A 139,081-nucleotide genomic window follows, 5' to 3' on the forward strand; every position below is an offset into this window, starting at 1 on the left:
TTCAAAGTATACTTTTACCGTTAAACTTTAATTGTAATTTTGGGAGTCCGGTAGTTGCCCATTTTCAAAACCTTGGATCAAGCTTTTATTTTTTTTATTATTATATTGGATCTGTGTTTTTCAATGAAATATAGAGGACTGACATGTTGGATTGCCAAAGTGATAATCTGATTGAGCTCAATGACCCTTAGAAAGATGGATATTAGTGAATGCCCATTCAATTGAGACCAAAACATTTAAGGGTACTTATGATTACGCAAGAAACGATTTTTATGAAGAATGCTATTTTCTTGTGTATTTTTCCCAACATTCATTTTTTTCCACCCAAAGGAATGGGTAGGAAAATTATTTCCCCACCTCATTATTCTCTCGTGATTGCCCCCACCCCTAAAATTAAAATCCTACTCTTTTTTTCTTAACATTTTCTTTAGTGCTACCACTCTAAATTCCATAGAAGTCATTTTCATGAAGAAGTCATGTTCCCTTAAAAACAAATTACTCACTACCATACACAATGATCCAGAACATTTAAATATTTGTATTCTTTTCAGAAGTAAAAATAGGTCTAGAGTCACGAGGAAAAAAGTTATCTCTTTTAATGATTAATCATTTGATGAAATCATTTTTCAATCAAAGAAATTGCTCTCGATTGGGATTCAATGGTTATTATAAATTGGAGGAGCAAAAATGTTCATTGCATGTGAGATATGAATTATGCATACCATATTGTATATAAAAAGATAGGTTTTTTTAGTGAATCGGGTTCCTAACTTTCACAAGTTAAGAGTTCAGGCTTGATCTCTTTATAATTGGCAATTTACCTTTCAAAGTTGCCACATCAGCTGTAGACACCCCATTTTTGCATCTGCCTAATTCAACAATTCGTCGCCTAGTTACCATGAATTCCTAATGATGATCACAAGGCTTATAAGTACTGTCCCTGATTCCTTTCATCCCCCCTACTTGTTACGACTCGACATAGAAATTTATGCACGTTTAGGACCGCTGTACCTTACACTCGATTTAGCAAGCACGTATGCTTAGGTTCGTTACACATTTCGGTAACTTAGATACCTCACTACACTAGGAAAATGCGACTTTAAAACGTAGAAATAATCACGTTGGGATTGAAAGAAACCTCATGCCAAAATTCGTAAAAATTTGCAAAATCACGAAAATAGCCCTCATAAATTTTGGATATCCAAAAAATCTCGAAAGTACTTCCATTGCACTCAGAATATGATTTCGAGTCTAATGAGACTCAAATCGACGAAAATAGAGAAAATTAGGAAGAATTATCAAAATGACCGAAAGACCCCTCAACATCCAAATTTGACTTAACGACCTTGATCCTTAGGAAAACCTGATAAAAAATCAAAATCAAAATCAAATCAAAATCAAATTGAAAATCTAATTTAATGAAAATCAAATCCAAATTAAAAATCAAACTCAAGTTAAAAATCAAAATCCAATGAAAATTCAAAATTAAAAATGACTTGACCGATTAAAATTTCATCAAAATTATATTAAAAATCAAAATCAAAACTAATTAATCAATTAAAATCAAATTAAAAAATTCAAAATCAAAATTTATCAACCAATAAAAAAAAAATTAAAAAAAACAAAAATCAAATCAATCAATCAAAGATTAAACTAAAATTCAATCGGCCAATCTAACCAAATTCGAAGTCAAATATGAATGATCAAAATTGGAACTAAAATTTAGTCGACCAACAAAATTTTTAAATCAAAAATCAACGCACAAAATTGAAAATTAAAATCGAAGAGATCATAAAAATCAACCAATTGATGAAAGAGCATTGAGATGTGGGCAGTGTGGGAACCCTACTCCCCATTCTCCCAAAAAGAAACGTTTAAAAAATAAAAGAAAATAAAAAATAAAACATAAAAAAAGAGAGAGAAAACGTTAAAAAGAAAAAGCAAAAAAATAGAAATTTAGACCCCGTTTGATTCAGTTGCCTGAATTTGTTGTTAGCTTCTACTGTTAGAATTTGTTGTCAGAAGCTAAAACACTGAAAGGCTTGTTTGATAGAGCTTTATATAAGTGTTGTGCTGTTTACCAAAATCTAGTAATTATTGTTTGATACAGCTTTTGGAATATGTTGTACTAGGATAAAATGACCAGAATACCCTTAAGGATGATAATGCACCCAGAATGCATCAAAAATTGCTAGAATACCCTCATAAATATATAATTACATTAAATATATATAAATATAATAATTTTATATTAAAAAATTTATAAAAAAAATTATTGTAATTTAAAAAAGTTTATAATTCTTTAAAAATTATAAAAATTTATAATTCTATAGAAATTTCGGTAGCATCTCCTAATAAAAATGGACATTTAAAATTTTCCTAATAAACAAAATACCTGCATAATAAACAATCCAATAAGCTAAAAATGGACTAGTCTGGAATGAAATGTACATAACCCTATTCTGTTCTAGTCTGGTATGAAATGAACTTATAATCATAGAATTGACTCGATTATATTATAAGTTCATAACCCCAACCCATTTCCATTTTGCACTTGGTACACTGCAAATCACTTGCAAATGTAAATGATTTTCTGAAATCAATTTTACTGGTGCTTGGTTACACAATTTAAAAATGATTTGTATTGCAAAAAAAATTTGCATGGATCACCTAAATTCTTAACAAATTTCAGCAAAAGCTATGCAGTACAAAAAGTACCATAAATCATTTGCAAAATAACAATGAATTTTTTTTATTATAAAGATCAAGCCATCACAAAAAAAGATTCACAAGAGATTTCCCAATGGTTACCAAGCAATAGTAAATCATTCATAGCAAACCATTTGCATTGCAAAAAATTTGCAATGCAAATCATTTGTAGTGTACTAAGCAAGAGTGCATTGTATTTATGGTCTTTTTCAATAATCATCCATTATCTCTCACTATTTAAAATATAAAACAACCATTGAACATGAACAACAAAAAATAAACACCTAAACAATGGGAAGAAAATTATTTTTCACATTTTTTTTTCCCGAGCGAACAACAAAAACCCAACCTAAATAGGGGGAAGAAAATTCTTCTTCTACTCTTTGGAGGGCAAGAACTAGAAAGCAAATAAGACAGTTGGTTAGTAAGAGAAGATCGATTTTGAACCTAGATTCGTGGTATCAACACCTAAGACCTTTACCAACTTAACAAGCTGGGATCTTCACTTTGTTGAGTTTCTATTGTTTTGTCTTGTTTGTTTGGTCAGTCAAGAAGACTGCCTCTTAGTTCTCTTCTTTGCTTCAATAAAATTCTATTTATTAATAAAATAAAATTAAAATAAATAAATAAATAAATAACTGGGGTGTTCAAGAAACATGAAATTGAAAGTATAACATATCAAACTTGACAAAGTTTACCATTACAAATGGAATTTTTTTTTTAAAAAATAAAATAGAATTTATCAAATGTCTGCAAAAATTCTCGAAATCGACTAGAAACAACCTCCTCAACCCCTAATTAGATTATAACAGTAAGGGGAATGTTTGTATCATTCTTGAGACAAAAGAAAGATATTTTAGAAAACCCTTTCATTCAAAGGCAGTAACTAAAACAAGCCCTTAAATCAGGTTTTTTTTTTTTTTGAGGGAGCTTGGATTCCGTTGACCAAAGTTCAGTTACCCATTAGTAGCTGAATTATTATTATTTTTTTAATAGTAAATTTAGTTGAGATTAAAGGAGCAAAAATGAAAAGAGGAATCACAAAAAGGGCGTCGATCAAATGTAATATAAGAGGCGAACGAGGATTCATGAATCTTACAATATCTCCTTCTCTCTCTTAGTTCGATCTAAGGTTAACTCATCACAAAGAAGAAACATTTGCAGAGATGAAAAAATAACTTTAAAGCTAACAACAACAAAACAAACAAAAAATTAGGGTTTGTCTTTGAATCTTACTTCATTTTTTTTATGGTTTCTGAAGAAACGTAGAGAGGCTTGGAGAAGCAAACGCAGAAGAGCGTAGAAGCCATTAAAGCAACTTCTTCTTCTTCTTCGTTATATCGACAAGAACAACTGCGTGTTGTCGAGAAGAGAGAAAGAGAGCTGTGTGAGCGTGATGTGTGAGGTTCAGTTGAGAAAGAGGAGCTGCTGTGTGTGGCTCTGTCGATAGAGAAGAGAAGAAGTGAAGAAGAGAAGAAAATTATATCAGGGGTAGTCCCGTCATTTCACTAGAACTGTTTTTCGGTGTTGGATTCTCTCGCAAACGCAATATAAAAAAGCGTCTTTTATCCGTTTTACAAATCTGCGTTTAAAAACGCAAATTCTTAGCGCATTTTTTTTTAACAAATGGCAATTCACACCCCAAATGCAGATTCACACCGCAAACGCAGTAAAATCCGTGTTTTGAAGCGGTAACAAACACCACCTTAGTTTCTATAACATGGGTTGTACATTAAAGAGAGGAGGAGCTTTTGGCTAATCTCTCTCCTCCTTCAGAGTTCTTCACATCATCTTCCCCCAACGAGCTGAAGCTCTTCTTCTCTTTATGGCTGAATGTTCTCCCTTTCATGTTTTGCCATTAAATTGTCTCTGATCTCTCCCTAACCTCTTCTTCTATGCTTTAATCTTCTTCTTCATTCTCTACCTGCAACACAGCCCTCTCCACACGTCTCTCTCTAATCTGGACAACAAATATGGCTCCGAGACGACCTCTCTCTCTTTGAACCCCTTCTCTGATCTCACTCTCTCTACCACTACGTCATGATGCGCTAAAAACAACTGTCCATGATAGTCGTTTTTGAAAAAACCGACTGCCCCTACAGTCGAAATAGGAGTCGTTTTAAAAGGAGTGGTTTTTAAATTGCGACAGTCTAAAACAGTTGGAAAAAAATGACTATCCTCGACAGTCGGAAAAAACGACGGTCTTTGATAGTCGGTAAAAACGACTGCCACAGACAGTCACTTTTTCTTGATTTGTAATAAAAAAAAAATTATATTTTTTCCTAAATTTATAAATGCAAAAAAATTGGTCATTTTTAATTATTTTTCTGAAATACAAAACCACTGCCACCAAAATCTGCCAAGATCCAAATGAAAAACTCAAAACCTCATTTGTAATAAAAAAAAATATTATATTTTTTCCTAAATTTATAAATGAAAAAAAAATGGATCATTTTTAATTATTTTTCTGAAATACAAAACCACTGCACCCAAAATCTGCCACCCAATCCCTCACAATCATTCCTACTCTCTCTATCATCTTCTCATAGCCATTTGGAAGTTGAATTCTCCTAATTTCTCCTCCCCTGCAAATATATCACCTCTATCTGCCTCTCTTAACACCCAAATGAACTTTATTTGATCTGTTCATCCTCCATCGATGTCATGGTCCCAAACGAGACAAATAGGATTGAATTCAGGCACTTGTGACGCCGACGTGACCACAAACTCTCAAAATTTCACCAATGAATGCTTCTGCTGCTTTTCGAACTTCTGATGATTTGTCGTAAAAATAGACGCAAGTGTTAAAAGGCCAAAAAATGTTAATTTGTAAAAAAAGAAAGAAATCGCCCAAAAAAAGTGTATACAGAAACACTCGTAATCATGTATTCATGTTATAAAAGGCCAAGAAATTATCAATTATTAAACATAAACCATCTAAAGTTCGATGTGGTTGTTCAAATCAATATCAATGGAGTGAAAGTTAATTGCAAACAGGCAAGGATAACAAAACTGAAACAAAAAGGGATATAAACTCCTATCCATGTTTCAAAATAGTTTATCAACCAATATGTACTGGTACGGCCAATACTGATGCAATATTGACTCAGAAATATTTAATGTATTTCTTGATTTAAACATTCCTTCAAAGTCGGCATTTTAAAACTTGTTCATACGTATGAAGATTCGCAGTTCAAGTAAAAGCACTCAATAACTATGACCTAAAGATTCATAGGTTTATATAACTGGAGTACCATAGATAATTATATACCAAGATTCTTATAAGCAGTAGCAAGTGTATTTAGAGCAGCTTTCCTAATTTCACCATCTCGTTCCAATGTCAAACCAGCAACAAGTTGCAAGGACTTCAACTGTCCAGTTATCTGTTGAAAATGGATAACCATTGTAAGCATCTTCAAATGAAGACAGGTACAGATAAAAGACAACAAACTTTTTACCTCAGTTCCATGGTGATCGATTAAGAACCCAAAATGTAAGGAAAAAGCTTTGTTGCTGAATATACACGAGCAATTTGTTTTGTCAGTTCCCACATCTTTCTCGCACCTTCTCAATGTTATGTCCTGACTGCAGTACAACCATAAAATCAATGTTAGAAAGTTCTTGGCCAAATGTGATGCTGATTATAGTAGTAACAATCAAACCCAAGGGAAAGAAGTGAATATTATATAAAGATGGTCAGCATTACATTAAGTCATTAGACATCACATGAAATAAACGTAGTAAGAAAATAAGAACCAAATCAATCACGGACCCAAAAATGAAGTACTTCACAATTCCATATATGAATCACAGAAGATGAAGAAAAAGCTAAAAACCCATATCTACATTATTCTCAAATATAAGAAATAAAAGTTTTCCAAGGTAAGTAACAAAACCTTCAATATGTTTGGGTCCTTCCATGGACCCTTATCAGACCTAAGGCAACCCCCCTGATCTGCACAGGTACACGTACCACCAAGAAATTCTGGCAACTCACTGAAACCAAAGACAATCCAGAAATTTTAAAACATATATGCAAAATTAAAATATGAAATAGAGTTATAGAAACTCGATCAAAATCTAATCAAATTTAAAAATGAGATATATTTGTACAACTCTAATAATAGATATATATTTAACAGTTGGTCTATTTGTACTCCTTACTTGTAGGACCCAAATGAATATCAATTTGGATAATCCAATCATAACATGAGTCATACTGAGTCTATTCCGATATTTCTAACTTTATAAACACTTCACCTAAAATTAATTAAGTCAGAATGAATTAGAACTTCTTTCCGAGGATGGTTGGACTGTCCCAACACAGAATCATGTGGGCTGCACAAACAAACACATACTGAAGAAGCATAAATACACATCTTTGACCACTCTAGTGTACATTTTCGTCAATTGGAAGTGTTGGGAGTAAGGAGCCAAACTATTTGATGAAAGTGAAGATTTTAAGTTACCTATAAGAGAAACCTCCTTTGATGATGTTGGCTGCGACTTTCATTGGGACGTAGTCCTTCAAACAAACAGGTTGTTTAGATCATACCTAGCTCCTAACATTACATATTTTAGACTTGAGTGCGTGTAAATGCACATATTTTAATGAATCTGGCAAATTTACAGGACTCATTGGCTGGATTGGTTCAGCCACAGGTAGATCCAAACCAGTGGAATAGGGGATACTATGGATACAGCCAAGGTTATGAAGGCTATGGATATGCTCCTCCTCCTCAAGATCCTAACATGTATGCTTATGGAGCATATCTTGGGTATGGAAATTACCAACAACAGCAGGTATGAGTCCAATGTGTCTGCTTGCCCTTTCCAGTAATTTGTTATTGCATTGCATCTATTGATAATACAAGTTTGCTAAAGATGTTTTCCTCTGCTGAAATTTGTTACTCTCTTTTCAAAACATTTTTCCATTCCACTATCTATACATTTGAGTTGTTGTTCTATTTATGTTTATCTTTTGGGCTCAAGATAAACCTTTCTCAGAGGTTGATGGTTTCTTGGTAGTTTTGCTAAAATTGGGGTACCATGGAACAGCTTATTCTGATGCTAGTCTTGCTTTAAATCAATTTAGGTTTAAGTTACCATAGGACTGTGACAAGTCAAGAATATTATCTAAAAATGAAGACATTATTGACGAATGGAAATAAAAATGAATTTATTATTGACGAAAAAAAGTGAATAAAAAACTAAGATAGGAGAACAAGATAGGTTGACAAAGAAGAAGGTGCAGCCACAGAAAATGACATCAAGATAGGAAATCTCATAGATTATGATCAAGACATCTGTCACAAAAAGTACAAAGTAAATTTAGCAGAAAGAAAGTTGGAAAACATGAGAACCACAAGTAAACAATGGGAAGCAGCAAGCAAACAGCTGCAACACACCATTACTAGAGTACCCATCAACCTAACATGATAGGCATGCTTAAAGTATAAATACCAGATTTTGAAAGATGAATAAACCACCTTCCATGTAACCATCAATGATCCACTTTCTTTGACAAAATGTTAGGAGCACAACTAACGCTACTAATGATCTTTTGGTTTGAAAAAGAAAGTGTTATAAAAAGACTCACAAACCCATCTGTTTTATTTTTTTTTCATTCTCTTTTCTTTTTTCCCCTTCCTTCTATATATAAGATGGAACATAAGGAGGATAAGTAAGCTGCATTCTATCACACAGATTGATGAATATGGAAAGGACCATGTAATGCTTAGTAGACAAGGTGACAAAAAATATGTGCCAAAGGATCCCCTCACAGTGTGTTCTAATTTTTATAAGAAAGCCATTGAAAATCTTAATATGGCTTATGATAACAACATGAAGCAGAATTACGTGGATGCGTTTCTTGAGTCAGGGACTGTTGTTCAAGATGTACCTAGTTGCGACGATGTGTTCACGAAGTCGACGTCACCATCTCAATCTCCATTGACACAAAGGAATCATAATTTAAAGTGTCTTGCCGACATTGTTGTTGTGGTTACTGCTCATGTTCCCCAAAATCAACATCATTTGTGATTAGTTTTTATTAGTTCTGTCTCTTATATAACAGAAAATTACGTAAATAAAATATTGGTTGTCTCTTCTCTTATATTACAATAAATTTGTGAATCCAACGATTTTGGTTTTGATGTTCTTTTTGTCTTAAAATAAATGTTTGATATCTCCTAATTTTAGGGTAATTTAAACTCTTTTCCTTTTACAAGTTACAATCCTAATGATGTAATTACAAGGATGGTTAGAAGGCTATAGGAAGTTATTTAGTTGCAAAAAACACACAAAATCCTAAGAGCCCTAAATAAAATTAAATAAAGGATTACTAATTTTCTAACAAGAAAGTCTTCACTCGGTCAATACTCGGCTAACATGAAAAGTCCTTAATGCACATGGTGTACTATTAGTCAATATGAGATTTTGTGAAATCTGGGATTGACATTTCTGTGCACCAAAGAATTCCCCTAAATCTTTTTTTTATATGTAAGTGTAAAGTTTTATTAATCAGAAAAGAAAGAACTACAAAGGGAGGAGGCTGAGGTAGCCCCCAAGCAAGAACAAATAATCATAAATAAAAAAAACTAAGAATCACAAATGAAATCCAGAGCTAACATATTGGATGATTAGGTACATATGTCATGTTCTTTACTGATTTTTCCTGTTACAATACGTATTTGATTCACATTGCATTTGATGATTGATAGAGAGGTAAATGATAGCTATGATGTAGTACTAATACTAAAGTACATATGCTGAGATGGAGTACTTTAGTCTCCATTTCTTTGTTTAATAAGGCATTTTTTAGTGCCTCTCATCACAATGCTACCAACATAGTCAAGTAAAAAGGAAATACAATTACAAATATGCTCTCTAGATATAAAATGGATATACTGTTTATTTGGTCCTCTATATTACATAATATCTCAGCACTGCAACACTCACATGTCCTCTCTGATCAATATTTGGCACACCAACACACAAACACCACAAATTGATCTAAAATGAACTTAAAAAAAAAAAAAAAAAAAAATTAAAGATGACATGTCTCCAACACATAAACACCACAAATTGATCTAAAATAAACTTTCGATTTCCAAATAGAACTGGGGATGAAACTAGAAATGTGCAAGACTCTAGTCTAAAAACCAATAATTCAGATCAATTCCACTTTGTCTGATCAAACTTCCCTACAAGGCTCGCTCTAACCAAACATATTGACCATTTATGATATAAAACTCCATAACCAAACTCCATCTTATTGTTAAGAACAAAGGATCTAATTACAGCTTGCAATAGAACCAAACAAAACCCTAAAACATGCTTTAACATTGAAGAAAATATTTGAAACCCTAAATTAATTAAGGAAAATCAGAGATTCAATAAAAAACTTTAACATACCTGAAGATTCGATCACAAACCAAGCAAAGGGAGGGAGATCGAACAAATCACTAAAACCTTCGATCAAACTCCGATCGATTTTTCCCTAAAACTTGCAAATCAAAATCTGATTGCAAATCGAAATGCGATCAAAATCACAGATTCTGTAGTGAGAGATCGAGCGCAGCTCTTTCGATAAAACTCCAATCGATTTACCTTCTAGATCGAAACTTAGAAGAAGATGACTTGAAACTTATTGAAATCGGGATAGCGTCGAGTAAGAGAGAGATAGAGAGAGAGAGAGAGAGAGAGAGAGAGAGAGAGAGAGAGAGACAGACAGACAGACAGACAGAGACAGAGTGACAGACAGATTCGAGAGAGAGTGAGAAGAGCGACGGATTCGATAGAGAGAGCGAGAGTGAGAGTGAGATACAAGCAGAGAGAGAGAATTGAGTGAGAGAAATGGTCTGAAAACAATTTTTTTTTTGTTAGAGTGGCTATTGGCACCCCAAATTTTTACTTATTTCGTTGAAACGACACTTAAACGACAGTTAAAAACTGTCGCAATTAACGACGGCCTTTAGCAGTCGTTTTTAGCGCAATTGGGGCGTCGCCAAAATCGCAATATGACTTAGTGTACCCTCCTCTCTCCCACGTTTTACGGTGACTACGTCTTCTGCCTCTCTCCCCTTCTCAAACTCCTTCTCTCCCAGACATTCCCTCTCTCCCACAGCCCCTGTTCTTCACGTCATTCTCAACCCTCCTCACTTTATCTTCTACAACGCAGCCTCCTTGCTACCTTCATCATCCCCAACGCCCTCCTCTCACATTCTCGTCTTCCTCTCTCTGTCACGTTTTCTACACCAACCAATTCTCCTTAATTCACTGCTGCAACTGCCTTTAAAAATCCAACTCCAGCAACTCCTATAGCGACAGCCCTACGTTCTCCGTAGAAAGCCGTATCAACTCCTCTCTCTAGCACTCATATCTCTACACCAACAATACGCGCAAGTCTTTGGGTCATACCTGAAGGAATCAATTGGCCGTTCTCAGTTCAATAGGCAAGTTTATTTTTATTTTTATTTTTATCTTTTTATTTTAGTGTCCTCTTTCTTTTCCTCCTCGTTCTTCATAGTGCATTGTTAATTCTCATCTCTGCTTTTGTATGCTAAATTGACCCCCCTATTGAGGTTTTGTATTGATTTTTGACGTCATGATCATTGTAGAGTTCGTTATGAAAAAGATTTCTTTTTGTGATGCTATGTGATGTCTAGTCGCATTCGAATAATTCATAATAGAGGAGTGGTGTCATTCTTACGTTCTCTATTTTTCTTATATTTTTTTTTACATAGCAATAGGATTAGTAGAATATTTTTATGCGTTTTTTGTTTTCTTGAATATTAATAGGATTACAAGAATTTTTCTTGGGTATTTTTCTGTGTTTTCATTTGATTTTGCATCTTAGTCGGGTTAGGGGAATATTTTTTTTCATATATATTTTCTTTGTGTTTTTATATATTTTTATTGCATGTCGATAGGATTAGAAGAAATCTGCTTTCTTTGTATATTGTTCCTATTTTTATTTTTTTCTCTTTCATATTGATAGGATTAGAAGAATGTGTTTAGATTTTTTTATGTTGTTATTTGTTTTTTGCGTTTCAATAGGGTTACGAGAATATTCTTACATTTTTTTTTATGTTTTTTCTTATTTGTCTTCACATATTGACTGGATTAGGAGAGTATTTTTTTTTATGCATCTTTTTTATGAATTTGTGATGACATGATCTTCGTATTTAGGCATGATGGCCCTATGCGATTTTTTGCAATGAATTTGTGATGAGGTGGTGATGAGTTTAGAATTATTCCATGTGATTAATGTACCCCTTGACTTGACAAATATGCATATCATTGGATGATAATCATTTTGAAAAGATCAAAAATTATGCTTGCATGTACATTTAGTTATTTTGAGAATTGGTTGAATGTGAATATTTTTTCTCAAATTTGGAAATTTTGTATGCATTGGTACTCATCGATCTCTAATTCGGTTAGCATGGTAATGTGGGATTCTTCATTGTTATTTTGCTAATTTCCGATTTGATGATTCATCATAAATTCATAATTTCCTAATTCGGAAACTCCTATTTATAATCTCATTGAAAAATTCATATTTGAAACTTCCTAATACAAAAGTGCATAATCTTCTATCTTGGGAGGATATTTGCTCATAAATTTCTAACTTAGAAAATCCACATTTTAGCAATTCCCAATTTGGAAGATTCTCCATCTTCACATTTAGAAATTTCATGTGCATGGATTTGGAAATTCCTAATTCGAAATTTGATTTTTTCGAAAACTTTCTATTTTAAGAGGATTGAGTTTGTAAACTTCTAATTTGGGGGCTCGTCATATATTTTTCGAATTCTAATTTAGGAAATTCCAACTTTCTAATTTAGAAACTTCATAAGTCGCAATTTAATAGTTTTCTATTTATAATTTTCCTACTTAGAGGATTTTCATGAGTTCCTATTTTGGACATTGGGAAAATATTTCATGTGGATTTGTTTAATTGATTTCAAATCATGGGGCCAAAATTAAGGTTTTTTCAAATCTTTCTATTTTGTGCAAAATTTGAGAAATCATGTAATAATTGGAAGATATTAGCCATAAGATTCATTTGGCCAACCTGATGTAAATTGATAATGATGATTGGACCTTAGCCTTAACCATAGTCTTCCTTGTTGACCATAGGTTAGTTTTGGATCGTAGTAGAGACTAATCGGACCCCCCTTCACTATTTGGTGAAAAAGGGTTGAGGCAATTTCATCAGCAAAAAAGTAAATATGTCATTAACCAAAAAAATGATTATGTATACCATATTGTATATAAAAGATAGTACTAGGATTATCATTTAATTTCACGTGACCAAACCAACCTCGTTAATCAAATATGTCATTAACCATGGTTCTGTAATTGGCATTCAATCATAAAATAGTTCAGTTTCTATTTTTGTTGACATTCTCCCGAAAGGGAATTGATCGAGTAATAGATGATGATAAAATAAAGAACAAAAGAAAATATTGGCAAGCAAAGGTCAAACCACGGAGACAATGTTAATCCAAAATATTTTCACTTCCAATCCAATTCAAGTTTATGTAAATTATTAAAAATAATTTTTGACATAAATTATCTAAAACAAAGTACTAAACTAAAAAGATTTAAAATACTATGAAGTGTAGATCAATTGGATCCACCTTCACAAGTTTTATCAATGATTTCTGATTCTCTATTTATCTCGATCCACGAAATAAACCTAATGTTTGAGGATAAAAAAATCAAATAATTATAATATAAACGAAGTCAAAAGTATGCGATAAATTAAGTTAAGATTATTAGATAAGCATTAATTATTCTCTATAAAGCATAGTTCTTCTTGAATTAATTAAAGAATGAACCATCAAAACTTTAAGAAACATTTAATGTTTAACCTAATAATAAATACCTAACACTATCACAATAAAACTATAAAGTAATTACGAGAACATTTAAATCATTGACAAAGTCTTGCTCTGGCTTCCTCAACCGATCTAATGAAAAAGTTAGCCAATAGTTATCGCAAGAATAACAAAGTAAAAAATAAAATAAAGATAACATATAAGAGAGAAGAGAGTAAAATAAAGAAAAGATCTTTATTGCTTCTTGACTTGAAACCGGTAGAGTCTCCTTACAAACTTCTATAAAATTAAGAAAGAAAAATATAAAAACCTAAAACTAAAAAGATAGAAAAAGAAAAGTTGATCTCTAGGGAGATGAGAGATGATATGCCCTTTAATCTGGTCTCTTATTTATAAAGACTAGATTATGATTTCTAGGATAATTAGGGTTTCAAAAACATTTCGTGATTACAAAAATAACAAAGTCCTACTTCAATACGAATGTCTTTCAGCCGCCAAGCTTTAATACGAATTTCAAGGCTTGACTTTCTGCGTTGACCGCACCGTCGTTGTTGTTCATGGCGTCGCGGTATAATTTTGCTCAATTAACTTAAATTTTGGTCCACGATTTTGTTTTGGATCCTGAATTATAGTGGTAAGTTTGGATTTTTCTTATTCGCCATGAAACTTTGTAAATATTTCTTGTTATACGTAAATAATAGTAATTAGTTATGAAATAAGATGGACGATTTTAATTTAGTTCTTGAGGTTGCATTTTTTTTTCAATTAAAATATTAGATAGTAAAAGTTATATTTTATTTTTAGTTTTTTGAATTGCATTTCATTATTTTATATTGTATACATTTCAACAAAAAAAAAAATTGACTCATTTCATCAACTCTATCTAATGAGTTCTTTAATCAAGCTGGACTTGAATTTTAGAAAATTGATTATTTACTAATTTTAATGTTCTTTGAAAGGTCCCAATTAATTGGCTAACTCTGTAAAGCTTGTGGAGTGTAATATCACAACCTAGGTTCAAAATCCATTGAACTCGCCTTTTCTACTAATAACTAACCCTTGCCAACAAAGTAAAAAAAAAAAAAAAACCTATTATGTTCGAAAATGGTGCAGCTCATGCCTCATGGGAGTCATCTTTAAATTCCAAACTCCGACTTTTACTTACACTAAAACATTGTTTTTAAGACTTGTTGGGAAGCTCCAGTGAAACATAGATTGAAAATGGTAGTGAGAAAGACACTCTCTTTATTCTTAAGGCTTGTTGGAGAGCTCCAAAAAATCCTAAATGAAAAAAAACCGTGATAATTTGACACTTGCCTCTGGCAAACGCCCTCATTATAGAATTGTAGATCATTTGCCTTGGGATGCACAAGAAAAAGATTTATGGTTATGCGCATCCCGACGCAAATGATATATGGTTCTATGATGGGGGCTTCATATTATCATGAGTCAAATGAAAAATGGTAAGGAGAAAGAAAGTCTTTACATTTTATTTAATCATATATAACAGGAAAATTACATAATAGTCCCTACCGCTAATTTTTCTTTCAATTTAGTCATTGACTTTTGCAGATTATCAAAATAGTCCATTTAGTAAATCCCTTTCTTCAAAACAGTCCATGAAACTCACTCTTGATATTTCTCATGATTGAAATGTTAAAATTTCCCTAACCATTCAAACTCACAAATTTTCATTAAAGAAAAATTGAATTTCCGGCATCATAATCAAGTTTTGGAGGATACATTCCGATGAAAAGGATTTGAGAAGTGAATAGGGCCTAGAAAGTTGTTTCCAATACCCTATTTACAAAGATTTTAAAGTTGAATAATGCATAAAATCCTATAAATAGACATAATACGTTGATCGTCTATAATTATTATTAGTTTTTAATAAATTGTGAATTTTGGACTAATTATGGTTATTTATATGTAATAGGTTAAAGTTGCGAGATTCAAAAAGATGAACCAAGATAATTAAATATGCACATTACAATTTAAGACTAAAGACAAGACCACGGACCGAAGACCATACTCAACGAGCCCACACAAGCATCGCGGTACGGTGACATAAACGAACTTCATCTCGAGATTTGTGTAATGTTGAGGCGACATGATTTGTAATGTAACACATTAGGTTTCAGAGTCCTTGTAAAACATGACAGTGTTCCAAATTCTAAAAGAACCTTAATCTGGTCTCTATAAATAAGAGACCAGACAAAGCATCGGGGGGATCTCTCTTCTCTTAATTCTCCTATATTTCTCTTGGTTTTGTAAACAAAAGAAATACTCTACTAGATTCAAGCCAAGATTAATAAAGGATCATCAGTTTCTTTCTTATTCTCTTCTCTTTTTATTTTTATTATGTTTTTATTATTCTTGCTATGACCTGTGGCTAAACCTTCATTAGAGAGGTCGATGAAGCCCAAACAAGATCATCTTAGATAATTATTTATTTAAATCATGCTTCAATGCTTTGTTGTTATACCAATTTCTTAAATAGTGATCATTGGATAGAATGTTATTCTCATAATTTTGATAGTTTAATCTTAGATAAGTTCAAGTTAAACTATGCTTTGTTAGATATTCAATATTTTATTTTTGATTTCATCTTATTAAATATCATCACAGGATTTAGGATTATTATTTGGATTAACAGATATCATCTTCCGATCCAATAACATTAACTTTGTTATTGAATTGAGATAATAAGTAAACAAAGAAATTGATAAGGTGACTTGTTTAGGTCGATTTAACTGATATAATTATTTACATTGTGATTTCTACTCTTGTTTATGTTAGAATAGTGTCAATTCAGTTTCCTTTAATATTTCAAAGTGAGATTGTTTTAAATCAAAAGAAATTGTTGGATCAAGTTGACTCTGTAGATTAACCCTTGCTTACCAAGGTTTTTATATTTTTTTGTTCTCTTTTTTTTTTTATTGATAATTTGCACCGAACAAGAAGAAAGAAGCCATTTTCAAGGGAATTTTTCAAACATTTTGAAGATGTATGTAAAAAATTAGGGTTTCTAAATGTAAAGGACTCCCATTGGAAATCAAGTTCATGGGAGGGGTGTTGTTAGAGAAAGGAGACTCTATCCACGAGTGGAAGAAAATATTCATGCATCTAAAGCAAGAGTTGGCGGTCCAAGATGAGTTGATTTTCTCTCCACTGCAATTAAGTTATGAAGAGCTTCCTAAACATTTGAAGCCTTGTATATTGTATTTCGCAGCATTCCCAAAAGATTATGAGATTATTACATTAGAACTAATTTGGCGGTGGATTGGTGAGGGCTTTGTCTGGCAAAGGGATGGAAGGATTGCAGAGGAGATTGGATTAAAATACCTTAATGAATTAATAAGTCATAGTTTAATACTAGCTGTAGAGAAGGACATATATAGGAAAAAATTTATATCGTGTAGTGTCCATGATATGATACGCGACATGATTATAAAGATTGTCAAGGAAGAAAATTTTTGGGGAGTAGATGAGAGGGGCATGTTAATTTGTACAAATGATTTATGTCGGCTACATAATGAGAATTCAAAGATTGATCAAATTAAATCTCAATTGTTACGGACAATGATCAGGACGGATTTGTGGCAAAATAATTTCCCCACCTCCCAATATTATTCTCTCGTGACCCTCACCCTGAAAATTAAATTCCTACTCTCTTTGTTTTTTTTTCCCTGACATTTTCTTCATCGCTATCAGACTCAATTTAAATTTTCCATAGAAGTCATTTTCCTGAAGAAGTCATATGTTCCCTTAAAAACAAATTCCTTACTATCATACACAACGGTTATCCCAATTAATAAGAATCTAATAAAGTAAAATTCAACAAACGTAAATTGTGAAATTCAACTATGTGCAATGATCCAAAACATTTAAATAGTTGTATTCTTTTAAGAGCTAAAAATAGGTCCAAAGTCATGAGGACAAATATTCTCTCTTGGAATGATTAATCATTTAATGAAATTATTTTTCAATCAAAGATATTATCTCAACTAGGATTCAATGGTTAGATAAATTGGACTAGCAAAAATGTTCAAACCTACCTTGTTGATCAAATATGTCATTAACCCTGGATGTGTAATTGGCATTTAATCATAAAATAGTTCAATTTATATTTTTATTGACATTCTCCCAAAAGGAAACTAGTTGTTGGCACTTTCCATAACTAAGTGGGAAACACAATTGAACCAACATGATTCACCAACTAAGATGGACGATTTTTATTTAGTCCTTGAGGATGCATTATTTTTCAATCAAAATATTAGATGGTATAAGTTATATTTTATTTTAATGTTTTTGGACAAATGTAAAAATTCATATTCCTGTAAGGGGCCAAGTCAAGTCTGATCTTCCTTGTTCTTCTAGAAGGTAAGATAAGTTGGTTACTATTCAAAGGAAATTCACATTGACTTGGCGGTTGCAATCATCCAATCAGGTTGGATGATTTTGGTGTTACATATGTTGATATTCCATTTATCAATTTTATCAATGTCTATAATATTCAGGCAATAGATCTAGATTTGATTAATTTTGTGTGGTTTCTATTTTTTGTCTTCTGTTACCTGTCCTGCAGGGTGAGAAAGGGACTCAAATTCTAGTTAGCTGAGAACTCGTTGATTTTCTTGTGTCATCATTTGTCTTCTGTAATTACCTGTCATTCACCACTTTTTATTGTCGAGTTCACCACTTATATATTAAATAAAAAGTGATGAACTCGACACGGGTAAAATCCATCCATTTTCAATCTTCAAGTTTTTTTTACTACAATACATGAAAAGATCAACTAAAACCTTTAGATAATGACTTGTTTAGATGATTTCAACCCAAAAGAACCATTCTTCATCTATTTTCATTCAAAAACTAAGAAAAAAATGAAAAAACCCTTAAAAATGGTTTCTTCTTTTTTCTTAAATCCTTTTTGATAGAACTGAATCTCCAAAACTCAATTGAGATGTCAAAAATCCAATTTTTGGATGAAAATGACAAATTAGAAACGATTAAGACATTCAATCGTGAGAAATGTGGGAGATGAGGTCCAAGGAGCATTTAGAAAGAAAAAGTTCACTAAGCAATCGCTGAAAACTTAGGACTATCTAGAAAGATGCCCTTCCACAACGGTCTTTTAAGTAATTTTCTCAATATTCTTTGGAATTGAAGCACCATTGAGGGTCAATAATGTCCTATAAATATTCAAATTCAAATTAGTTGATTTGATCAGGTACAGCTAGATGGCTTATATTTTGTAAGTACTTGGTCATAAAATTGCCCAATGCTAGGACTTCAATTGTGTTGTATTACAATGCAACTAAACAAACCAAAATGAGATCTTGTTAATTAAGATCAACCAAATTTGTCAAAGCATCGAACATAATGAGATTTGTTGAAGCCCATTTAATTCAATCCCAATGTTTTAGAAAGTGTGATGCCTACACAAGGCAGTTTGCCTGTACGAGGCAAGATGTAAGTCTTGAGGTTGTATGAAGCATTAGACATGATTTTTTTTTTTTTTTTTTACAAAAAAAAAAGGAAAAAAGGAAAAAAAAAATTCTAATAAAACTTTCAATTCCATTTCCTTTTGTGTTTTGTTGCATTGCATCTCCTCAATGCCTTGTACTAGGAATAAAATGTTCTTTTTAATATAATAGTTGACTAAATTTGGGGGCATTTTAATATAATAGATTTGTTTTTATTATTCTTGCTATGATCTATGGCTTGAAAGTTATAATTTCTTAACTTTGCTACATTGTCAAACCTCTGTTTCTAGTAACTATCATAAAAAATGGTGGCAAATTTGAGCAATTAAGTATTTGATGATACAAGATAATAACAACAATGCGTACAAAAATAATGTATCAAATTGGCCTTAGAAAGTCAGAAAATAAACATAAGAGTTTATATGGCCACACCAACTCTTCTTATAACACATTAAACAATGAAATTAGAAATGGTGTTTAGGTTCTGATAACTTTCTATTGTTTTATTCTTATTATTTGAAACAATTAAAATATTTTTACACAGATAACAAACATTTAAATCATCGAAACCCAATTATTTTTTATGTCAAAAGTTATAAAACTCAGTTTGACTTTATCAAGTTTTTATAAACTGAGACCCATATTTTGAAAATATTATGAATCATCTAGGATCTTAGACGAATCATTGAGATTCGCATTGACTATCTCGCCAAATTGTAGGATGACACTTCATCTCAGTTATGAAACAATGGGGTAATAAAATATCACTTTCTTATTTTTATTTTAATATAATTCTTCCCTTTGATGGACAACACATTATAAATTTCATTATTTTCCACGATGATTGCTTACCTACTTCAATGTATAAATTACTTTATTTTTCAAATTTAATTATTGCCATTTGATCCGGTAGTAGTTCTTGTGCTTCATATTTAATTAAGTCAAATTCAACAATAACACTCTTACAACCCCTAAGTAGGCAATGGAAATATTTTTGGCGCTAGGGCCATCAATGAGTGGGTTCAAGCCGAGCTTGACTATGCCTTAACCCGGTCTTAAAGTGATGAACTATAATTTAAGCCAGTCCTTAAATCCTATCTATCTTAAGTCGTCTGCGGCACCCTAATAAAAACTTGGTGGGCTTAAGTTGGATTCAAGTCTTATAAAAATATAAAATTCATGCATATTTTGAAGTCATTTGGAGCCATCTAATACTGCTTTTCATCAAAATATGGGTCGAATCTCTATCTTAGTTTAAAGGATTTGCCTACATCATCATGTTTGAAAGCATTCTCAATATTCTTTAAGAAGTAATGAAAAAGTAGTATGGTCTCTATTCAGTGTTGGTCCCCCCTCATAACCTCATTATAAAGTAACTATTGAGCTAGTGTCCCAACCGTATTATAAAATATGATTTGTTCACTAACTAATTTTCAGGGATATTCGGAGTTTCATCTCTAATGATATATTTTTAAGTAAATGATAATAGTAGTTACAATTATTCCATATATTTTGATAGTGAAAATCAGATTTTTAAGAATAACAATGATCAGTCTTTTCTAAGTGAACTAGAAAGTGCTTTTTCTAGTTATCTTAATAATGGATCTGAGACTGACAATCACTACTATGATTGTTACATGGATGATGCTAAATATAATTGGAATAATCACATTGACAATTATCTTTGTTCTGAAATCGGTATTGATAGTTACATTTCAAACGGTAGCAAAAATAACGATAACGACAATTACTTTATAGCTACATTTGTAACCAAGGCGAAAGCAGTCAACTAACACAAATAAAAGTTTTTCAAAATAATAATTTTTCTACCATAAATAGTTTTAAGAAATTATGTAAATGACCTTCTTTGAATCATGTCTATTGTAATGAAAAGTAATAATATTCCTTTCTCAAATTGGACTCGGATCATTCTCAAATTGGACTTCGATCTAACTGCTGATTCTGATCATTTGGGTTCAATCCATGGAGAATGTACCACACTGCCGCGTATCTTGTAGCGTCAATAGCAGTCCAACTCTTTAGTTCAAAGGATCTAGATGGACTATTTTATGATCAATTGTATCAAATTCAAGGCCCTAGGTCAAGTATTCAATTTTTTTCTCAAATGGAAGAAATATTACGGAGATAATAAAAAATACACCCCTAAATTTCTTTATTTATTGCCACTTGCTCGGTTGATTGCTCAGCTGCTTCAATTATAATTCTATAATCTATGTTTAGCTGGTGGAACCTAATCCTTCAATATGATTCTTATTGTTTTCAAGTTGACCAGCTTATCCTAGAGATTCTAATTTCAAATTTTGAGAATTATCTAACAGTCAGGATTATAAGATGATATTATATTAATATCCTCCTAGCTGGTCTTTGTACGTATTATTTTAGTTTAGCAAACACCAGTGGCCGCTGTATTTGAATAATTAAGTTGAAAGATACCATCCCCACTCAAAACTCATCAAAGCTTTTCTCATCTCAGCTTTCCTCTCTGCATCTCTCCCAATCAGTGCAGGTAACTAATCCCACAATAGAGAGAAGAGAAGAGAAGATATAAATTACCGAAATTCTTGTAAGTGGTTATATTTTCTTTCCATTTGGTATCAGTTGTTTTAATTTCACTATTTTAATGGGTGGGTTGGGTTCCGTTGACGCAATGAAGTAACACTGGATCAAAATCCAACTGTTGGTAGTTACTCTTGAGATAATTATCATAGGGATTTGCATAAAATCCTAACCGTTGGATTGTTTGATTAGTTAAGCAAATGTTGTTCTCTTTTTTTTGGGAATTTTTTTTTTACTTACCTCTCTTGATATGAACCATATTTGATACACTTCTGTCGATTGAAAATAAAAATGAGTTGCCTTATAGATCATGGTCACCTAGTCAATCAATCTCATCTAAGTGTTTCAAATATTCCTCAGTTTACGATTGTATAACTTATTTGCAAAAATATATCACGATGCATTGTATAAAAGACCAAGAGATGAAACATACATTTTGATTTAAATTCTGCTCTGCCACCAATAATTTTCTTTCATAACACATGTGGCCACAACATGTAAAAAACCCATTTTTGACAGCCCAAAGCCATTGAATTTCATAAAATTTGACAGATTAAGGCGTTGAATTTTTTATTGTCGATTTTTTTTTTTTTCAATAGACCAAAACCATCAAATTAATGGAGGAGGGGAGAAATTCGACAACTCTAAGCCTTCGAATGTGGTCAAATATGGGGAACATAAAAAAAATTTGACGGCCTTGACCGTCGAAGTTTGGTTTCTAAGCCTTGGTCTGTCGAGTTTTCTTGTAGAATTATCCAGTTTTCACATAGTGGGCACCAAGTGAAAAAAGGGCAAATCTGATGCCAAGGTTCGTTGAAATTGCTTGGATTTAGCCAAATTTACGGGCCTTGATGTCGAATTTACCCTTTCTTCACGTAGTGTGTTGGCTTTCCCCTTTTTTTTTATTGGTAAAAGTAGACTTGAGATCTAACTCCGCCAATACATTTTGCTCTCCAATAAGTAATGCTAAATACTCACAAATAGGTCTGTTATTGGCAGTATATAGTATTCTACTCCATCGGTCTACTTCCTGTTTTTGACATTGGTCGATTGTTTCTTTCACTTCGGTAGCCCCATGACTCTAAAGTTTAAATACTTAAATTAATTAGATAAAAAAATAATTATTTTATATGGAAATATATCATAATTGGTTGGCTTAGATAAGTTTTCATAATCTCAGCTGTGATTTTGAAAAATATTGGATGAGTCGTCTGCAAACTTAGATGTAACAATTTCGTGGATGTTTCACAATGACTTTCTTGCTCGGTTTCCTTCCAGACCAAGTGGACGATTCACATTCTTCTCTCAACTCCTAAACCACCATTGTAGTGGTCTCCGTCATTCACATTCTTTAAGGAGAGAAAATCACAGAATTTTGAGTCTTAGACTTGTCGATCTCTCAATTACCTTAGATGGGTCCTCTATTTACATGCTCTAGGGAGACCCTTGAGGTTAAACTAGTCTAATTTCCTTAATTTCTCAGTATTCCCAAGAAAACTACCCTTGAGGAGACCTTTAATCATTTGGATGACATTTTTAGTAAAGTAATACATTTTATGTTACACACTAGCGAGTCAAAAAGGCAAGTCAAATTCTCGTATTATGGTCTAATTTATGCACATCATGCCTAAACCAACACGATATTTGTATGATGTCATATACAATTAAGGAATTTTTGTGCACCATTACAGTTCACACACCATAGCATTTCACACACAAGAGTACAAATTTGTTTTTAAAAGTTTTTTGTGCTACGCTGATGAACTGCTATGATTTTACCATGTGTATTGAAAAAATACTTAAAATCCAAAAACTCTTGGCCGTTCAAAAATTTCCTCCCTAAAGTTTCTCTCTACCAACTAATCTAGTGTACTTTTTTCAATACACATGGCAATGACCATTGGTCAATCAACTTAGCACGGAAATTTTAAACAACAAATTTGTACTCCACAATGAAGGCATCTAGAATTACAAATTAAATTTTAAAAAAAAAAAAAAATCATTAGAGAGGGATTCAACAATGGGAGGACAACATCCAGTTTTTACTAAATAAAGCACTAGAAAATTATGCAATCAATTACTAACAATGGATTAGAGGGATGGCTCTAAATCTATGTATCGTCCATGAACGAGACAAATAGACATAGTGACTCATATATGCAAAATCTTGTGAGAAAAACTAGATGACTCAAACATTATTGAAAATATCAACCAAGATAGTAAGACTCGTTCGTATCAATTGTGATTTTTTATATTTTAATTAAAATAGTTAATTTAAAAAAAAATTAAGCATTTAGTATATAAATAAAATATGGTTTTATTACGAAACATCTTCTAATTTACCTTATTTTCTTAAAAAAATTTATTATTATTTTTATATAAATATTTATGAAAAAATAATTGTAAACCGAATTAAATGGTTTTTCTCGTTCAAGACAACTCGATTTCATTCATGAACAAGACAAGACGTCAATCTGAGTTTTGAAACCATGGTTTATAATAATTTTTTTTTTTTTTTAACTTTAGTCTTCAGCCTTTAGATTCTAGTTCTTTCAACCTTCAAATCACTATAACAAACTATGTATTTTTGGAATCATTGTTGTTTCGTTTTGCATCGAATTGGCTCATTTGAAACTAAATGACTCGACCAAGAAAATGTGAAGTGATGATGTTATGCCCCCCCCCCCCCCCCCCGATTTAAGATCTAGATTTTCCAAATCTCGAGGGTGGAGCAAAAAATAATTAAAAAATCCAAATTAAGATCTTCGAAACTTAAATATGATATGGATTTCTTCCAATTAATTTCGACAGAGTTTTCCCTAAAAATTGGACTTATAAAAAAATTTTACCTATAGAAATATACCTATGTAATCAAAATCCATGTATCTAGTAGGGGTGCACATGGTTCGGATTGGTTTGGATTGGTTCGGATTTTGGCAAAATTGGAATCAAACCAATCCAATTACCCTATAGAACCGAACCAATCTTGGTTTGGATTGGTTCGGATCAATTCTCGGTTCTCATACTTATTATTTTCAATGGTAATAAGAATCATGAAAAAGAAGAAAAGAGAAATAAAGGAACATCAGAAATTTCTATTCTACCTCTCCATTTCTCTGGTTCGTTGAAAATATAAAATATAAAATTTCTATTCTAAAATTTATGTTCGAATAGAAAGGAACATAAAAAATTTCTATTTTATTCCACCTCTCCATTTCTCTCGTTCGTCGAAAATATAAAATTAATAATTTCTGTTTTGAAATTTCTATTCTAAATTTTCTTTTCGAATAGAAAGGAACATCAGAATTTTCTATTCTATTCCATCCCAGTTACAGAGAATCTCACACACATAAGATACCCTCTGTAAAAAATCTTTTGACGAATTAAGAATTAGGGTCAACATGATTTTCTAGATGAGAAATTACAATAGGGTTTTTAAATATGTCGATTTTTAGTCTGTCTTTAACTCTTTATTGTTTATTTGGCTAAATCAGTTAAGAAAGGAAATTGCATTGCAGATTATTTTGTGAACCGAGTGAAAATCTTTGTTTTCGAGACAAACGAGAACGACGACAGCTAGGTTTTGAGAGAGAGAGAGTTACCTCTATTTTTCGATCAGGTGGCGAGGTGAGGTGAGCGAGGGAGACGAACGTGAACGACGGCGACTAGGTTTTCGATTTTTAGACTACTGCTAAGTTTTATTCGAAAAAGAAGAGAGAAATAAAGAAAACAAAATTTTTATTTTTAAATAATTACATATATATATATATATATATATATATATATATAATTGGTTCGGATTTCGGATTGGTTCGGTTCTGTTATATCCTTAATCCAGAACCAAACCAAATCAACCACATTTTTTTTTTAATCTGTACCCGAACCGTGAGTGTGTTCAATCCGAACCAATCCAATCCAAAAGCTTCGGATTGGTTCGATTCTCGAATTTACCCAATCCAATGTGCACCCCTAGTATCTACTACTTTTCAACCATTATATCATAACAAATATACATCACTTAAAAATATATTATAATTACAACCCAAAAGTGTATATAGATCAACTACACATCTTATATCAATTAACAGTTGTTCACATCATAAACATTAATTCTTATTCTCTAGACATATACATACAAAATACACAATGCACATGATGCCAATATATACAAGAAAGTCCAAAATTATACAAAATAGTTTTGCTAAACTCAAATCTCAGCTCACATATAACAGAAATAATACTCATCATCCTGATCTTGCAATCCCTCTATATAATGTTCTCCATCAAGAATAGACATCTCAGTAGTTGAGACATCTATAATGTTTTGTTGGTAGGGTGAATAATAGGGAAGTTACTCACTAATAAACTCATATTTCAAATTAATAATCTCAATATAAATGGATAAACAAGTTAATCTATTATAAATAATGCATATTTTTAAATAAATAAACAAAACAAATAACATTTAAAACATGTTAATATTTAATAAAATAATAACGTAATATCTCCATCTCATAATAAAATAAAATAAACATAAACATGTCATAAGAATATCAATCCTAGTGGTGTATGTGATAAGAATGACGAGGTACACGATCGATACAAAAGTACCGATCTATATATCGATGCTCTAGTACTTAATCAGTGTGGAACTCACTGTTAGTTCTTGATTTTATGGTAAGTCTGACAATTTACCATAATTGGTTGATCGTGTTTTTTGGCTCAGGTTGACCGTTGATCCTTAACGAAAATCAATCATTTGATTACTATAGATTGTAAATAATCATTTAACAAGCTAGTTTCATCATACTTTTGTGATATGCATGTATCCTCAATCAATCTAGTCATATACAAACCATCTTTACAGTACAATTTATTATTTTCAAATAAAGATAATATTGGAATTTTTCGAATAGTAGGTACAAAGATATTCTCAAAGTGATATTTCAAACTACCAGAGAGAATATCAAATTCTTATTATTTTCAATTAATTGGTTATTTCTAAAAAGAGTTACCGATTAATCTTGTGGGCATTCATTACCTCTTTAATGTAATACAAAAATAATAATTATATTTTTCAAAATTCATTTGAAATAAATTAAAATAAATTTTCAAGTGTAACGATATTCCCACGTATTATAGAATTATAAACATGCAGTAGTATATCGAAAGTAGTAAATCATAAAATAATAAACATGCAAGTACACCGTCCCACAATTATCGTCCTAATTGCATCCTATGCTCTATTACATAGTACTCAAAAGTACTCTAAACCTGAAAATTCCTCAATACAAGCTCATACAGCCAATAATCTTATTATTGATTATAAACAATCGAGACTTTTATTGTTGATTTCAAATTTAATTTAAACATTTCATTTTTTTTTTCTTCTAATAGATAATCACCTAGTGAAAATACATTTTCAAAATAGGGCGTCTTAATGGTTTTTTTTTCTAATGGATTGTGGCTTCAATTTTATTATCGAGTGTCATTCCATACGAAGGAATTCATCATTGTATGCGAAAACTCGTTATTTCATGTGATTATTTTTTGTTTTCCTAAGCATATGAGGTCTCTAGATTTTGTTGATTTATACAAATATTATCGGAAAACTTAAATTTATCTCAAAATTTTCATTTCTAGATCCCAAAGTTATGTTTTCCTAATGAATCAAGTATGAGTTGAGCGTGAGGGTTATTTTGATCACTTTGTCGATTTGTGTGAATTTTGGCGAGAGGTCTCACTTTTCTAGTATTAATGCAAGGTCTTTAAGGTCATCGAAATGTGTAGTTATCCTAAACGTGCATAATTTCTAAATTGGCATGTTAGAGAAGGAAAGAAACCAGAGAGGACTCTAAGCAAGAACTCAGATAAAAATGCAAGGTAATCGGGGAAGTTGAAACGAAATGGGAGGGGATCTTGTGATCTCTCAAATTTATTTGTGTTCATTATTAGAAATCCACAATTAGGTGACGGGTTGTCGGATTAGGCGGATAAAGAATAGGGTGCCTACAACTAAAAAAATCATCAATGGATCATTGGCACACACCATGAAAAAAGGCCATCTTCAACAGATCAAGATGTCAAAATTTTGATTATCAATTTTTTTTTTTTTTACAGGCTGAAACCTTTAAATTAATAGAGGATGGGAAAATTTTCATGGTTCTAAGCAAACGAGTTGGGGAACATAAAAATTTTTGATAGTCATGCACCATTGAAACTTGATTTCTAAAATTCGTGGGCCTTGGCCCATCAAATTTTACTATCAAAATTTTCGGGCCTGTGTGGATTGACTTTTCTAAGTACTTCTGACTTTTGCGGGGGGTCAGAAGCACTTTGAAGGTGTTTGGATAAATAACTCTTGGAAAGAACTACTTTACTGTGGAGTCATTTTAGTGCTTTTTCATAGAGTATCAATGGTGCTACTTCTCTAAACTACTCTTACGCGGAGCCACAAAATATTGTCAAAATGACAGGATTGGGACAAGTATGCCCTCATAAATTTTGAAAATTACAAACCTACCCTCAAAAAGGCAATTGGAATAATATTATATTACTATCCATTGATATGGTGATAGTCTTTTGGTGTAACATTTGGACAAGTATACCCCTCATAAATTTTGAAAATTACAAGCATACCTTCAAAAATGCAATTGCAGTAATACTATATTACTATCCATTGATGTGGTGGTAGCTTTTTGATGTAGCATTTGGGACAAGTATGCTCCTCATAAATTTTGAAAATTATAAGCATACCCTCAAAAATGCAATTAAATAATATTTTATTATTATCCATTGATGTGGTGGTAGCCTTTTAGTGTAGCATTTGAATTTGGATTTCTATCTCCCCCAATTGCTCACTCAATAATTTATCCATGAGCATTTCAACCATGGTTGAAATTTTCTTATTGCAATATTGATGTGAACAATTACACACAAATTTACTATCCATTGATGTGGTGAAAGCTTCTTCATATTTTTGTGGTTGTATATATTTGCTCACAATATCTTCTATTTTTTTATAATTGTTGGGTGTTTATATTAGTTTTTATGAATAAAAACAATAACTTTTATTTATTTTGAAGAATAATTTGTTGAATTATAATGTTAAAAATAATAACTAATACTTATAAGGGCATTTTGATCATTTTAACATAATCCAAAATAGTTTCCAAACACAAAATTCTATTAAAAGTACTTCTAACAGTACTTTTCAGAACCTGCATCCAAACACACAACAGTTATCCACCTACTCCAAACAGTACTTCAAATAGTATTGTTCTAAGTACTTCTGGTTCCTGTATCCACACGGGCCTTAGTGGTAGGCACTACACTGAGGCCTCAATCCTTCTGCCTTCCACCGTTCAAAGCCAAAACGGAGTTGAAGTGAAGCCTCCTAATCAAGATTTTCATCTCGATCATCAACATCAAGTTTCATCTCAAGGAGTGGATGCCCAAACAGCTCTCTACAAAAAAGAGTGCTTTCAACTTGGATTCAGTGGTCATATAAATTGAAATAACAATAATTTTCATTGTTCGTAATTTATAGATTATGCACTATCTTGTATGTAAGGTAATACCGCTTAATGTTTCTATTAAGACATGTTAAGTGATCAAATCAGACGACATACTACATTGTATTATCCCCGTGTTTAGCCTTTGCTAATCTTATTATACAGAAACATTACTTTAATTTGATTTTTGACATGTGGTTGTGCCTCTCTCTCTCTCTCTCTCTCTCTCTCTCTCTCTCTCTCTCTCTCTCTCTCTCTCTCTCTTTTTAGTTGAAAGTGAAAGAACGGTTGTTATGATAAAAAGTAATTTAGAAAGTTATGTTTACATCTTAAATTCTATTTAATTTAATTTTATATTTAATTTTAATATTGAAGTGTTATAAGAACAAGTTGATGCGCATATATGGTAATCGAAGTTCAGAAGTTATTAAACAAAAATTTGGTTGTCTTCAACTGTAGCTCCACATTTTGTAGCTCCGTGTAGCTCTTCTTCTAGAATTCATAAAACACCAAATTGAGAAAACAAGAAAAGAATAATAGTGACACCTCAGACTTCAACGTTTAGATCAGATTTAAAAAATAAAATAAAAAACATAAAAACATTTTTTTTCTTGATCAAACATTTGAAATGAATAGTCACTGTTCTCTCATACTTCAATGTGCGGATGTCTCTATCTGGATGACGTGGCACACTTTCAACCCTTGATAAGAGCTACAGGAACATAGCGCTACAGATGGGCGGAGCCAGGTTTTTCTTTCTTGTAGTGGGGGCAAACTATGGTCAGTCATATAGTTAAAGAACTTGAAGATGAATGGTTTTAAGGAGAAATTCAGAGGTTTATTTTTATTAGAAATTGAAAAAAAAAAAAATGATATTTAGGTCATTTCCAAAAAGTATATGAGAAGGTCCGATTAAGAGGTAATGTCATCAAAAAAATTTGAAGAGGGGGGGGGGGTTTAAATTGGACAGAGGTGAGGGGTGTGGGAGCAAATGGGAGAGAGGTGAGGGAGTGGGGACAAATGGGGTATGTAATTAGTTGAAAAGAGGGGTGTCTCAAAGTTCCGTGGGGGCAATTGCCCCTTACTAGCTCTACCCTGGCTAGAGATCGAGAATCTGCTCCCATTTTAAAATAATGACATATTCCTTTGACAGACTAACAAAAATGACCTAATTAAATGTACCTGACTTCTGACTTTTGCTAAAAAATCTGTCATCTTCAAGTTCTACTTTTATGTTAAAAAAGTGCTAATTTTCTAACTCAACCTGACAGAATAACGCAAAAACTCACTGACGTGTCATGTGCAAGAATTGTAAAATTTTTCCCTGGGGATACACAACTGCACATGTTTATGGGGATGTGAGTTCTATATCCCAAGGGAAAAATTTGTTGTTCTTGCACATGCCACATCAATGAGTTTAAGTTAGTCTGTCAGAGTTGAGTTAGAAAATCATTACACATGTTAAAATTAGGAGTCGTGATAACCAGACTCCCCCCACGTGGCATATTCAAAATACTCTCCTGACATGGCATGTGCTAGAACCATAGATCTTATGCCTTGGGATACTCATCTCCCCATCCCCATAAATATGGGCAGTTTTGTATCTTGAAAAAAAGAAAACATCTATGGTTCTAGCACATGCCACGTCAAGAGAGTGTTTTGAGTGTGCCACGTGGGGGAGTCCAGTTCAATGTTGTCTTTAACCTCGCGTGGAAAATTCGTATTTTTTCTGCCTAAAATTTCTATCTACTTTATCAAAAGTCTCATTTTATTGTTGAGCTCATAGTCACAAAATTTTCTAAGAAAATTCTGAAAAATTCACTGTAAAGTGGGTCTTGAAGATATCAATAATTAACAACAAAGTAAAAAAAAGTTGCTCATATTTCATAAAAAATCAACAATTTTTCGAAAGCTGGCGATTTTTATTTTTTATTTATTTATCTATACCTCCCTTGATTTTTTTTTTCCCCCACCTATTCTCCATTCAAATTTTCCCAAATTTATCTTAAATTAATTGAGTTATTGCTCCACTCAACTATATAATTTCCAAACCTATACTACACGACCATGCTTGAGTTTTGTATGTTGAAGGAGAAAGAAACTTTAGGTTAGAGAAAAATAAAGGGCTTTCAGCAAGAGATGAAAAATGTAGCAATGGGGTTTGTGTCATGGAAAATAAAGGGATATCAGCTGCAGGAAGACAGGGGATGTCACAACATTAAAAAAGGCCATACTTGACAGTCTAAAGCCATTAAAATTTTCATTGTCATTTTTTTTTCTGATGGACTGAAACAGTTAAATTAAAGGAGGATGGGAGAAATTCGATTGGCAAACTTAAATTTGACCTAAATCATTTATGCCCTCATGGGCAAACTCCCCTCCCCCCTTTTCGAAAGAGCAAGCTGACATGCTTCTGCCCAACGAAATTTAATTCTTAATAAGTAGCTTTAATTAAATCAAAGCATGCATGGTTAATGGGTTGATGGCATGATGGTTTAGGAATAATAGGGAAATTCCTCACTCTCACTTAGTCTAAAATTGAGGTAACAAATAAATACTAGGAAATATGAGAGAGAGAGAGAGAGAGAGAGAGAGAGAGAGAGAGAATAAAGGATTAATTGTTTCTAAGAAAGCATGTTAGACGAGGACTTTATTAACGTGGTACAAAACAAAACAAAAAAAAATAGCCACCCATTAAGTCAAAGAAATACTAGTCGTGTCCAATGCGACCAAGGCAAGCATAAAGGTACACCTTATACACTTTATTCCATCAATTTTGTAATTTCTTTTCTCCTCCTACAAGAAAGGAATGAAGAATTAAGGTGTGGAAAAGACAAAAGTAGCATTTGGACTGATATGCCTTCCTCCAATTCCTTGTTTAGAGGCTGAAAGGGAAGAAGGTTTTCTTGGAACTATTATTATAAAAAAATATATTGTATATAACATTTTAAACTTTTGGGAAAGTTCTGAATTGGTCCATTATAAAAGGATTAAGAAGATCTAAATTTAAAACACTCAAATTTACAAAATAGAAAAAAAAATCAATTTTTCAAAATGAGTTGTTGTTAGATATTTATCAGGAACGGATCAAAGGACATATGAAAAAACATATGTAAAAATAATGTAACATTAATAAAATTTCTAAATATGGGTTAGAAGTTTGGGATTGAGCTGATTTTTTGTGAGGATGATCTCTATGATGGGAAGATCATCCAGAAAAAAAAAAATCAGTCCAATCTGAAACTTCTAATCCCATTAAAAGTGATTTAGAATGTGGACCGTCGATTTTCTGTCAATTTTTGTCAATAATATGTAAATCACTTTTGATGGATTTAGAAGTTTCAGATTGAGCTGATTTTTTGTGATGATGATCTTCTCATCATGGTGACCATCCTCACGAAAAATCAGCTCAATATAAAACCTCTAAACCATATTTTGAAAAACCATTGTATTAGATGAATCATTGAGATTCGCATTGACTATCTTGCTAAATTGTAGGATGACACTCCATCTCAGTTATGAAACCATGGGTTAAAAACAGATCACTTTTTTATTTTTATTTTAATATAATTTTTCCCTTTGGTGGACAACACTTTTTAAACTAATCCTAATAAAAACTTAGTGGGCTCAAATTGGATTCAAGTCTTATAAAAATATAAATTCATGCATATTTTGAAGTCATTTGGAGCCATCTAATATTACTTTTCATCAAAATATGGGTCCAATCCCTATCTTAGTTGAAACGATTTACCTGCTTCGTCATTAATGGTTGCATTGACAATTATCTTTGTTCTGAAATCAGTATCGATAGTTACGTTTCAAGCGACAATGAAAATAATAATAACGACAATTACATAATAGCTACATTTGTAATGAAGGCAAAAGCAGTCAAAGCAGAAATAGTATTAGTTCCACTGGCACAAATAAAAGTTTTTCAAAATAATAATTTTTCTATCATAAATAGTTTAAAGAAATTATGTAAATTACCTTCTTTGAATCATGTCTATTGCACTGAAAACTAATAATATTCCTTTCTCAAATTGGAGTTGGGTCCAACTGCTGATCACAACGTGGAAAATACCTATATTTGATGGCCCAAGGCCGTTGAATTTTATAAAATTTGACGGGCCAAGGTTTCGAATTTTTCATCGTCAATATTTTTTTTTTACAAACTAAAACCGTAAAATTAATGGAATATGGGAGAAATTTGTTGGCTCTAAACCGTTGAATTAGGGAACATAAAAAAATTTCAACCGCCATAGGCCATCGAAATTCGATTTATAAAATTTTTCGATTTTCACTTAGTGGATTCTGATTGTCTAGGTCCAATCCATGGAGAATGTGCCACACTGCCACGTATCTTGTAGGGTAATAGCAGTCCAACTCCTTGTTTCGTAGGATCCAGATAGACTATTTTATGATCAATTGGATCAAATTCAATGCCCTAGGTCAAGTATTCAATTTTTCTTCTTTTAAATGGAAGAAATATTACGGAGATAATAAAAAATAGACCCCTGAATTTCTTTATTTATTGCCACTTGCTCCGTTGATAGCTCACCTGCTTCAATTATAATTCTATAATCTATGTTTCGTCAGTGGAACCTAATAATTCAAGTGACTAGATTATTAAAGCTTTTCTCATCTCATCTTTCCTCTCTGCATCTCTCCTATTCAGAAGAAACCCTAATCCATAGGCGACTGCGAAACAGGTACGAACCAAAATCCTCTCTCTTAAAAATATATTATTATTATTATTGTGTTTAAGATTTTAAACTTCAGGGAAAAGTCTGAATCAGTGCAGGTAACTAATCCCACAATAGAGAGAAGAGAAGAGAAGAGAAGATATAAATTACCAAAACTCTTGTAAGTTGTAAGTGGTTATATTTTCTTTCCATTTGGTTTTAATCATTTCTTTTAATTTCCTTATTTTAATGGGTGGGTTGGGTTCTGTTGACGCAAGAAATAACACAAGATCAAAATCCAACTGTTGGTAGTTATTCTTAAGATAATTATCATAGGGATTTGCAAAAAATCCTAACCGTTGGATTATTTGGTTAGTCAAGCGTATGTTGTTCTCTTTTTTTCTTTAATTTTTTGGGAAATTTTTTTACTTACCTTTCTTGATAATGAACCATATTTAATACACTTCTCTCAATTGCAAATAAAAATGAGTTGCCTTACTGATCATGGTCACCTAGTCAATCAATAAATATACAGATCAAATAGTCTATATAGTTGTCATGACTCATGTGGATTGCAAATAAGGTCTTTCATACGAATCGTAGATTTGCACACCTTGGGATACACAATTGCACTTCCCCATTAAAAATGTATCCCGAGTGACTTGTGTATCCCAAGGGGTGTAGATCTACAGTTCTTGAACATGTCACATCAAGAGTGTCAGTTGAGTATGCCACATGGGTAAGTCAGATTATCAAGAGTTTTTGCAAATTTCAATAGGAATATCAATAACCCTTTTCCCATCAATGCAGACCACATGAGTAGTAGCACTTTAAAATCATGTCCCTCATGGACACTTTACCATATTAAGAGTCCCTGCTAGGACGTATATGAGAGGAGACAGAGGGGGATGGCGGTACTTATAGAATCTCCTATCACCTTAAACAATCAATTCATTCAACTTTGATGAGTCAATTTTTTCAGAGACAAAATGTCGTGCTCTTATTATACTATACCACCAAAAGAGTCCCTACCTCTTCGCACAAGAGCACTCTAAAATTGAATCTTCATCTTTCTTATGTACGATCAAACAACAAAAATATCAAATCTTGATTTTATTAGCACATTATAGTTGTTTTTAAGTGATGTAGGGCATCTATAGTTCTAGTTAGAATCTTAAGTAGTTTCCTAGTTCTAGTAGGATTTGTTTTATTTTCTAATTTTATTAGGATATCTATTTTCATAGTTACTTTAGGTGTATTATTCTTCGTTAGTTTCTAAATTATTTTGAAGTTTCTACTTTTGCCTAAATTCATGTTTAATCTTTAAGCTATAATTAGAAATGATTTTTAAGTGTCCAAATTAAGTTATATTAAGTTTAGAAAGTTGGTATTATATTATAGATAGATTAAAAAGTTATTTTTTAGTAGTTTAAAATATTTATAAATTATTATGATGAAGTTACTTATATTAGGATCTTAAAAAACGAAATTCAATGAAAAAAAAAATATATCAATCAATTCACTTTTCTCTTTTTATTACTTTTTACCTCTTTGAATTTTTGTTTTGATCGGCAAGCTCGGGTTGGAGGATCCCTCTCTTTTATTCATTAAACTCAAACATAGTTACATGAAAGATCTCCGGTTACAATGTTCATAAGATCTCGAGGTATTGAATCAACATCCTCAATTACAAAAAAAAAAAAAAAAAAAAAAAAAAAACTCATTCCCTAATCCAAAAACACCGCATATGACGAACAAAATAAATTGAGGGAGAAAAAGAATTCCTTTTTCATTGTTTTCCTTCCATATTTATAAAAGAAGAAAGAAATCAATCCTACTCTAATTGGCATACTTACATAAAAGAAACAAATTCATATTCTAATTGCATATTTACTATAAATTGTAAATATTATTTATAGTAAGTCTAAAATAGTAAAATCTTAGTCATTTCTTAATTGGATTAAGAATCCTAATTACATTAAGAATAATGTTGAAGTAACATTGTGAAGGACATTGTTGTGCACAGAACCATTGATGCTTTCATCGAGATCTCACTCGTATATCGATGAAAAACATCTATTGGTTCTAACACACATCCACGTCAGTCGATGTCCCCCACAATCCTAACCGTTGGATTATTTTATTGAAAATAAAAATGAGTTGCCTTATTGATCATGGTCACCTAGTCAATCAATAATAAATATACAGATCAAGTAGGATCTAAGTGTTTCAAATGTTCCTCAGTTTAGGATTGTATAACTTATTTGCAAAAATATATCAAGATGCATTATATTAAAGACCAAGAGATAAAACATACATTTTGATTTAAATTCTGCTCTGCCACCAATAATTTTCTTTCATCACACATGTGACCACAACATGAAAAAAGCTCATATTCGACAGCCAAGTACATTGCATTTCATAAAATCTGACGGATTAAGATGTCGAATTTTTCATTGTCGAATATTTTTTTTCGATGGGTCAAAACCGTCAAATTAATGAAGGAGGGGAGAAATTCGATGGCTCTAAGCCATCGAATGCGGTTAAATCTGGGGAACATAAAAAATTTTGATGGCCCTTGATCGTTGATATTTGATTTCTAAGCTTTGGTCTGTCGAATTTTCTTGTAGAATTCTCCAATTTTCATGTAGTAGGCACTAAGTGAAAAAAGGGTAAATTTGATGTCAAGGTCCATCGAAATGACTTGGATTTAGCTAAATCCACGGACCTTGCATCGAATTTACCCTTTCTTCACAGACTTTTACTGGCGTTTGTCCATTAACCCCTTCAAGTTGGACGGCCATTTGGGAAGGCCTAGACGTTAAACAGGAGAGTTCGGCAGAATCTGACAATACACAGTCACAGACCCCTACTGGTGTTTATCCGTTAACCCCGTCAAGTTGGACGGCCATTGGGGAAGGCGTAGACATTAATAAGGGAATCTTTAACGTTCCCCCAATGTCGTCGTTATCTCGACATCTGTCTTTCGGTTATCCACAACTTATGGTCATATGATACTTAACGGTCAACATCGAAATTGACTGTGTGATCTTAAAAAAAAAAATGTACATATATGGTTGATGGCCTTTATATGTACATTATAACGTATACCTACATAAAAAAAAAAAATATTATTTGTTTATTCTTTTTAAATGAAAACAATATTATAGAAATAATATTTATTTTATTTTATTCAATAGGAAAAGTCAACTTGCATGAAAGCTGTAAATGGGTACCCAATTATCCGAGGAAAAAACTTTGAAGCGGGCAGCCCGCTTTAAAATTCTGAAGGAGCCCTCTCCACTGAATTACACGTGGGATTTTTAAGGAGGTGTTTCAAATTTTAATAAAAATGTAGGTGTGAAATAAATTCAAAACTCTAAGTGTGAGGGTTCCTTCAAAATTTGGCCGTTTCAAAGTCAGACTCATTATTGGATGGATTAGTTGCTTTTGAGTACTACAAACATGGATATAATTGACAAATAGACATGGGGACTCACATATGCAAAATCTTGTGAGAAAAACTAGATATTGACAATATCAGCCAAGTCAGTAAAACTTGTTCGTGTCAATTGAGATTTTTTTATATTTTAATTAGAATAGTTAATTTTTAAAAAAATCAAGCATGTAATATATAAATAAAATATGATTTTATTACTAAACATCTTCTAATCTACCTTATTTTCTTTAAAAAATTATAATTATTTTTATATAAATATTTATGAAAAAATAATTGTAAACTGAGTTAAATGATTTATCTCATACAAGATGGCTCGATCTCATTCATGAATGAGACAAGACGTCAATCTAAGTTTTGAAACCTTGGTTTATAATAAAATGTTTTTTAAAACTTTAGTCTTCAGCCTCTAGATTCTAGTTCTCTCAACTTTCAAATCACTATAGCAAGTTATGTACTTTCGACTTCATTGTTGTCTTGTTTTGCATCGAATTGGCTCATTTGAAACTAGATGACTCAATTAAGATAATGTGAAATGATGATATTTGATTTATTCTTTATGATGATTACATGAACCTAATAGGATTTAAATAGAAAATAATAGCAAATTAGATAACCACAATCAATTTAAATCTCTAACTAATCTACTATATCTAAATATTCATAGATATGATTCGGTGTATTGTTGTACACCTTATTACAATGCTTCACATCTAATACTAACATTCCCCCTCAAATTAATGGTGATCAAGGATCAACTTTAGTTTATTAAAAAATCAATAACTTCTAAGAGAAGGATTGTCAAAGAGGTGTCTTCAATCCTAATACGAGTTGAAGAAACGATGTTGATGTTGTTAAAATCCATGAAATTTGCTTAACTTGTTGTGATTGTTTGCCCCAAAAAAAAAAATGATGTATCTAAATCAGAATGTTCATGAGAGGAGGAGCTAACTGCTCAACTCAAATGGGCCATGATCGATTTTAGCTAGATCGAAACCTGGCGGACTTTAATCAGAAAAGGGGTCTCTAACGGGTTAGAAAAATGAGCTCAATATCGGCTCCATAGGCTCAATCATTGGCAATAACCTCTATTGGGTCTTAAACATGAAAATGGGTCTCTATGGACCATAATGAGTTTGATCATAAATTATTGTAAGGCTCATGTGCATCTAGGGAGCTTTGGGCAATATCAAACTCATAAGCATTTTTATTTAACAAAATGAATTTTGGATTTAAAAATGGGCCTCGCTTGTTTGGGTTGTGTTTGGACTCAAACTTGGATGTTGCCATGGTTGTGGATTGAATTGATGTATAAGTTGGGCTTTGGAGTTATTGTATTCCATATATGAGATGCACCAAATTAGTCTTGCTTATATACCCATTACGATATCTTGTTAGACCCTGAATTTCGAATCCAATGACCCGACTCAATATTTTCGTCCAATTCAAATATTTAAAACTAAGGTGTGATTGACATAACATTTAATTGAATTTAAAAATATTAATTAGTTAAAGTCAAATAAATATATAAATAAAGAGAAAAAAAAAAACATATTAATTTCTAACAGCTAACTAGTTTTAAGATACTTAATATTTTGAAAATTTTTAAATCGGTGTAGAAAATTTATATCGATATTCATAATATAAATTCAGAAACTTTAAGAAATATAGTAATAATTTAAAAATATATTCATGACTAATAAAAATACAAAACACCTCCAAATATGATAAAATCTATTTTTTTAAATCTAACCTACTAATATTCAATGAACTCAGAAAACTCTAATTTGTATAATTTTTAAAGAATTCGTTTAAAGGAATCTCATACTCTATATTCAAGAGTAAAAATTAAGGATTATGAAAATAATAAATAAATAATTCACTATATGGTATTTTCAATGAGAATATTTCACAATATAAGTTTTAATTAAAAATTTCCGCGTACTTTGAAACCTGATATGTTTTCGGTGTAAAACTCATATAAATTTCATTTTATCAATTTTTTTAAAAATCAAAACAGAGAAAAAATAGATAGAAAACTCCACAACTTTCATGTTTTACACATTTTCAAAATATGAATAAAAATATGTGTGATTTTGATTGGAAATCAACAATACAATATTTCAGTACAGAAAACAATTATAAATTTTCATCAATGAAAAATACGTTAAAAATACTAAATGATAAAGAAAATTCCTAAAACAATTCTTACAACTTCTCAGGCATATGAGAAACCTATGATAAAAATTTCAAGTAAAAAGCTTTTTTATGGAGATCATGAAAATTACAAAACTATAAAGGTCAAATGATCCACCAAAACTTTATTTATTCATCAAAACAAATTCTTCTTAAAAGTATATTCAATGAATAAATCATCACTCCAATTTAGAAAAAGAAATTATATCTTTAAATAAATAAATAAGTAAAAGATAATAATTTCCTAAAATTTTTTGTCCACTCCCGTTAGGCTAATTTCCCGGGTGAACATAACTTGAAAATGATAATCGCAAGGGTGAGTTTCATAAATCTAAAATATTTCATACAAAATTAATTAATCCTAGTATATTTATTTACAAGACAATCACTGATGCAAAAAAAAAAAAAAAATGTGAATGCATGACGTCTACACAACTAAACTGACTATTACCTGCATCAGTCAACCGTGAAGTATGGTGCGATCAATTACCCAGCTCAGCCAATCGTTACGTCATCTCTATACACAAGATCTTCTTCCAATTACAACTCGCTCTCATCATTGTATGAAATGCATGATTATAATATAATTCACCACACTTTATGCAAAAGTATGATTATTCAAGAATTAAATCACAAATCTATATTAACATTCAAAAGCATAATTATTTATGTAAATTTATTTGAGATAATTAGTCTATAGAATACAAAAAATTTCTATTGATCCCATAAGTATATTTTTTGTAGATCAAAAATTCAATTTTTATTAAAAGGGAAAGAAATTGTAATAAAGTACTTAGCTAATTTTTTTATATATAAATTGTAAAAGATCCAACAAAACTCCCTTACCCAAATCGCAATACTACTCAAATTAGGTTTTCTTTATGAAAAGAAACTTGGGTCCACCTCTTTGTTTCCTATGTTGCCCGGTTCATCTTCTGTGAAATCTTAATCAATTTTATTTTGAGTTTCAACTTTTAAGTCTTAATAAAACCTTTGTAAAAATCAAAGATTTCAATGAAAAAACTAGACGACGACTAGTGATAAAGAAACTTAAGAAAGTAAAAGACTACAATGGGATTAGAGTTTTAGTATTTATGGAGTTAAAAGGACGTAACGGTCATTATTCAATTTGTTTTGTTTTAATTGAATAATCCATGTCCTGAATTTCAATTTTCACGATCTTATAGTCTATTTCGGTGCGAATCTAATGGTATATCGATTTTGTTAAATTCCAACTTTAAAAAAAAATTCTCCTATTTGTTGACCTACAAATTTTCTCAAGACACGTGTTTAAAAATCCTGGGCGTTACTTGTCTTGCCCAACAACTAGAACTGATCTTTTCTTCACATTTTTTCTTTTCCTTCCTAGAGTTGGCAAATCAAAAATGTCAGGAATCTTAAGAGGTGGGCTTTATCTCCAACAAGTAATCTTTTAAGAAATGTTTGTTGAGGTAATGCTTGGATGATCTTCAGAGAGGAGTCATAGATTTGATGTTGTTGTTCGTATGGAGCCAACTTTTTTTTTCTTCTTCTTCTAATTTTAAATTTGCATGTGTATGTCTTTCACAGTAGATATTTGACGAAAATTTTGAACAAGAATAGGTGATCTTTTGATGTGTCGATGTAGGGATTTAGATGACAGAAGTTTTGAGTGCTCATGTGATGTTTGATGAAATATAAAAAAGATATGCAATTCTATGAAATAGATGAATGGGATTCCGCTGGCTATATGATCACATCGTTGGCAAAAGAACGACGCAGCGGGATCGTTGTGCTCATTGGTGCTTGAGCTCTCATACCATGTGAAATGCTAATATTTGATTTATTCTTGAAGATGATTACATGACCAAAATATGGTTTATATAGAAACTATTAACAAACACTAACAGATTAGATAATCACAATCTGTTCAAATCTCTAACTAATCTACCATACTTAAATCTCCATAAATCTTCATAGATATGACTCAATATATCATTGTACACCTTGTTACAATGCTTCACATTTAACCAATAATACAGATTCTTAAACCTCCTCCTTAGCATGGGTTCAAATCTCGTATGAGACCAATGTAACTTGCCCAAGTCATCTCAATATCATTTAGATGATATTTTGAAAATCTCATCCGAGTTGGTAAAACTCGATCGAATCAATCAAGATTTTGTTTATTTTAATTAAAATAATTAATTTTGTTAGAATTTTAATATTTATTATCAAAATAAAATATGAATTTATGATTAAACATATTCTAATCTTCCCTATTTCATAAAAACATTTATAAATTATTTTATATAAATATACATGAATAGATAAAAAAGCTAATATTCGTACCCCAAGTATTACTTATTACACTCCAATTAAAAATAAAAAAGATAAGTGTATGGTTGATAATAAGTAAAAGTTGGGCTGGGATGTTAATAGAAGCTCTCTTATGGTAAACAACTGAACTTGTTTGAATGTGTTATAATGCTTTGTACATTGAATTATAATTTGAGCCAAAACTCTATTATATTTGAAAGGTGTGTTTTACTTTAAGAAATTGGAGTGTAATAAGTAAAAGTTGGGGTGCCAATAGAAATTGTCATAAATTGTAAACCAGAGTTCAATGCTTTATATCATCCAAGACAACATGAAAGAGACGCAACATCAAAATAGCCAAAATATTTGGCCAAGCACAATACAACCGTTAGATCTGCATAGATTTAACGGTGGAGATCGTTTAAAAATGATCTTTTGTAAAGTTTAATTTAATTACATCCTCCCACCCCTCAAATTGCATTGCTGACCCCATACTTTTTCTCTTCCCTCTATCACATAACATGCATTCTCCCCCTCTCTTTACAATCCCTTGTTTCCTGAATTTCTAATTATTTTTTATTTTTTATTTTTCTATTTTTCACTTCAAGTGAGAAATTATGTGGATGATGACAGGGAAATATAGAAAAGATAACAAGCATACATACATGTATTATTGTAATTACACAGAGAAACTTTAAACTTTACTAACAAAAATGTACACTTGTATTGTTGTAATTACACAGAGAAGTTTTACAAGAAAATGGCGGAAGCAGTTGTTAGTGTTTTAGTAGAAAAATTGCTTGAAAGTCTCTTAAATGAAGGGCGTCAAGTGCTTGAATTCCACAAACAGTTCAGGAAAATGCAAAAAGAGCTTCCTCACATGCAAAGCTTTCTCGAAGTCGCAAATAACATGAGGCTAAATGATCGAAAGGGACCTTTAAAAATTGTTGCAAGGGAACTAACAGAATTATTATATGAAGCTGAGAACATTACAGAAGATTGTGAGTTGTTTCTAAGAAGACGACAAAGACGAAGACGGAAATACAAGTTCCTGTGTTGCATCTCTCTTTCATTATTAAAACATCGTTATCAAATGGGAAATAGATTGAGTGAAATAAATCAAGAAATAGGAGATCTTAGAGAGAAAATGAAAACTTACCTGCCTTCAACTGTCAATCTTCCAAGTAATGAACGTGCCGGAGCTAGTCGACCAATAAGATATCCAATCAGGGTGGATGATACTGAAATAGTAGGCCTAGAAGATGATGCGAAGAAAATTAAACAATGGGTCATGGATGCAAGTGGACCCATGAGGGTCATTGGGATTGTGGGGATGGGCGGAATAGGTAAAACGACCCTTGCTCAAAAGATAATGAATGATCTTCAATTGAAGGAAACCTTCAAATGTATGCTTGCGACAGTTTCCCAGACCGTCAAATATGATGAATTAATCAAAACTCTTTTAAGAAAACTGAATGTGGACAAGAATTTATCAGACATTGATGTCGGTGATCTATTGGAAGAACTACATAAACAATTGGATGAGAAGAGATACTTGATAATCTTGGATGACGTTTGGAGAATAGATGAAGGGTCATGGTGGGAGAGCTTGAAGTCCACTTTGTCTCATACAAACAAAGGTGGTTGTGTTATTGTTACGACAAGGAATGAGGTAGTGGCACGATCAATGGGGGCCATTGAGAAGCACATACATCGTCCAAAAGTTCTTTCCAATGGAGATGATTGGTCATTATTTGCCAAAATAGCATTTGCAAACAATGGAGGTCAATGTCCAAATCCAAAAATAGAGCACATCGGCAAGGAGATAGTTTCTCAATGTAAAGGGCTTCCTTTGGCAATCAGAGTTGTTGGTGGGGTGATGATAGGGAAAGGGGACTTCGTCCACGAATGGAAAAGAATATCTAGGCATCTAAAGCACGCATTGGCAGTCCAAGATGAGTTGATTTTTTCTCCATTGCACTTAAGTTATGAAGAGCTTCCTAAGCATTTGAAGCCTTGCATGTTGTATTTCGCAGCATTCCCAGAAGATTATGTGTTAAATATTTATGAAATAGTTTCGTGGTGGATGGCTGAAGGCTTTGTTCGAGAAAGGGATGGAAGGACTGCAAAAGAGATTGGAATTGAATACATTGATGAATTAATCGGTCGTAGTTTAATATTGGGTGTAAAGATGGAATACCATGAAATGAGAATTGCAAGATGTAAAATCCATGATATGGTACGCGACATGATTATAAAGATTGCCAAGGAAGAAAATTTTTGGGGATTGGATGATAGGGGCATGCCATCCTGTACAAACGATTCACGCAGACTACATATTGATAATTCGAAGATTGATCAAATTAATCCCCAATTGTTGCGGACAATGATCGGGATGGATTTGTGTGAAGAGGAGTTTGCGTCAAATGTTGGACCCAAATTACCGCAATTAAAATGGTTGAGGGTTTTATTCATCAGTTTCAACATCAATAACATTTCAGAAAATGTCCCTTCCAAGGTGAATTGGTGGAGTGAGATAGGATCTCTGTCACATGTAATTTGTCTCACAATAGTAAGGTCGCATTTGGATGAACTTCCGGATTCTATAGAAAATCTTCATAACCTTCGATCTCTTGTTCTACGTGGGTGTGATAACTTAAAAAGGCTTGCCAGACAGGTGACGACTTTGGAGAAACTAAGCAAGTTGCTTTTAATTGAATGTGAACAAATAGATTATCTACCCAAAGAAGTTAGAAATCTAGTGAACCTCACAGAACTTTGGGGGTTTAGGCTTGCAAATTCCAATGTTGAAGATGGGTGTCACCTTTCTGACTTGAAAACGTTGACACTACTCAGAGAACTCTGGATTATCATCGATTCAGAAGATCATTTAAAAGAAGAGGAACTGAAAGTCTTATCTGAGCTTAGACAACTTAAGTTGTTAGTGGTAGAATTCAAAGTTGGGATAAGTGAGCAAATCATAGGGAAAGTTGATTATGAGATTCCTCCTCTTCAGAAGCTTCAAGATCTACGATTCATAATGTATCCAGGAGAAACGACACCAGCATGGATCAATCCAACTACTCTTCCAAATTTGCAACGACTTATAATTTATTCTTCAAGAAACATTACTGGAATGAATACAAAGTTCTTTGGGAATGACAATGTGGTTTGGGAATTAGAGAACTTAATCTTGGATATTTTGCCAAAGTTGGAGATAGATTGGCTTAGGATGAAAAAGGCAATGCCATTCTTAAGACAACTTAAAGTTGATAATTGTGACAAACTCACGTCACCTCCTTGGAATTATGATGACAGCACTTGGGTGAAAGAAGAGGAGCATGAAGAAGAAGAAGCAGATGAAGAAGAAAGTAGGCTTTGAAGCAGGACGACTGGGAAATTAAACTCCTTGGATCTATCTCATATGGTGAGAATCTCTTTGACTAAGGAACTGCATGCTCGCTTTTTATTTATTGATTGTGTGTTTACTTGTTTATTTGTTTGTTTGTTTGTTGTAATGTGAACCTTGAAATAAATCATCAACTGTTGTCTGCTACAATGATATTAAATGTGAGTAGATGAATTAATTAATCTTATTGTCTGTCTATTTTTTTTTTCCAATCAAGAAACAGAGGTCTTCACTAGTATTAATTCCAGAAAGAAATTTATTTATTGATGTGTGTGTGAAGAGGGGGCTGCACGTGCCCCGTACAATTGCATTCCATATTACTTCATGATGTACACTTTCTGCATTTTATCATCTAACAGTAAGCCCATAAATGGCTTAGTAACACACGTGCAAGGGGCCAAGTTAAGTCTGATCTTCCTTGTTCTTCTATAAGGTAAGATAAGTTGGTTACTATTCAAAGGAAATTCACATTGACTTAGTGGTTGCAATCATCCAATCAGGTTGGATTTGATCTGGGAGAGCTCTTAGTAGGGTCCATTGTCTGAACCCCTGATTTTGGTGTTACATATGTTGATATTCAGGGTGAGAAAGGGGCTCAAATTCTTGTTAGCCCAGAAATGGTTGATTTTCTTGTGTCATCATTTGTCTTCCATTATTAAATAAAAAGTGGTGAACTCAACACCGGTAAAACCTACCTATTTTCAATTTTTAAGTTTTTCTGATTAAAATACAATGGAAAGATCGACTAAAATCTTTAGATGACGACTTGTTTAGATGATTTCAATTCAAAAGAACTATTCTTAATTGATTTTCATTTAAAAATTAAAAAAAAAAATTAAATAAATAAATCCTTAAAAATGGTTTCTTCTTTTTCCTTAAATCCTTTCTAATAGAATTGAGTCTCCAAAACTCGATTGAGATGTTAAAAATTCAATTTTTTGAAGAAAACGATGAGTTTAAATGATTAGGGCATTCAATCGTGAAAAATGTGAGAGATGAGGTCTAGTTAAGCAATCGCTGAAAACTTAGGACTATTTAGAAAGATGCCCTTCCACAAGGGTCTTTTAAGTAATTTTCCCAATATTCTTTGGAATTGAAGCATCATTGAGGGTCTATGTCCTATAAATATGCCTATTCAAATTAGTTGATTTGATCAGATATAGCTAGATGACTTATATTTTGTATTTACTTGGTCTTAAAATTTCCCAATGCTAAGACTTCAATTGTTGTTATTGTTTTTCTTTATTCCAAAGGACACTACCAAAATTAAGTTGTAGTACAATGTAACTAAACAAACCAAATTAAGATCTTGCTAATTAAGATCAACCAAATATGTCAAAGTATCAAACATAATGAGATTTGTTGAAGCCCATTTAATTCAATCCCAATGTTTTAGGTAAAGGATAAATAAATAAATAAAAGAAAAGGAAAAGGAAAAGCAAAAAAAGAAAATCAGAATCCAAGATATAAAATAAATAAAAGAATCTAATAAAACTTTCAAAAATGAATCAACTATTGAAACAAAATTGAAGTATGAAAACAGAGAGGAAGAATAGCAACAAGTTGCTTATTAACTGCCAATACCCAATTTTTTTTTTCCATAAATTTTGGTGTGATTTGTGGGACATTTTAAAATTCTCCTTGATATCTAAGCTTGAGAGCTATAATTTCATCTCCCAACCTCTGTTTTTAGTTACTATCATAGAAAATGGTGGCAAACTTGGGCAATTAAGTATTTGATGATACAAGATAGTAACAACAATACTTGCAAAAATTATGTATCAAATTGGCCTGTAAAAGTCAGAAAATAAACATAAGAGTTTATATTGCCACACCAACTTTTCTTATAACACATAAAACAATGAAATTAGAAACCGTGTTTAGGTTCTGATAACTTTCTATTGTTTTATTCTTATTGTTTGAAACGATTAAAATATTTTTACAGAATAGCACACATATAAGTCATCAAGACCCATATTATGAAAATATCATGAATCATCTAGGATCTTAGATGAATCATTGAGATTCGCATTGACTATCTTGCCAAATTGTAGGATGACACTCCGTCTCAGTTATGAAACCATGGGGTAAAAAACATCACTTTTTTATTTTTATTTTAGTATAATTTTTCCCTTTGGTGGACAACACTTTTTAAACCAGTCCTAATAAAAACTTAGTGGGCTCAAGTAGGATTCAAGTCTTATAAAAATATGAATTTAGCATATTTTGAAGTCATTTGGAGCCACCTAATATTACTTTTCATCAAAATATGGTCCAATCTCTATCTTAGTTAAAACGATTTGCCTACATCATCATTAATGGTTGCATTGACAATTATCTTTGTTCTGAAATCAGTATTGATAGTTACGTTTCAAGCGATAATGAAAATAATAATAACGACAATTACATTATATCTACAATTGTAATGAAGGTGAAAGTAGTAAAAGCAGTAGTATTAGTTCCACTAACACAAATAAAAGTTGTTCAAAATAATAATTTTTCTACCATAAATAGTTTTAAGAAATTATGTAAATGACCTTTGAATCATGTCTATTGCACTGAAAACTAATAATATTCCTTTCTCAAGTTGGAGTTGGGTCCAACTGCTGATCACAACGTGGAAAAAACCTATATTTGATGGCCCAAGGCGGTCGAATTTTATAAAATTTGACGGGCCAAGGTGTCGAATTTTTCGTTGTCAATATTTTTTTTATAGACTGAAACCGTAAAATTAATGGAGCATGGGAGAAATTTGTTGGCTTTAAACCGTTGAATTGGGGAACATAAAAAAATTTTAACGGCCATGGGCCACCGAAATTCGATTTATAAAATTTATGGGCTTTGGCCTGTCAAATTTTTCGGTTTTCACTTAGTGGATTCTGACCGTCTAGGTCCAATCCATGGAGAATGTGCCACACTGCCACGTATCTTGTAGGATCGATAGCAGTCCAACTCCTTGTTTTGTAGGATCGATGGAGAATGTGCCCCTGAATTTCTTTATTTATTGCCACTTGTTCCGTTGATTGCTAACCTGCTTCAATTATAATTCTATAATCTATGTTTTGTCAGTGGAACCTAATCCATAGGCGACTGCGAAACAGGTACGAACCAAAATCCTCTCTCTTAAAAATATATCATTATTATTATTGTGTTTAAGATTTTAAACTTCAGGGAAAAGTCTGAATCAGTGCAGGTAACTAATCCCACAATAGAGAGAAGAGAAGATCTCCACCAAAAGATGGAGTGGGGTTTGGAAAAAATCAATGAAAATACCACTAAGAGTAAAAAATCTATGCAACATCACTATTCATCTTCTTCTCCATTCTTCAACCTTCACTTTCTCTGATTTACATGGTTGCTAATGAAAGCACCTTGACACTTTTTGAAATAAAAAAAGTTTGCGATTGGGGTATTTGGGGGATTAGGGAACCGCCAACTAATACTAGGTATAAGAACTAAAACTTGTCTCCAAAAGGATTTGAGTCGGTTTATGAGCAAAAGAAATGGGTAAGGGGTTAGGTTATGAGTTGCAGAAGGTGTTAGGCACCGAACCCACCCGATTATAAAATCGGTATCTACTATGATCCAAGATATCCTAAGGTCAATAAGGAAAGACTATGGTCAAGATAATAGGCTAAATCATCATAGGATCAAATTAAGGAGACCAAAGTCATGGTCAAGATCCAAAGGGGTTTAGGTCCATTCATCATCATCTTTTTATGTTATGTTAGCCAATCAAATCCTATGGCTATGATTTTACAAATTTGAAACCTTGTCATTCTCCCAAAATTATATTAAGAAATTTTGAAAAGATTTTATCTCCAAATAACTTCGTTAGTTCCACGTGTCATGAAGCAAAACATTATTTTGATGTGCAATTCGAAGAGTTTTCCTATTTCTTTTGAAAATGAAAATCGACTTAAATCTCATGCGCACAAAAAAAAAAAAAAAATAGTGAGTCAACCCATTGGCCACATTTTGAAAAGTGAAAATCAATTTAAAATCCTACATGCACACAAATCAGTGAGTTGACTCATTGGCCACATTTTGAAAAATGAAAATCAATTTAAAATCCTACGTGCACAAAATCAGTGAGTCAACTCGATGATTAATTTTTGATTGGTCAACTCAACAATTATTGAAATGTTATTGATTCTAACATTCTCATTGCCATAGCAATCATGATACCTTAGGCAAGGAAGATACCAAGGTGATAGAATACTTACCTTCGGCAAGATAAGTTAAAAAAACGGCCCAAGTCTTACCTTAGGTTTAAATAATTACCAAAAAGGTTCAAGTTTCATCATGGCGAAATAAATTATCAAAATGGCTAAAAGGCTTAACATGATCAAAAGGAATTGACCAAAACCATCCCAAAACATGGACTTTCACCAATGACTTCATCTCATAAAGTTAGATTTTTTTGGCCACTCTTAGAAAATGTGGGTCTTAAGGTACTGACCCTTATTACTCTCCAAGTAATTCGAGCCATCACTACGTGAAAATTGAAAATTTTGATAAGTAATTTCGACGGCCTAAAGCCCACAAATTTTAGAAAGTGAATTTTGGTGACCTATGGCCATTGAAATTTTTTATGATCCCCAATTCGACAGTTTATAGCCATCAAATTTCTCCCATCCTCCATTAATTTAATGATATCGGTCCGTCGAAAAAAAATTTTGACAATGAAAAATTTGATGCCTTGGTCTGTCAAATTTTATGAAATTTGACAACCTTGAGCTGTCAAAAATAGGTTTTTTCACGTTGTGCATTGTTAGGGTTTGCTTCCCCAAATCAGTAGCATACGCAATGAATGTCAACACGGTAAACTGATCAAATGCATGTACATTAAAATGGTAAACCAACTTAAACAAATTAAATGCCATACCATATCGTATTGGCATAAAAACAAAACTCCTGCACTATCCAAGAGCATTTTAAAGATGAGTGGGCAAATCGGTTTGTTAAAAAAAAACTTTGTTTTCTTGTTAAGAACTGCCTCGTGTCAATTTCCTTCAAAACTTAAAATAAAATTGCCTTATTATTCATGATTTAGCAAATCAGACCTCCAAACCCACATAGAATAATATAATACAGGGAAGAGAAAGAAGGTTGAGGGGACCCTTACCTTAGGCCTGATGAAGCGATTTGAACAATATTAACAAAATCTATTCTTAAATCATTAAGCAGCAATAAAAAAAATTCAATATGTGGCCATTGTAATTCCTTAAGAGAATGATCAAATAACTGATACCTTGCATGAAAATCCAGCAAGGAGAGAGATGTAACTATGATGAATGAGAGAGAAATCTCCAACAAGAAGAAGTCATGAGGCTTCTTGTGAGAATTGGAGAAGACTAAAAAACGTGATGAGGGGAAGATGAGGGAGCAAGAGACATGCATCTAAAAAAGGGGGGTGCTCCTCTGATTTTCGATGCCTTGAAGATTAGTCAATCAAAGATATTGGATTGTTCGATCTCACCTCCAAAGTGGGACGTCTCTCCCTCTGTGTGTGTTTTCCAATTTTAGAAGCTTTCTAATCTTTTAGACATAAAATATATACAATATTTTCTTCCTTCTAGAGTCCGATTATGATTGGATTCTTCAGATTCTTGGGTTTTTATTTTAGCTTTTGATAAACCGTTGGCACGGGTTTTGTCTTAAAAAAAAGAGTGATTATCATATGACTCGCCAAGTAGCATACTCAATCGACTCTCTAACATGACAAGTTCGGAACCGTAAATCAATACGACTTGGAATACCTTTTTTATGGCGAAGTGCAATCGTGTATCCCAAGGCGATAGATCTACAGTTCTCGAACTTGTCATGTTAGACAGTCGATTGAGTATGCAACTTGGCAATTCATATTATCACAACTCAATTGTGGGGATTGTAGAGGTCAATTTTGTGATAAACCACCCTCGATCACGATCCCATCATTAAACTAACCAAAGAATAGAAAAAAGTAGAAAAGGTAAAGAACACAAGGGTTTTTTATGTGGTTCGACAAACATGCATATGTCCACGGACTTAGGAAGCCATTCCACTATAAATCTCACGGTTAGCTGTGGATGCCGTTGGCACGGGTTTTGTCTTTAAAAAAAAGAGTGGTTATCATATGACTTTTCAGGTGGCATACTCAATCAACTCCCTAACATGACAAGTTCGGGAACCATAGATCAATACGACTTGGAATACATTTTTTTATGGCGAAATGCAATCATGTATTTTGAGGCTTATAGATCTATAGTTCTCGAACTTGTCATGTCAGGGAGTCGATTGAGTATACAACTTGACCATTCATATTATCACGACTCAATTGTGGGGACTGTAGAGGTCAATTTTGTGATAAACCGCCCTCAATCACGATCCCATCATTAAATTAACCAAAGAATAGAAAAAAGTAGATAAGGTAAAGAACACAAGGGTTTTTTATGTGGTTCGACAAACATGCATATGTCGTTCCCCCCCCCCCCCCCCCCTTTCCTCTTCTCCTTCCCTTTCCTCCCCTCTTTACAATGGCCTTAGTCCCTTTTAAATAGAAAAATCCTAACCCTAACTATAATTAAATAGGAAATCCTCCCAAATTGAAGTTCTTCCCTAATTACATAGAAGTCTACTCAAACTCTATCAAGTGTCTATCTCGAGATATATGTTGATGGCACAAATCAATGATCTAGATGAAAGCCAGTTTTTATCCTTCCATAGGAACCTATAGATTTTATTCTCATCTTACTTTCTAGTACTTTATGTTCCCAATTAGGAGAACGTTGGTTGGACGAAAATTTGAAGTTTCCTCCTTTTTTTTGGTTTATGAGTGATAAGTTTTCTGTGACTACGTGAGCAGTAGAACTACCCTACCTTCTATGATGTGTTTTAAAAAGATTTATCTGGCAACCCTAGCAAACTATTTATTTCTTATTACAAATGACTCCTTCAAGGTTTTAACTGGTATTCAAATAAGCCTTACTTTATGAAGTTCGCTGCCTACCAAACCTGACTTCAATATGTTTGTATCCAGCAAACCTTGGCGTGGGTAAATAAATTAAAATTGATGGGGGGATTTTGTTGTTGAACGTATTTGAAGTGCACCTTAATCACATCAATTTATGCCATCCATTTTCAACTCCTCTGACCAAGCTAAAAAAAAGGATATAAATATTTTTCTAAATTTTTCCATGAGATCTAAAAATTTATGACATTGCATTGCTAACTCGACAATCCATGTGGGTCCCACGACCATTGTACGATAGGAAATCTTACTATATTAATCATGCTAGCTTGATTCATAAAATAAGGTTTGCCCAATAACAAGCTTGATAAAGCAAAAGAGATTTTTTGTAATAAAAATTGAAATAGATTGATTTGTTGAGTAAATCTTTTTTCTTTTTTTTTTTTTTTTTTTTTTTTTTTTTGAATTTTAAGATTGTTCAATTTTTTACTTGATTAGTTTGATCAATTAATTAATTGGCAAAAAAGTATTAAAATGTGTTGGCTCGGATTTGTTCTCGATTAGCGATGGGTTAAAATCAATTCTACGAAAATCAAATCTGATTGGTCGATTAGATTTTGATTGATTAGTTTTTAAGTTTTAATTCAAGTTTTGATTTTTTTGAATTGTGGCTTCAATTTTATTATTGTCATTCCATGTGAAGGAATTCATCATTTTATGTGAAAAATCGTTATTTCGTGTGATTATTTTTTTGTTTTCCTAAGCGTAAGAGGTCTCTAGATCTTATTGATTTATATGACTATTGTCAAAAAAACTTAAATTTATCTTAGAATTTTCATTTCTAGATCCCAAAGTCATGTTTTCCTAACAAATCAAGGTCTTTATGTATGAGTTGAGTGTGAGGGTTATTTTGATTGCTTTGTCGATTTATGTGAATTTTGGTGAAAGGTTTCTTTTAATCCTAACATGATTATTTCTAAATCTCAGGGTCTCACTTTCTTAGTACTAATGCAAGGTTTCGAAGGTCATCAAAATGTATAGTGATCCTAAGCGTGCATAATTTCTAAATTGGTGTGCTACAGAAGGAAGAAAAGAAACTAGAGAGGACTTTGAGCAAGAACTCAAATAAAAATGTAAGATAATTGAGGAAGTTGAAACAAAATTGGAGGGGATCTTGTGATTTCTCAAATTTATTTTACATTCATCATTAAGATTCCACAACAACTAAGTGACAAGTTGTCGGATCAGACAGATGAAAAATACGATGTTTACAACTAAGTGACAAGTTGTCGGATCGATAGAAAAAGAGAGATCGACAGAGAAAGACCTTAATTTGAAGATCCATTTCAAAGGAGATCTTAAGTTCGACTTTGAGATGAGAGAGAGACGAAGAGACTTCGTTTTCGAGCTTGAGATGAGAGACAGAGATCAGCGTATGTAATCGAATTTGAGACGAGAGACAGAGAAATCAGCGTTTGTAATCAAGCTTGAGATGAGAGAGATCAGACTCTTCTATTTTCGAGCTTGAGAAGAGAGACAGAGAATCAGCGTTTGTAATCGAGCTTGAGATGAGAGGGATCAGACTCTTGTATTTTCGAGTTTGAGACGAGAGAGAGAGAGAGAGAGAGAGAGAGAGAGAGAGAGAAAACGTGGGTCGGTGGTCTAAATGACTCTATATCGACGGTCAAAATCTGACCGTCTGTAAAAGTCGTTGTTATAAGTCGATTTTCCTGTAGTGTCATCAGAGGATCATTGGCACACACAATTAAAAAATGCCATATTTGACGGACCAAGACGTCAAATTTTTGACTATCAATTTTTTTTTCGACAGGCCGAAACCCTTAAATTAATGGACAATAGGAGAAATTTCATGGTTATAAGCAAATGAGTTGGGGAACATAAAATTTTTTGATAATCATGGACTATCGAAATTCGTGGGCCTTGGCCCATTGATTTTTACTATCAAAATTTTCAATTTTCACCTTAGTGGTAAGCACCATACTAAGGCCTCAATCCTTTTGCCTTCTACTGTTCAAAGCCAAAAAGAAGTTAAAACGAAACCTCCCGATCAAGATCTTCATCTCGATCATCAACATCAAGGTTCATCTCAAGTTGCGGAAGCCCAAAAATCTCTCTACAAAAAAGAACGCTTTCAACTTGAATTCAGTGGTCATATAAATTGGAAGAGTCGTGCTGGGGCAACATAGGATTTACTGTGATCCTCACAATTTTGAAGTGGACATGCATACATAACCCTAGATGGTTTTTACTCGTATCACACGGAAATAAATCTATGGTTATTGCACATCCCACGTCAGACTTGTGAGAATCACAGTAAATACTTTTGTCATTTCAGCATTTTCCAAATTGGAATAACAATAATTTTCATTGTTCTTGATTTATAGATTACATACTGTCTTGTATGTAAGGTAATACCGCCTAATGTTTCTATTAAGACATGTTAAGTGATCAAATCATCTACTGCTATGATATGTGAGCAGATGACGTACTACATTGTATTAGCCCCATGTTTACTTTAATTTGATTTTTGGCATGTGGTTGTGCCTCTCTCTCTCTCTCTCTCCCTGTTTAGTTGAGAGTGAAAGAACGGTTATTATGATAAAAAGTAATTTATAAAGTTACGTTTACATCTTTAAATTCTATTTAATTTAATTTTATCTTTAAATTATATTTAAGTTTAATATTGAGTGCAATAAGAACAAGTTGGTGGGCATATATGGTAATTGAAGTTCAGAGGTTATTAAACAAAAATTTGTCTGTCTTCAACTTTGTAGCTTATAATTTTATGAGGATCATTTCAATTACATAGAAAACAAAAATGTAGTAATAAAGAATAGTAACACTCCACATTTGGGTGAATATTCATAAAACACCAAATTGAGAAAAAGGAATAATAATAACTACTCAGACCTCCTGATTTCAATGTTTAGATCAGATTTAAACGTGCAAATGTCTCTATCTGGATGATGTGGCACACTTTCAATCCTTGATAAGAGCTTCAGGAACAGAGTGCTACATATCCAGAATCTGCTCCCATTTTAAAATAATAACATATTCCTTTTATAGATTAACAAAAAACACCTAATTAAATTCTTCTTATATGTTAAAAGAGTGCTGATTTTCTAACTCAACCTGATAGAATAACATAAAAACTCATTGACATGGCATGTGCAAGAATCGTAGAATTTTTCCTTGAAGATATACAACTGCACATGTTTATGGGGATGTGAGTTGTGTATCTGATGAGTAGGTTTTATACCTACGAATTAACCACTTTTAAATGTAATATTTTGTTAATTTTAGAGTCTTTTAGTTGTTTTTATTTAAGTTTAGTTAGTTTTATACTTTTTATGTGTTTATATGTTTTTATTTGATTTTTATGCTTATTTTACAGATTAGGAACAATATGGAACATTGGGATAGGTGCATACGTTTAGGAGAAATTCTGACTCCAAATTGGTTCACTCTCGGAAGAAGGAAGCTAAGCATACAAGCTAAAAAGTCTTCAAGCCGCAGCTTGATAGAAAACGAGGCCGCGGCGGGAATTCAAGAATGGCATAACAGAAATATAGAAATACAAGCCGCGGCATGATATATTGGGAGGTCATGGCCTGCTTACGTTTTCAGCTTTACACGTTAATTTGTGGTGACCGAATTAGAGACGGATTTTGGGACTCTTAAACCCTAATGACTCCATATCTATAAATAGGAAAGTTTAACCCTTATTTGGAGACAGAAGTTTTGGGATTTTTCTTGGAGGCAGAAGATTGAGAAGGAGGACGGGAATTGGAGATCGGCTCTTGAGTTTTATCTTCTTTAACTTTAGCTCTTCTCTTAATTTTGTAATCTAAGAATGACTAAATACTTTTGTGATTTTGTTTTCTTTTCAATGAAGAACTAATTTCTATTCTAGGGTTATAATGGAACCCATTCATGATATTTGATTAGTTTTCTTTCTTTCTTCTATGATCCCACATGTGATTGTTTATTCTATCCAATGTTTAATGCGATTTGATTAACTGATCATTAATTGAATTGATTTGGTGAACCCTAATAATATCGGCAGAGTTATTTTGTGTTCATGACCTAAATAGATTAACATATGCTAATTTGAGATAGGAATATACTCAGGTTGCATGTGCATTCCTTATGAGAACTTATTCTTAATGAATTCTTCTTGATTTGATTCTCATAGGCATATAGGGAATTAGTCTAAAAGGGTATTTTTACATGACCATCGGAAGAGGCTTGTAGAGAATTTAGTGTTCTTGGATGACAATCATAGTGGATTAATTTATCATAGAGGGAAGGAGAATTAAATCAAGTGGATTGTTTGGGGGAAATTATAAACCTAGATTTTATCACTCATTGATTTTAAATCTGCAAGTTTATTTTCTCTGTTAGTTTTCTTGTTTAGTTTTAATTCCTATTTTTACTTTTGTTTGGATAAAATTAGAGTGAGATAAATTGGTAATTAGCAATAGATTGGTATTTAGTCTCCGTGGGAACGATACTTTCTTATCACTTTATTACTTGTTTCGATACGTATACTTGCGTGCGTAAAATTAGACAACAGTATCCCAAGGGAAAATCTGCGGTTCTTGCACATGCCACATCAATGAGTTTGCGTTAGTTTGTCAGAGTTGAGTTAGAAAATCATTACACATGTTAAAATTATGAGTCGTGATAATCTGACTCCCCCACATGGCATATCCAAAATACTCTCCTGACATGGTATGTGCTAGAACCATAGATCTTATGCCTTGGGATACTCATCTCCACATCCCCATAAATATGTGCAGTTTTGTATCATGAGAAAAAAAAAATCTATGGTTCTAGCACATGCCATGTCAAGAGAGTATTTTGAGTATGCCACGTGGGGGATTCAGAAAATCGTTACTCTAAAATTATTTTTAACCAGTTCAATATTGTCTTCAACCTCACGTGGAAAACTCGTATTTTTTCTGCCTGAAATTTCTTATCAAAAGTCTCATTTTATTGTTGAGCTCATAGTCACAAAATTTTCAAGAAATTTCTGAAAAATTCATTGTAAAGGGGGTCTTGAAGATATCAATAATTAACAGCTAAGTAAAAAAAATTTGCTCTTTTTTTTTTTTTTTTGTTGGTAAAAAATCATCAATTTTTCAAAAGCTAGCGATTTTTATTATTTATTTATTTATTAATTTATCTATACTTCCTTGATGTTTTTTCCCACCTATTCTTCATTCAAATTTCCTCAAATTTATCTGAAATTAATTGAATTATTGCCCCGCTCAACTATATAATTGCCAAATCTATACTACATGACCATGCTTGAGTTTTGTATGTCGAAGGAGAAAGAAACTTGAGGTTAGAGAAAAATAAAGGGTTTTCAGAAAGAGGTTAAAATGTTGTTACGGGGCTTGAATAAACAACAAGAGATCTCAAATATTTACTAGCAGCCGCAGTAAGACAGGATGTCACAACATGGAAAAGGCCATACTTGACAGTTTAAGGCTGTCAAAATTTTCGTTGTCAATTTTTTTTTTCGTTAAAATTGTCAAATTAATGGAGGATGGGAGAAATTCAATGGGCAAATTTAAATTTGACCTAAATCATTTATGCCCTTATGGGAAAACTCCCCTTTCGAAAGACCAAGCTGACATGCTTCTGCCCAACGGAATTTAATTCTTAATAAGTAGCTTTAATTAAATCAAGGCATGCATGGGTAATGGGTTGATGGCATGATGGTTTAAGAATAATAGGGAAATTCCTCACTTTCACTTAGTCTAAAATTGAGATAACAAATAAATACTAGGAAATATGAGAGAGAGAAAGAGAGAGAGAAAGAATAAAGGATTGATTGTTTCTAAGAAGTTCAACACAAACAAAAGCATGTTATATGAGGACCTTTATTAAAGTGGAATAATAAAAAATAGCTACCCATTAAGGCAAAGAAATACTAGTCGTGTCCAATGCGACCAAGGCAAGCATCTAAGGTACACCTTATACACTTTATTCCATCAATTTTGTAATTTCTTTTCTCCTCCAACAAGAAAGGAATGAAGAATTAAGGTGTGGAAATGACAAAAGTAGCATTTGGACTGAAATGCCTTCACTACGTCATATTGCACTTATTGCGACGCCAAAATTCGCTAAAAACGACTGCTAAAGGCTGTCGTTTACTGCGACAGTTTTCAGCAGTCGTTTAACCGTCGTTTCTACCGCTTCAAGTAAAAGTTGGGGTGCCAATAGCCATTCTCTAAAAAAATATCCTTCGTCCCCATAGAGAAAAACAAATTTCTCTCTCTCTCTCTCTTCGATTAGGTTTCACTCTCAGATTCTTCTGTACTCATCTCTCCTTAGATAAACAAACTCGCGCTCACTCTCGACTCGATCTATTCAAGTTAGATCCATAGCGTTGTTCGTCAGGTTTGTTTTTTTTTTTTTTCCCGCTCTTGAATCGTTCTAGGGTTTGAGCTCTCGGTCTCACTCAATGATTTTGGTTTTTTTATTTGTTATTTCTTCGGATTGATCTTTCTTTCTCTCTCTCTCTCTCTCTCTACTCTTGCGTTTTCTGCAAGTCTGTGTCCAATCTCCGACAATGGTTCTCGAGGTCAGTAATGGAACCATCTTTAGATCCATGTTCATCAGTCTTCAATTTAATTATTTTTCTTAGGGTTTATTACAGATTAGGGTTTATTAGTCTGATCGGTTGTTCTTGATTCATCAGGCGACCATGATCTGTATCGATAACCCCGAATGGATGAGGAACGGTGATTATCCTCCCACGCGATTCCAAGCTCAATCCGACGCTGTTAATCTCATCTGTGGAGCAAAAACACAGGTTACTTTTTTTTTCCCCATAATTCAGTTATAAAGTTTATTTCTAGGGTTTTTTTTCGAGGTGATCTCTATTATATGTGATTTTGATCTCTTGCAACCTATGAATGTGCGGAATTTGTGCTGTAATTACGTTGAATCTGTTTAGTTTTCTTTTTTCATGACTTGAGATGGTGAAATTTATTGATGTTGGTTATGCAGTCTAATCCGGAGAACACAGTGGGAGTTCTAACGATGGCTGGCAAAGGTGTTCATGTTTTGGTCACTCCTACAAGTGATCTTGGCAAGATCCTGGCCTGCATGCATGGTGAGTTTTTTCTTTCTCCATAGAGTCTCATTATTTGGTTTGATTCTTGATTTTTAAGTCCGTATATGTATATGTGCAATGCCAAAGGTTCAACATGCTGGTTTGGTAATATCTAAATTGGCAATTGGCACCAAGGTTTAAAATTTCATGTTGAGGCCATGTTTCGATCAAGGGAAAAATCACTACTGTTTTGACCGAAACATTTTGAAGCATTCCGATTCATTCGTAGAATGGTTAATGTTTCAGGATCAATGCTTTATATTAGTCTCAGCTGACACTGATTATTTTGAACAATGATTGGCACATCTGGACATTAACTTAAGAGTGATTGTTACTTTGATAGGTAACATTGACAATAACTTGCCAGTATGTAACCTCTCACTACCCTTACACAAGACAATAACTTGTCCCCATTCATTTTTCCTATATATGTCCTTATCTTACATTCTTAAACTGTTAATGAATCTTTATTACTACATGTTTAAGGACTATCAGAATTCATAAGTAAAAGAATATATATATATATATATATATATAGGATCAGGTTCAAACGACAACCATTTCAACACACATATAGACAACGTGTTTTGTCTTATATGGGCAAAAATGTTTGGAATGGGCTGATTTTTTGTGAGGATGATCTCTGTGGTGAGGAGATCATCCTTGCCAAAAATCAGCTCATTCCAAAACTTCTAGACCGTCCAATTTTTATTGAAAAATTATAGACCGTCCAATTTTTGTAAATCAATTTTGATGGGGTTACAAGTTTTGGAATGGGATGAGTTTTTGCCAGGATGATCCCCTCATCACAGAGATCATCCTCACAAAAAATCAGCTCATTCCAAACATTTTTGCCCATATAAGACAAACACGTTGTCTATATGTGTGTCGCAATGTGTGTTGCAGGAACCCGACCCATATATATATATATATATATATATATATATATATATATGGGTCAGGTTCAAACGACAACCATTTCAACACACATATAGACAACGTGTTTTGTCTTATATGGGCAAAAATGTTTGGAATGGGCTGATTTTTTGTGAGGATGATCTCTGTGGTGAGGAGATCATCCTTGCCAAAAATCAGCTAATTATGAAACTTCTAGACCGTCCAATTTTTGTTGAAAAATTATAGACCGTCCAAGCTACGCAAACTCAGACCGTCATATCAGCAATAATCGGAGAGTAAAACTCTGCCACGTCAGTGAGCTTTTAAGTTATAGCAGATATATGAGAAGGGAGAGATGGAAATATACATTTCTTGAGATAAAATGATTGTTTCCCCTTCTTTGCCGCTTCTCGCTCTTTCTTCTTATGCTCAGTCAAAATCTCTGTTTCAACACGTTTTGTTGACCCTTCCCTTAGTTGTTTGTCCTGAAGATGTATATGCACTTAAAACATCATACAATAACACATGAAGATAGACATGAAAGTTGACATAGTTGTAACTACATTTCTAGGTAATTTGTGTAAAAATAGTAACCTTTGGCAAACAATCAGAAATTTTGAACTTGGGATATTTCTAACTACATTTCTAGGTAATTTGTGTCTAGTATTCCATTCTGTTTAATGGGTAGAATAAGATTTTTTTTAGAACTCACAGGAAGTGGAAGAGGTACAGACTTTAAAGATGCCCACTCAGGTTCCAGATGCCATGGGGGTCCCTCATTGGACCCTTATACCACTTAAAAAAAATACTAGGTAGATGGTGAGGTGGAGAAATGTGTCGAACACTTTGGGTCCGGCCATCCGGTGCCTCAGCAGCAACAATTAAAAATACCCTGCCACTTTAGTCAAGATTTTTGTTGTCTATTGAGAAAACCCATCTCCTAAAATGAATTGTGGTAGAGTTGGTATTTTTTGTGGAGATTGAGCAATAATTGTCATGTGAAAATTGTGAAATGATTAGTTTCCTTGCCTTTTTAGCATTTGATTGATTGAGTGTTATTTAGTCTCTGGTGATGATCTAGAGAAATAAGTGAAAAATAGTGTTTTTGTGATGTTGTTACGTAATAGTCTTGATTATATTTGATATTAAAGTGATCATATTCCCGCTTTTCTATTTCGTATATTGTATGGGTTAAGTTTTATCGAGATATATAATTTAGCAAATTGTTGATTCAAAAAAGGGAAAAGGTTTATGGAGTGGCAATCCATACCACAGTACAGGGGTGGTGGACTTTTCTTTCTATGTGAAGGACTGACATGATTAATGTAGACTCCCCATCTGATAGATAACCAGCTGTATTGACCATGTGGAAAGGCCCATTGTCCACATCATGTCACTGTCTACCTGTTCAGCTCTAACAATTTATGGTCAAGATGTTCATGAAAATCATGGGGAGGTGAAAATTATTTCTCAAGCTCCTGTACAATCTCGAGTTGGGGTTTTCTATTTGTTTTGTGTGGTTTTACTTAACCCCGAAGAGGATGCCCGTGCCTACAGCATGGGTAAACTCTAGTCTATACAGATATGCAGAACTGGCATACATGTGTGCTGATGCTGTTTAAAGACTTAGGATCTTGCAATAGGTTGAAACCTTCTCTATTGTGCATATAGAATGCATAAGTGGGGCATATTAGGTCTTACTTGCCTATCTAGATTAATTTCATGATTTAAATTGCATTACAAAGTGAAGTTACGAAGCGTAGTAGGATTATCCATATTCATTGCTTATATAACAATTGACATTACCTATAATTCTTTAACTATTATTCATTGCTTATATAACAATTGACATTACCTATAATTCTTTAACTATTTGACAATGCGTTCAATTGTTCCATTCCTTTTCGAAAAAAGGAAAGAAGAAAAATACTACGAAAAGAAAAAAAAAATAAAGGAAACTCACAGATCCTTGTTGCTTCCTCTTGAATTTTCTAAACCTGGACCTTGACTGGTAGTTCCAATGCCAATATGATTTAATGATTGTGGATGGTATGATAACAATGGAAGCCCATGAGCGCTATGAGAAGAATTATGTACTTCGTTCATGCAGATCTTCTCTTCATATGATTTGAGGTGTTTCATGCAATAGAAAATGATTTTTTGGTTCATTCTTTCTTTGATTATACTTTCAGTTAAATTTTCACATTCCAAACTCTATTGAATGAGGGAAATATTGTGCAGTTTAAAAGATATTCGTTCTGGCTAACAGCATGTGCTCTGGTTCAAATTTCCTGATTCTTGGTGCCAGGAGGATGTTGAACATCCATCTGCCAAGGAGAAGAAATTGTTGCACTTAGTGGATATGGGCTTCCTCGTAGATGAGGCTTCGTCAGCCATTGATGCTTGTGGTGTGTATCCTACATTGGAAGTTTAAGATTGTAAATATCTTCACAATTTTCGTGCATCAGATGCTATACATGGCTGTTGTTTATGCTTATATCTAGCGCAGGAATGCTCAAAACCAACTCGCCCCCCCTCCCCCCCCCCCCCCTTTTCCCTAAAAAAAATAATAATAAATTGAAATCAGCTACTTAAAACTGTTGAACATCTAAGACACCCTAGTGAGGCCCATCTCTTGTTCTCTCTGTTAAAGCTTCTCGCTATTGAACTGCATGACATCTTCTTAAGATAACCCACATTGGTTTTTCCATGTGAAACAGTGACATTAATTGCAGTGTTAATTCAAGTTCAGCATAGAAATCGGTGCATTTTTATTACTGTTTCATCGCTTATTCTTAGATTATCAATTTTAAAATGTTTGCAGATCCAGATACCTCCATTATGGAGCTGATGGACTTTATTTGTGCCGCTCAAATGGCAAAAACAGCTGATGTTCATCTACAAAAACAGCATAGCATATATCCAATGGTCTGGGATCATCTTATTAGTATTAATTTAATGTCACAATATCACTGATCTCATTCATTCCCCCCGCCATATATATATATATATATATTTTGGGATGGGTAAGCTGGATTTGAACCCACGACCTCAAAGTTGCTTTGCAATGTGGCAAACCAACTGAGCTATGGGTCTAAGCCCTTCCCCACACCATCTATACTTGTAAACTGTTGACTTTGCAACTTCATGTGCTTAAAATAATATAGTTCACATGTTCTTTCAATTGATTTATTACTTGTATTGGTAACAGCATGTAATAGAGCATGGCAAGCCACACGAACGCTCTTCCATAACCAAAAAATTAACTGGGCAGATAGTTCAAATGAGCTAGCAGAAGTTTGCTTCTAATGTTGTGGAGAAGTGCTTAGCTTTTGGTGGTCCTACAGAACGTCAGATCTTGGTGAATGAGATGCTTGACTCCACTGATGAAAATGAGCCTCTACAGGTTTGCCAATTCTGCAAGATTTATATCAGTAGATGTGGTTGGAAAGCATATCCTAGAATGGATCATCGGAAGAATAAAACACTACAAGCATTGCAACTCTCTCAGAATGGATCATCGGAGGAGATAGAGATGGCCGTGGACATAACTGCTTTGGCTGATACCAATGAGGACCCGAGTATGGAGATTGAGGATGGAAGAGATGATGAGGAGATGGAGGTGGAGGATGGTGATGCAGGAGGGGACAGGTCTGATTTCAAGGAAAAGATCTTGGGTGTGTTGAAGCAAGGAGACTTTGAGGAGAAGAGATCTTCTAAACACACTCAAGTGGATTAATGGAGAATTTGTACTATTTGGGAAGCTGCTTATGGCCTGATTCCTTTAAGTTCCTCAGCCGTTGATATTCCTGAAATCATAATTGCAACCCCATTTAAGTTTTGTCAAATCCCATCCGTATGGGCATATCTCTTTTTTCCTTCCTTTAAGTTTAGATATCGGTTTGTAACCGATGTCCAAAGTCGCAGACTTAGGACATCAGTCTTATAGACATCGGATTTCAATCGATGTCTAATGTATATTTTTTTTGGTAGTGCTTTCAGATTTGGAACGGTTTTAAGCCGTTCCAAATTATGTGTAATGACCGTCGTTTTTTTCGACGGTTATTTTAATAGATTAAAGCCGTCGTTTTTTCTGACTTTCTTCAGCAGTCGCATTTTAATCGCGACTCCTTTTAAAACGACTGCGCAACCAACTGCAAGGGCAGTCGTTTATCCTGGAATATGACGTAGTGCTTCCTCCAATACCTTGTTTGGAGGCTGAAATGGAAGAAGGTTTTCTTGGAACTATTATTATAAAACATTATATCATATATAAGATTTTAGACTTTTGGGAAAGTTCTGAATTGGTCCATCATAAAAGGATTAAGAGGATCTAAATTTAAAACACTCAAATTTACAAAACAGAAAAAAATCAATTTTTCAAAACGAGTTTTTGATAGTTATTTATCATGACAGGTCTAACATACCTTTACACTATTAAAATAGATAGGGATAAAAGGTACTATAACAGAGGAATCAATATAATGGACATTTCTACAACATACCATTACACTTACTAAGAGTCTTTTTGCCCACATGGATCAGCATATTAGGAATCGTACATTACATGCCTCTAGATGTCAATGAAAAAATAAGTTTAAAAAAATATAATTATAAATAAATAACCTTCTAAGAAAAGTATTTTTTCTCTCATAAATTAAAAGTTTAATCACTAATTATTTAAAAAAATATCTTAAGACACATTTTATATTTTATAGAAAATTCTTGTAAAAAAAGGTAATTTACAAAATTCTTAAATAATTGTTGATATATTTAAAATTACACGTTAATGACAACTAAACATGTCAAAACAAGATAAACGGGTTGATGAGCCTAATCCGAATCTAATCCATTTAGTAATCGGATTAGACGGATTGACACTATTATGACTCAAGTCCAATTAGACTTGACCCAAACCTACTAATTTTGTGTGGTGTTAATATTACCAACTAATTTTGAAAGTTCTAGGAAATTCCATCAATTTTTTATTTTCTTTGCTCCTCCTAACAAGAAAGGAACGAAGAATTATGGTATGGAAATGACAAAAGTGGCATTTTGACTGAAATGCCCTCCTCTAATACCTTGTTTGGAGGCTGAAATCGAACAAGATTTTCTTGGAACTATTATTATTATAAAAAAAATATTTATTATTGTATTTAAGATTTAAAATTTCTGAAAAATTGGAGTGTAATAAGGCAAAGTTGGGATGCCAATAGAAACTCTCATAAATAATTGTAAACGTAGTTCAATGCTTTATATCGTCCGGGACAATGCGAAGGAGAAGTAAGGTCAAAATCGCCGACATCTTTCACCAAACACAATACAACCGTTAGATCTGCATAGATTTAACGGTAGAGATCGTTTAAAACAGCATCTTTTGTAAAGTCATCAAAGCTTTTCTCATCTCATCTTTCAATAAGATTCCTCGCCTGCTTCAATTATAATTCTATAAGATTGCTCATCTTTCAATAAGATGATATTTATATTAATATCCTTCTAGCTGGTCTTTGTTCATATTATTTTAGGTAGAGGCACATTTGAATAATTAAGTTGAAAGATACCATCCCCACTCAAAAGTCATCAAAGCTTTTCTCATTTCTCATCTCATCTTTGCTCTCTGCATCTCTCCCATTCAGAAGAAACCCTAATCCACAGAAGACGGCGAAACAGGTACGAACCAGAGTCCTCTCTCTTAAAAAAAATATATTATTATTATTATTATTGTGTTTAAGATTTTAAACTTGTGGGAAATGTCTGAATCGTTGCAGGTAACTAATCCCACAATAAGAGAGAAGAGAAGAGAAGGAGAAGATATAAATTACCAAAATTCTTGTAAGTAGTTATATTTTCTTTCCATTTGTATAATGGTTTTTATCATTTGTTTTAATTTCCTTGTTTTAATGAACGCAAGAAATAACACAAGATCAAAATTCAACGGTTGGTAGTTTTTCTTGAGATAATTATCATAGGGATTTGCATTAAATTCTAACCGTTGGATTATTTGATTAGTTAATATAAGCATATGTTGTTTTCTTTTTTTTTTTTTGGGAAATTTTTTACTTACCTCTCTTGATAATGAACCATATTTAATATACTTCTCTCGATTGAAAATAAAAATGAGTTGTCAATAAATATACAGATCAAGTAGTCTATATAGTTGTCATGACTCATGTGGATTGCAAATAAGGTTTTTCATAGGAATCGTAGTTTTGCATGGCTCGGGATACACAATTGCACTTCCTCATAAAAAAGTGTATCCCGAGTGAATCGTGTATCCCAAGGGGTGCAGATCTACAATTTTTGAACATTTCACGTCAGGGGTGTCAGTTGAGTATGCCACGTGGGTAAGTTAGATTATCAAGACTTTTTTGCAAATTTTAATAGGAATACCAATAACCCTTTCACATCGATGCATACCACATGAGTAGTGGCACTTTGAAATCATGTCCCTCATGGACACTTTACCATATTAAGAGTCCCTACTAGGACATGTATGAGAGGAAATAGAGGGGGATGGCGGTACTTATAGAATCTCCCACCACCTTAAACGATCCGTTCGGTCAACTTTGATGAGTCAATTTTTCCAAAGACAAAATGTCGTGCTCTTATTATACTATACCATCTAAAGAGTCCCTACCTCTTCACACAAGAGCGTCTCTAAAATTGAATCTTCATCTTTCTTATGTGCGATTAGACAACAAGAATCTTAAATCTTGATTTTAGCACACTACGACTGCTTTTAAGTGATGTAGGACATCTACAGTTCTAGTTAGAATCTTAAGTAGTTTCCTAGTTTTATTAGGATTTTTATTTTCATAGTTATTTTAAGAGTACTATTCCTCATTAGTTTCTAATTTGTTTTGAAATTTCTATTTTTGCTTCAATTCGTTTTTAATCTTTAGGCTATAATTATAAATGATTTTCAAGTGTTCAAATTAAATTATATTAAGTTTAGAAAGTTGGTATTTTATTATAGATAGATTAAAAAATTACTTTTAGTAGTTTAAAAGATTTATAAGTTATTATCATGAAGTTATTTATATAAGGAGCTTAAAAAATGAAATTCAATGAAAAAAATATATATATCAATCAATTCACTTTTCTTTCTTAATCACTTTCTAGCTCTTTGAATTTCTTTTTTGATCGGTAAGCTCAATTTCGAGGATCCCTCCATTTTTATTCATTAAACTCGAACATAGTTACACGAAAGATCTCCGGTTACAATGTTCGTAAGATCTCGAGGTATTGAATCAACATCCTTGATTACAAAAAAAAACTCATTCCCTAATCCAAACGCATCACAGATAAAGAACAAAATTAAGGGAGAAAAAGAATTCCTTCGTCATTACTGTCCTTCCATATTTATAAAAGAAGAAAGAAATCAATCCTACTCTAATTGGCATACTTACATAAAAGAAACCAATTCATATTCTAATCGCATACTTACTATAAATTGTAAATATTATTTATAGTAAGTCTAAAATAGCAAAATCCTAGTTATTTCTTAATTGGATTAAGAATCCTAATTACGTTAAGAGTAATGCTGAAGTAACATTGTGAGGGACATCGTGGGGGACATTGCTATGCACAGAACCATTGATGCTTTCATCGAGATCTCACTAGTATATTGATGAAAAACATCTATGGTTCTAATACACATCCACGTTAGTCAATATCCCCTACAATGTTACTCCAGCACGACTACTATGTTAAAACTCTCTCCTGCCACAACTTCAGAATCACAATCATGCTAGAGTTCTTTCCCGGTCAAAGATTCTATAAATAGAAAGTCTAACTTTGACCGTAATTTCATATGGGTAAACGATGTTGAAACGCTTCCGTAAGTTATTCTTGTGGAATGAGCACTTGAGCATTTTGTCGTGTAACCCTCTAAGTCCTCTTTCGAATGCTTTTGGAATCGTCAAATTTCAAGTTCATATGACAAAGTTATACCCAAATTACTATAGGCTATGTATTTAAATTCCCTTGGATCATTCCCACATGCTCCAAGCTTAGTCAAAAAATTTGTCGATGTTTTTGTTTCGAGTCGTGCTAGAGTAAATCTCGATGAAAAACATCTATGATTCTAACATGCATCCACGTCCGAAATGTCCCCCACGGTATACATTTTAATATTACTTCACCATTATTCATTTGTTTTTCCCCAATGAAAAACAAAACAACAATCTTGAACTGATCGTGTCGAAATCTGGATCTATGTAATCAATTTTTCATACCTCCAAGATAGGCTCATCACCTTGTTCAAGCAATTAATGGAGTACATTAAGCCCAAACAAATCTAGATTGCTTTGATTTGATTTATTTTCTTTGAAGTTAATGTTTGTTTATCGATAGAATCTATTAATTCACAAGTTTTCACCACATCATGAAACCTCCTGTTTTATAGTGTAGTTCCAACAAGAAAACTAAAAGGCTATCAGTCCGACTTTTAGGTGGATTGCCTACTTTGGTTCAGTTTGGTTCCACTAACGGAACAAGAACACATTAGCGTGTGAATCAAAGCTGAAAGCACAAGTGCACAATCTCAAAAGCGACAAGTTCATGTTTTACTTTATCAATCTCGTCAAGATTCCCTTCAGGCATAATCTTAGTTCAGTATTTTCCTCGGGAGACAAACTACATCTTTTATATTTTATAGAATTAAAAAAATAAAATATATTATAAAAAAATTATAGGAAATTCTTGTTAAAAAAAATGTAATTTATAAAATTCTTAAATAATTATTGATATATTTAAAATTACACGTTAATGATAAAATAATTAAACGTGTCAAAATGGGTTGATGATACTAACCCAAACTTGGGTTGACACTATTAAATGCTTTATATCGTCTAAGACAACGTGAAAGAGACGCAAGGTCAAACTGGCCGTCATCTTTGACCAAATACAATACAACCGTTAGATCTATATAAATTTAACGGTAGAGATTGTTTAAAATAACATCTTTTGTAAAATTTGATTTAATTACATCCTCGCCTAAACACCACAGAAATTACATCGCAGGACCCACACGCATTCAGTCCCTCTCTGTCGCACCACATCCACTCTAAAGGTCAGAAGTCATCAAAGCTTTTCTCATCTCATCTTTCCTCTCTCTCCATCTATCCCAGTCCGAAGAAACCTTAATCCACAGAGAACGGCGAAACAGGTACGAACCAAAATCCTCTCTCTTATTAAAAGAAAATATATATATATATATATATATATATATATATATAGGGAAATGTTCAGCACCCTAAGTTTTACCACACACTTTAACAAATGTTTTTTGTCTTACATGGGTAGAAGTTTTGGAATGGGCTGATTTTTGGTGAGGATGATCTCTATGATTAGAAGATCATCCTCCCCAAAAATCAGCCCATTCCGAAATGTTTAGCCCCATGTTTACACGTTGAAAAATCGTGAACCGTCCATTTTTTGTAAATCATTTTTGATGGGGTTAGAAGTTTTGGAATGAGCTGACTTTTGGTGAGGATGATCTCCTCACCATTGAGATCATCCTCACTAAAAATCAACCCATTCCAAAACTTCTAACCCATGTAAGACAAAACACGTTTGTTAAAGTGTGTGGTAAAGCTTAGGGTGCTGAACGGGATCATATATATATAGGGTCCCGTTCGGCACCCTAAGTTTTACCACACACTTTAACAAACGCGTTTTGTCCTACATGGGTTAGAAGTTTCGGAATGGGCTGATTTTTGGTGAGGATGATCTCTATGGTGAGGAGATCATCCTCACCAAAAATCAGCTCATTCCAAAACTTCTAACCCCATCAAAAATAATTTACAAAAAATGGACGGTCCACGATTTTTCAACGTGTAAACATGGGGCTAAACATTTCGGAATGGGCTGATTTTTGGGGAGGATGATCTTCTAATCATAGAGATCATCCTCACCAAAAATCAGCCCATTCCAAAACTTCTAACCCCAAAAAAATGGTTTACAAAAAATGGATGGTCCACGATTTTTCAACTTGTAAACATGGGGCTAAATTTTTTGGAATTGGCTGATTTTTTGTAAGGATGATCTACTAATCATAGAGATCATCCACACCAAAAATCAGCCCATTCCAAAATTTCTAACCCATGTAGGACAAAACACGTTTGTTAAAGTGTAGGGTAAAGCTTAGGGTATTGAACATTTCCCATATATATATAAGGAGCGGTTCAGCAGCCCTAAAGTTTGCCAAGTTTGATGCCAAACATTTTTTGCAAATCACTTTTGATGGGGTTAGAAGTTTTGGAATAGGCTGATTTTTTGTGAGGATGATCTCTACGGTGAAGAGATCATGCTCACAAAAAATTAGCTCATTTTGAAACTTCTAACCCTAGTTTACAAGTTGAAGAATCGTGGACCGTCCAATTTTTGTATATCACTTTTGATGGGGTTAGAAGTTTTGGAATAGACTGATTTTTGGTGAGGATGATCTCCTCATCATAAAGATCATCCTCACAAAAAATCAGCTCATTCCAAAGCTTCTAACTCATATTTTGAAAAATGTTTGACACCAAACTTGGCAAACTTTAGGGCTGTTGAACCGTCCCCATATATATATATATATATATATATATATATATTATATTTAAGAATTTAAACTTGAGGGAAAAGTCTAAATCGGTGCAGGTAACTAAATCCCACAATAGAGAGAAGAGAAGAGAAGAGAAGATATAAATTACCAAAATTCTTGTAAGTGGTTATATTTTCTTTCCATTTGTAAGACAGGATCAAAAAGACAGGATCAAAATCCAACGGTTGGTAGTTTTTCTTTAGATAATTATCATAGGGATTTGCATAAAATCCTAACCGTTGGATTATTTTATTGAAAATAAAAATGAGTTGCCTTATTGATCATGGTCACCTAGTCAATCAATAATAAATATACAGATCAAGTAGGATCTTATCTAAGTGTTTCAAATATTCCTCAGTTTAGGATTGTATAACTTATTTGCATAAAAATATATTTTATTTATTTTATTCAATTGGAAGAGTCAACTTGTCTGAAAGCTTTAAAATTCTGACGGAGCCCTCTCCACTGAATTACACGTGGGATTTCTATGGAGGTGTTTTAAATTTTAGTAAAATTGTAGGTGTGAAATAAATTCAAAACTCTACGTGTGAGGGTTCCTTCAAAATTTGACCGTTTCAAAGTCAGACTCATTATTGGATGGATTAGTGGATTAGTTGATTTTGAGTACTACAAACATGGATATAATTGACAAATAGACATGGTGACTCACATATGCAAAATCTCGTGAGAAAAACTAGATGACTCAAACGATATTGACAATATCAGCCAAGTCAGTAAAACTTGTTTGTGTCAATTGGGATTTTTTAATATTTTAATTAGAATAATTAATTTTAAAAAAAATTAAGCATGTAGTATATAAATAAAATATGATTTTATTACTAAACATCTTCTAATCTTAAAAAATTATAATTATTTTTATATAAATATTTATGAAAAAATAATTGTAAACTGAGTTAAATGATTTATCTCGTACAAGATAGCACGATCTCATTCATGAACGAGACAAGACGTCAATCTAAGTTATGAAACCTTGGTTTATAATAATTTTTTTTTAAAAAAACTTTAGTCTTCAGCCTCTAGATTCTAGTTCTTTCAACTTTCAAATCACTATAACAAATTATGTACTTTCGACTTCATTGTTGTCTCGTTTTGCATCGAATTGGCTCATTTGAAACTAGATGACTCAACTAAGATAACGGGGAATGATGATATTTGATTTATTCTTTATGATGATTACATGAACCTAATAGGATTTAAATAGAAAATAATAGCAAACTAGATAACCACAATCAATTTAAATCTCTAACTAATCTACTATATCTAAATCTTCATAGATATGATTCGGTATATTGTTGTACACCTTATTGCAGTGCTTCACATTTAATACTAACATTCCCCCTCAAACTAATGGTGATCAAGGATCAACTTTAGTTTGTTAAAAAATCAATAACTTCTAAGAGAAGGATTGTCGAAGAGGTGTCTTCAATCCTAATACGAGTTGAAGAAACGATGTTGATGTTGTTAAAATCCATGAAATTTGCTTAACTTGTGCTTGTTTGCCCGAAAAAAAAAAAATGATGTATCTAAATTAGAATGTTCATGAGAGGAGGAGCTAACCGCTCAACTCAAATGGGCCATGATCGCTTTTAGCTAGATAGAAACCTGACGGATTTTAATCAGAAAAGTGGTCTCTAACGGGTTAGAAAACTGAGCTCAATATCGGCTCCATGGGCTCAATCATTGGCAATAACCTCTATTGGGTCTTAAACACGAAAATGGGTCTTTATGGACCATAATGAGTTTGATCATAAATTATTGTAAGGCTCATGTGCATCTAGGGAGCTTTGGGCATATCAAACTCATAAGCATTTTTTACTTACCCAAAAAAAAAAAAAACACAAACTCATAAGCATTTTTATTTAACAAAATGAATTTTGGATTTAAAAATGGGCCTCCCTTGTTTGGGTTGTGTTTGGGCTCAAACTTTGATGTTGCCATGGTTGTGGATTGAATTGATGTATAAGTTGGGCTTTGGAGTTGTTGTATTCCATATATGAGATTCACCAAATTAGTCTTGCTTATATACCCATTACGATATCTTGTTAGACCCTGAATTTCGAATCCAATGACCCGACTCAATATTTTTGTCCAATTCAAATATTTAAAACTCAGGTGTGATTGTCATAACATTTAATTGAATTTAAAAATATTAATTAGTTAAAGTCAAATAAATATATAAATAAAGAGAAAAAAAAACATATTAATCTCTAACAGCTAACTAGTTTTAAGATACTTAATATTTTGAAAATTTTTAAATCGGTGTAGAAAATTTATATCGATATTCATAATATCAATTCGGAAACTTTAAGAAATATAGTAATAATTTAAAAATATATTCATGACTAATAAAAATACTAAACACCTCCAAATATGATAAAATCTATTTTTTTTTATCTAACCTACTGATATTCAATGAACTCAGAAAACTCTAATTTGTATGATTTTTAAAGAATTCGTTTAAAGGAATCTCATAGTCTATATTCAAGAGTAAAATTAAGGATTATAAAAATAATAAATAAATAATTCACTATATGGTATTTTCAATGAGAATATTTCAAAATATAAGTTTTAATTAAAATTTTCCGCGTACTTTGAATCCTGATATGTGTTCGGTGTAAAACTCATATAAATTTCATTTTATCAATTTTTTTAAAAATCAAAACGGAGTAAAAATAGATAGAAAACTCCACAACTTTCATGTTTTACACATTTTCAAAATATGAATAAAAATATGTGTGATTTTGATTGGAAATCAATAATACAACATTTCAGTACAAAAAACAATTATAAATTTTCATCAATGATAAATATGTTTAAAATACTAAATGATCAAGATAATTACTAAAACAATTCTTACAACTTCTCAGGCATATGAGAAACCTATGATAAAATTTCAAGTAAAAAGCATTTTTATGGAGATCATGAAAATTACAAAAATATAAAAGTCAAATGATTCACCAAAACTTTATTTATTCATCAAAACAAATTCTTCTTAAAAGTATCTTCAACGAATAAATCATCATTCCAATTTAGAAAAAGAAATTATATCTTTAAATAAATAAATAGGTAAAAGATAATAATTTCCTAAAATTTATTCTCCACTCCCGTCAGGCTAATGTCCCAGGTAAACACAACTTGAAAATGTTAATTGCAAGGGTGAGTTTGATAAATCTAAAATATTTCATACAAAATTAATTAATCCTAGTATATTTATTTACAAGACAATCACTGATGCAAAAAAACAAAAAACAAAAATGTGAATGCATGACGTCTACACACCTAAACTGACTATTACCTGAGTCAGTCAACCGTGAAGTATGGTGCAATCAATTACCCGGCTCAGCCAACCGTTACGTCATCTCTATACACAAGATCTTCTTCCAATTACAACTCGCTCTCATCATTGTATGAAATGCATAATTATAATATAATTCACCACACTTTATGCACAAGTATTATTATTCAAGAATTAAATCATAAATCTATAAATTGTAAAAGATCCAACAAAACTCTCTTACCCAAATTTCGATACTACTCAAATTAGGTTTTCTTTATGAAAAGAAACTTGGGTCCACCTCTTTGTTTCTTATGTTGTCCAGTTCGTCTTCTGTGAAATCCGAATCAATTTTATTTTGAGTTTCATCTCTTAAATCTTGATAAAACCTTTGTAAAAAATCAAAGATTTCGATGATAAAACTAGATGACGACTAGTAATAAAGAAACTTAAGAAAGTAAAAGACTACAATGGGATTAGAGTTTTAGTATTTATGGAGTTAAAAGGACATGACGGTCATTATTCAATTTGTTTTGTTTTAATTGAATAGTCCATGTCCTGAATTTCAATTTTCACGATCTTATAGTCTATTTCGGTGCGAATCTAATGGTATATCGGTTTTATAAAATTCCAACTTAAAAAAAAAAATTCCTATTTGTTGACCTACAAATTTTCTCAAGACACGTGTTTAAAAATCCAGGGCGTTACTTGTCTTCCCCAACAACTAGAACTGATCTTTTCTTCACATTTTTTCTTTTCCTTCTTAGAGTTGGCAAATCTAAAATGTCGGGAATCTTAAGAGGTGGGCTTTATCTCCAACAAGTAATCTTTTAAGAAATGTTTGTTGAGGTAATGCTTGGATGATCTTCAGAGAGGAGTCATAGATCTGATCTTGTTGTTCGTGTGGAGCCAACTTTTTTTTTCTTCTTCTTCTAATTTTAAATTTGCATGTGTATGTCTTTCACGATAGATATTTGACGAAATTTTTGAACAAGAATAGGTGATCTTTTGATGTGTCGATGTAGGGATTTGGATGACAGAAGTTTTGAGTGCTCATGTGATGTTTGATGAAATATAAAAAAGAGATGCAATTCTATGAAATAGATGAATGGGATTCCACTGGCTATATGATCACACTGTCGGCAAAAGAACGACGCAGCGGGATCGTTGTGCTCATTGGTGCTTGAGCTCTCATACCATGTGAAATGCTAATATTAGATTTATTCTTGAAGATGATTACATGACCAAAATATGGTTTATATAGAAACTATTAACAAACACTAACAGATTAGATAACCACAATCTGTTCAAATCTCTGACTAATCTACCATACTTAAATCTCCATAAATCTTCATAGATATGACTCGATGTATCATTGTACACCTTGTTACAATGCTTCACATTTAACCAATAATACAGATTCTTAAACCTCCTCCTTAGCATGGTTTCAAATCTCGTATGAGACCAATGTAATTTGCACAAGTTATCTCAATATCATTTAGACGATATTTTGAAAATCTCATCCGAGTTGGTAAAACTCGATCGAATCAATCGAGATTTTGTTTATTTTAATTAAAATAATTAATTTTGTTAGAATTTTAATATTTATTATCAAAAAAAAATATGAATTTATGATTAAACATATTCTAATCTTCCCTATTTCATAAAAACATTTATAAATTATTTTATATAAATATACACGAATGGATAAAAAAGCTAATATTCGTACCCCAACTATTACTTATTACACTCCAATTAAAAATAAAAAAGATAAGTGTATCGTTGATAATAAGTAAAAGTTGGGTTGGGATGTTAATAGAAGCTCTCTTATGGTAAACAACTGAACTTGTTTGAATGTGTTATAATGTTTTGTAATATTGAATTATAATTTGAGCCAAAACTCTATTATATTTGAAAGGTGTGTTTTACTTTAAGAAATTGGAGTGTAATAAGTAAAAGTTGGGGTGTCAATAGAAATTGTCATAAATTGTAGACCAGAGTTAAATGCTTTATATCATCCAAGACAACATGAAAGAGACGCAACATAAAAATGGCCAAAATATTTGGCCAAGCACAATACAACTGTTAGATATGCATAGATTTAACGGTGGAGATCGTTTAAAAATGGTCTTTTGTAAAGTTTAATTTAATTACATCCTCCCACCCCTCAAATTGCATTGCAGACCCCATACTTTTTCTCTTCCCTCTATCACATAACATGCATTATGTTTGCTACCCCTCTCTTTACAATTCCTTGTTTCTTGAATTTCTAATTAATTTTTATTTTTTTATTTTTCACTTCAAGAGAAAAATTATGTGGATGATGACAGGGAAATATAGAAAAGATAACAAGCATACATACATGTATTATTGTAATTACACAGAGAAATTTTAAACTTTACTAACAAAAATGTACACTTGTATTGTTGTAATTACACAGAGAAGTTTTACAAGTAAATGGCGGAAGCAGTTGTCAGTGTTCTAGTAGAAAAATTGCTTGAAAGTCTCTTAAATGAAGGGCGTCAAGTGCTTGAATTCCACAAACAGTTCAAGAAAATGCAAAAGGAGCTTCCTCACATGCAAAGCTTCCTCGATGTTGCAAATAACATGAGGATAAATGATCGAAAGGGACCTTTAAAAATTGTTGCAAGGGAACTAACAAAATTATTATATGAAGCTGAGAACATTACAGAAGATTGTGAGTTGTTTCTAAGACGACGACAAAGACGAAGACGGAAATACAAGTTCCTGTGTTGCATCTCTCTTTCATTATTAAAACATCGTTATCAAATGGGAAAGAGATTGAGTGAAATAAATCAAGAAATAGGAGATCTTACAGAGAAAATGAGAACTTACATGCCTTCAACTGTCAATCTTCCAAGTGATGAACGTGCCGGAACTAGTCGACCAATAAGATATCCAATCATGGTGAATGATACTGAAATAGTAGGCCTAGAAGATGATGCAAAGAAAATTAAACAATGGGTCATGGATGCAAGTGGACCCATGAGGGTCATTGGGATTGTGGGGATGGGCGGAATAGGTAAAACGACCCTTGCTCAAAAGATAATGAATGATCTTCAATTGAAGGAATCCTTCGAATGTATCTTGCTTGCGACAGTTTCCCAAACCGTCAAATATGATGAATTAATCAAAAATCTTTTAAGAAAACTGAATGTGGACAAGAATTTATTAGACATTGATGTCGGTGATCTATTGGAAGAACTACGTAAACAGTTGGATGAGAAGAGATACTTGATAATCTTGGATGACGTTTGGAGAATAGATGAAGGGTCATGGGGGGAGAGCTTGAAGGCCACTTTGTCTCATACAAACAAGGGTGGTTGTGTTATTGTTACGACAAGGAATGAGGTAATGGCACGATCAATGGGGGCCATTGAGAAGCACATACATCGTCCAAAAGTTCTTTCCAATGGAGATGATTGGTCATTATTCGCCAAAATAGCATTTGCAAACAATGGAGGTCAATGTCCAAATCCAAAAATAGAGCACATCGGCAAGGAGATAGTTTCTCAATGTAAAGGGGTTCCTTTGGCAATCAGAGTTGTTGGTGGGGTGATGATAGGGAAAGGGGATTTTGTCCACGAATGGAAACGAATATCTATGCATCTGAAGCACGCATTGGCGGTCCAAGATGAGTTGATTTTTTCTCCACTGCACTTAAGTTATGAAGAGCTTCCGAAGCATTTGAAGCCTTGTATGTTGTATTTCGCAACATTCCCAGAAGATTATGTGATAAATATTTATGAAATAGTTTGGTGGTGGATGGGTGAAGGCTTTGTTCGAGAAAGGGATGGAAGGACTGCAGAGGAGATTGGAATTGAATACGTTGATGAATTAATCGGTCGTAGTTTAATATTGGGTTTAAAGATGGAAGGCTATGAAATGAGAATTGAAAGATGTGGAGTCCATGATCTGGTACGTGACATGATTATAAAGATTGCCAAGGAAGAAAATTTTTGGGGATTGGATGATAGGGGCATGCTATCTTGTACAAACGATTCACGCAGACTACATATTGATAATTCGAAGATTGATCAAATTAATCCCCAATTGTTGCGGACAATGATCGGGATGGATTTGTGCGAAGAGGAGTTTGCGTCAAATGTTGGACCCAAATTACCGCAATTAAAATGGTTGAGGGTTTTACACATCAGTTTCAACACCAATAACATTTCAGAAAATGTCCCTTCCAAGGTGAATTGGTGGAGTGAGATAGGATCTCTGTCACATGTAATTTGTCTCACAATAGTAAGGTCGCATTTGGATGAACTCCCGGATTCTATAGAAAATCTGCAAAACCTTCAATCTCTTGTTCTACGTGAGTGTGAGAATTTAAAAAGGCTTGCTAGACAGGTGACGACTTTGGAGAAACTAAGCAGGTTGCTTTTAATTGAATGTGAACAAATAGAGTATCTACCCAGAGAAGTTAGAAATCTAGTGAACCTCACAGTACTTTGGGGGTTTAGGCTTACAAATTCCAATGTTGAAGATGGGTGTCACCTTTCTGACTTGAAAACATTGACGCTACTCAGAGAACTCCTGATTATCATCGATTCAGAAGATCATTTAAAAGAAGAGGAGCTGAAAGTCTTATCTGAGCTTAGTCAACTTAAGTTGTTAGCGGTAGAATTCAAAGATGGGATAAGTGAGCAAATCATAGGGAAAGTTGATTATGAGATTCCTCCTCTTCAGAAGCTTCAAGAACTACGATTCATAATGTATCCAGGAGAAACGACACCAGCATGGATCAATCCAACTACTCTTCCAAATTTGCAACGACTTATAATCTATTCTTCAGGAAACATTACGGGAATGAGTACAAAGTTCTTTGGGAATGACAATGTGGTTTGGGAATTAGAGAACTTAATCTTGAATATTTTGCCGAAGTTGGAGGTAGATTGGCTTAGGATGAAAAAGGCAATGCCATTCTTAAGACAACTTAAAGTTTGGAATTGTGACAAACTCACATCACCTCCTTGGAGTTATGATGATGGCACTTGGGTGAAAGAAGAGGAGCATGAAGAAGAAGAAGCAGCAGGACGACTGGGAAATTAAACTCCTTGGAGCTATCTCATATGGTGAGAATCTCTTTGACTAAGGAACTGCATGCTCGCTTTTTATTTATTGATTGTGTGTTTACTTGTTTATTTGTTTGTTTGTTTGTTGTAATGTGAACCTTGAAATAAATCATCAACTGTTGTCTGCTACAATGATATTAAATGTGAGTAGATGAATTAATTAATCTTATTGTTTGTCTGTTTTTTTTTTCCAATCAAGAAACAGAGGTCTTCGCTAGTATTAATCCCAGAAAGAAATTTATTTATTGATGTGTGTGTGTAGAGGGGGATGCACGTACCCCGTACAATTGCATTCCATATTACTTCATTCATGATGTACACTTCCTGCATTTTATCATCTAACAGTAAGCCCATAAATGGCTTTGTAACACACGTGCAAGGGGCCAAGTTAAGTCTGATCTTCCTTGTTCTTCTATAAGGTAAGATAAGTTGGTTACTATTCAAAGGAAATTCACATTGACTTAGTGGTTGCAATCATCCAATCAGGTTGGATTTGATCTGGGAGAGCTCTTAGTAGGGTCCATTGTCTGAACCCCTGATTTTGGTGTTACATATGTTGATATTCCATTTATCGATTTTATCAATGTCTATAATATTCTGGCAATAGATCTAGCTTTAATTAATTTTGTGTCTTCTGTTACCTGTCCTTCAGGGTGAGAAAGGGGCTCAAATTCTTGTTAGCCCAGAAATGGTTGATTTTCTTTTATCATCATTTGTCTTCCATTATTAAATAAAAAGTGGTGAACTCAACACTGGTAAAACCTACCTATTTTCAATTTTTAAGTTTTTCTGATTAAAATACAATGGAAAGATCGACTAAAATCTTTAGGTGACGACTTTTTTAAATGATTTCAATTCAAAAGAACTATTCTTGATTGATTTTCATTTAAAAATTTAAAAAAAATAATAATAAATAAATCCTTAAAAATGGTTTCTTCTTTTTCCTTAAATCCTTTCTAATAGAATTGAGTCTCCAAAACTCGATTGAGATGTTAAAAATTCAATTTTTTGAAGAAAACGATGAGTTTCAACGGTTAGGGCATTCAATCGTGAAAAATGTGAGAGATGAGGTACAGTAAAGCAATCGTTGAAAACTTAGGACTATTTAGAAAGATGCCCTTCCACAAAGGTCTTTTAAGTAATTTTCCCAATATTCTTTGGAATTGAAGCATCATTGAGGGTCCAGCTAGATGACTTATATTTTGTATTTACTTGGTCATAAAATTTCCCAATGCTAAGACTTCAATTGTTGTTATTGTTTTTCTTTATTCCAAAGAACACTACATGAATTGTTGATTTGCACTTTTCGCAACCCAGACTAGCATGACTTCATTAACGTACCAAAATTAAGTTGTACAATGCAACTAAACAAACCAAAATAAGATCTTGTTAATTAAGATCAACCAAATATGTCAAAGTATCAAACATAATGAGATTTGTTGAAGCCCAAACCTGTTAGGAGTATTATTCTTCACGAGTTTCTAATTTGTTTTGAAGTTTCTACTTTTGCCTAAATTCGTTTTTAATCTTTAGGTTATAATTAGAAATGATTTTTTTAAGTGTCCAAATTAAGTTATATTAAGTTTAGAAAGTTGGTATTATATTTAGATATATTAAAAAGTTACTTTTTAGTAATTTAAAAGATTTATAAATTATTATAGTGAAGTTATTTATATAAGGAGCTTAAAAAATGAAATTCAATGAAAAAAAAATATCAATCAATTCACTTTTCTTTCTTAACTGTTTTTTAGCTCTTTGAATTTTTGTTTTGATCGGTAAGCTCAGTTTGGAGGATCCCTCCCTTTTTATTCATTAAACTCGAACATAGTTACACGAAAGATCTCTGGTTACGATGTTCATAAGATCTCGAGGTATTGAATCAACATCCTCAATTACAAAAAAAACTCATTCCCTAATCCAAAAACACTGCAGATGACGAACAAAATAAATTGAGGGAGAAAAAGAATTCCTTTTTCATTGTTTTCCTTCCATATTTATAAAAGAAGAAAGAAATCAATCCTACTCTAATTGGCATACTTACATAAAATAAACCAATTCATCTTCTAATTGCATACTTACTATAAATTGTAAATATTATTTGTAGTAAGTCTAAAATAGTAAAATCTTAGTCATTTCTTAATTGGATTAAGAATCCTAATTACATTAAGAATAATGTTGAAGTAACATTGTGAAGGACATCGTGGGGGACATTGTTGTGCACATAACCATTGATGCTTTCATCGAGATCTCACTCGTATATCGATGAAAAACATCTATGGTTCTAACACACATCCACGTCAGTCAATGTCCCCCACAATGTTACTCCAGCATGATTGTTACGTTAAAACTCTCTTCTGCCACAACTTCAGAATCACAATCATGCTAGTGTTATTCACGGTCAAAGATTCTATAAATAGAAACTCCAACTTTGACCGTAATTTTGGATGGGTAAAAGATGCTGAAATGCTTCCGTAAGTTATGTTTGTGGAATGAGAACTTGGGCATTTTGTCGTGTAGCCTTCTAAGTCATCTTTTCAATGTTTTTAGAATCATCAAATTCCGAGTCTGTATGACAAAGTTATGTACAAATTATTATAGGCTATATATGTAGATTCTCCTTAATCATTCCCACATGCTCCAAGCTTAGCCAAAAAATTTGTTATTCTATTTGTTTTGAGTCAGGCTAAAGTAAATCTCGATGAAAAGCATCTATGATTCTAACACACATCCATGTTAGAAATGTCCCCCACGATGTACATTTTAATGTTACTTCAGTATTATCTATTTGTTTCCCCCAAATGGAAAACAAAACAACAATCTTGAACTGATTGTGTCGAAATCTAGATTTGTGTAATCAATCCTTCATACCTCCAAGATAGGCTCATCACCTTGTTCAAGCAATTAATGGAGTACATTAAATCCGAACAAATCTGGATTGCTTTGATTTGATTTATTTTCTTTGAAGTTATTGCTTGTTTATCGATAGAATCTATTGATTCACAAGTTTTCGCTACATCATGAAGCCTCCTTCTTTATAGTGTAGTTCCAATAAGAAAACTAAGGGGCTATCAGTCCAGCTTTTAGGTGGATTGCCTACTTTAATGCTAATTATTAAGGGGTTTAGTTTGGTCTCACTAACAGGATAAGAACACATTAGCGTGTGAAACAAAGCTGAAAGCACAAGTGCACGATCTCAAAATCGACAAATTCATGTTTTACTTTATCAATCTCGTCGAGATTCCCTTCTGGCATAATCTTAGTTCAGTATTTTCCTCGGGAGACAAACTACATTAACGATTCAACATGGGTTGGCAATCTCATTACACTGATTAAAAGGATTAGTATCGACTCTTCAACATTTAATGTGAATTGATCATTAAACATGTCATGTCCTAAAATCCTAACACGCATCCCCATTGTAAATATGTGAGGTTATAAATGGTTTTGACCTCGTCTACATGGGTTTGGGAGTCATCATCATCCAATGTTTAAGGTATAAATGGACACCATAGAAATAAGTTTTTAAAATCTAATTTTTTTTGTTTTTTGTAGAGACTCACTACAATGGAAAGGAGGTTTTGTTGAGGAACAAGGAAAGTATTGAGCACCTGTCCCACCCCTAAAGTGTTGGTTACCAAATAATGGCAATGAATGAAATAGAAAATTGATTTTTTTTAGAGATTTTTGAAGTAGAGGAGACGTGAGAAGTGAAGAGTCTAATGGACTATAGATCGGTCTCTAAAATCACAAAATAAAACCATTAAACTAGCTAAGGAAGAAAGTTGTGCTCATTGGACTTTTTTTGTGGACTTGGGACTTGAGTGCAAATTCTCTTGGATTTCACTATTTTGGGTCCTTAAGCACTACTATACATTCATTTACTCACTTGAGAGTTATTTTTTGTTGGTTTAGTCCTTGGGGTGTACACAAATGGATATATTCTAGGTGGAGCTTAAATCTTATGCATAAAGATGTGTTCCTATGAGACTATTTTTGTTGGCTTAAAAAGTAGGTGTAGATCTAGGGAGACCTCCACCTTTGACTCTTAGTCCTTTTGAAATATAAAGAAAGTGGTGTGTGCTCATTGTGTATACATGAAATATTCTCTATGGAACTTATTAATGGACTTATAAAAGAGAATATTACATCATAAAGATGGATTATTCTCTTCCTCCATGACCATGAGAAATAATAGCTAAACTTGAAATTTAAAGGAAATTGAAATGAAAACTATACAAGAAATTAAATACTCACTAGATAAGTATTATGGACTTATAGGGGGAGATTAGCTCCATCGAGGGGTTACTCTCTACCACCCAAGACATTTGAAACAAAAGTAATCTAGCTACAACTTAATTTCTAGAAATTAAAATGGTCAAAATAAAAGAAAGGGGAGCTAGAAGTAGGGGATTAGAGAGAATTTACTACATAAACCAGAAATATAAGACTCTCCCCACCTTTGACTTCTCTTCTTTCTTATTCCTTCTTGTTTTTGGTATAGGTTTCTATGATGTATGAGACTAGATTTGGGTAAGGTTTGGGGGTACTAGAAAGCTTCAAGGAGAGAAAATGACAGAATTTTGAGCCTTAGAATTGTCTCTCTCTCAATTGCCTTAGATGGGTCCTCTATTTATGTGCTCTTGGGAGACCCTTGAGGATAAACTTGTCTAATTTCCTTAAGTTCCTAGTATTCCCAAGAAAACTATCCTTGGGGGGATCCTTAATCATTTGGATGACATTTGTAGTGAAGTAATGCATTTTATGTTACACACTAGTGAGTCGAAAAGGCAAGTCAGATTCTCATATTATGATTTAATTTATGCACATCATGCCTAAACCAACACGATATTTCTATTACATCATATACAATTAAGGAATTTTGTGCACCCTTACAATCCTCACACCACAGCATTTCGTACACAAGAATACAAATTTGTTGTGAAAAGTGTTTTGTGCTAAAGCTGATGAACAGCTATGATTTTACCATGTGTACTTAAAATCCAAAAGCTCTTAGCCGTTCAAAAATTTTCTCCCTAAAGTTTCTCTCCACCGACTAATCTAGTGTATTTTTTTAATACACATGGCATCATGCCATTGGTCAATCAACTTAGCACGGAAATTTTAAACAACTAATTCGTACTCCACAATGAAGGCATCTAGAATTACAAATTAAATTGAAAAAAAAAAAATCATTAAAAAGGGATTCAACAATGGGAGGACAACATCTTGTTTTTACTAAATTAAGAACCTGAAAATTATGCAATCAATTACTAATAACGGATTTGAGGCATTGTTTTAAATCTCGGTATCATCCATGAACAAGACAAATAGACATAGTGACTCACATATGCAAAATCTCGCAAGAAAAACTAGATGACTCAAATGATATTGAAAATATCAGCCAAGTTAGTAAAACTCATTGTATCAATTGGGATTTTTTATATTTTAATTAAAATAGTTAATTTAAAAAAAATTAAGCATTTAGTATATAAATAAAATATTATTTTATTACTAAACATCTTCTAATCTACCTTATTTTCTTAAAAAATTATAATTCTTTTTATATAAATATTTATGAAAAAATAATTGTAGACTGAGTTAAATAGTTTCTCTCTTCCGAGACAACTCGGTCTCATTCATGAATGAGACAAGACGTTAATATGAGTTTTGAAACCATGGTCTATAATAATTTATTTTTTAAGACTTTAGTCTTCAACCTCTAGATTCTATTTCTTCAACATTCAAATCACTATAACAAATTATGTACTTTCGACTTCATAGTTGTCTCGTTTTGCATCGAATTTGCTCATTTGAAACTAGATGACTCGACCAGGATAATGTGAAATGATGATATTTGATTTATTCTTTGTGATGATTACATGAACCTAATAGGGTTTGTATAGAAACTAATAACAAAATCTATCAAATTAGATAACCACAATCAATTCAAATCTCTAACAAATCTATTATATCTAAATCTTCATAGATATGATTTGATGTATCATTGTACACCTTATTACAATGCTTCACATCTAATACTAGCATCCCCCCTCAAACTAATGGTGATCAAGGATCAACTTTAGTTTGTTGAAAAATCAATAAATTCAAAGAAAAGAATTGTCAAAGAAGAGCCTTCAATACTAATACGAGTTGAAAAAACGATGTTGATGTGGTTAAAATCCACGAAATCTGCTTAACATGTGATTGTTTGCCCGAAAAAAAAAATGATGTATTTAAATCAAAGGAGCTAACCGCTCAACTCAAATGGGTCATGATCAATTTTGGCTACACCGAAATCTAGTGGATTTTAATCCAAAAATGTGGTTTCTAATGGGCTAGAAAAATGAGCTCTATGTCGGCTCCATGGGCTCAATCATTAGCAATTACCTCTATTAGGTCTTAAACATGAAAATGGGTCTCTATGGACCATAATGAGCTTGATCGTAAATGATTGAAAGGCTCATGTGGATCTAGGGAGCTTTGGGAAGTATCAAACCCATAAGCATTTTTACTTACCCAAAAAAAAAAAACACATACACATTTTAAGCCAGAAAAATGGTCCTCGCTTGTTTGGGCTCAAACTTAGATGTTGCCATGGCTGTGTAATGGATTGTTGTATAAGTTGGGCTTTGGAGTTGCTGTATACCATATACAAGATGCACCAAATCAATCTTGCTTATATACCCATTATGATGTATTGTCAGACCCCGAATTTCGAATCCAATGACCCGACTCAATATTTTGATTCAATTCAAATATCTATAGCCCAGGTGTGATTGACATTTAATTTAATTTAATTTAAAAATATTAATTAGATCAAAGTCAAATAGAGAGAAAAACAAACATATTAATCTCTAATAGCTAACTAATTTTGAGATACCTATGAATTTGAAAATTATAAATCGGTGTAGAAAATTCATATCGATATTTATAATATCAATTCGAAAACTTTAAGAAATATATTAAAAATTAAATAATGTATTCATGACTAATAAAAATACTAAACACCTCCAAATATGATAAAATCAATTTTTTTTTTATCTAACCTACTGGTGTTCAATGAACTCACTAATTTGTAGGATTTTTAAAGAATTCGTTATAAATCGCAATAAAGAAATGTCATAGTCTATATTCAAGAGTAAAAATTAAGGATTATGAAAATAATAAATAAATAATCCACTATATGGTATTTTCAATGAGAATATATCACAACATAATTTTTAATTAAAAATTCATGCATACTCTAAATCTTGATATGTGTTCGGTGTAAAACTCATATAAATTTCATTTTATCAATTTTTTAAAAAACCAAAATGGTGTAAAAATAGGTAGAAAACTCCACAACTTTCATGTTTTACATATTTTCAAAATATTAACAAAAATAGGTGTGATTTTGATTGGAAATAAACAATATAGTATTTCATTACAAAAAACAATCATAAATTGTCATCAATGATAAATAAGTTTAAAATACCAAACGATCAAAGGTAATTCCTAAAAAGATTCTTATAACTTCTCAGGCATATGAGAAGCCTATGATAAAAATTTCAAGTAAAAGGCTTATCTATGGAGATCATGAATATTACAAAAATATAAAAGTCAAATGATCCACTTTATTTATTCATCAAAACAAATTCTCCTTAAAAATATTGTCAATGTATAAATCATCACTCCAATTTATAAAAAGAAATTATATCTTAAAATAAATAAATAAAAGATTATAATTTCCTAAACTTTATTCTCCACTCCCGTTACACTAATTTCCCGAGTAAACTTAACTTAAAAATGTTAATCGCAAGGGTGAGTTTGATAATTCTAAAATATTTCATACAAAATTAATTAATCTAAGTATATTTATTTACAAGACAATCAATGATGCAAAAAAATGTGAATGCATAAGGTCTACACACCTAAACTGACTATCACTTGGGTTAGTCAATCGTTAAGTATAATCCAATCAATAATCCGGCTCAGCCAACCATTAGGTCATCTCTATACACGAGATCTTCTATACAGGATTTTATTACTTATATTTTTTTTCAATTACAACTTCCTCTCATCATTATATGCAATGCAGGATTATAATATAATTTACCACACTTTATGCACAAGTATGATCATTCAAGAATTAAATCACAAATCTATATTAACGTTCAAAAGCATAATTATTTATGTAAATTTATTTGATATAATTCATCTATAGAATACAAAAAATTTCTATTGATCTCATAATTATATTTTTAGTATATCTAAAATTCAATTTCTATTAAAAGGGAAAGAAATTGTAATAAAGTATTTAGCTAATTTTTTTATATGAATTGTAAAAGATCCAATAAAACTCTCATTACCAAAATCACAATACTACTCAAATTAGGTTTTCTTTACAACAAGAAATTTGGATCCACCTTTTTGTTTCCTACGTTGTCTCGTTTGTCTTATATGAAATCCGAATCGATTTTTTTTTGAGTTTCATTTCTTAGATCTTGATAAAAACTTCGTAAAAATCAAAAGGATTTCGATGATTAAACTAAATGACAACTAGTGATAAAAAAAAAACTTAAGAAAGTAGAAGATTACAATGGGATTAGGGTTTTAGTATTTATAGTGTTGAAGGATGTAACGGTCATTATTCAATTTGTCCTATTTTAATTGAAAAGTCCATGTCCTGAACTTTGATTTTCGCAATCTTATAGTCTATTTCAGTGCGAATCTAATGGTATAATCAATTTTGTTAAATTCCAACTTTAAAAAAATTTCTTATTTGTTGACTTACGAATTTCGTCGAGACACGTGTTTAAAATCTAGGGCGTTACAAGTCTTGCCCAACAACTAGAACTGATCTTTTTTTCACATTTTTTTTCTTTTCCTTCTTGGACTTGGATAATCTAAAATGCCAGGAATCTTAAGACGTAGGCTTTATCTCCAACAAGTAATCATTTAAGAAATGTTTGTTGAGGTGATTCTTGGAAGATCTTCAGGGAGGAGTCATAGATCTGATCTTGTTGATTTGTGTGGAACCATCTTTTTTTATCGTCTTCTTCTGATTTTAGATCTGCATGTGTACGTCTTTCACAGTAGACATTTGAAGAAAATTCTGAACAAGAATAGGTGATCTTTTTATGTGTCGATGTAGGGATTTAATGATAGGAGTTTTGAGTGCTCAAGTGATATTTGATGAAATATAAAAAAAAAACATGAAATTCTATGAAATGGATGAATTGGATTATGCCAACTATATGACCACACCACCGACAAAAGAACGACACAGCGGGATCGGTGTGCTCATTGGAGCTCGAGCTCTCATACTATGTGAAATGCTAATATATGATTTATTTTTTATGATGATTACAAGACCCAAATAGGGTTTGTATAGAAACTAATAACAAACTCTAACAGATTAAATAACCACAATCAGTTCAAATCTCTTACTAATCTACCATATTTAAATCTCCCTAAATCTTAATAGACATGATTCGGTGCAATCATTGTACACATTATTACAATGCTTCACATCTAATACTCTAACCAATAATACAAATTCTTAAACCTCCTCCTTAGCATGGTTTCAAATCTCATCCGAGACTGAGATAACTTGCCCAAGTCATCTCGATATCATTTAGACGATATTTTGAAAATCTCATCCGAGTTGGTAAAACTCGATTGAATCAATCAGGATTTTGTATATTTTAATCAAAATAATTAATTTTGTTAGAATTTTAATATTTATTATCAAAATAAAATATGAATTTATGATTAGACATATTCTAATATTCCCTATTTCATAAAAACATTTATAAATTATTTTATATAAATATACACGAATAGATAAGAGAGCTACTATCGTACCCCAACTTTTACTTATTACAGTCCAATTAAAAATAAAAAAGATAAGTGTATGGTGGATAATAAGTAAAAGTTGGGTTGGGATGTTAATAGAAGCTCTCTTATGGTAAACAACTGAACTTGTTTGAATGTGTTATAATGTTTTGTAATATTGAATTTTAATTTGAGCCAAAACTCTATTATATTTGAAAGGTGTGTTTTACTTTAAGAAATTGGAGTGTAATAAGTAAAAGTTGGGATGCCAATAGAAACTGTCATAAATTGTAAACTAGAGTTAAATGCTTTATATCATCCAAGACAACATGAAAGAGACGCAACATAAAAATGGCCAAAATATTTGGCCAAGCACAATACAACTATTAGATGTGCATAGATTTAACGGTGGAGATCGTTTAAAAATGATCTTTTGTAAAGTTTAATTTAATTACATCCTCCCACCCCTCAAATTGCATTGCAGACCCCATACTTTTTCTCTTCCCACTATCACATAACATGCATTATGTTCGCTCCCCCTCTCTCTACAATCCCCTATTTCTTGAATTCCTAATTAATTTTTATTTTATTTTATTATTTTATTTTTTTATTTTTCACTTCAAGAGAGAAATTGTGTGGATGATGACAAGGAAATATAGAAAAGATAACAAGCATATATACATGTATTATTGTAATTACACAGAGAAACTTTAAACTTTACTAACAAAAATGTACACTTGTATTGTTGTAATTACACGGAGAAGTTTTACAAGAAAATGGTGGAAGCAGTTGTCAGTGTTCTAGTAGAAAAATTGCTTGAAAGTCTTTTAAATGAAGGGTGTCAAGTGCTTGAATTCCACAAACAGTTCAGGAAAATGCAAAAGGAGCTTCCTCACATGCAAAGCTTCCTCGAAGTCGCAAATAACATGAGGATAAACGATCGAAAGGGACCTTTAAAAATTGTCGCAAGGGAACTAACAAAATTATTATTTAATTCTTTAAAAGAATTATTAATTTTTTAAATGTTTAATTGTTGCTTGATTTTAGTTTTAATTGTTTTATTATTTAATTTTAATTGTTTAATTGTTGTTTGATTTTAATTTTAATTGTTTAATTGTTATTTGATTTTAATTTTAATTGTTTAATTGTTATTTGATTTTAATTTTAATTTTTTTATTGTTTAACTTTTAATTTGAGTTTTAATTGTTTGAATTTTTATTTGAGTTTTATTTTTAGTTAGATTAGATTTTTAACTGGATTTCGATTTTTATTATATTTTTCTAACGTTCGGGATCTCTATGTTGAATTTGAAAGTTGAGGGGCATTTTGGTCATTTTTATGATTTTTTCTAAATTTCTTTGTTTTCGTCGGTTTGGGTCCCGTTAGACCCGAAATCATATTCTAAGTGCAATGGAGGTACTTTCGAGGTCTTTCGGAGGTCCGAAATTCATGAAGGGTATTTTCGTCATTTTGTCTATTTTTGCAGATTTTTACAAATTTTAACGTGAGTTTTCTTTCAGTTTCAACGTGATTATTTCTAAATTTCAAAGTCATATTTTTCTAGCGTAGCGAGGTCTCTAGGTTATCGAACTGTGTAGCGAACCTAAGCGTACGTACTTGCTAAATCGGGTGTACCGTGTGGCGATCCTAAGCGTGCGTGAATTTCTATGTCGAGTCGTAACAAGTAGGGGAGATGAAAAGAGTGAAAACGAAAGGAATCAGGGACAGTACTCACAAGTCTTTGACTTCTTTGTGATCATCATTAGGAATTCACGGTAATCGGGTGACGAATTGTCGAATTAGGCAGATGCAAAAATGGGGTGTCTACACTTTCCATTCATTGCTTTAAGGGATTTACGACTCAAAATTGGCAGGAAACAAAGAGGAAGGAGAAGCATTCTACAATAACTAAAGGAAAAACAACTATTTTCGTATAAGGAAACATGTCCCAACCATGCGAACTTCTCTACCGACCCCCACATATACAAAAATATAGTATTCTATACTAGAGGATCAGCTACAAGCTTAACAAGTTCTCCTCAAGCATCACATATAGTTCACAACTCCCTAATTTCATTAGTTTACATGTTACCATTGAAATAATTGCAAGTCTTTTCCATCATCTTCAAAACTTGCTCTAATAGCAAAAATTGTTGCTGAACAATGCAATGTGGAAGCTCTAATATCTAATCTATTTTCAGTAATGGAGATGTGCGTGTGAACTGGACACCTGTGACAAAAAACGGGACCATTCTCAGAACTGGAGACATTGTTTCAATTAGTGGTAAAGGAAGGCTGAAGGTGAGCTATAAAATTTGATCAAAAGTTGTCTTTTTATATCTACTTCAATACTAAATCATATTTTGTTTGAACCACACTCTAATGTCCCATCATGGTCTAATACGTATACATATCCTGAAGGTATCAACATGGTAAGTTGGTAAGGTGTGTGAGTAGTAATGCCACATACTTGGGATCAAAACCCCATAATATTCTCCCTTATACCTATCAAGGAAACCATTTTTTTTTCACATTGGACCCATTTTTCTGAAGTAATGTGGGTAGTCTGAAGCAATACAATAATGTTCGAAGAATGGATTTGTTTTTCCCCTTCCCGAGAGTATCGTTGCAATTCATATTTTTCTTTGTGAATCTCACACAACTAGAACTTTCTTTGATGCAGATAGGTGAGATAAACACAACAAAGAAGGGAAAGTTTGCAGTTGAGCTCATCCGATATTTATAATCTGTAATACGAGTTAAGTTTTTAACAGTTTCTTCATCAATTGTGGCCATATGGTCATGTTAACTTCAGTTTCATTCAACATTCAATCGTGTCAGATTGGTTTCAATCTTCATCGTGGAATTTGTAAGTGGGTAAGATATTTCCAGTAAAACTGAGAGTTACGACCGAGCAGATGAGGAAGAGATCGAATCATGAAATCAAAGTATGAAACCCAAAGGCAGAATAGCAGAAAGCTGCACATCTACTGCCAACAACATTTTATTTTATTTTTCTAAATTTAAGGTGTGATTTTGTTGGTAATTTTTCTTCTGTTTTCTTGCATTGCATCTGTTCAACACTTTGTACAAGAAATAAAATGTTCCTCTTTTTTTTTTTTTTAAAGTTTTTGTTCCATTGTTATTCCTGGATACATGAAGGGGAAAAATGCTGTTTGACCATATTCAATCATAGAGTCGATCTGATTCGTGGACAACCTTACTTATGGATTTGTGTGCAACTCGTCGGTAAAGATATTATCACTTAATATGAGAGCTTCTATTGCCACACCAGCTTTTACTAACAGCACCTCAACATGTATGTTAATTTTATGGTGATTTACATATGAATGGAGGTGCTGTTAGCTAAAAAAAAATCTCTCCTTAATATGATACAAGACTAAATAGTCGAACAATTTAAATTCGGGTGGCGTTCGGAGGCCCTAAAGAGAGCCAAACATTTTTTTCAATGTATAGATTAGAAGTTTTGGAATGGGCTGATTTTTTTGTTGTTGTTGTGAGGATGATCTATATGGCGAGGAGATCATCCTCACCAAAAATCAGCTCATTCCGAAACTTCTCACCCCATCAAAAGTGGTTTACAAAAATCGGACAGTCCACGATTTTTCAATTTGTAAACTAGGGTTAAAAGTTTTAGAATGAGCTGATTTTTTGTGAGGATGATCTCTTCATAGAGATCTGTCAAAAATCAGCTCATTCCAAAGCTTCTAACCTATGTTTTGAAAAATGTTTGGCACAATGTTTGGCTCTCTTTAGGGTCTCCGAACGCTTTCTTTTACATTCTCCTTGATATCTGTGACTTGAGACTTATAATTTCTCAGCTTTGCTACTGTGCCAAATCACATCAATGGTCTCTCTGCATCTCCCAAGTCCAGCCTCTGTTTCAAGTTACTACTATAAAAAATGGTGCCAAATTTGGGCAATTAAGTATTGAAGATACAAGATGGTAACAAAATACTTGCAAAAAGTACAAAATTAGCCGTAAAGATCACGAAAACAGTTTAACATAATTTATATTGCCACACCAACTTTTCTTATTAACACAAACAATGAAATTAAATATGCTGTTTAGGTACTGACAACCATTTTAATTTTTTTAATGACTCACCCCTCTTTCTATATCTTCTATTTCCCCAAAGAAGTTCTTTGAATTTGGGATTCTACTTAGGTGAGAAAAGCTCTTTCAATTCTAAAAGTATTGGTTATAAGAGCGAGAGAAATTTTCGAAAAATATATGACCCTTTATGTACTTCCATATTTTCTTCTCCCTCTTTTTTCTCTCCTCTAAATGCATTTTTGTGAAGCTAGCTGCGAGTTCAGATTACGTGAAACACTTGTTTAGTTTACAACAATTCAGATTTTAGGACCCTTTTTATGGAATAATCACTTCAGAATCAGATCTCGGACATTCAGTCTTCTAGATGTAGAATGTGGTCTAATTAATAGAACTTCATGTTTGAAGAAAAACATGAATCGTTCCCATGGAATTTATTGAAGATCAGACAATCATTCACATTGCTTCCATTGTTCTTTCTATCCATTTTTAAACATACCCTCCATGTTCATAAACTGAGCTTTTTTAATTGAATTTGATTAAACCCATTAGTCTCATAGAATCATGTTGCATTGCCCACTATTGCACGAAATATTTCGTGTACACAAAATGAAGTATCACAAATCTATAACATTGCCACCACAACAGTAATGGGTCAATGGAAAATAAACGAAAAAAAGGAAGTTTTGGATTCAGATACAATAGTTCAGAAGGATCTCAGCATCAAAGAGAATTTTAGGTCGATCTTGTTTTGAGAAGTAGTGCACTTCTATAAGAATCACAATTGCAAATTTTCTGTGACTTTACTTATTATTGGCTTCTAGCAAATGTTGGAAGCGAGAAGCTAGTTTATGTAGAATCACTTTTCAAATGCATTCCCAAATGCCATCTTAAGAAATACTCACATGAGACATCTAGTAATGCTTTAAAAAAAAAATGTCAATGCTTGGAAACAAAAGCTATATAGAAATACATACTATTAAACTGAAAAACACTATAGTGTGATTAAGAATCTCCCCATAATCCATTAAACATAAAAACTCAAAAAGGGAAAAACACACAAACAAGTATCACCACTATTCTTTTATTGACCAAACAAACTTGTTGACACAATCCTTGTATACCCAAAGGAAGATTAATAAACCCTTTCATGTAGATATAGAGAACTACCATCTACTCTTTATTTTGTCTCCCCATTCTCTCATTCTCTCTATCTCAACTCAGCTGCACTACTCTTTAAAATTCTTAAATAAAATCAAGCATACCCACAATTTCCATACTCACATTTCAGACCAGATGAGCACTTGACATGGCACTTCCCACAATGATCAGTGTTGTAAGCGACATCGGTGCAAATCCCATTGCAGCAAAGCTCACCATATCCACATTTATGTTTACAGCTTCCACAGTTGTTCCGATCACCTAGTACATTACGACAATGTTTCTTGCAACATTGAAGAAGCCCAGTCCTATTGTTCACTGACACATTGTTACATATATTATGAGAGATGGGATGACAACGTGCACCCTTCTTTATCTTTTTTGGTTGATATCGGGGGTTCGATCGGGCATTTAGACTAAGGGGCTGAGCATCAACGATGTAGTCTTCGTCATCTTCTATATCGGTGATGGTGGTTGAGAAAGCGGCCCAAGAGTGTAAGAAAATTAGGAGGAGAGGGATTGTGACAGAGAGAATGGTAGTAATGTTGATAAGAGTAGCCATTCTCTCTGTAGGGGAGGTGCCCATAACATTGAGAATTAAGGGACGTGGGGGGTATTTGAACTAGTAGGTCTCCCATATAATACTCCATAATCTAAGGGAAGTTGTACTTTTTAGTCTTAGGTGTTGTTTGTTAAACTAAAAAAAATAAGTGCTGAATAGTATTAAGCGCTGAAACTTATAAGCGCTAAATTTAAGTGCTGAAAAAGTTGTTTGTTTAGATGCTGAATCATGCTTGTTATACATTGCTGAAGCTGGTTTATATGGTCTAAAGATTATCCTCATAAAAAATCAGTCCATTTTGAAATTTCTAACTCGTCAAAAATAATTTAAAAAAAAAAAAAAAAAGGATGATTTACGAATCTTGAACTTGTTTTGATAGGGTTAGAAGTTTCAGGATGTGCTGATTTTTGGTGATGATGATCTCCTCATTGTAGAGACCATCCTCATCAAAAATCAACTTATTCCAAAACTTTTAAACCATATAAGACAAAATAATTTAGTTATGGTGTGGGTTTATTAATTTGTGGGGTGCTTATATACTAATGAGGAGATCATCATCATCAAAAATCAACTCATTCCAAAACTTTTAACCCATATAAAACAAAATAATTTAGACATGGTGTGGGTTTATTAATTTGTGGGGTGCTTATATATATCTATGGGATATAAGAGGTAATATCCTTTTAAGAATAAGGGCATACTTGTCCATACTCAAAAAAACGAAAGGCATACTTATCCGTGTCAAAAAAGGCGAAGTGCTTACCGCTTCAACACTTTTTTCAGCATCAAAATAGTGTTGAATTTTTTTCACTTATTTTCAGCAATAAGCGCTGAAAACATAGAGTAAACAAATGCGCTATTTTGATAAAAAGTACTGAATTTAATTTTTTTCAGCAATAAGCGCTGAAAATTTGCGCAAATAAACACTGCCTTAATCACTCCCTAAAATTCTTATTTGGTTTAATTGACTGACATTTAATGGGTTTTAATAGAGCTCTAGATTCTAGCTTCCATGAAATAATATTTTTCTAGTTTTTATGAATTAATATTTTGTTTTAATGGTGTGGGACTTAGTCCCCCTATAATACTAAAGTGATAGGTTATAAGTATGTTTTGAAACTCATAAAGTCAACTCAAAACTCGGCCAAGTCAATTCAATTTGATGTGATTTTGAGTTGACTAAGTACTCAACTCGCTCACGGCCAATTTATCGAATTTACTTGAGAACTTGCCCATGTTACAATTATGTTACCTTTCAACAAATAGAGAATCCCTAACTTTACATCCACCCGAAGTGTTTAAGTGGAATGGATTCTATAATGCATGAATTGTTGAAAAAAAATTCTGCTCACCGACTTTTTCCTCACAGGTCTCATAGGATCACTCATCGACTCTGCATGTGTTGAGGGCATCCCCAAACTCATAAAAGTGCCCTCATTAGACTGCAAGTGTTGCACATTGGAGAGTTTTTAAGCTCTGTGAGGAAAAAGTCTGTGAGCGATGACAATGTAAATGAAGGTTTTTTAGGGGTCTAGACTAGAAGTCCCTTAATGATACCAACTACAAAGTTACTTTTGGATGCCCATAGCATGTCACTATGTGTAGGTTTTCATTCTAAATATGGATGAAAAACATCTATGGTTTTGTGTACACTTCCACGTCAACAATGATGTCAATTTCATTGTCACTAGTAAGGATATTTTGATGTGAACTGAATCAATACCTAAAAATATGAAAGTCTGAGTGGTGTGAAAAAGTAAGCCCATCTTTGAGGCTGAAATCTTACACCTTTCAATAGGGCTGCAGCTTGGGTGGGCAAAACCCAAATTCACTTGGTTGAATTTGACACTGAGTATGGGCATATATAGTTAGCTTGGGTTTGGGCAAAAAAAAATAAAAAAATGTCTGACTCAAATTAGATTGGGCTCAAGCATGGGTATCAGCCAATCCAATTTGTTCAAACCCAAACTAATTATGATTATAATTTTGAAATATTTCTTATCTTGATTTTTTTCACACTCATAATTCATATTTCAATATATATGCTTTTGTTTACCAATATATCAAAACTAATGTATGATTATTTTCATTAGATAAATAACTATTTTATTTTAAGTGTAATTGTCATGCAAGGATTATATTACAACTTTAAATATTTTTTTTTTTTGAAAATTACAATTATTAATAAAAAAATAATTATTTTAGGTAATCTTATTATTTTCTCCTCTCTTTAAATGTGCTTATAATTTTAAGTATATAAACTTTTTGAAATATATTTTTAAGAAAAATAATTGTAAATTTTTAGTTCTTTTACACGCAACTTATCTTTATATAAGCCCATAGCAATACTAAATTGCCTAGTATTAATGAAGAATACATTAACCCAACTTAATTAGAGTTTGGATTGAGCATTTCATGCCAGAGGTTGGGTTGGATGAGGGCATGAGTTGGTGTTTGTCAAGTTTGGCTTGGGCATGGGTTGATCCCCAACCCGCCTGGGTTGCAGCCCTACCTTTCAAGATACTCTTCCTTTCAACCCTTAAGGTAGTCATTTTTTTCTTTTTTCTAAGGTTTGAACATGAGACGGAATGCTGACTGTAATACCAAATGACACCAACCCAATTAATACATAAAAAATGCTTATGTGTTAGTGGTGTAGAAAGTTAAGCCAATGTTTGTTTCGAGTCTATGTAATTCTCATCACAAAAATATGATAAACCCTTTTCGACATTTGATTTTTACATAAATCGATCAAATATACTTTTAATTGAATGTGATGAATGAAAAGCCAAAAGTTTGATTTAAAATAATTAATAAGTTTAGTACATATTGTGGACAAACATTATAATAATTCAAGATCATGACATGACACGTGGTTGGGACACAAATCCCAAGAATATTACAAGATACACATGGATCCGAGACCGAGAGTTGACCTTACAAGTTCGAGAGATGACCTTATGAGTCCAAGAGATGTCGAAGGGACACATGGATCTAAGTCGGAGATATATCAAATTAAAGAAGTGGATCTAAAATCAAATCCCAAAATACACGAAATCAATGCGATGAAAATCTAGGGATTTACCTAGATTTGAAGAGGACGTTACTAAAATACAATTCTATGAATCAGGATCGAAAAAAGAAGAAAAATATTCTAATTGATACACCAGATTTGAAGAGAGATAATATCAGGGGAAATCTTACTCAGATCATGGAGGGATCTCTATAAATAAGAGGGGAGCAGCATACAAAAGGTATGTTCTGATTCTGATCGTCAGAGAAATTGTGGTGGAGGCACCCCCACTGCTTAGGACAAACAAAATCAAAATCAGATGTGCAAATCTAATTGCATCTACATATATATATATAGATAGAAAGTTAAGCCAATTTTTCTTTCAAGTCTTCGTAATTCTCATCACAAAAATCTTGATAAACCCTTCTCGGAATTTGATTTTTTTGAATAAATCCATCAAATATACTTTTAATTGAATGTGATGAATGTAAAGCCAAAAGCTTTATTTAAAATATTTAATAAGTTTAGTGCATATATTTATTTGACTCATCCGAGTTTACTCACTATATTGTTATAGTCAGCCCAGCAGATCGACCATCTTCTTATACGATCCTCTAAATTCACAACACACGAATCTAACCATTATCGTCTATTATAAAAATAATAGCTATAAACTTGCCGACATACGGAGCGAAACATGTAATAACGAGTGAGAGATCACGAAACCCAAAGTCAGATCATGACCCACGAAGTAGAGAAGCTCCACGTGTATCGATCTCGTTTGCTGATCAAGACTTCGATAAACAAATCGTGACCGCACAAATCTTGATGACTGTTTACCTCTGCCTCACGTGTATAGTTGACCGTCCCACGTGCCTCGACCGCACCGATTCCCTTACCATTGCCAACCAAACTACACGTGTTGACTCTGATCATTAACTCCTCATTAAATCATTCCATGTTCCACAAATATCCCTGATCATCTTAGATTACTACTTATATAACCCCATCAAATTTGTATCCAATTATTACATTGGGATGTGGATTACTAACCTGGTCCGATAAAAAAATAAAATAAAGAAATAAAATTAGGGTTAGGTCCTTGATTTTGAACCATGCTTAGTTTGACTCACCCGAGCCCGTTAGTAATCGTGTTGTAAGGGAATATGATGTATCAAATTATCATACATCATTAATGTATCTCATCTCAAAAAAAAGATAGTGTTGGAGAATAATATATGTAATAATATCAATTAGGATATTTTTACATTAGAAAATTCTAATAAATTAGAAATATATATATACCACTACAAAGTACAAACAACTATAGAGGATCCACTCTCACTTGGACAAGGTCATTGAAATTGCAAATCACTATGTAAATTCCATGCCACTGTTTGGGTGTCTAATTCCAAGGAGTCCTGATTCCCACAACTATTGATTTCAATGGAGTTGAAACTCCTACCTTATTGGTCAAGAATCGCAACACCACCCTCAATCTAACGTTAGAAAAACAACTTAATTTCCTCTTTGGAGTTGATAAAACTCTCCAACTCGAGGGTTTCCAATGCATAATGGTTGTCCTTCTTGCAAGTTTTCGATTGTTCAAAAGTTGATCGTCATTCGAAAGATTTTGGAGGTTCACCTGCTGATTTAAGCAATCCGTTTTTTCTCGAACTTTCCCCGCATAGAAATCAATCTGGGTATTTCTTTGATTCCATAATCTTTTATCATTTTTTAATTTTTTCTCTCATCTTTGGTAAATTTTTCCTTGATTTGTGATGCTTTTCTTGTTTTGGTGATTTATGATCTAGGTTCATTTTTCGTTGCTCCCATCTAAACACAATCATCAAAACTGACTCCCCCCAGTGTGTAGCAAGTTTTAATGTTTGTTTCAAAAACTTCTTGCAGATTCTCGTAGAGGCTTTTTACACTTATAATATCAAAGCTGAAAAAGGTTTTTATTTTGAAAATCAGGAAGTCCTGCTAGAACTTTTTATATGATTAATAGAATCTCTGCTGTTTGGGTTTCCATGGGGGAGATGGGTGTCTTCAGTCACAAAATTTTCTACATATTTTAGAAACTTGTAAAAATTCTCTCAACATTGATTAATCGTCAAATGTGATAATATGTTTGTCCTTAACTCTTAAATTTTTTGAATATTCGAATGTCAAGAGCATGATACAGTTTTAGGGAGGTTGAAGATGATGGGTTTTGGTAAGAAATCGAAAAACGTCAATTGAATGTTCCTTGAATTTTTTTACGAATCTTTCTTAAACTTATTTGACTGACCCCTGCTGAATAATTACTGAATCTGAACTTGGGGACCATGGGTACTCACGTCTTGAAGGAATGTCATAATATAGTTAGAAAATTATATACAGAAAAACAAGTTGATTGGTGATTTCAAGAGGCAATTAGAGATAAATTTGGATGTCCAACTCAAAACTAATTGACCATGAGTGGAGAGGCCCAGGAGCTTATAAGGAGAGAGGCAATGTAATTTGTGTCCGATGTGGGACTAAACTCAACACACACCTGACTGGGTGACGAGTGGCCCAGGAGCTTATAAGGAGAGAGGTTAGAGATGAGAGTGGAAGTGAAGAGAAAAACACAAAAGGCCAACTGAGATGAGGGAGAAAGAGAAGCGTTGGAGAGGAGAGAGATTTGAGTGGTCTACAATTTATATGGACCTAAGGACCATCTATCTCTGTGCACGACATGTCATGAAATCTAAAATGAAACAAAAAATTGAAAAAAGAGATTTTTTTCATGATCTAATTTAAATTTTAAATCTAGGAGTTCAATGATTCAAATTTTAAATTCAATGCCAAAAAATACTTTGTTTGGGGGGGTGATTATTTTTTCAAGTCCAATCTAGACGGCAAACAAGAGGTTGAGTTGTCATTTGGACCAATGGGACAGTCCATGTGGACCTCAGTCCATGCTCTACGTATATATATGGGAAGCGTTTGGGGGCTCTAAAGAAAGCTAAACATTGTGCCAAACATTTTTTTCAAAATAAGGATTAGAAGTTTGGAGGACTGATTTTTTTGTAAGAATGGTCTTTATGGTTAAGAGATCGTCCTCACCAGGAATCGTGGACTGTCCGATTTTTGTAAACCCCTTTTATTTGAGTTAGAAGTTTCAGAATGACCTGATTTTTGGTGAAGGTGATCTCCTCATCATAAAGATCATCCTCACGAAAAATCACCGTATTTCTCTTAAACCATCATCTTCATTGCTAATACCCAAAATTATTTTTTTTCAAAAAATGACCACACGAAAATCGTAGGAGGGAGGCAAGGTCTTAAGCTTAAGACTCTCTCTCTCTCTCTCTCTCTCTCTCTCTCATTTTATTTTATTTGCAGAAGAGGGGTCGTGATTTTTATATGTGAGTATGATTATCTATGATATTTTATATCTACATTTTTTTTTTTTAATTGTGAGAGATATTTGTTTTTCCAGCCTACATGTGATAATTTAATAAGGGAAGCGTTCAAAGGACATAAGTAAAAACATATGTAAAAACAATTATTTTTTAAAATATGGGTTAGAAATTTCGGGTTGAGCTGATTTTTTGTGAGGATGATCTCTATGATTAGAAGATCATCCTCACAACAAATCAGCCCAATCTGAAACTTTTAACCCCATCAAAAGTGATTTAAAATGTGGACCGTCAATTTTTTATCAAAAATTTGTAAACCACTTTGATGGATTTAGAAGTTTCATATTGCACTACGTGAAAAACTCAAAATTTGAACAAAATATTTGTTGGGCCTGGCCCGACGAATTTTATAACTTGAAATACCACGGCCTTTCGACCACGTTTCTCTCTCTCTCATAGGCTCGCTCGCTCGCAGTCTCTCCCATGATCACTCTCTCACTGTATCTTTCTCATTGTCTCTCCCTCGATCTCTCTCTTGAACGACATCTCTTTTTCTATAAATCTCTCTCTCTCTCTGTCTCACTGTCTCTCTCGATCGACCTCTCCATCTCTCACAGTTTCTTTCTCGATCGATCCCTCGATGTCTCTGTCTGTCTCTCTCTCTCTCTCTCTCGATCTACCTCCCTCGATAGATCTCATCTCCCACTTTATTTGATCGATCGATCTCGATTTAGATCTGATCCTCGTTTTTGATTGATAAGTCATCAAGAGGTATGTTTTTGATTGATAAGTCCAATTCTGTTCATCTGTGGAGAGATCACAGAGATCTATTTGAGGTATCTTCGATTTTGTAAAGTTTTGATGAAATTGATTTGTGATTGATGCAGTTTTTAGTAATTAGAGTTTGAGATTTGATTCGAAAGATGCTGACGAAATTCGAAACAAAGAGTAATCGGGTGAATGGTTTGAGTTTCCATCGTAAGAGGCCATGGATCCTTGCGAGTCTTCACAATGGTGTGATCCAGTTATAGGATTATAGGATGGGCACTCTTATTGATAGATTTGATGAGCATGATGGACCTGTTTGTGGCGTTCATTTTCACAAATCTCAGCTTTTGTTCGTCTCCGGAGGTAATTTTAATTCTAATTTTATATTTCATTTTGTAGTTCATCAATTTCAATTTCTCGGTAGGGTTAACTGTTACCATATCAATTGAGATCATCTTTGTTTCTATCTATAAAATATTGGGGTAGTATAATTCTGTAGATCAGTTTTTGAATTTATACTCCTTTTTAGAAATTTAGGGACAATTGTGAATTGTGAATTTGTGATTGAGTTTCTATAACCAGATCAGTACTAGATAGTAGTAGTTATCTAATATTTTGTTTAGATGGGAGTAGATCTATACGAATAAGTGTATTTATTAGTAATCTAATCAGCAACAACAATTATCTAATCTAAAATCACTCAATACTATTTAAGTAATATCTAGAAGAATATGAAGAGTTTCAATGATCCTAGCTTTACGAAATTGGTTGTGCTCTTTTGGTTTTTGATCTTGTGACACCTCCAACACCTATTTCCTTGTTTTTGTGAAATTATCTCATCCTTGCTTGAACATTCTGATAATATCTCACATCTGATCTTGAATTTGAACACATCGTCTACTTCTCTTTGGAGTTATTGTTGATTGAGAAAATGAGCTCGAACAACAACACCAAACAATACCAACTATGGCTTTCACACTGAATAAAAAGAAGCAGAGAGAGAGAGAACGAGAGAGCAACACTTTTTTTTCTCAATTTTCTACTAAAGGCTGAGAAAGTCTGGAAGAAAAACACTAGCAAATGAACACTCCACAACAGAACTCTAATCAATTTCATCAAGAACACCATTGCCTTTGACATCAAATTTCAGTGGGCCCACCCTACTTCTTTTGTTTTGAATCAAACCTCATAGTTTATGCTTTTGAAAGAAATCAGGAATTCCTTGGTTCTAATGGAAGATAACCAAGTCTTTTTAACTTTTAAAAGCCTATTAAAAAGCTATATTGCAAGTGGGTGTAGAAGTTGAGGATACATATGCCTATGGGATTCATGCCTGGGTTTAAGTTTTTTTTTTCTCTCTTTCACACGTTATCTTTTTCTTTTCTAAAATTAATCATGTCAATTAAAGAGCATCTTTTGTCAAAAAAAAAACAAAAACAAAAACAAAAATGGTTTCAATGGTATGAGAAGACTATGGAATTGGTTTTCTTTGTAAGCAAGTTTTTGAATGTTGGATGTTTGTCTCTGCCTTTTATGGATCATACAAGTATTTTTTGCAGTCTTGGACTAAGCTACTTGACAGCTACAATAGGGCTGAATTTGAACAGTAATTTGTGTTCTTCTGGGAGTAGTACACTATGAAAAAAAATATTTATTTTAGTCACAATTCCAATATTCTAGTGGAATAATTTTTAATAACTTTGTGGGACTGTGCGCTTTGATTTGGGATTCACATAGGTGTCTGGGGTCAACTAGGGGTACGTATTGGGTAATGGTCATATTTCAGTAAGATATTTTTGATGATCTATAATGCCTCACACAGGTCTGTGACCACCATCAATTGTAAGAATGTACATATTTTCCTGGACAATACATTTACTATGTCACATAATTTGTATATCAAGGAATCACTGTTTACAAATTAAGAAGGCATTAGAAACCACTATGGACCTACAAGGCACCTTGTCTTCCGACACAGCTAGTGGAAAACTCACTACAATGGCATATATATCTCTTGTTGATTTAGACAAACATACAACTTCTTCATGCATACTTAGAAGGCATACCCCCCACCCCACCATTTCTCAATCAGACCTACACCAGTGGTTTTAGCTAGAATCCACATTCTTCAAAGTTGTTAGGTTCTGACCTTTTCTTCTTTTATTATTTCACATAGCTTTCCGTAGGCCGTAGCACGTCCATTCTTCATCTTTTAGGTGCCCAAGGTGATGATGTATGTCGGGTAAAACTTGGGAAATTTGACCCGTCTAGGTTGCCCATTAATTGTGTTGAGTTCAACGTATCTTGAGTACAAGCTGGGCTGATCAAGTAAATACTTTTATTTTTAACTTCTTGAAGAAAAACATTAAGGAAGAAGTATAACCCAAAATCAAATCATAAAGTCCATGAAATTAAGAGCACACTATATAACTTGAGAGTGCCTACATATGTTAGCAGATAAGATGAGAATTCAAGTACAATCCTGGATTTCACCCTAGATGACAGCTAGAACCTTTATAAGATTTCCCAAACCCAAAAAAAATCCTTATTTTCATGTTCTTGTAACCTAAAATGATCAATTACAATAATATACAAAAAATTCTTCAAAAAGAAGGACATTGTCCTTATATCATCTATGTCAATATGTCATCTCCATCTTATGCTGCAGGTTTGATTTTTTTAATTATTGGAAAGCAACTTAGGGTATTTCTTTATGAATCAATCCTAACTTATTAGTATAAGTTTAAAGTGACACAAAAATGATGCAACAAAGAAAATGACCACACACAAGACTCAAAATTTAAATGGCTCTCTGCAGCATGCTTACTCCACAGAGGAGATGATTTGGATCAAATCACTATATTCTTAAGCAAATTACAGCCATAGAGATCTTTAATCGCAACCGAATACACAAGTGCAAGTCTTTTCCCAATTAAAACCCCCACACCATCTAAACTAAGAGACACAATCTGAATAGTTCCCACATTAATTAACCTACAGAATATGAGACACCTATCACAACAATTAGGTGAATTTTGTATGCACCAAGACCTTTCCTTAACCGTAGATTTTGAAACATGTCTTGATGATTGATCCGTATAATAAGAGGGGCCTATGCCATCACCTTCACTCATTGTTTTTTTTATGAGCTTTTCTTTTTAAAATAAATATAAATGAAGAGTTTAGTGTTTGATTGTTGGCAAAATAAATTCTTTTTATTTTTTATTTTTTTTATTTTTTATGTGATGCAGTGATACATCAATTATATGTATATGTTCGATCCTTGCTATATGAAATTGGGAGTGATGGGCTCATCTGATAAGTCTCTTGAGAATATACTAACATCTATTTATTGTGTTAAATACATGATGTTGATACTGATGAAAGAGACAACTTCATAAAAAGGGCTTTCTTTTGACAGTTATCAATTCTGTTATGTATACAAAGGAACGTAGGAGGTTGAGGAGACCTCAAAAGGATTAAACAGAGGTACGGTCACAAACAAAGGAACAAGTAACAAAGCTCTCTAGAAATAGCTAAATTTCATATAGAGGCCCAACTAAACAAATCCTCATCTAGAGACAAAATCTTCCAAACCCATAAATATGTCTTGATAATAATAAAGGATTTTTCTTGACATCTCATTTTGATGCAATGTTTCAGTCTAGAGAAAAACTGAAATGGTCTCAACCAAACATTCCTAGACTATCTAAAACATTCAATGTTTAGTTCGATCTCGACTGAAATCAGAAAATTCTGCTGAAAACCCCTCATATTTCTTTCCAACTAAATACCTAACATATTGGTATTCATCTCATTATTGTTAGAATTTAGAATGGTTAGATATCCAAATTAGTTGGACAAGTGGATAGTGTTGGTGTGATACCAGAGAAAAAGAAATTGTATAATATATATAAATAAATAAATAAGGTAAGAGAATTCTTGAAATTGAGGAGCAAATTCGTGGGTTTTCTCTTGTGAGCAACTCACATAATTATTTACAATAGAGTATTGATGTTACAGTCAAGATATGATGCACGAGACTAATGTATTACAATTGCTCTGTGGGACCTTTCACTTCTGTCTAAAAGAAATTCCTAACCACTATTGAATGAGTAAAACTCCTAAAATCTCACTGTCAGACATATACATAAGAAACGTATTACATACATCCTTGACATAAAATTAACTTAATGAGGTTTGGAGTCCTTGAAGCTTTGTTGCTTCCTCAAAGCCACTACATATTTGCAAGCTCTAATCACCATTGGAGTTATCCCATCTTTTTTGGAAAACTTTCATACTATGTCAGTAATTATATTAAAAATCTGTGAATTTATATAATGAAGCTATGATTTTACCTGCTCCGAAACAACCAGCATTTTCTTTTGGGAAAAGTGTGTTGGAGGCAGATTTACTTAGAGACAAACAAGAAAAGGAATTGTCGCCTCTACTTTCCTGCATTGAAAGTTTATCTTACTTGATTTTCCTTTCCTTTGTAACTCTTCTTATTTACATCTGTGTAATTCTATAGAAAGTTTACCGTACTTGATGGAATTTAATCCCTTAGGTCTCTTCGCGCTCTGAATATGATTAAGCATGAGTTCTACAACATACGAAACAAATTCCAGGACATCGTTCAGGTAATACTTAAATTTCAAATTTCAAATGATTAGTGTTGGGTGTACAACTACAGACTGCACCCATCCAAGTGCACATGCAAGGGTAAAGGTGACCGACCATTTGATGGGTCCACCTTGGATATCTATGTCCTTTAGCCAAACCAATTGAGTGACCGTAACGCCCTTGATACCCTCTTACTTGTTGGCTCACTGCCCAATAAACATTTGACATGTGGTGCGAATGACATCAGCAATAGAGAGAGCTTCTCTCTTGCCTACTGCCCACATAATTCCATAATTCCATGGATCATCTAGAAATAAATATATCGATTGAACTTATTTTACTTGTTTTGTTAACAGTGCAGTCTGCCTATTTGAGCAGCAATCATCAGATGCAACTGTCACCTCAGATAATGAAGACTCGACAAGGGCCTTTTACAGCTGTTGTTTTGTTACCGTTAGATCAAGGGTTGGTCTGTGTCATTGCAGATCAGCAGTTTCTTTTTTGTGGATATAAAGTTTTTGGGTGAGGAGGAAAAGGTATTGTTCTGTAAAATTCATTCCTATGTTTGTACTGCTGAAATTAATATGATACTAGGTAGGATTTTTGAACTTGGAGATCGTTTTGATGGACCCTGAAATTGTTAGTCTGATCCTTCTATGTGCAGGATGGATGTGTTTGAGCATTCGTGACCTAAGTATTTCCTAGGTGCGTGTGTATGACCTTGCATTCATGTCATGTTCCTATGTGTTGGCTGGGCATACTGAAATTGTACTATGCCTAGACACATGCATTTCAAGTTCTGGAAGAACACTTCTTGTAACTGGAAGCAAGGACAATAGTGTGAGTCTCTCTCTTTCGTCTGCTCTCGCAAGGCATTTATAGATTTGTGTATTTAATCATTTCCAATTGCTTTTTGAGTGTTTTCAATTACATATGCCACATTGTACAACTAAAAAAAGCACTTATACCGGTTGATTACTGTTGGTAATTGTGATTGGAGAAAACATGATCAAGATATATTTTCTTATTCTTATTCTTATTCTTATGTTTATCTTCCAAACAACTTTTGTGTTTTCTAGAGTGGTGACCATATAGGTGAAACTTGTTCCCTTTTTTAATTGATTTCTCATGTTTATTATCTTCTATGGATTACAGGTGAGATTATGGGAACATGAAAGTAGGTGCTGTATTAGAGTTGGTACTGGTCATATGGGAGCCGTTGGAACTGTTGCATTTTCAAAGAAATAGAAGAATTTCATCGTTAGTGGTAGTAGGTAAGCATTGGGGGACAAACTATGTCTTTCTTGAATGGTTTTTGCTTGCATTTATGTGTTTGAATCTTAGTTGGGGTTTTCATTTCAGATCTTGTAGTTCAATTGATGGGTTGGACTTGGAGTTGTGCATCGGTTTTAATTGCATTTTTTTTTTTTTGCAGGATTGTTCATAGAGATATCAAGGCAAGCAACATCCTTCTTGACGAAAAATTCCAATCGAAGATTGGGGATTTTGGGCTAACTAGGTTCTTCCTTGAAGACAAAGCATATCTCAACACCACATTTGCTGGAACTTTGTGAGTTGTTTGCTTATTATACAAAATTATAAGTATTAGATTATAAAACACAATTATGTAATCCACTTGTATGAAAGACTGTAAAAGATTAATCATGGAGTGTTGTTTGTGTCTCTTATAGAGGTTATACGGCCCCTAAATACGTCATTAGAAGAGAATTATCTGAGAAGGCTGACATTTACAGCTTCAGGGTTCTAGTGCTCGAGATCATTAGTTGTAGGAAAAACAAAGATCTTTCTATACCATCAGAAATGCAATATCTTCCCGAATATGTAAGCCTTATAAGCTTTTTCGGGTTCTTATGTTCTTTAATTCTAGTTCTTTTTCTTTCGTTATACTTCAATCTCAATTTGCCAATTTTCTCTTCTTGTATATAGGCATGGAAGCTTTACGAGAAATCTAGAGTACTTGAATTGGTGGATCCAAAACTACATGAAGACAGGTTTGTAGAAAAGGATGTCTTACAAGCAATTCAAGTGACATTCTTATGCTTCCAAGCTTACCCAAACATGCGGCCACCAATGTCGGAGATCGTTGCTATGTTAATTTGTTTTTCTATTACTTTGGGTTGATATCTCGATGTACCAAACCTTTTCCATGTAGGTACGAGAGCGCTATTAGGATTTTTTAGAAAACAGTAGCAATGGAGGGGAAATCCGAACCTTGAGGAAAATAAGAAGACACGATAGAGCGGAGAGAGCTAGAAGGGATCAAAAACATCACGACCATTTGCTTCTAATTGTATTTTATTTCTAAGCAATTATGTGATGTAATTTCATTTGTAACTGCCCAATTGCTTCAATTAGAGCTTGTTTAGTAATGAAATTTCAATATATAATATGAATTTTGAGTTGTTTAGTTTAATTTGAAGTTTGTTTTATGATTTTGTTTTGTTTGTTATTTTTCTGATTTTTTTATATTATTATTTTATTTATTGTGATTGGTGAATTAGAGGACTGTCCTATTGTTGGTTAAACCTCCATATTCGACGGCCATATTCTATGGAATTTTTTTTTTAAGCCCATTCTCCAATCAATTTGATAGTCTAGGGCCGTCAAAAAAAAAAATTCTACAAGAGAATATTTGACGGGCATATTTGACAGTAGGGTCCGTCAAATTTCTCAAAATTTGACGGGCTAAGACCGTCAAATATGGGTTTTTTTCACATAGTGTTGGGCTGATTTTTCTTGTGAGAATGATCTTCTCATCTTAGAGATTATTCTCACAAAAAATCAGCTCAATCCGAAACTTCTAACTCATATTTTGAAAAATAATTGTTTTTACTTATGTCCCATGAACACCCCCCATTTAATAATTATATATATAGGACAGGTTCTACGTACAAACCTACCTGAAAACATATATAAAAACAAAAGACATAGGCTATTAGATCTTTACCAGGGTGGACGGCTCAGATCTATTTTTACATGTGTAAATTGCTTTACAAGATTGATACATAAATTCTTGGTCAATTGCAACGCCCTCCCTCTACGAAGCTCTCTTTTAAAAAAAGATACCATGTGTCAAAAAGATAAAAATAGATTGGATGGATGAAAACCAAAAAAACCAAAAAGAGTGAAGTGAAGCTCTGGAATAAAAGACAAAAGCTACTTTGAGCACATGAAGTTGAAATTATAGGGTCTCATGGATTATTATCTGTAATAGGATTTTAAAGTTACCACCAACAATTTCTTATTTTTCAACTCCTTTTTCTAATTTGTAACCTTATATGACAATTTGGCTTTGAACCAATTTCTTACCATTATTTTGATGTTAAATGGTGTCGATGCTGCAATGTATTTCTAAGATATGTAGTTATTTTTTCTATCATGCATGTTGGGCACCTTTAGTCTCCATGGTTTCAAAACTCGTCCGAGACCGAGACGAATCGTCACTTAACTCGGTATTGAGGCTGAACGATACAAACACACAAGTCAACTTTTTGAATGAAATTTAATACCTCACGTTCATTTTGAAATTTTTGGATGAGACGTCTCAAACGTATCAGAAAACTTGTCCGAGACGAGACGCAAAACCAAGTTATTAAACCATGTTGGTCTCTAATTCAACAATATCCAATTGTAATTAATTTGTTTCACTCAAACCAACTGGTGTGAAGGGGCATGAATTCTAATGCTCTATTAAAAGGATCCTAATTTACATTCTCAATGATCTTTGGAATGATAATTGAATAGGAATGTTTGATGATGGCGCATTTGATAAGTGTCGGATCGACCCTTACCAAAACAAGTTGAGGTTTTAATTTTATTTGTTCTCATTCATTATCACATCATACATTACGAACAAGGTGAGTGAAAATGGATCTTTAGTTAGATTTCGAAATGTGCAAGTAATTGGCCTTTTGAGAACATTGGCGTTCTCTAACCACAACCAGAAACGCAACTTATTTCATTAAGAGTCTGTACATAGTTTTGGGGGAAGTAGATATTCAGAGATGTTTTTTTCTTTTTTTTTTCATTTTTTGGCTGAAGTAAAAGATGAGTCCATTAAAGGTTATTTCCTAATTATTGGGTAGAGGGGAGCTAAACCTCATGACCCACCCCTCGGTAATAATGTTGCACCCCTCCCACTTTTTCTTTTAAAACCAAAATCATTAATTAGGAAGATTCGGTTTCTCCCTCTTTGTGGAGAAGAGTATTGAATCACCATACTTTCTGTGTGTAGGTATTCCTCTAGGATTTAATGGCAGCCTCTTCGGTTGGAGTTTCTTGGAAAGATCTTCTAAAGTGTGATAGTCCTTCTTCGATAGAGAAGAGACTTGATTTTTTTCCTGAAGTATTCAAGGGCGATACGATTTTGTTGCCCGAAGAGGAAATAAACTCTGAAGCAGCAAGATGGGAGAATTCTCTGGTGGGATATCTTCTAGGGAAACGGCTTTACTTTCATGGATTAAAAATTGTTGTTCAAAGGATGTGGAAAATAAAAGGTAATCTGGAAATGTTATCCATGGAAGATGGATTTTTTTATTTAAATTCAGCAATTCAGAGGACTGTAATATGGTTCTTAATTCGGCAGTATGGAGTATTGGAGGAAGACCATTAATTTTGTGAAAATGGTCTGTGGATGCTAAACCTATGCATGAAATGCTCTCTTCGATTCCAATTTGGGTTTGGCTTCCGCAATTACCAATTCATTTTTGGTCCCAATCTGCTTGGGCTGTATAGGAAGCAAAATTGTAATTCCTTTGCATTCGAACGAGGCTACTGCGAATAGATCTCGACTTGGGTTTGCTCGTATTTGTGTAGAGATTGACTATCTCTGTAAATTTCCAGACATAGTAGTTCTAGAGAGGGAGAATGGAGCGAAGTATAATCAACGAATTGTTTATGAATGGAAGCCGAAGCCATGTAAGGTGTGCGCAACCTTTGATCATAGTCATGACCAGTGCCCGAAAGTGAACAGAAAGAACCCTGTAATTACGGTCTCTGCTTGGGCTGCAAAGCAGTCAGGAGTTAAAGTAATTGCAACTGATGTAAATTCAGTTGAACTGGGCGGTAAAGAGGCTGAAATAGGAGCAAATATGGTTGGTTTGGGTGAGTTTGGGGATGATGCAGATGCAGTCAGGGAGGATCGCAGTGGAGAAGAAAATAATGACGTGGCTTTAACAAATTCCGAAAATGTAGGATTTTCAAATTCGAACTCAACATGTGGTTTGGAGTTGGGTGGAGAAACAGAATCGTTTGTGAGAGAAAAAAATCTGGTGCCGTATTCCACTCCAACTAAAGATGGATGGAATCTCGTAGTTGGGAGACGTGGGTCTTCATCAAAAAAACCTGGAATGGATATGGGTATACCAATTGGAGCAGAGCAAAATGTTGGAGCAGAGAAAGAAGTGGATAATCCGGAATTGGCAGCTAGTCTTGAGGTTGTTCTGAACGTCCAACCAATGCACATTGAAAACTCTTTTCAAGTACTGGATCATGAAGCAGCAAAAGGAGGAAAAGAACCTGGTCTATTGGCTGAGAACAGTAATTATGAAGCAACAGAGTCTGCTATCAATGGTAATTCTAAAATTGTCAAAAAACAAGGTGGAAAAAATATGAGGAAGAAGAAAGTGGTGGAGGTCGCTAATAGAACCACGAGATCGAAATCTATCCCTAGTGAGGGAAATCAAATTAATAGTTCTTAATGTCAGTGATAATGTGGAATGTTCGGGGAATGAATTATGCGCGAAAGAGAAGGGCGATTAGAGACTTCATTAGTGATGAGAAGGTTGAGTTGATGGGGTTTTGTGAGACAAAAATTCAGATTGCAGATGCAGAAAAATTTCAAAAACGGTTGTGTAAAAATTGGAAATTCATCGATAACTATGAGTCTCACTTTTATGGACGGATTTGGGTGGGCTGGAATCCATTGTATTTTTTTGTGCAAAAGATGTTCAAATCAAGTCAAGTGACCCATTGCAAAGTTACTAGGATTCGGGATGGTTTTGTTAGTATTATGTCGTTTTTGTATGCTGAAAATTTTGAAAATGATAGAAGACTGTTATGGACAGACCTTAGCCACTTAGTCACGGCGGAACCATGGATTGTATTGGGAGATTTCAATACGGTTAGATTCCAAGAAGAGAAGGTAGGAGGGCGCCCTGCTTCAAGACGATCAATGCGTGATTTCAATGACTTCATAAATACGATTGGTGCTCAAGATTTGAGGAGAAATTCTGACTGGTTCTCATGGAGTAATAAATCTATAGGAGGTCGACGTATTCTTTGTAGGTTGGATAGGGTGTTAATAAATATGGCATGGATGGTTAAATTTCCTCAGATGTTGCTGAATTATTTACCATGTGAAGTTTCGGATCATGCCCCATTGAAATTGGAATTTCCAAGGAATTCTGCTGGTGGACCGAAAGTTTTTAAATTTTTTTCGATGTGGATAGGCAAACCAGGATTGCGAGAAGTGGTGTTCAATGCGTGGAATCAGGAAATTATGGGTACTCCAACGTTTAGACTCACAAGAAAGATTCGTGCGGTGAAAAACTCCATAAGAGTATGGAATAAGAATTACTTTGGTTCTATTCATAGTCGAAAAGAAGAAGCAAAGGATAAATTGTTTCGGATTCAAAACCAAATCCAGAGAGAGCCGATGGACAATAATCTTCAAGGCTAGGAGGTGGGGGCTTTGAGGGTCTATAATTCTGAGTTAGACAATGAAGAAAGTATGTACAGACAAAAATCAAGGGTTCAATGACTTCAAGAAGGGGATAGAAATACACGGTTTTTTTACTCATCAGTAGCCGCGAATATTGCGAAGAATGGGATTATGGAGTTGATTACGGATCAAGGAGCATTACTCAAAGATGAAGAAAAAAATGGGATAGTGGGCTACTCAATTTTTTTCAGCTATGTTTCGAAATCCGAATCCTACTGTAAGTATGCAAGTGCCTTTTATTTCAAAATTTTCTGAAGAACATGTGCAAATTTTATCAAGTCCTATTACAAGGGAGGAGATAAAATCTGTTATATTTGCTTCCCCAAGGAATAAATCTCCAGGACCAGATGGATTTGGGGGTGAATTCTTCGTCAATTTTTGGGATATTGTGGGAGATGATGTGTGTGTGGCAGTGTCGGATTTTTTTAAAAAGGGGAAGTTGTTGAAGGAAATAAATGCCACTTTAGTTTGTTTAATCCCAAAGGAAGAGAATGTCAATCGTTTTGAAAAATTCAGGCCCATTGCACTTTGCAATTTTATATACAAGATCATTTTCAAGTTACTAGCAAATAAGTTAGCCGTTTGCCTTCCTGATATTATTTCTCCTAATCAATCAGCTTTTATTAAGGGGAGAAAAATCCAAGACAATATTCTTCTTGCCCATGAAATGGTCCATAATTTTCATAGTTCAAAATCTCCTGAAGCCTTTTGTGCCAAAATTGATATTATGAAAGCCTACGATTGTGTTAACTGGGGCTTTTTGAAATCAATACTCCTTCAATTAGGTTGTCCTTCAATTTGGATAGATCGAGTTATTGAATGTGTGTCAAGTCCCAGCTTTTCTATTTTTATTAATGGCACCTCTCATGGGTTTTTCAAAAGTGAAAGAGGTCTAAGACAAGGAGACCCACTTTCCCCTTATTTATTTACGATGATTATGGAAGCCTTCTCTTGTATCCTTAATCAATTTGTTTCTTCAAATTATCTGAGTATTTCTAAAGTTATGGGCAGTCTAAGAGTTTCCCATCTGATTTTTGCTGATGATGTTCTAATTTTTTCTAACAATGATGAATCGTCAGTAAAGTCTATTCGAGATATTCTGAACTCTTTTTACAACGTTTCTGGTCTCCAAATTAATGAAGCAAAAAGTCAGATTTTTTTCAGTGAATCATGTAAAAATCAGAATATTATTCTTGATTCTCTTGGATTCTCTAAGGGAAGTCTTCCTATTAAATATTTGGGTCTCCCTTTATTTTCTTCAAGACTATCTCATACGCTATGTCAACCTTTGATTGATAGAGTATCTAAAAGGGTTGAGGGGTGGAGAGCAAATCTATTGTCGTATGCGGGTAGACTTAAACTAATCAAATCTGTTTTATCTAGTTTTCAAGTCTTTCAATATTCCGGTGAGTGTTTTGAATAAGATTGAGAACATTCTAAATAATTTTTTGTGGAGTGGTCCATCCCTTGTGCGTTCTATTCATCCGATTAGTTGGGCTAGAGTTTGCAAAGCTTATGGGAAAGGAGGACTTGGCATTCGACGTCTAAGAGATATAAATAAAATTGGTATGGCAAAATTGTAATGGAGAATGGTGGAAAACAATTCCTTTTGGGCGGAGTGGATGAGGAAGAGATATGTGGGGGATGCCAACCTCCAAACAATGCTTCTTGGGCATGGAGAGGCATCTTAAATGAGAGAGAATTGGTTAGAAAGCATGTTCGATTTCCAGTTGGAGATGGGAAAGACATACATTTGGAAAGATCTTTGGATACAAGAAGGGAGCATTATTTCTAGATTTGGAAATAGAGTTATAAATCAATTTGATAGTCATTCAAGTGCAGTTATTCGAGACTTTATTGTGGAAAGAAGGTGGGTGTTTCCAAGACCATACAATGATCGTATGCAAACAATTATTGATCTTATTTCAGCAAAACCAATTCCTAAAATGTTGATGAGGGATAGAATAGTTTGGAACCTAACATCAAACAGCCAATTTACTTCGAAATCGGCTCACAAAGCGCTATGTGAAAGGCAAGAGTCAATGGGCTGGAAGAAAATTATTTGGAATAATTATATTCCAAGATTTTCCTTTATTGTGTGGTTAGCGGTTCAGAAGAAGCTATCTACAGTGGAAAATCTGAACAAGAGGGGTTTCAAATGGGTGTCTCGATGTGCCTTGTGTTATAACCATCAAGAGACAAATGACCACTTGTTCTTTCGTTGTTTATATACACGATGGATTTGGACTCAATGTTTGAAGAAGTTTGGAATTTTAAGAACAGGAATAGGATCAATAGAAGATGAAGTACAGGTGATCAAGAGTGTGCAAATTCAATGTAAACAAATTATGCAAATGCTTCATGCATCCTTTTGTGCCATGGTTTACTTTTGTTGGAAGGAAAGAAATCAAAGAATTTTTGAAGACATTAAGAAATCAAAAGAAGTTGTATTGACACAGGTTGGCGAGGCGATAAAAATTCGGTTTGATGGTTTTTCAATTGAGGACAGATTCATGCATACTTATATGCAGATTTTAAATAATTGGAGTTGTTGTTATTCCATTGTTAAATCAGTTACAAAACAGATATGTTGGTCAAAACCAAAGGAGAACGTTGTGAAGATAAACACAGATGGAGCTCGATCTTTACAGGGGTCAGGATTTAGATTTATTGGAAGAAATAGCGTTGGGTCAATGCTTTTTGCAGGCTGGAGTAATATTGCAGCAGATGATATTATTCAAATTGAACTTCAAGCAATACTAGAGACGATGAGGTTTGCTAGTTCAAGGGGATTGAATCAACTTCTGATTTCTTCAGATTCATTATATTCAATCAAATGCATAAAAAAAGAAATCATTCCATCATGGAAATATGATGAAAAGTTGCTGGAAATTGTAGAACAGAGATTTTTTTTGCGGATTGTTCTTTTGAATTTGTTTGGAGAGAAACAAATCGGGCAGCGGATTTTTTAGTGAAACAGGGCACTTTTTCAAATGGTTTTTTTTTTGTTGATGAAGAAATGTGTAATGTTCCTCAAGAACTTTTGAGAATTATTGAGGAAGATTTATCTTGTATTTACACTCGACAATAGTGTTTTCAGGGTGGGGTCCCTTTAACCCCAGCTTATCAATCAAAAAAAAAAAAAATTTATTTTTCTATTTAATGATTTTAAAGCCACTTCCATCATGTTTTCCCATGTTGATAAAGAAACCCAATTATTTGCTAGCAAATCACACCAAGAGTTGTTAGAAATAAAATTCAAATAGAAATACAGTTAAAATAAGCAAATTCATGAATGTAATAAAATTGATTAATACATCAAACTTCTATAGAAATTGTTTTGAAAACCACGAATTTCTTTTTTTCTCACCATAGGGTGATTCTTCTGACTATGCTAACCTTCAATACATATATCTATCAAACCCCAACCTCTCTCACTGTAAATGGGCTCTTGTGTTGGCTCAACTCCATAACTTGGTTTCACCACAACAGAACCGATACACTCACAAAACCCAGTACCACCACCATAAAAATGACATACATTCCACACAATATACAAAATACATAACCCCAAACGCAATTGCGTACATTAAGCCCCTTCCAAGTATGACAATAATGCCTTTCCAAGCATGGTATAAATGTTCACCAGACATAAAACTACTGCACACACCAACACCAACAACACAATATGAGAAGCAATATTATATTATATTAGAAACATCAAAATATCAATAGAGGAATAAAAGAAAGCAATAATTCAATAAAAATGTGGTCCAAATACATTTTGGGTTCAAATAAACAAAAACCCCAAGAGTCATATACTATAATCGACATTAATAGAAAGAGGCTAAATCCTCTGCCATTACTTATGCCCTAAGTTGATAATTAAAACACTATGATGGTATGTATAACCATATTTGTTTGTGAGTAATGGGAGATCATGTGGCAATATGCTCAAGTAATGCACAACTGATCTCAACCAAATTCAACTACAAGCCTAAAATTAAAACTTTATAGAACAAAATTGATTCACATTTCACCTTTTTATCAAATACATTTGAGTATCACTTGGATTAAAAAAAAAATACAAAAATATGTAAAAATATACGACAAAGGTTCATAATCATAGATAAATCATTAATAAACCCAATTGCCAAATAATCAATGTGTTTAAAATTTGATAAATCACACTTTGTGCTGTAAGAAAATATTAGATTTTCCTAGTTTTTACAGGGTGGGTAAATCAGAGGTCTGTCAAGAAATTCCCTTTATAATTTTCATGATAACTTGAGGGCAAGGGACATGAGACAGAGAGCCTTATCCAGATCATGGATCTAAAATAACTAATTATCTTTTCAATATTATTATTGGATGGATTACCAATTTTACTAAAAGGACCCATCCTTTCATTTTTTTTTAATCTAAGAAAATCTACAAAGTTACTAATCAAGGAGAAGAAGCTCTAGAATTAGATGAACTAAGCAATCTATCCATTAGAAATCAAACCCAAGAACCAAAGAAGAAGATTGAGAATTTCAATACAAACAATCAATTAAAAAAATAAAAATCCTTTATTTTATGAAAAACTACAATAACCCAAACACATACTCTTTAACGACAAACCTTGAAAAGGCTCATGTACAGAGTGTTTCCCCCGAAGAGAGTATAGATCGAAACTTCTAACCATACATTGAAAAATTGTTTGGCTCCCTTTAGGGCCTATATATATAGGTAGTGTTCGGAAAACAGTCTTAGGGGAACAACGTTGGGAGACAAAAAATTTCCTATATGACTTAAAAGTTTCGGATATGTGAATTTAATTATACAAATAATGACATTCACCAAACATTAATTAGATGAGGTATTTCTTAGTAATGCTTAAAAAATTGGAAAACCTATTTCTTGAAGGTTTATTGGGGATTGGTTATATCTGCGACTTGTTGGGTGCCTTGGTGAGTCATAATATAATTAAAATTTATATTTTGATAAACAAAAAAAAGTTATATAAAAGAATGAAAAGTAAATTCTATGTTTTAGCCATAGTTGCAAATTTTAAAATTTTAAATTATTACAGCTTGATTGGATCAAGTTTGAAATTAATTTTGTTGACTTCTGAAATCATGGTTTGATATTGGTTGAGTGAGCATCTTATGCCTAGTAGATCCAACTAAGCCACGTTGACTTAGTGGAATTTTGAGTTAACTCTCCTAATCAGAAATGGAATTGTTTAAAACAATGGTCCAAAGTACAAATTAAAGAAGAAATTTCTCTAGCTATAGTACTATTAAAATAAATAAAATGTACTTACAATCCATGCTGTTCAAGCAAGCTCTTGGATTTCAATAACTCGACGAGCAACGTCTGCATCAACAGTGCCTTCCACTGGTTCAATACGTTGAGTGTGTATGACTGGAACTTGAGTGATAACAGTTCCATCAGTTAGTGAAGGATGACCATGTGGGGTTATCAAGCTAGTGATACCAATTCCTTCAGGAAATGCCCAATGAACTTTATCCTTCAATGGTTCAAGTTTGCAAAGGAATTTAAGGGAAAGTCTTGATCTTTCTTCACATTGCATAATCGGACTCTCGACAAGATGCTTGAATAAGGCAAGTGGAAGTTGAGAGAGAAAAAAATGCAACATGTCCACAAAGAGTTGCTCTATCTGCCCATATAGCTCGTTCATTGATGCATACGTCCGCCCATGTGATCGTTGTCCCAAGAAACCTTGTCCCATGATAAGTCCATAGATGATATTTATTTCTCTAACTGTATAAATACCTTCATCAAACGAAAGAAAGGAAGTTCTCTTGCATATTTCTTTTAATTCTTCGATAATCCCGAGTGCACAACTTAAGTCCGATTGAGATTGAAACCCCGCATCCATAGATTTCTTTTCCCATGGTTTAATGAATTTCGTATTGAACCAATGACAATTGTTGTCCCTGAAAATCCATAATTCTTTTGCGAGTGCGTGTCTCTTTCTATCAAAATCATCAGTGAAATTTCTTTTCTTTTCAATGAAATAAATGATTTCAAAAACTTCGTCTAAGGTACGAATTAAAGAAGCACTAAGGATATCAGGTAGTGCAATGGTGATTACTCTTATAAAGAGTACCACTAAAAGAAAAGATACACTCTTATCATCATTTGTTGATGTAGAAATTTTATGGGTAATTGACTCTTGAGATGGAGCAGTTTTGAAAAGAAGTTGGATGAGATGAGTTGGCTGAGAATCTCTTTCATAGTTCTCCATCCATCTATTTACTTCTTTCTCATAGTTTCTCTGTATCCATTGGTTCATATTCATACGATTTCTATCTTCATTGTTTCTTCCTCTTCCATAACAGAATTTAGTGGTTTTCATCAAGCACATCGAGGGGATCTTGAACATAAAAGTTAAGATTGCGGTAAACACCGTCAATATCATGATTAATATACTCACTACTATACCCACGTACCTTGTAAGAGTTTGAAAGATAAACATGAATCCCCCCATTACAGATATATTGAAGAATGACATAATGCGGAGGTTTGAAAAGGTTGATAAAACCCAAGAATACAAAATGTGGAACTGGTGCAAAGTTGATAAAACCCAAGAAGGAGGAACAAAATAATCATCATAAAAATTTTCTTTTCCAAATAAGAAACTGTCAAACCCTTTGACTGATAGCAACCATCTTAATACATTGCCTATACTCCCTACCAAGACAATGAGAAACTGAGACACAACAACCATCCACATTGACCATTTATAATCAGAAACTTCACATCGAAACTCCACTTTCTTAAGAACAAGGGACCGTAATGCAGCTTCTGATAGAACAATTGCACAAATTGTAGAAAGCATGCACATAATAAAGCAAACTGGGGAAGAAAGGAGTTTCAATTCCGGGTCGTGTCGATAGCTAGATGGATAAAATGACTTCATTCTATGCATCATACTTTCACTGTCAGAATTTTGTGGATCAAAGATTTTAAGTTCATCAGCAATGCTAGAAGAGGAAGAAATATATAAAGGGATATGAAAATTGAAAGCGAACCACAACACAACAAGCGATAGTAGCATGCAAGACATGATTATGATATGTTCTAAAATGAACGAGAAGATCACACCAGTGACAATCTGTATACAGATATTGACAACAACAGTTATTACGAAGATGCTCAAGGAGATCAAGTTTGAAAGGCGTTCAGAGTCACTCTGAGTTCCAAGAGAAAGGGTGAAAAAACTCATAGAAATACATATTAAGACAGTACCACTCAACTTAGATAATTGGTCTTGGGCAGAAGGCATTGGAGTAGTAAGATCAACCGGGAGTTTTGAAGCAATTGCAAGAAGGGTAAGTGTAACGGAGTTAAGTGAGAAAAATCGACATGGTATCCATGGCTTCCTATGACGCAATCCATGCGATATATCACAAATCATAAATATAACACATACCAAAGTACCTGCCGCTATGTATAGGCCAATTATTGGTATCGGGGAAGAATACTTGCCATCGTCCAACGTTACATTCAAACAAAATGGTTTTCCCATTTCTCCTTCTTTTGGTTTAGCTAACAAGTAATTTTGTTGTTCATCTTCTCCTCCCTTATAATCTGAATCCGGGTAAAGTAGTTTGCTTTCCTTCTTTCTTCTATGTCTTTTTCAGACCAAGAATCAAAGTGGATCCAATCAAACTCGTCCTTGTGTTGTACACCTCTTAAAGGGGATTCCTTTCAATAGGTGTACGTATTGCTGTCGATCGATTGGATTAGACAACAAAATCAATCTAATCTCATTAGATAACTTGGTTACTTTTTACAGTTGAAATTTAATTTTAGCTATGAAACCATGAGGTAATAAAAAATCACTTTTTTATTTTTATTTTAAAATTTTAATATAATTTTTCCATTTGGTGCAAGAAACTTTTTAAATTTCTTTATTTTCCATGGTGATTGCTTACCTACTTCAATGTATAAATTATTTTCCTTTTCTGGCTTAATTATTGCCACTTGATCCGGTAGTTGTTCTTGTGCTTCATATTTATATTTAAGTCAAATTCAGTTATGAATTGATCAATGACACTCTTAGTACCCCAAAGTAGGCAATGAATATTGGCGCTAGGGCCGTTCATGGGTGGGTTCAAGCCGGGCTTGGCTATGCCCTAACCCAGTCTTAAAGTGATGAACTGTAATTTAAACCAGTCCTAAAATCCTATCAATCTTAAGTCGTCTGTGGCACCCTAATAAAAACTTAATGGGCTAAAGTTGGATTCAAGTCTTATAAAAATATTAAATTATGCATATTTTAAAGTCATTTGGATTCATCTAATACTACTTTTCATCAAAATATGGGTCCAATCTATATCTTAGTTGAAAGGATTTTCCCACACCATATGTTTGAAAGCATTCTCAATATTCTTTAACAAGTAATGAAAAAGTAGTATGGTCCCTATTCAGTGTTGGCCCCCCTCATAACCTCATTATAAAATAAATATTGTGCTAGTGTCCCAACCATATTATACAAAGTCAAGTACAGAAAGGTGTTTTAGTTACCATCCCAAATGAAGTTTAGAAAACATTTATAAAATATGGTTTGGTCACTAACTAATTTTTAGTTATATTCTGAGTTTCATCTCTGATGATATTTTTTTAGTTAGGGATAGTAATGGTTACAGTTATTCCATATATTTTGATATTGAAAATCAGATTTTTGAGATTAACAATGATCGGTCTTTTCAGAGTGAACTAGAATGTCTTTTCTATCTTAATAATGGATCTAAGACTGACAACCACTACTATGATCGTTACATGTATGATGCTGAAATCAGTATTGATAGTTGCATTTCAAGCGGTAGCAAAAATAACAATAATGACAATTACTTTATAGCTACATTTGTAATGAAGGTGAAAGCAGTCAAAGAATAAATAGTATTAGTTCCACCAACACAAATAAAAGTTTTTCAAAGTAATAATTTTTCTACCACAAATAGTTTTAAGAAATTATGTAAATGACCTTCTTTGAATCATATTTATTTCACTAAAAACTAATAATATTCCTTTCTCCAATTGGACTTGGATCCAACTGCTGATCACAACATGAAAAAAAACCTATATTTGATGGCCCAAGGCTGTCGAATTTTATAAAATTTGACAGATTGAGGTGTCGAATTTTTCATTGTCAATATTTTTTCCACAGACCAAAACTATCAAATTAATGGAGCATGGGAGAATGTTGTTGGCTCTTAGCCGTCGAATTGGGGAACATAAGAAATTTCAACGACCATGGACCATCAAAATTTGTTATAAAATTTATAGGCTTAGGCCTGTCAAATTTTCTTATCAAATTTTTCGATTTTCACTTGTCTAGGTCCAATCCATGAAGAATGTGCCACACTGCCATGTATCTTGTAGGGTCGATAGCAGTCCAACTTCTTGTTTCATAGGATCTTGATAGACTATTTTATGATCAATTGAATCAAATTCAAGGCCCTAGGTCAAGTATTCAATTTTTCTTTTTTTAAATGAAAGAAATATTACAGAGATAAGAAAAAATGCACCCTTGAATTTCTTTATTTATTGCCACTTGCTCCGTTGATTGCTCACCTGCTTCAATTATAATTCTATAATCAATGTTTAGTCGGTGGAAACTAATCCTTCAATAATATCCTCCCTAGTTGGTCTTTGTGTGTATTAGGTGGAGGCACATTTGAATAATCCAGTTGAAAGATACCATCCCCACTCAGAAGTCATCAAAGCTTTTCTCATCTCATCTTTCCTCTCTGCGTCTCTCCTATTCAGAAGAAACCCTAATCCATAGGCGACTGCGAAACAGGTACGAACCAAAATCCTCTCTCTTACCTCTCTTGATAAATATACTTCTCTCGATTCAATCGATAAATATACAGATCAAGTAGTCTATAATATAGTTATCATGACTTATTTGCAAAAATATGTCGAATTTCCCCCTTTTTTTTATTAGTTAAAGTAGACTTAAGATCTTCTGCAAGAATACAAACTAACCCCGCCGGTACATTTTGTTTTGACATTGGTCGACTGTTTCTTTCCCTTTGGTAGCCCCATGGCCCTTGACTTGTATAAACTCTAAAGTTTAAATACTTAAATTAATTAGTTAGAAAAATAGTTATTTTATATGAAAACATACCTAAATTGGTTGGCGTGGACAAGATTTTGTTGAGATTTTAGAAGATTTATGATTCTTTCCTTTCAAAGTCTGATTGCCCTTAGCTGTGAGAATAACTGTGAGATCGTGCTTAATTGGGTATGATTGGGTGGCTGTACATGAGAGTGATTATAGGAGCTTAATTGTAGGAAAACCTTCTTTAAATATGGGTGTTAATGTGACAGAGAACATACCTAAATTGGTTGGCGTGGACAAGATTTTGTTGAGATTTTAGAAGATTTATGATTCTTTCCTTTCAAAGTCTGATTGCCCTTAGCTGTGAGAATAACTGTGAGATCGTGCTTAATTGGGTATGATTGGGTGGCTGTAACCTAATCCTTCAATAATATCCTCCTAGTTGGTCTTTGTGTGTATTAGGTGGAGGCACATTTGAATAATCCAGTTGAAAGATACCATCCCCACTCAGAAGTCATCAAAGCTTTTCTCATCTCATCTTTCCTCTCTGCGTCTCTCCTATTCAGAAGAAACCCTAATCCATAGGCGACTGCGAAACAGGTACGATCCAAAATCCTCTCTCTTACCTCTCTTGATAGTGAACCGTATTTAATATACTTCTCTTGATTCAATCGATAAATATACAGATCAAGTAGTCTAAGATATAGTTATCATGACTTATTTGCAAAAATATGTCGAATTTCCCCCTTTTTTTTATTAGTTAAAGTAGACTTAAGATCTTCTGCAAGAATACAAACTAACCCCGCCGGTACATTTTGTTTTGACATTGGTCGACTGTTTCTTTCCCTTTGGTAGCCCCATGGCCCTTGACTTGTATAAACTCTAAAGTTTAAATACTTAACTTAATTAGTTAGAAAAATAGTTATTTTATATGAAAACATACCTAAATTGGTTGGCTTGGACAAGATTTTGTTGAGATTTTAGAAGATTTATGATTCTTTCCTTTCTTAGTCTGATTGCCCTTATGATTCGTTTCCTTCTTAGTTGTATATTAGCTGTGAGAATAACTGTGAGATCGTGCTTAATTGGGTATGATTGGGTGGCTGTAAATGAGAGTGATTATAGGAGCTTAATTGTAGGAAAACCTTCTTTAAATATGGGTGTTAATGTGACAGAGAACATGAATAAAAATTACTATTCATCAGTTTTGAAGAGTTTTCATAATCTCAGCCGCGATATTTGAAAAATATTGGATGAGTCATATCCAAACTTAGATACAATAATTTCGTGGATGTTTCACAATTCCTCTCTTGCTCAGTTTCCTTCGAGACCAAGTGGACTATTCACATTCTTCTCACAACACCTAAACCACCATTGTCGTGGTCTCCGTCATATCTTCTCACTAACCATGCTGCAGACCCGTGTAGACAACGTCTAGTTGGCCCAATCAATCTCTTAATTTCTAGTCTTTTAGTCAAGGCCAAGCTTGTTGACTTGGCCAAAATTGAATCAAGTCCTGTGGTTACACACAAAATGGCTTGTGGACTGACAAACTCCAAACTTGGTCAAGGATTGAGTCTCAATTGAGTCTTTGCAGAGAACATCTAAGACCCAAAAGAAGCTCAGACTAATCATCAAGCCCATAGTCAAGCCTGTATTAAGACCATTTCAAGGCCCAATAGAGTTCATTTGAACATGACAGATCTATTCAATGTTGAAGTCACTTTGGCCCCAATTACTAATCCGCTCTAACACAATTTTTTGAGTCAATGTCAAAGCAAACTCGGACACCTCTTGTCGAAACCGCTCTGACACTATTTTTGAGTGCGCATGAACTCAATTACAATGTCTCATTCTCTTTAGTATTTGCAAATGAGCCTGTATAATCTGACTCATCCATGCGGCATAATCAATCGATGCCCCTGACGTGACATGTTTGGATTTGTAGATTTGCATGCCTAGGGATTTACAATTTCACTTCCCCATAAAAAGTGTATCCCGAGTGAACCATGTATCCCAAGGAGTGAAGATCTTGGTTCCCGAACATGTCACGTTAGGGGTGTCAATTGAGTATGCCACATGGGTAAGTCAGATTACCAAGTCTCTTTGCAAATTTCAATAGGACTTCCAATAACCCTTTCACATCGATGCATACCACATGAGTAGTGGCACTTTAAAATCATGTTCCTTATGGACACTTTACCATATTAAGAGTCCCTACTAGGACATATATGAGAGGAAACAGAGGGGGATGGAGGTACTTATAGAATCACCCACCACCTTAGACGATCAGTTCAATCAACTTCGTTGAGTCAATTGCTCTTATTATACGATACCACCAAAAGAGACCCTACCTCTTCGCACAAGAGAGTCTCTGAAATTGAATATTCATCTTTCTTATGTACAATCAAACAACGAGAATCTCAAATCTTGATTTTAGCACACTATAACTGCTTTTAAGTGATGTAGGACATTTATAGTTCTAGTTAGAATATTAAATAGTTTCCTAGTTCTAATAGGATTTGTTCTATTTTCTAGTTTTATTAGGATTTCTATTTTCATAATTACGTTAGGAGTATTATTCTTCATTAGTTTCTAATTTGTTTTGAAGTTTCTATTTTTGCCTAAATTCATTTTTAATCTTTAGTCTATAATTAGAAATGATTTTTAAGTATCCAAATTAAGTTATATTAAGTTTAGAAAGTTGGTATTATATTATAGATAGATTTAGTAGTTTAAAAGATTTATAAGTTATTATGATGAAATTATCTATATAAGGAGCTTAAAAAAAAAAAAATCAAATGAAAAAAAAAACATATCAATCAGTTCACTTTTCTTTCTTAATTATTTTTTAGGCTCTTTGAATTTCTTTTTTGATTGATAAGCTAGGTTTGGAGGGTCCCCTCCCTTTTTATCCATTAAACTCAAACATAGTTACACAAAAGATCTTTGGTTACAATGTTCATAAGATCTCGAGGTATTGAATCAACATCCTCAATTACAAAAAAAAAAACTCATTCCCTAATCCAAACACACCACAGATGAAGAACAAAATAAATTAAGGGAGAAAAAGAATTCCTTTTTCATTATTGTCTTTCCATATTTATAAAAAAAGAAAGAAATCAATCCTACTCTAACTGGCATACTTATATAAAAGAAACCAATTCATATTCTAATTGCATACTTACTATAAATTGTAAATATTATTTATAGTAAGTCTAAAATAGTAAAAACCTAGTTATTTCTTAATTGGATTAAGAATCCTAATTACATTAATAATAATGGGCCTTGCGTGTTTGGGTTATGTTTGGGCTCAAACTTGGATGTTGCCATGCTTGTGGATTGGATTGTTGTATAAGTTAGGCTTTGGAGTTGTTGTATGCCATATATGAGATGCACCAAATCAGCCAAATCAGTCATGTTTATATACCTATTATAATGTCTTGTCAGACCTCGAATGTCAAATCCAATGACCCAACTCAATATTTTGGTCCAATTGAAAAATATAAAACCCAGGTGTGATTGACATTTAATTTAATTTAATTAAAAAATATTAATTAGATTAAAGTCAAATGAATATATAAATAAAGAGAAAAAAACATATTAATCTCTAACAGCTAATTAGTTTTGAGATACCTACAGTTTTAAAAAATTATAAATCGGAACAGAAAATTCATATCAACATTCATAATATCAATTCGGAAACTTTGAGAAATATATTAATAATTTAAAATATATTCATGACTTATAAAAATACTAAACACTTCCAAATATGATAAAATCTTCTTCTTTTTTTTTTTTATCTAACCTACTAATATTCAATGAACTCAGCAAACTTTAATTTGTATCATATTTATAGAATTCGTTATAAATCGAAATAAATTGATCTCATAGTCTATATTCAAGATTAAAAGTTAAGGATTATGAAAATAATAAATAAATAATTCACTATATGGTATTTTCAATGAGAATATATCAAAATATAAGTTTTAATTAAAAATTCCTACGTACTCTGAATCCTGATATGTGTTCGGTGTAAAACTCATATAAATTTCATTTTATCAATTTAAAAAAAAAAATAAAAACGGAGTAAAAATAGATATAAAACTCCACAACTTTCATGTTTTACACATTTTAAAAATATGAATAAAAATAGATGCGATTTTGATTGGAAATCAATAATATAGTATTTCAATACAGAAAACAGTCATAAATTTTCATCAATGATATGTTTAAAATACTAAATGATCAAAGATAATTCCTAAAATAATTCTTACAACTTCTCAAGCATATGAGAAACCTATGATAAAAATTTCAAGTCAAAGGCTTACCTATGGCGACCATAAAAATTATAGAAATATAAGAGTCAAAGGATCCATCAAAACTTTATTTATTCGTCAAAACAAATTCTTCTTAAAAATATCGTCAATGCATAAATCATTACTCCAATTTAGAAAAAGAAATTACATCTTAAAATAAATTAATAAAAGAGAATAATTTCCTAAAATTTATTCTCCACTCCCATTATGCTAATCTCCCGGGTAAACATAACTTGAAAATGTTAATCGCAAGGGTGAGTTTGATAAATCTAAAACATTTCATACAAAGTTAATTACTAGTATATCTCTTTACAAAACAATCACTGATGCAAAAAAAAAATAAAATAAAATAAAATTGAATGCATAAGGTCTACACACCTAAACTGACTATTACTCGGGTCAATCAACTGTTAAGTATGATCCGATCAATTACCCAACTCGGCCAACCGTTAGGCCACTTCTATACACGAGATCTTCTGTACAGGATTTTATTACTTATATTTTTTTTAATTATAAGTTGCTCTCATCATTGTATGCAATGCATGATTATAATATAATTTACCACACTTTATGCACAAGTATGATCATTCAAGAATTAGATCACAAATCTATATTAACATTCAAAAGTATAATTATTTATGCAAATTTATTTGATATAATTCGTCTATAGAAGACAAAAAATTTCTATTGATATCATAATTATATTTTTAGTAGATCTAAAAATCAATTTGTATTGAAAGGGAAAGAAATTGTAATAAAATATTTAGCTAATTTTTTTTATATGAATTGCAAAAGATCTAATAAAACTCTCCTTACCTAAATCGCAATAGTACTCAAATTAGGTTTTCTTTACGATAAGAAACTTGGATCCACCTCTTTGCTTCCTACGTTATTCGGTTCATCTTCTATAAAATCTGAATTCATTTTATTTTGAATTTCATCTCTAAATTTTGATAAAATCTTCGTAAAAATTAAAAGGATTTCAATGATAAAACTAGATGACAACTAGTGATAAAGAAACTTAAGAAAGTAAAAGACTACAATGGGATTAGGATTTTAGTATTTATAAGGTTAAAAGAATGCAATGGTCATTATTCAATTTGTTTTGTTTTAATTGAAAAGTCCATGTCCTGAACTTTGATTTTTGCGATCTTATAGTCTATTTCAATGCGAATCTAATGGTATAATCGGTTTTGTCAAATTCTAACTTTAAAACAATCTCCTTTTTGTTGACCTACAAATTTTCTTGAGATACGCATTTAAAATTCAAGGTGTTACATGTCTTGCCCAGCAATTAGAATTGATATTTTCATCACATTTTTTCTTTTTCTTCCTAGACTTTGCAAGTCTAAAATGTCGGGAATCTTAAGAGGTGGGTTTTATCTCCAATAAGTAATCCTTGAAGAAATGTTTGTTGAGGTGTGCTTGGATGATCTTCAGGGAGGAGTCATAGATCTGATCTTGTTGATTCGTGTGGAACGAAAAAAAATTTCCTTCTTTTGATTTTAGATTTGCATGTGTACGTCTTTAATAGCAAATATTTGAAGAAAAAACTGAACAAGAAAAGTGATCTTTTGATGTGTCAATGTAGGGATTTGGACGATAGAAGTTTTGGGTACTCATGTGATGTTTTATGAAATATATATATATATATAAAAGATGCAATTCCATGAAATGGATGAATGGGATTCCGTCGACGAAAGAACGACTCATCAAGATCGGTGTGCTCATTGGAGCTTGAGCTCTTATACCATGTGAAATGCAAATATTTGATTTATTCTTGATGATGATTGCATGACCCAACTAGGGTTTATATAGAAACTAGAAACAAACTCTAACAAATTAGATAAACACAATCAATTCAAATCTCTAATTAATCTACCATGTTTAAATCTCCCTAAATCTTCATAGATATGATTCGGTGTATCATTGTACACCTTATTACAATGCTTCATATCTAATACTCTAACCAATAATACAGATTCTTAAACCTCCTCCTTAGTAGGGTTTCAAATCTCGTCCAAGACTGGGATAACTTGCCCAAGTCATCTCGATATCCTTTAGATCATATTTTGAAAATCTCATCCGACTTGGTAAAACTCAATCGAATCAATCGGGATTTTGTATATTTTAATTAAAATAATTAATTTTGTTAGAATTTTAATATTTATTATCAAAATAAAATATGAATTTATGATTAAACATATTCTAATCTTCCCTATTTCATAAAAAATATTTATAAACTATTTTATATAAATATACACGAATAGATAAGAGACACTATTTGTACCCCAACTTTTACTTATTATACTCCAATTAAAAATAAAAAGATAAGTGTATGGTTGATAGTAAGTAAAAGTTGGGTTGGGATGTTAATAGAAGCTCTCTTATTGTAAACAACTGAAATTGTTTGAATGTGTTATAATGTTTGGTACTATTGAATTATAATTTGAGCCAAAACTCTGTTATGTTTGAAAAGTGTGTTTTAATTTAAGAAATTGGAGTGTAATAAGTAAAAGTTGGGATGCCAATAGAAACTGTCATAAATAATTGTAAACCAGAGTTAAATGCTTTATATCATCTGAGATGACATGAAAAAGACGCAATGCCAAAATGGTCAACATCTTTGACCAAGCACAATACAACTATTAGTTCTGCATAGATTTAATAAAGGATATTTTGTAAAGTTTAATTTAATTACATCCTCCCACCTCTCAAATTGCATCGCAAGACACCATACTATCTCTCTCCCTCTATCACATAACATGTACTATATTCGCTCTCTCTCTTTTTACCGTCCCCTGTTTCTTTATTTTAAAATTAATTTTTTTTTTTATTTTATTTTTGCTTCAAAAGAGAAATTTATGAATGATGAGGTAAATATAGAAAAGATAACAAGCACACATACATTGAGGTCAACAAAACTATACACTTGTATTGTTGTAATTACACAGAGAAACTTTAAACTTTATTTACAAAACTATACACTTGTATTGTTGTCTTACACAGAGAAATTTTTTTATAGGAAAATGGTGGAAGCAGTTGTCAGTGTTCTAGTAGAAAAATTGCTTGAAAGTCTCTTAAAAGAAGGTGGCCAAGTGCTTGAATTCCACAAACAATTCAAGAAAATGCAAAAGGAGCTTCCTCACATGCAAAGCTTCCTCGAAGTTGCAAATAGCGTGAGGATAAATGATCGAAAGGGACCTCTAAAGACTATTGCAAGGGATCTAACAGAATTACTATATGAAGCTGAGGACATTACAGAAGATTGTGAGTTATTTCTAAGACGACGACAAAGACGAAGACGGAAATACAAGTTCATGCGTTACTTCTCTCTTTCATTATTGAGACATCGTTATCAAATGGGAAAGAGATTGAGTGAAATAAATCAAGAAATAGGAGATCTTAGAGAGAAGATAAAAACTTACTTGCCTTCAACAGTCAGTCTTCCGAGCGATGAACGTGCCGGAACTAGTCGACCAATAAGATATCCAATCATGGTGAATGATACTGAAATAGTAGGCCTAGAAGATGATGCGAAGAAAATTAAGCAGTGGGTCATGGATGTAAGTGGACCCATGAGGGTCATTGGAATTGTCGGGATGGGCGGAATAGGCAAAACGACACTTGCTCAAAAAATAATGAATGATCTTCAATTGAAAGATTCCTTCAAATGTATCTTGCATGCGACAGTTTCCCAGACCATCAAATATGATGAATTAATCAAAAATCTTTTAAGAAAACTAAATGTGGACAAGAATTTATCAGACATTGATGTCGGTGGTCTATTGGAAGAACTACATAAACATTTTGATGGGTCAAGGTACTTGATTATTTTGGATGATGTTTGGAGAATAGATGAAGGGTCATGGTGGGAGAGCTTGAAGTCCACTTTGTCTCATACAAATAGGGGTGGTTGTGTTATTGTTACAACAAGGAATGAGGTAATGGCACGATCAATGGGGGCCATTGAGAAGCACATACATCGTCCAAAAGTTCTTTCCAATGGAGACGGTTGGTCATTATTCACCAAAATAGCATTTGCAAACAATGGAGGTCAATGTCCAAATCCAAAAATAGAGCACATCGCCAAGGAGATAGTTTCTCAATGTAAAGGGCTTCCTTTAGCAATCAGAGTCGTTGGTGGGGTGATGTTAGGGAAGGGGGATTCTGTCCACGAATGGAAACGAATATCTATGCATCTAAAGCAAACGTTGGCAGTCCAAGATGAGTTGATTTTTTCTCCATTGCACTTAAGTTATGAAGAGCTTCCTAAACATTTGAAGCCTTGTATGTTGTATTTCGCAGCATTCCCAGAAGATTATGAGATAAATATTGTTGATATAGTTTGGTGGTGGATGGGTGAGGGCTTTGTTCGACAAAGGGATGGAAAGACTGCACAGGAGATTGGATTTGAATACTTTAATGAATTAATCTGTCGTAGTTTAGTAATAGGTTTTGAGAAGAACGTGTTTGGGGAACGGTTTGAAAGTTGTAGAGTCCATGATCTAGTGCGCGACATGATTATAAAGATTGCCAAGGAAGAAAATTTTTGGGGATTGGATGATAGGGGCATGCTAACTTGTACAAATGATTCACGCCGACTACATATTGAGAATTCGAAGATTGATCAAATTAATCCCCAATTGTTGCGGACAATGATCGGGATTGATATGTATGAAGAGGAGTTTGCATCAAATGTTGGACCCAAATTACCGCAATTAAAATGGTTGAGGGTTTTACACATCAGTTTCATCACCGATAACATTTCAGAAAATGTCCCTTCCAAGGTGAATTGGTGGGGTGAGATTGGATCTTTATCACATCTAATTTGTCTCACAATAGTAAGGTCTTGTTTGGATGAACTCCCAGATTCTATAGAAAATCTTCATAACCTTCAAGCTCTTATTCTACGTGGGTGTGATAATTTAAAATGTCTTCCTAGACAGGTGACGACTTTGGAGAAACTAAATAGGTTGCTTTTAATTGAATGTAAAAAAATAGAGTATCTACCCAAAGAGGTTAGAAATCTAGCAAACCTCAAAGTACTTCTGGGGTTTAGGCCTGCAAATTCCAATGTTGAAGATGGGTGTCACCTTTCTGACTTGAAAACATTGACGCTACTCAAAGAACTCGAGATTATCATCGATTCAGAAGATCAGTTAAAAGAAGAGGAACTGAAAGTCTTATCTGAGCTCAAACAATTGGAGGAGTTAGTAATGCAATTCAAAACTGGGATAAGTGAGCCGCAAATCATTGGGAAAGTTGATTATGAGATTCTTCCTCTTCAGAAGCTTCAAATATTAGTGTTCGTAGAGTATCCAGGAGAAGCAACAGCAGCATGGGTCAATCCTACCACTCTTCCAAATTTACAACGACTTCGTATTATTAATGGGAACATTAGTGGAATGAGTACAAAGTTCTTTGGTGTTGAAAACGTGGTTTGGGAATTAGAGAACTTAATCTTGAATGATCTACCAAACTTGAAGGTAGATTGGCTTAGGATGAAAAAGGCAATGCCATTCTTAAGACAACTTGAAGTTGATAATTGTGACAAACTCACGTCACCTCCTTGGAGCTATGATGACGGCACTTGGACAAAAGAAGAGGAGCATGAAGAAGAAGAAGAAGAAGAAGAAAGTATGCTATGAAGACGACTGGGCCAGCATGTCCCTTTAGGGGTTGTGTGTTTGTTTGTTGTAATGTGAAATTTGAAATAAATGATCAGCTGCTCCAATGATATTGTGAGCATATGATGACTTACTTCGATGTATTATCTCCATGTTTATCATTTATTATTCTTATTTATATGTGGTAATGCTATTGGTCTTCTCTCTATCTTTTGTTAATTATTATAAAAAGTTATTTTTATGTCTTCAAGTTTTATTTAATTTTATAACTAGGATAGTCTTACTAAATTAGAATGTATTCAAATCATACTAATGGTCGTTGAGTTCACCTTGTGGTATCCAAATACATGATCCGATGCCATAGTCAAAGGGTTGTAAAGGACATAATTCTATGAAGTTTAATTTTTTTATTTTTCAAAGTAAACTTTTACCATTGAACTTTAATTGTAATTTTGGGAGTTCGGTAACTGTCCATTTTCAAAACCTTGGATCTAGCTTATTTTTTTTATTATTATATTGGATCTGTGTTTTTCAATGAAATATAGAGGACTGACATGTTGGATTGCCAAAGTGATAATCCGATTGAGCTCAATGAATCTTAGAAAGATGGATATTAGTGAATGCCCATTCAGTTGATAGCAAAACATTTAAGAGTTCTTATGATTGCGCATGAAACAATTTTTATGAAGAATGCTATTTTCTTGTGTATTTTTCCCAACATTTATTTTTGCCACCCAAAGGAATGGGTAGGAAAATTATTTCCCCACCTCATTATTCTCTCGTGATTGCCCCCACCCCTAAAATTAAAATCCTACTCTTTTTTCTTGACATTTTCTTTAGTGCTCCCACTCTAAATTCCATAGAAGTCATTTTCATGAAGAAGTCATGTTCCCTTAAAAACAAATTCCTTACTATCATACACAATGTTATTGATCCAAAATATTTAAATATTTGTATTCTTTTAAAAACTAAAAATAGGTCTAGAGTCATGAGGAAAAAAGTTATCTCTTTTAATGATTAATCATTTGATGAAATCATTTTTCAATCAAAGAAATTGCTCTCGATTGCGATTCAATGGTCATTATAAATTGGAGGAGCAAAAATGTTCTTTGCATGTGAGATATGAATTATGCATACCATATTGTATATAAAAAGATAGGTTTTTTTAGTGAATCGGGCTCCTAACTTTCACAAGTTAGGAGTTCAGGCTTGATCTCTTTATAATTGGCATTTTACCTTTCAAGGTTGCCACATCAGCAAAAAAGTAAATATGTCATTAACCAAAAATATGATTATGTATACCATATTGTATACAAAAGTTAGCACTAGGATTAGCATTTAATTTCACTAGACCAAACCAACCTTGTTAATCAAATATGTCATTAACTATGGATTTGTAATTGGCATTCAAGCATAAAATAGTTTAGTTCTTATTTTTATTAACATTCTCCCAAAAGATAATTGATCGCGTTGTAGATGATGATAAAATAAAGAATAAAAGAAAACCTTGGCAAGCAAGGGTTGAACCACGGAGAAAACGTTAATCCAAAGTATTTTTACTTCCAATCCAATTCAAGTTTATGTAAATGATTAAAAACAATTTTCGAGAGAAATTATTTAAAACAAAGTACTAAAGTAAAAAAGATTTAAAAAATAATATGAAGTGTAGATCAATTGGATCTACCTTCATAGGTTTTATTAATGATTTCTGATTATCTATTTATCTCGATCCACTAAACAAAACTAATGTTTGGGGATCGAAAATCAAACAATTATAATATAAATGAGATAAAAAATATGCTATAAATTAAGTCAAGATTATTAGATAAGTATTAACTGTTCTTTGTAAAGCATAGTTCTTTTTGAACTAATCAAAAAATGAACCACCAAAACTTTCAAAAACATTCAATGTTTAATCTAATAATAAATACCTAACACTATCACAATAAAACTATGAAGCGATTATGAGAACATTAAAATCACTAACAAAATCTTATTCGGGCTTCCTCAATCGATCTAGCAGATAAGTTAGCCAATAGTTATCGTAAGAATAACAAAGTAAAACTAAAATAAAGATAACATGTAAGAGATAAGAGAGTGAAATAAAGAAAAGATCTTTATTGCTTCTTGACTTGAAATCGATAGAGTCTCCATACAAACTTCTGTAAAATTAAGAAAGAAAAATATAAAAACCTAAAACTAAAATAATAGAAAAAGAGAAGTTATTCTCCAAGGAGATGAGCAATGATTTGCCTTTTAGTCTGGTCTCTTATTTATTTAGACCGAAATAGGATTTCTAGGGTAATTAGGGTTTCAAAAATATTTCGTGCTTACAAAAATAATAAAGCACTACTTTAATACTAATATCTTTCAGTCGCCAAGCTTTAGTACAAATTTCAAATATTGACTTTCTATGTTTATCGCGCCGCTACCGTTGACCATGGCGCTACGGTATAATTTTCCTCAATTGACTTGAATTTTTGTCCATGATCTTATTTTGGATCTTAGATCACAGTAATAACTTCAGATTTTTGTGATTCGCCTTAAACTTTGTGAATATTTTTCCCTAATTACTTAGAATTCTACTCAAACCTTACCAAGTGTCTGCTTCAAGATATGTGCTGATGGTGAAAATTAATGGTCTAGACTAAAACCAATTTTTCTCCGTCCACAGGAACCTACAGATTTTATTCTCATCTTATTTTCTAGTATTTTATGTTTCCAATTTAGGAGAATGTTGGTTGGATGAAAATTTGAAGTTTCTCCCTTTTTTTTGGTTTATGCGCGATAAGCTTTCTGTGAGTATGTGAGCAGCAAAACTACCCTGCCTTCTATTTTGTGTTTTAAAAAATATTCATTTGGCAACCCTAGCAAACTATTTTGTTCTTATTACAAATGACTCCATCAAGGTTTTAACTGGTTTTCAAAGAAGCCTTACTTTATGAAGTTCGTTGCCTACCAAACCTTACTTCAACATGTTTGTTATCCAACAAACCTTGGAGTGGGTCCTCATGAATAAATTAAAATTGATGGGGGGGATTTTGTTGTTGAATGTATTTGGAGTGCACCTTAATCACATCAATTTATGCCATCCATTGTCAACTCCTCTGATCAAGCTAAAAAAAAGGATATAAATAATTTTCTAAATTTTTCTATGAGATTTATGACATTGCATTACTAACTCAACAATTCACGTGGGTCCCAAGACCATTGTAAGATAGGAAATCTTATTATGTTAGTCATGGTAGCTTCATTCATAAAGTAAGGTTTACCCAATAACAAGCTTGATAAAGCAAAATAGATTTTTGTAATAAAAATTGAAATAGATTGATTTGCTTAGTAAATCTCTTTTTTTTTTTTCGTTTGTTTTATTTTTATTTTGAATTTTAAGATTTTAATTCTCAATTTCTTTTACTTGATTAGTTTGATGGATTAATTAATTGCCAAAAATTTATTAAAACGTCCTCGGATTTGTTCTTGATTAGCGATGGCTTAAAATCGATTGATACAAATATTTTCAAAAAACTTAAATTTATCTCAGAATTTTCATTTCTAGATCTCGAAGTTACGTTTTCCTAACAGATCAATGTCTCTAAGTATAAGTTGAGCGTGAGCATTATTTTGGTCATTTTGTCAATTTTTGTTAATTATGGCGAGAGACTTTTTTTAATCCTAACACGATTATCCCAAGGTCCCACTTTCTTAGTGTTAATGCGAGATCTCTAAGGTCATCGAAATATATAGTGATCCTAAGTGTGTATAATTTCTAAGTTGGTATGGTAGAGAAAGAAGGAAAGAAACCAAAGAGGACTCTGAGCAAGAACTCAGATAAAAAATGCAAGGCAATCCGGGAAGCTGAAATGAAATGGGAGGAGATCTTATGATCTCTCAAAATTTATTTTACGCTCATTATTAAGAATCCATAACAACTAAATGACGGGTTGTCGGATAAGCAGATGTAAAATAGGATGTCTACAACTAACAAAATGATCAAATGATCGTTGGCACACACCATGAAAAATGGCCATATTCAGCGAACAAAGACGACAAATTTTTCATTATCGATTTTTTTTTTTAACAGGCCGAAACCCTTAAATTAGTGGAGGATAGGAGAAATTTCATGGTTTTAAGCAAACGAGTTGGGGAACATAAATTTTGTTGATAGTCATGGATTGTCGAAATTCAATTTCTAAAATTCGTGGGCCTTGGCCCATTGAATTTTACTATCAAAATTTTTAATTTTCACATAGTGGTAGGCACCACCCTCAATCCTTTTACCTTTCGTCGTTCAAAGCCAAAAAGGAGTTGAAGTGAAGCTTCTTGGTCAAAATCTTCATCTCGATCATCAGCATCAAGGTTCATCTCGAGGCGTGGAAACCCAAAAAGCTCTCCACAAAAAACAACGCTTTCAACTTGGATTCATTAGTCATATAAATTGGAATAACAATAATTTTCATGGTTTATGATTTATAGATTACATACTATCTTGAATTTAAGGTAATACTGCTTAATGTTTCTATTAAGACATGTTAAGTGATCAAATCATCTACTGCCATGATATGTGAGCAGATGACGTACTACATTGTATTATCCCCATGTTTATCATTTGCTAATCTTGTTATACAGAAACATTACTTTAATTTGATTTTTGACATGTGGTTGTGCCTCTCTCTCTCTCTCTCTCTCTCTCTCTCTCTCTCTCTCTCTCCCTGTTTTAGTTGAGAGTTAAAGAACGGTTGTTATGCTAAAAACTAGTTGTGCAGTTTTGTATCTTGAGAAAAAAAACATCTATGCTTCTAGCACATGCCACGTCAAGAGAGTATTTTGAGTATGCCACGTGTGGGAGTCCGAAAATCATTACTCTAACATTTCTTTAACCAGTTCAATGTTGTCTTCAACCTCGCATGGAAAACTTGTATTTTTTCTGCCTAAAATTTCTATCTACTTCATCAAAAGTCTCATTTTATTGTTGAGCTCATAGTCACATAATTTTCAAGAAAATTCTGAAAAATTCAATGTGAAGGGGGTCTTGAAGATATCAATAATCAACAACTAAGCCAAAAGAAAAGTTGCTCATTTAAATAAAAAAAAACAATTTCTCAAAAGCTGGCAATTTTTATTATTTATTTATTTATCTATACCTACCTTGATTTTTTTTCCCCACCTATTCTCCATTTAAAATTTGCCAAATTTATCTGAAATTAATTGAATTATCGCCCGCTCAACTATATAATTGCCAAATCTATACTACATGACCATGCTTGAGTTTTATATGTTGAAGGAGAAAGAAACTTGAGGTTAGAGAAAAATAAAGGGCTTTCAGCAAGAGGTGAAAATGTGGTAATGGGGTTTGTCATGGACTTGGAAAAACAACAAGAGATCCCAAATATTTGCTAGTAGCTACCGTAAGGCCATCAAAATTTTCATTGTCATTTTTTTTTCAAATTAATGGAGGATGCCCTTATGGGTAATGGGTAATGGGTTGATGGCATGATGGTTTAAGAATAATATTAGGAATAATAAGGAAATTCCTTACTCTCACTTAGTCTAAAATTGAGGTAACAAATAAATACAAGGAAATATGAGAGAGACAATAAAGGATTAATTGTTTCTAAGAAGTTCAACACTAACAAAAGCATATTATATGAGGACCTTTATTAAAGTGGAATAAAAAAATAGCCACCCATCCACTACCTCAAAAAAGTTAAAATTCGCTATTATTAAAGCGCTAAAC

General features: G+C 32.9%; 6 protein-coding genes and 2 long non-coding RNA genes across 12 annotated transcripts; 6 read left to right on the forward strand and 2 right to left on the reverse strand.

The window, feature by feature from the left end:
- Positions 1-5,867: 5,867 nt before the first annotated feature.
- On the reverse strand, positions 5,868-6,727 carry LOC147381247 (uncharacterized). Its single transcript, XR_015174672.1, has 3 exons — positions 6,606-6,727; positions 6,168-6,294; positions 5,868-6,092 (listed from the first exon to the last, which is right to left on the reverse strand). It is a non-coding gene; the product is annotated as an uncharacterized LOC147381247 (long non-coding RNA).
- A 27,043-nt stretch (positions 6,728-33,770) lies between these two features.
- On the forward strand, positions 33,771-79,341 carry LOC147381248 (disease resistance RPP13-like protein 4). Of its 2 annotated transcripts, XM_086430637.1 has the most exons (4): positions 65,986-66,012; positions 69,205-69,349; positions 70,825-70,887; positions 76,504-79,341. In XM_086430637.1, the coding sequence occupies exon 4, from the start codon at positions 76,521-76,523 to the stop codon at positions 79,140-79,142; it is 2,622 nt and encodes an 873-aa protein (XP_086286763.1). In that variant the 5' UTR covers positions 65,986-66,012; positions 69,205-69,349; positions 70,825-70,887; positions 76,504-76,520; the 3' UTR covers positions 79,143-79,341. The 2 variants fall into 2 exon arrangements, with proteins under 2 accessions (XP_086286764.1, XP_086286763.1); XM_086430638.1 differs by lacking the exons at positions 65,986-66,012; positions 69,205-69,349 and adding an exon at positions 33,771-33,848.
- On the forward strand, positions 42,388-45,368 carry LOC147381249 (disease resistance RPP13-like protein 4). Its single transcript, XM_086430639.1, has one exon. The coding sequence runs from the start codon at positions 42,533-42,535 to the stop codon at positions 45,152-45,154; it is 2,622 nt and encodes an 873-aa protein (XP_086286765.1). The 5' UTR covers positions 42,388-42,532; the 3' UTR covers positions 45,155-45,368.
- Positions 58,267-64,210, forward strand: LOC147381250 (26S proteasome non-ATPase regulatory subunit 4 homolog). Its single transcript, XM_086430640.1, has 5 exons — positions 58,267-58,749; positions 58,867-58,980; positions 59,178-59,283; positions 63,005-63,108; positions 63,392-64,210. Exons 1-5 carry the CDS (start codon positions 58,738-58,740, stop codon positions 63,470-63,472), a joined length of 417 nt encoding a protein of 138 aa, XP_086286766.1. The 5' UTR covers positions 58,267-58,737; the 3' UTR covers positions 63,473-64,210.
- A 14,970-nt stretch (positions 79,342-94,311) lies between the features above and the next one.
- On the reverse strand, positions 94,312-94,779 carry LOC147381251 (protein GRIM REAPER-like). Its single transcript, XM_086430680.1, has one exon. It carries the CDS (start codon positions 94,777-94,779, stop codon positions 94,312-94,314), a length of 468 nt encoding a protein of 155 aa, XP_086286806.1.
- A 6,753-nt stretch (positions 94,780-101,532) lies between these two features.
- On the forward strand, positions 101,533-109,000 carry LOC147381252 (uncharacterized). Of its 4 annotated transcripts, none has more exons than XR_015174706.1 (9): positions 101,533-101,952; positions 102,069-102,312; positions 106,517-106,589; positions 106,929-107,108; positions 107,237-107,412; positions 107,728-107,846; positions 108,008-108,414; positions 108,520-108,584; positions 108,746-109,000. It is a non-coding gene; the product is annotated as an uncharacterized LOC147381252 (long non-coding RNA). The 4 variants fall into 4 exon arrangements; XR_015174707.1 differs by lacking the exon at positions 108,746-109,000 and adding an exon at positions 105,371-105,438 and having other exon boundaries at positions 108,520-108,733; XR_015174705.1 differs by lacking the exon at positions 108,746-109,000 and having other exon boundaries at positions 108,008-108,142; positions 108,264-108,414; positions 108,520-108,733.
- Positions 109,001-112,303: 3,303 nt separating this feature from the next.
- On the forward strand, positions 112,304-113,272 carry LOC147381253 (uncharacterized). Its single transcript, XM_086430681.1, has one exon. It carries the CDS (start codon positions 112,304-112,306, stop codon positions 113,270-113,272), a length of 969 nt encoding a protein of 322 aa, XP_086286807.1.
- A 10,569-nt stretch (positions 113,273-123,841) lies between these two features.
- Positions 123,842-133,536, forward strand: LOC147381254 (disease resistance RPP13-like protein 4). The gene is made up of 2 exons (XM_086430652.1): positions 123,842-123,998; positions 130,743-133,536. Exon 2 carries the CDS (start codon positions 130,747-130,749, stop codon positions 133,366-133,368), a length of 2,622 nt encoding a protein of 873 aa, XP_086286778.1. The 5' UTR covers positions 123,842-123,998; positions 130,743-130,746; the 3' UTR covers positions 133,369-133,536.
- The last annotated feature ends 5,545 nt before the right edge of the window (positions 133,537-139,081 follow it).

This window comes from Akebia trifoliata, unplaced genomic scaffold (assembly GCF_017979445.1).
Source record: "Akebia trifoliata isolate Shusen 1 unplaced genomic scaffold, ASM1797944v1 Contig00608_ERROPOS3031104, whole genome shotgun sequence".
NCBI lineage: Eukaryota > Viridiplantae > Streptophyta > Magnoliopsida > Ranunculales > Lardizabalaceae > Akebia > Akebia trifoliata.

Bases quoted from the DNA above. Each gene is read 5' to 3' on its own strand.
- LOC147381249 (XM_086430639.1), top strand. From the start codon at position 42,533: ATGGCGGAAGCAGTTGTTAGTGTTTTAGTAGAAAAATTGCTTGAAAGT.
- LOC147381250 (XM_086430640.1), top strand. The intron at 59,284-63,004 runs GTGAGTTTTTTC...AAATGTTTGCAG, and splicing joins GATCCTGGCCTGCATGCATG to ATCCAGATACCTCCATTATG. The intron at 63,109-63,391 runs GTCTGGGATCAT...TATTGGTAACAG, and splicing joins AGCATAGCATATATCCAATG to CATGTAATAGAGCATGGCAA.
- LOC147381248 (XM_086430638.1), top strand. From the start codon at position 76,521: ATGGCGGAAGCAGTTGTCAGTGTTCTAGTAGAAAAATTGCTTGAAAGT.
- LOC147381251 (XM_086430680.1), bottom strand. From the start codon at position 94,779: ATGGCTACTCTTATCAACATTACTACCATTCTCTCTGTCACAATCCCT.
- LOC147381253 (XM_086430681.1), top strand. From the start codon at position 112,304: ATGTGGAATGTTCGGGGAATGAATTATGCGCGAAAGAGAAGGGCGATT.
- LOC147381254 (XM_086430652.1), top strand. From the start codon at position 130,747: ATGGTGGAAGCAGTTGTCAGTGTTCTAGTAGAAAAATTGCTTGAAAGT.